This window comes from Loxodonta africana, chromosome 11, assembly GCF_030014295.1.
Source record: "Loxodonta africana isolate mLoxAfr1 chromosome 11, mLoxAfr1.hap2, whole genome shotgun sequence".
Taxonomy (NCBI): Eukaryota; Metazoa; Chordata; class Mammalia; order Proboscidea; family Elephantidae; genus Loxodonta; species Loxodonta africana.
Genome location: NC_087352.1, coordinates 15,803,390 through 15,922,170, shown reverse-complemented (window position 1 = coordinate 15,922,170; position 118,781 = coordinate 15,803,390). Strand labels below are relative to the sequence as shown.

Genomic DNA, 118,781 nt, shown 5'->3' with positions numbered 1-118,781 from the left:
CTTGACAGCACCTAACAACAAGGGAGACCGGTACTTGGTGATTGATCTTCCAAATACTTTTTTCTTGATTCCAATCTCATAAAAGAGCCAGCCGCAGTTTGCTTTCACGTGGGAAGGATTCCAATTTACTTTCGTTGTATTGCCAAAAGGCTGCTTGAATTCACCAGCTTACTGTCATAGTTCGATTAGAAGAGACTCGGACTTGGTGCAGATCTCAAGCATAATTATACATTACTTTGATGATATTATGCTAATACAAAACCCTGAAGAACAGGCTAGGGCTGATTTGTAAAGAGTCCGGCTTCCTCTCTCTGTTGAAGGTCCTTGTCTCTTTTGAGCTTCTGTTCCTTTGCAATTTTCATGGGGCTTGGCATCTATATTCCCCCATCTCTGCTTGCTTAATCTGCTCCTTTTATATCTCAAAAGAGATTGCCTGGAGACACATCTTACACTAATACAACCACATTAATATAAGAAAACTCATTCCCAAATGGGATTATAACCACAGATACAGGGATTAGAATTTACAACACATAAAAAGGAGGAATAGATTTTGGCTGTAATCTTTACAGGAGCAGATCACCAGGGCTTTTTTCCACAGAGCCAGTTGGTAGGTTCTAATCACCAACCTTTCAGTTAACAACGAAGCTCTTAACCAGGACTCCTTCGCATCCTGTTAGCTGAGGATTAATGATAGTGTGCACATAGGCTGGCGCAAGGTGTATGTTCAATTCACAGCACTTGCAAGCCCTTGTTTGGTGGCAAAAAGGAAACGGAATTCATGCCAGCATGAGGGGCCATTTATTGTTCAGGGGCTGAGCCCCCACGTTTTGGGGGAGTTCCCCCACTACTTCCTCCCATCGTCCCCGTGGACCCCTCAAGTGGCAGGTTGCTGAGTTGATCATGGATGGAGCACATCTTCAAGTGTAGATAATCCAGAGCGGCCACCTTCTCCCTTTAATGATAGGGAGTTGGAAGTTGGTGCTGGTGAGGCTCGGTGCTAGGGTTTTGGAGTGGAAGGAAGGAGTGACCCAGGCCCTTTCCCAAAGACCTCACCCTCCTCCCATGCCCTCAGCCTCCTTCCTCACTCCGGCTTCATCTTGTCCGTCAGCAGCAGGTTCTTGGCCCGTAGTGCTTCGTCTTGGGCCAGCCGAAGGGTGGAGCTCAGGGCCTCTGCCCTGACGTGTTTGGCCAAGGCCTGGCGCTCCAGCTCCTGGGGAGAGGAGTGTAGGCGCGGCTGGGCTTGCCGGACTGGGCTGGGGGTGGAGGGGGAGCTGGATCGCGGAGGGCAGGGGGCAGGGTCCCATGGGGCCTATGTTCCTCCCCCAAGTGTCTGTCCCATCATGCCTCAAGCCTGAGAATGATCCCAAGATCCCACAAGGCACTGGCTTTCTATATGTCATCATGTCTGAAGCCTGGGACTGCTCCCTGCATCCCACAATCCACTGACTTTCTTATGTCCTATCATGCACTAAATCTGTGTTTGCCATATTTTCCCCTAATGCACAATGTACCAGGGCCCATGAATCATCATGCATTTGGTATGTGTCTGTGCCCCACTATCCTATTGCATGATGACCTTCCATAATTTGCAGACTTTACATCTCCTTATGTATTAGACCAGCATTTCTGTCATATTAATAGTCTTTCATGCTCTGGTTCTGTGTGTCCCACAATGCACTGGGTTTCGTGTCCTATCATGCAGTCATCCTACAGCTCTGCCACATAAAGTCCCATACTGGATCATTTGTGTATGTATCACCCACTACAACTTTTATTTCATCATACATTAGGCCAATATCCCACAATGCATTAGTCTCTACGTTCCACACTGCATAATGCCTCAAGACCCATCAGTAATTGGGTTTGAGTCTGTGGTGCAATGTCCCATGAAGGACTGGGGTTCCCCTTCCCATAGTGCATTAAGTTACTATGACCTATATTCACTGGGTCCCATGTCTGATCCCCAATATCTCATAATGTGTTGCCTCTCTTAAGTTCTACAGGGAACCAGGTCCATATTCCATGATGCTTTAAGCTACTGTCCATCTCCTGTGTCCCACAATGCACCATATTCAATTTTCCCATCATGCTTTGAACTTGAGTCCATCACCCAAAGTTCTATAATGATTGGCTTATGACTCACTAACTACCCAACTGCTTGTCCCCAGTGATTGCTGCCCGCAGTTCAGCCCTTCCCCTCTTGCCACCCACCAACAGTACCCTTGTGCCCTGGATTCCCCTTCCCCTCCTGCCCTGCAGAAATGCAAAATGGGACATAGTGGTCCACGGTCCCTGGTACCAGAATCTTCTTGTGTAGCCTCTGGCAACTGGGGCAGGCAGGAGCCAGGCCCCTCTGCTTCACCTCGTCGACTAATGGGGTCAGCGCTCGCTCCAGCAGCTGCTGTAGGGACTCTGTGGACAACTGCTGCCCCTGGCTGGGGAAGGCGTGATCACCAGATGAAAGAGGTCCAGAACCAATTCAGTTCCCATGATACCCCATACTTATGCACCCAGCCTCCCCCCATGCCTCATTTACACCATGTACTCCATATGCAGTCTTCCCACAATGTACCAGGGCCATCCCACAGCAGATCGGGTTCCTTTTGGGTCCCACAGTATGGGGAACTCCCACAGTGCCTTGGAGATCCCCATTCCCAAACAGTATCTGACAGCCCTTTGTTCCCACAGGCTATCAAAAACTCATATTTCCTAGTTAAACCTGATTCCAAGTTGTACTGGGAATTCCCTCCTTCCTGCAATGGACCAAGCATTCTAACCTTTGGCTCCCACAATAAACCGTAGTCTCACTTTCCTCACAATGCACTGAGAAACCCTGACTTCCACCATGTACCACACCCCAACCTTCCCACAATGCACTGGAAATACGTGATGCTCAAAATGCATTGAATCTCTCTAGAGTTCTACAAGACACTTTACCTTGTGGAGAGGGAGGAATGTGCTTCCATAATGCAGAATAACTATGCATCAGGATTCCCTAAATCCCACAATGAACTCCCTCTCCATCCGTGACCCAGAATGCACCTGAAGCCAGGCCCAACCCCCTTACCTGGCACAGCGGGCACAGGAGCCTTGGGGGGACCGATCCAGGTTCATGGAGAGGTCAGACCCTCTTCGAGAGCTCTGAAGTTGCCGCCCCAACTCCTCCAGAATCGGTTTGACTGGGCCCAGCCCCTCCAGTTCGCTCCTCAGTGAAGCCACAGACACTGCTGACCGCTCCACCCTGAGGCGTGAGAGTAAAGGGTCCTACCAAGGCCCCATCCATTATTAGCCCAACACCTAAGTCTCCATCTGGTCTGCAGGGCTCCTCCCTGCAATGCTCTCTGATGGGCCCCTCCTCCTGTATTTTAAGTGGACTTCTCTGTTCCCTGGTGGCGCCAGTGGTTATGCGTTTGGCTGGTAACCAAAAGGTGGGCAGTTCGAATCCACTAGCCGCCCCTTGGAAACTCTATGGGGCAGTTCTACTTCGTGCTGTAGGATCGCTATGAGTTGGAATGGAGTAGATGGCAAAGAGCTTTTTTGTTTCTGCTTGGCTCCCCCCTTTATCCTTAAAAGGTATTAAACACACCCCTTCCCTAATTTGCCCCGCCCCTCTAGCCTTATAATGTATGGAAGCCCCCTTCCTGCCCTCTCATTGGCCCTTTTTTCTGTCAGTACTGCTTGGCCCCAGATGATTGGCTCTCCCTTTCGCCTCCAGGCCCCAGCCCTCCGGTTGGGTTGGGTCCGCCTTGCCCCTTCCCGGTTCTCCCACATCCGCACTCTCGCCCTCTTCCTTACAAGTTGCACAGCTCGTCTGCCCTGCCCCGCAGCTCCTGCAGACCCCGCGCTGTCTGCGCCTGCTCACGCTGCGCCCGCTCCCACTGGCCCAAGAAGCCGTCCAGCCTCCCACCCAGGCCGCCAAGCAGTCGCAGGGCCTCCTGCACGGCCCCCTCCTCCTGATGCCACCGGGCGGTCAGCGAGGACACATCCCTCCTGGATGGCGAGAGAGAGGGAACGGGTCAAGGTTAGGTTTGGACACGCTCCCACCGGCCCCACCCCGCTTAGACCACGTCCATGGTTCCGGACCCACCTAGTCCCAATTCTCTAGTCCCATCCAAAAAAACCAAACCCAGTGTCGTCGAGTAGATTCCGACTCATAGCGACCCTATACGACAGAGTAGAACTGCCCCATAGAGTTTCCAAGGAGCGCCTGGCGGATTTGAACTGCCGACCCTTTGGTTAGCAGCCATAGCACTTAACCACTACACCACCAGAGTTTCCTCTAGTCCCATACATTTCGTAAAATCGGGCAAAGTCCTCCAGAACCCGGCCTCTGTTCCCTTATCAGCTAACCTGATCTTTCCCTTGTTCCTCCCCAAGCCACATCCCAGCTCCTCCAGGTACCATCTCCCCAAGGTAGCGCTCACCCCAACCCTGTCTCACTCAACTCATCAGGATTCTGCCCTCTCCCAAGCCCCGCCCACCTCACTTTCACCGGGCCCTGGTGCGCAATGGTTAGGAACTCGGCTGCTAACCAAAAGGTTGGCAGTTCTTATCCACCAGCCGCTTCTTGGAAACCCTACGGGACAGTTCTACTCTGTCCTATAGAGTCCCTATGAGTCAGAATCGACTCGACGGCAACTGGTTTGGTTTTTTTTGGTTTTACACTCAAACGTCAGTTTTTCGAAGTCCGGCCCTTCCAGGGTACCCCGCCTAGAACACTCCCTCCAAGGTACTTCGGGGAGGCTTCACCGTCTGGGTACGACCGCACTAAGCCCCTCAAGGCTCCACCCTCTGGGCGCCTACGGGCTCCAGCGAATCCCGCCCAGTTGTTTCCCTGCCTCCTCAGTTCATTGAGGCTCCACCCCTGGGACCCTCCCCTCGCCTTTTATAGACTCCGCCCCTAGGTCCCACCCCCTCAACCCCTTGCCCCCCGACCTCCTCGAGGCTCCACCCCCTAGGTCCCTCCCCCTCAACGCCTTGAAGCGCCACGCCTAGGTTCCGCCCCCTCAGCTCTTCGAAGCTCCACCCTTGACTCCTGCCTACTCTGCTCCATTCCTTGGTCCCGCCCACTAGGCTCCACCCCCTGGTTCCTGTGGCTGCCCCTCGTCTTCTATAGGCTACATCCCTTCGGCCCCACCCACCTCAGCTCCTCGAGGCTCCACCCCTGAGTTCGCCCATTCAGGCGCACAGAAGCTAGCGGCTCCACCCCTCCAGCCTCTGCCCCTCAGTTCCTAGACATTCCGCTTCCTGGGCCCCGCCCACCTCAATTCCTCTAGGCCCGCGGAGACTCTCTGCAACTCTTGTTCGCTTGCGAGGGGGCTCTCCCCTGCCCTGGGCCCCATCCCCCAGCCACCGGGGGCCATGCTACGGGGCCGCGGAGGTTCGTTGGGACTTCCTGGCGGGCCCGAGCACCCCTGGGACGCGGCGGCGGGGCCCAGGCCGTGCCGGGAGAGGCCAGCCTCCAGCTTCTGCTCCAACTCCTGCAGCTCGGCCTCCTGCCTCCGCGGTGTTTCATCCTGCAGTTGCTGCTGAAGATACCGCAGCTTTTCCTGGGCGGTGAGAGAGGGCGAAATCATGGGGTCCAGCCACCTGCCTCCTGCAACCACCTCCACCCCCAAATCTGTCCAATGAATCCCCAAGATTAGAAAGTAAATGGGTTTTGGACAGGATGTTGGGAAGTCCCCCTTGAAGTATAAATGGACTTCTTGTTGTCCTTAGGAAGGGGACGTCCCGTTTGAAGTCTAGCTGGAGTCCAACTGACTTTAAACCTAGAACGCCTACCTCCTTGTCTCCATCCACCCCTCCATGCCAACTCCAAGGTGACAAGTTCTAGTCCCTCCTGCTTAGGAAGAATAACTGAGGCTGTCGTCAGACAATGAGTGGGCACATGGGCAGGCCATTTGAAATCCAACTCCACCCCCTCTCTCTGGAACCTGAATAAAAGGGTTCCCCACCTGTGTGTTTGTTGGTGGGCTTAAGTTACACTTGAAGACTAACTTGAATCCATAATGGATTCTAAACATGACTGTAAACATGTAGGAGTGGTGTGGTGGTGGTGGTGGTAGGGGGGTAGCCCCACCTGAAGTCTGCCTCAAGCCTCTGATGTCTCCAACCCGCTCCCCCAAGTCCTGGAACCCCCTTACCTCCAGCAGGGCAGAGTTCTGCTTCAGGACATTGGTTTTGATTTCAGCATCTTCCACCGACCGGGTCACCTTCCGACAGTTCTCCTGAGTCAGAACACCAGGGCAGGGGCCCTGCCTTCCCATTCCAGTTCCGCCTCCCTTCCCCTAGTTTGTCTATTTCCATACAGGCTCTACCCCCCAAACACAAGACACGCCCACTTCTTCCCCAAATTCTGCCTTCACCTTCCTGGTCTGGTTCTCTTGGCTAAAGGGATGGCATTCTTCTTAGACACCACTGTCCACTGCTAGCCTTCCACTTGTTCCCACTTCTCTCAGGTCCACACAATCTCTTCTTCCCTACTCCCCACCCCCATGCTCTTACTACTACCGCTCTGTTCCCCCACCCCACTCCTGCCCCTCAGTGGCCCACCTTGAGTTGGCTACAGTAGCCCTCCAGTTCTTCCGCCTCTTGCCGCCTTCTCTCTAGATTCTCACTCAGCACCGAACACTCACTCTGGGGCGTGGAGGGGAAGAGGAGTTAGCCAGGGCCACAACGGGGTACTCCACGGAGAGGAGGAGCTGGGGCTGGGAAGGTCTCATTCCCTTCTGAGCCTCAATCTCCGCAACTAGGGTATGGGTGCATTGGCTTGGAGGTGGGTTCTCAGAGAAAGAAGAGGTGTTGGGGTGGGGAGAAGGTCCTCACACCTGCAACGATTGCACATGCTGGTTAACCCGGGTGGTCTTTTCCTTCAAGCTGGTGATAGAGTCTTTGGCGCGGACCAATCCATTGTTGACCCCGCTCTAGGGAACAGTGGGAGAGGGGTGGGTCAGTAGGTGTGAGGGGGCAAGCCCCAACCCTGAGGAAATTCCAGAACTGGGAGGCGGGGTTTACACCTTGATCTTGCCCTGGAATGGCTGTGTGACTTTTGGTAAGGGTTGTGCCTCTTTGGTTCTTGGTGTTCCTGCTTGGTAAAACCAGGGAGTGGACTCAATTTTTGCTTGGTGGACACTGAGATAAATGAAGATCTAGGAGGGAGGAAAGGAGCCCTGGTGGCACAATGGTTAAGCACTCACCTGCTAACTGCAATGTCAGTGGTTCGAGCTTACCCAGCTACTCTGCAGAAGAAAGGCCTGGCAAGCTGCTTCCATAAAGATTACAGCCTAGAAAACTCTATGGGGCAGTTACACTCTGTAACACATGGGGTCAGTATGAGTTGAAATCCACTGATGGCATCTAACAACAAGAGGAGGAGGAGCACTCAGACAATTAAGGAATGAAGGATGGTCTCAACCAAAAACTGAGATGAATACCCTTGGGGTCTACAGACATACATAATGTCAACTCTTAAAACACATGCTCTTTCTCTCCAGACACTGGAGATTATAAAGAGAACCCACCTTCCAGATATGAGCACTCACTATGGTCCAGGCCATCTGTTTACACACGACTTCTCTTTTATTCTTTAAAACCACACTACTTGAGGTCAGAACTGTTATTTGCCCATTTTGCAGGTGAGGTAAATGAGGCTCAGAAAGGGGAAGACCCTTGTACTCCAGATATGCAACACATTAGGTAGCCTTGCCAGAAATTTTTTTTTTTTTTTTTTTTGTGGTAGGAGATAGAATGCCATTTTTTAAAAACACAGGACAGGATATTTCTTTCTGATAACTAATTACAGTATCTTATCAATTCACCCAAACATCCCTTTCTTAGTACTTGTAGATCTTGGACCCCAAATTAAAGATACTGAATATTGGTAAACACATGTTCTGAAAAACAGGAATAGGTATGAATTGTGGAAATCCTGATGAGCCATTCCAGCTTTGCCAGAATTTAAACCCAGTCTTTTTTCTAAACCATGATGCCATCCAACCTCTGATCATCACTACCTTATATCACTATGAAATCCATTGTGTCTCCTACCAACCTGGGCTCAGGAGGGATGCATGTGACAGAGATGGCAACTTGTCTCCCAAGATCCATTCTCCCCTCTTCCACAGTTATAGGATGCACATGACTGCTCAACCAAAGGCTACATTTCTTAGGCTCCCTTGCAGCTAGGTATAGCCATGTGACTAAGTTCTGGCCAATGCAACGTGAGTGGAGATGATGTAGGCAATTTCCGAGTTATGCATTTCAAAGAAAGGAGATGGAACTTCCCCCTTTCTCCTTCCCCAATGGCTGAAACTAGGAGTTGATGGCTAAAGCCGGAATAGCCATCTTGGGCCATGAGATGGAGAATGCAACACCATGGAGTAATCATATTCGATTTCAACCACCTATGAAGGAACCCTTTTATGAAAGAGAAATAATATTTTCTACATTATTTAAGCCATGTTATTTTGTGTCAGCAGCTAAATTTGTAACTTAATATAATTTACATTCCCATTTAACAGCTGAAGAAAAGGAGGTCCAAAGAGCCCCCTTGGATTGCCTATGGCCACGTGATTCAATTCCAGTCAATGCAGTGCTAGTGGGCGAGATGTAGGCATTGGGTTATATGCTAAAGGGAGAGGTCTGATCCCTTACCTTTCCCCCTTCCTGATGACTGAAAGTCAATGCTGATAGCAACAGCCTAGAAATAGGTGAACAACCAGAACAAAAGGACCAGTACTTTGTTGCACTGGAAAACAGAGCTGCTATATTAGTTGAGACTTTTATGCAAAAAGGAAACTATCCTGTTTAAACCACTTTATTTTGTGCTCCTTTCACATTGCTGAGCTAATACGCAAAGAAAAAAAAGAATATGTTTCCGCCCATTGTAAGACAAGGACGATGACACATTTCTTGCATGATTGCTTTGAAGGACAAGTATGATAAGAAATATTCTATTAGAATGATGTCAGAGAAAATGAAGGAGTAAAGACCTTTGAAATTTCTCCCTTCCATAAAAGCAATGAAAAGTGGGCAAAAAATGGTCAGAATCAATTTTTTCACAACTCTGGAAATTAACAAAAGGCTTGCAGCAACCCAGGGAGTATTTATTCCAGAAAAAAAACAACTGAATCTCAGTAAAAACAGTGAGATTTGTAGCATTCTAACTTACTGTATGTAGTACCATTTCTTGCTCCCCAGCTCAGCAGTAGCCTTTGAATATAATAGCCTGCAATCATGGTACTTATAGGAAGCAGAATGAAGTTGGAGCTCTTTCAAAGGCTTATTCCCAAGAAGAGTTATTCTTTGACCTGCCTAGTGATTCCCTGGAAGACCCCACTCAAAAGGCTTAACTTTATTTCATCTGACTCAGAACTCATGTAGGGCTAAAAGACTTCTGGTGATGAGAGGGAATTGTCAAAAACATTTACAGTCATATGTTTTAACATTGCTGCTGCCTGAGGTGATGGATTACAGTTGGGGCAAACAAACACCAAAAAGCTTAAATAGAAAAGCGAATGAGATGTTCTTTGGGGCTTTGAAAAGTTCCAACATGTTCATGGGAATCTAGAAGGTTACATGCATGCATAACACTGAGTGTTGCACAAGAAAGACCTGGGACAGCCCTAAGCTCTGAACTCTGGCTGACACTGAGATTCTAGACAAGCAGGAAGTAAAGGCTAAGGCAGAGTTGTAAGTTGCCTGGCTGAGTGTTGAAGGTGTGCCCCAACACACACACAAAACCCCTCCACAAAAGCTGGGAGATTTTTTGGGTCCAGAAATTTAAGGAAATATCTGTGCAATCATTAGCTGACCACTAAGCTAATAGAACAGAGATTTCAGTGACAACACATGACAAAGAATACAGATTTTTACAAAGTTAGCTCAGAAAAGTCACTAAACTACTAAAACAAACAACAATAATGACAAACCCTGAGAGGGAAAGAGTGAATCTGATTTCCAGAGTTGCCACAGTATAATATTTAAGATGTCCTTTTTTCAACAAAAAATTGAGGTATGCAAAGAAAAAGAAAGTATAGCCTAAAACACTGTGAAAAAGGCATCAATAGAAACTTCCCCTGAGCAAAACCAGACTTGGACTTACTAGACAAATACTTTAAATCGTCTGTTTTAAATATATTCAAAGAGCTAAAGGAAACCAAGCCAAAGAACTAAAGAAAAGTATGAGATTAGTCTCACCAAATAGAGAATATCAATAAAGAGAAATTATGAAAAGGAATCAAATAGAACTTCTGGATTTGAAAAGTACACTAAGTGAAATGATAAATTCACTAGAGCGGCTCAATAGATCTGAACAGGCTGGAGAACAGTGAACTTGAAGATAGGTAAGTTGAGATTAGCCAGTCTGAGAAACAAAAAGGAAAAAATGAACAGCACCTGACAGGCCTGTGGGACACCATCAAGCGTACCAACATACACATAATGGAAGTCCCAGAGAAGGGAGAAAGAAAGCAGAAAGAATACTTGAAGGAATAGTGGTAGAAAACATCCCAAATTTGATGCAAAACAATGCATCCAAGAAGTATAATGAACTCCAAGTAGGATAAACCCAAAGAGATCCACAGCTAGATGCATTTTAAGCAAACCGCTGAAAGATAAAGCGGAATCATGAAAGCAGCAAGAGAGAAGTGACGTCTCATACAAGGGATCCTTGATAAGATTAATTGTAACCATTAAGAAAATAACTCAAATATAGTGAAAGAAATGACAAGTGAATTAAATTGGTAGACTAGAAAATATTTAACACAAAAGCCAGTAATGGAGAAATTGAACAACAACAAAAATACATATATAAAACAAACAGCAAAAAGGTAGAAGTCAGTCCTACCTTATCGGTAATTATATTACATTTAAGTGGATTAAACTCCCCAATTAATAAGCAGAGGTTGACAGAATGAATTTTGAAAACATGATCCAAATATATCTGCCTACAAGAGACTCACTTTCGGGTGTTGTTGGCAATGGGTTTTTAGATATGAACCAAAAGCGTATGCATCCAAATAAACAAATTGGACTTCGACAAAATTTAAAAACTTTTTTGCACAAAGGCCACTGTCAAGAATGAAAATACACTAAAGACTGGGAGAAAATATTTCCAAATCATAAATGTGATAAGAATCTAGTATCCAAAAGATATAAAGAACCCCTACAACTCAACACTAAAAAAAACAACCCAAAAGGCAATGGAGTTCTCTTGGCCTTAGAAATCTCAGAACCATGAGAATCAAATAGAAGAACCAAATACGCAGGTGGAAGCACAAAAAAAGAAAGATGAGGCAGAGATCCAAGTAAGCCCCCAGCGTGTGTACCCATGGAGTCCACAGCAGCAGGAATATGGCCTGCTGGAGGCTGGGGCTCTGGTATAGTTGTTGACTGTATACTACTGTCTAGAACTTCTCTCTCAATGGATCTAGAACTTCCATCACCATCCTTCCTCTGGGTCTCTGTCCTCTCCTCTTTCTGAGTCTCTGTCTTTCCCCCTCTCTCTGGATCTCTGTCCCCATCTCTCTGGGTTTCTGCCCTCTCTCTGCTTAACTCCAGGTCTCCCTCGATGTAGTGTTGGTGCTGAACCTGGCGGCTGCCCCCAGTGTCCACTTCCTCCTTACTCCCGCCCATGCCTCCAGGGCTTGGCTAGCAATACTTTTTCCATCTCACAGAGAAAGAACCTGAAGCCGCTTGGCGGCTGCTCGTCCCCCGCAGCCGCCGAAGTAAGCTCAAAGCTGAATCAGGCCTTGCTCCCGGCTGCCGAAGGCTTTTTCTCGGCATCACTATCGGCTGGGGACATGATCAGAAAAAGCTTTGGCTTGAGCCTGATTCCTGCACTTGGGGTCGGATTGACACGAGGGAGGTAGCAGGGGCGAGGCTTGTTCTGGAGAGGGAAGGGCTTACTCTGGGGAGAAGGAGATACCCCAGGCCGTCCCCCACCTCCCACGGCCTCTCTCGCCCTGGTCTTTTCTCTTCACCGGGTTCATAACCTGTCCTCAGACCCTGGGGCCCCTCCCAGCCTCCTCCCTGGCCTCCCACCTCCAGCCTCTCCCATCCAGATGTCCCCACAAGGCCCTAGCCTTTTTAAGAGAAAGAAAAAACTTTTGCTTTAGCATCAAACCCCCTTAACCTTGTTGTCCTGGCCCTTCACCTCTCTATACCTCTGTTTTTGTTTTTCAGCTTTACAAAAAAAAACCCTATTGCCATCAAGTTGATTCCGAGTCATAGCAACTCTATAGGTCAGAGTAGGACTGCCCATAGGGTTTCCAAGAAGTGGCTGGTGGACCATCTTTAAGCTGGGTAGTTATGCCACTTCCCTCACAGAAACTCTAAGAAAATGAGATCCTCACCCTGAGGGACTTAGTACTGTGCCCAGCACATGGTAGGTGCACAGTAAATGGGAAAGGAGACGTTAGGGGTTGAATTGTGTCCCCCCCAAAAAATATATTGAAGTCCTAACCCCTGGTACCTGTGAATGTGACCTCGTTTGGAAATAAACCCGTTGCTGTTGAGTTGATTCTGACTCATAGTGACCCTATAGGACAGAGTAGAACTGCCCCCATAGGGTTTTCCAAAGCTGTGATCTTTACGGGTTGGGTTTCCTTTGAATTTTCACAGTAGACTTCCACATCTTTCTCCAGCGGAGTGGCTAGTGGCTTCGAACCGCTGACCTTTTGGGTAGCAGCCGATTGCTTAGTCACTGTGCCAGCACTCTGAATTTTTAATCCAGGGATTCCAGTTCATGTCTCAGTGGCACCTGCTTACCTTTAATGAGCCCTGGTGGTGAAGTGGTTAAGTGCTTGGCGGCTAACTGAAAGGTAGGTGGTTTGAACCTACCAGCCGCTCCCTGGGAGAAAGATGTGGCAGTCTGCTTCCGTAAAGATTTACAGCCCTGGAAACCCTATGAAGGAGTTCCGTCCTATAGGGTCACTATGAGTTGGAATCTTCTTCTCCAGCTGCGATTGTTTGTTTGTTTGTTTTTTTTGGTTTTTGGAACTAGGGTCTTTGCAGGTGTAATCAGTAAACATCATACCGGAGTAAAGGGGCCCATAATCCAATCTGAGTGGTGCCCTTATAAATGAGAAAATATATAGAGAGACAGAGGGAAGACAACCATGTGAAGATGCATCCATAAAGCCAAGGAACACCTGGGACTGCCAGAAGCTGAAAGAGCTAAGAAAGGATCTTCCTCTAGAGGCTTCAGAGAGAGTACCGATGCCCTAATTTGGGCCTCCAGCCTCCAGAACTGTGACATACTAAATTTCTGTTTTTATAAGCCACCCACTTGTAGTATTTTGTTAAGGTGGTCCTAGAAAACTAGTACAGGAGCCAAAATCCTAAGTTACTGTTCTCTTTCTCCTGCTCATGGACCCACACTGGCTCCCCAACGCCCTCGGGAGAAACGCCCATGTTTTCAGCCTATGACGTGATGTCCCCTTCAACCTCATCTCCCTCCTTTCATTTCAGCCCCTGTCCATTTGCACATGCTGTTCCAGATAACTGGAACACCCTCCTCTGTATTCTGCCTGGAGAATATCTTATCTTCAAAATCTAGCTTGTGTTTTGCCTTTTCAGGAAAGTTCTCCTTGACCATAGCCAGCTGGGCCAAGGCCTCCCTCCTCAAAGCTCCCACAGGGACCTCTGCTGCCCCCATTAGTTCAGGATGTCTCTCACCCCCTGCCTGGCTCCTAAGCCTGGCTCCCTCATGTACAAGCTATGTGGCCTTAGGTACAGTATTTAAACTTCTGTGCTCTCACTGTCTCCATCTGTAAAATGGGGATCAATAACAGCAGCAACGGTGATAGCCAGCACTTAGTCAGTGTTTCCCAGAGGCTGGCCGCTGTGCTACACGTTCGACATGGCTTATCCACAATTCGTCTTCATGGTACCCTCATTCATGAGGTGGGTATTGCTATCTCCAGAATTCTCATTTGTTCACTGCTCTATTTTCTTCTCCTAGGCCAGTGCCTGGTATCTCGTAGGGGTTTAGGAAATATTTGTGGGAAGAACAAAAGTATGAATCTCCATTTTACAGATGAGGAAACTGAGGCTCCTGGAAACTTAGAAAGTGCTCAGTAAATGCTAGTGAACCTTGTTATCATCATGGTGATCGTGGTTATTGTTAGTGATTCTCAGGGTCCATGTCTGACTCTGTTCAGGGTCTGGCCCAGAGGACGCCTTGGTGGTGGGGAAGGAGAGAAAAGACAAGCTCAGGGACCAAGCTGAAGAGCTCCATGCTCCACTCAGGAATTCCCTAGGTCTTGCTGACCTCCCAGTTTTACCCAGAGAACTCCTACGCATCCTTCAAGGCCCAATTTTAGCACTGCCTCCTCCAGGAAGCTTTCCCTGATACCCCCAGCCTGGATGGAGGGCCCCTTCCATGGGATTCCCAGTGTCACCTTCATTATAGCATATATCATGTCTGCTGCCCCCCACCAGACTGGGAGCTCCCTGAGGGGTCCTGCCTGTGACCTCAGCCTTGCCTGGAACATGTGGAAATAACTGAATGAACTAAAAACAAAACTCCCAGGGCAGGCATGATTCGCCCAGGATGTCTGGTTGTCAGTGGAGGGAGGAGAAGGCCATTCCTTTGGGCCTTGAAGGGTGACAAGAACCTTCTCATTTCAAATCAAGAAGACCCTCCCCATCCTCAATGTTTGCCTACCACCAGTGTGAGGACCCTTGTCTTCCCCAGCCGGGGGACCCTCACCAGTATTTCCGTAATGTCTGGGTCATCTGGAGCCCAGGGTGGGGCAGGGGAGGCGGGGGGCCCGAGTAGTGCAGGAGGGCCACTGCTGTCTTCCGTGGTGGAATCTGTGCCTGATGAGTCGGTGGTCTCCATGGCAGCCAGGTTGAGCAGTGACACATTGGTGCAGGCCGAGGACCGTTTGAGGTTCAGACACCAGTGCATGGGCTCATGGGACATCCGGGGTTCCACCCTGGGGAGGAGAAACACGCACAAGGTCAGGATTTAGCCCCCAGGGCATGGCCCCTCCTGTCTCCCTGTCTCCACATTGTCTGCTTCCTCTGCCTCCAGCCTCCACTTACTTTCATTTTCTTCCCCACCACCTACTCCTTCTCCATCCCTGCAGCCTACTTTTTTTTTCTGCCTACTTTCTTTTTCTTTCTCTATCCTTGCTATCTACTTTCTTCTTCCTTCTCCATCCCCACTGGCTACTTTCTTCTTCCTTCTCCTTTACCCCTACCTACTTACTTTTTTCTTCATCCCCACTGCCTAATTTCTTCTCCTTTGCCCTTCCTCGCTGCCTATTTTCTTCTCCCTTCTCCAGTCCCCCCTGCCTTCTCCTGACTTTTCCCTCCCTCCCTCCATCCCCACTCCCTTCTTCCTCTCTACCTTCCATGCTCCTCATCCCTTCCTCCTTCCCCCTTTGCTCCACCACTGCCCTCTTGCCTGCCCCTCCTCTGCCCGCTTCCCTTCCTCCAGGACCCACAGTGGGACTCCTGCTCTGTTGGAGACAACGCTGGGTGCTAGGACCGTCCCTGATAGCGTGCGACAAACCCACCCATGGAACGACACGGCCTTCTTTTTCTTTGTGATCCCCTTGGCTGGGCTGATCACCCCCCCAGGGGCCTCTGGGATCAGCTGAGAGCAACTTTCGACCCCCGCTGGGGGGTCCCCGGCTTCGTGGATCTCTTTGGACTGCCAGATTGTCTTCACCACCACGCTGGCCATGGTGTGTGGGGAGGCCCTGCTCCTGGGGGCTCCTTCCTCTGAGACTAACCACCTACTCTGACCACAGACCCACAGAATCCCCTGTCCCCCTTCAGCCTGCCTCACAAAGGATCCAACCACTGGGCCCCACAAAGGGGGGGACAGGGATAGGGAGTGACCCTGGCTCCTCAGATTCCCCCAGGGAACCTCAGTGAACTCTCCTGGGTCAAGAACTTCAGTTCTACTGGGAATGTGTCCCTCCCCTTCAGAAGTGTGATGTATTTACTCATTCTATCCCAGAATTTAGAATGGGTTGGTCCACTGGTTGAAGGAGTCCAGCTACCTTCTTCCTGAAAATAACCGTGGGGTCACTCAGTCCCCCTGTTATGGATTGAATTGTGTCCCCCAAAAATATGTGCTGTAAATCCTACTATGCCAGTGGTTATAATCCCATTTGGGAATGGATTTTCTTTGTTATGTTAATGAGACAGTGTTAGAGTGTGCCTTGAGTCAATCTCTTCAATAAAAGGAGCAGTTAAGCAAGGAAAAAAGAAACACAGCTGGGGAAGACAGATGCCCTGCCACGTGAAGATCACCAAGAAGCCAAAGAACGCCAGGCCTACAGACACTGAAAAGAGACAAAGACTTTTCCCCGGAGCCGAGAGAGAAAGAATGCCTTCCCCTAGAGCTAGTGCCATGAATTCAGATTTCTAGCCTCCTAAACTGTGAGAAAATAAATTTGTTTGTTAAAGCCACCCACTTGTGGTATTTCTGCTATAGCAGCACTAGATAACTAGGACACCCCCACACTCATACTTGATTCTTCAGTAACATTTTCCTTCTTCATCCCCGCTGCCTACTTTCTTCTTCTTTCTCCATCCCCATTGCCTACTGTTTTCTGTGAATTTGGCACTTTCCTGGGAGCTGGGAGAAGGTGGTGAATGAGTAACGAGTCCCAGTCTCTGCCCTAGAAGATTCTATGAGAGTGTGTGGTGGTGATGAGAGGGGCAGGGTGGGAACAGAAAAATAAGTGAATGAGAAAATACCAGACATTGATAAAAAACGAAACAAACTCCATTGCTGTTGAGTCAGTTTCAACTCAGGGCAATCTCCTATGTTACAGAGTAGAACTGTACTCCATGGGGTTTTCTTGGCTGTAATCTTCAGGGAAGCAGATTGCCAGGCCTTTCTTCTGCAGTTCCACTGAGTGGCTTCGAACCGTCAACCTTTAGCTTAGCAGTTGTGACCCCCCAAAATATGTATCAACTTGGTTAGGCCATGATTCCCAGTATTATGTGATTGTGCACCATTTTGTCATTTGAGGAGATTTTCCTATGTGTTGTAAACCCCATCGCTATGATGTTAATAAAATGGATTAGTGGAAGTTATATTGATGGAACCTATATGATTAGATAGTGGCTCAAGCCAATCTCTTTTGAGATATAAGAGAGAGAAGTGAGCAGAGAGACATGGGAACCTCATACCACCATGAAAGCAGAGCCGGGAGGGTCCTTTGGACCCGGGGTGCCTGTGCAGGAAGCTCCGAGACCATGGGAAGATTGATGACAAGGACCTTCCTCCAGAGTTGACAGAAGGGAGAAAGCTTTCCCCTGGAGCTGGTGCCCTACATTTGGACTTCTAGCCTACGGGACTGTGAGAGAATAAATTTCTCTTTGTTAAAGCCAACCACTTCTGGTATTTCTGTTATAGCAGCACTAGATGACCAAGACAGTAGTCAAGCACAGTGTTTGTACCACCCAGGGACCTCAGGCATTGAGTGATATAAAAACCAGTTGTCTTCAAGTGGGCGCTAACTCTGGGTGACCCCGTGTGTGTCAGAATAGAACTGTGCTACAGAGGGTTTTCAATGGCTAATTTTTTTTTTGGAAGTACATTGCCAGGCTTTTCTTCTGAGGCACCTCTGGGTGGACTCAAGCTTCCAACCATTCAGTTAGCAGCTGAGCACACTGACAGCACCACTCGGACTGATAAGTCATATAAATGGAATCAAAATCAAGTCATGGCAGGCGTGTGCATTTGTTAAAACTCACCAACTTGTGCACTTGAGATTTGAGGCTTTTATTGTGTGTGAATTTCACCTATCAAAAAAGAATCTAAGTTCTGATACATGCTGGGACATGGGTGAACCTTGAAAACATAGTGCTGAGTGAAATCAGCCAGACACAAAAGGACAAATATTGTCTGACTCTACTCACATGAGGTATCTAGAATAGGTAAATGCACAGAGACAGGAGATTGGTGGCTACCAGGGACTGAGGGGAGGGGGAATGGGGAGTAAATGATTAATGGGTTGTGAGGGTTAATGTCATGTGTCTACTTGGCTAGGCTATGATTCTCAGTGGTTTGGCAGACACTATGTAATTACCTCCCATTTTGTGATCTTATGTGAGCAGCCAATCAGTTGGAAGAGGTGTTTCCTTGGGGGTGTGGCCTGCATTCATGATATGAAAACAAACGTTGGGGCAAAGCTCACAGTCTTTTGATCCTGCGTTCATCTTGTCATCTTCTGACCTCCGATTCTCGGAACGTGAGAAGCCTTCGGCCTGCCACCTGAACTGCAGATTTTGGGTTTATCAGCCCCTCCAACCACCTGAGTCAGAAGCCTCCAGCCTGCTGCCTGACCCACGGGTTTGTGAGCCATTTCACTGAAATATAGCGAGCCTCAGACATGGGTACAGATTTTCCGATTGGGGTGATGAAAAAGTTTTGAAAACAGATAGTGGCGATGGTTGTACAACATTGTGGATGTGATTAATGCCTCTGGGTTGTACACTTAAAAAATGGTTAAAATGGCAAATTCTATGCTATATATATTTTACCACAGTACAAAAGAATCTAAACTATAATTAATGTTGAAGTATTTGGGGGTAACGTACTTCTTCTGCAATTTACTTGGAAAGCATTAAAAAAAAAAGAAAAGAACACAGAGAATCCCTGATGGAGCAGGAGAAAAGTGGGATGCAGAACCCAAACTCTAGTAAAAAGACCAGACTTAATGATCTGACTGAGACTGGAGGGACCCCAGCGGTCATGGCCCCCGGATTCTCTATTAGCCCCAAACTGAAACCATTCCTTAACCCAGCACTTTAGACAAAGATTAGACTGGACTAGAGTGGGTTTGGGATAGGACATAAAATGATACTGGTGAAGAATGTGCTTCTTAGCTCAAGTAGACACGTGAGACTATGTGGGCAGCTCCTGTCTGGAGTCGAGATGAGAAGGCAGAGGGGGACAGGAGCTGGTTGAACGGACATGAGATATACAGGGTGGACGGCAGTGTGCTGTCACATTGTGGGGAGAACAACTAGGGTCACATAACACTGTGTATATAAGTTTTTGTACGAAAAACCAACTTGAATTATAAACTTTCACTTAAAGCACAATTAAAAAAAACAAGATGGCAAAAAATATACCCTGAAGTCTTCTTTAAACCAAACAATAGCTCAGCTTAACCAGCAAAGAATGTCTGCCTTTAGTGTTGTGCTGTTTTGAAGAACTAGCTATATGGGATCAAATTGACAAGAGCAACTTGAAAGGTTAGATAGGAAACTTAGAGGTCAGTGAGTTTATGTTAATGCAGGAATGTCTTAGTTATCTAGTGCTGCTATAACAGAAATAGCACAAATGGGTAACTGTAGCAAACTCATTTATTTTCTCACAGTTTAGAAGGCTGTAAGTCTGAATTCGGGGCACTGGCTATAGTGGAAGGCTTTCTGTTGGCTCTGGGGGAAGGTCCTGGTCTCTTCTCAGCTTCTCTTTCTCGATTCCTTGGTGTGGTGCAGTGAACTACTTAATATGGCCCTTCTAGGCATCCGCCAACCAAAAGGTTGGCAGTTTGAATCCAGCAGCTGCTCCTTGGAAACCGTCTGGCGCAGTTCTACTCCGTCCTATAGGGTCGCTATAAGTCGGAATTGACTTGACGACAACGGGTAGGCCTAGCCTTTGTGATTCCCACACAATGACTGGCGAGACTATGCAAATAAGGTGTATGGAACCTGTGATGGTTATGTGTCACCTTGGCTGGAAAATAATTCTCAGTCATTTGGCAGTTATGTAATGAAGTAATTTAGAAGTTATGTAATGATGTAGTAATTCTCCATTTTGAAATCTGATATAATTATGCTCCATTTTGTGATGTGGTATAAATCCTAGCCTCTATGCCTATGGTTATAGTCCCATTTGGGAGTGAGTTGTCCCTTATGTTAACGAGAAAGAATTACTGTAGGATGTATCTTGAGTCAATGCCTTACTAGAGGGTATGACTCACGTCACCATCCTTACCCTTTTCATGACCAGTGGGATATACGGTTGTCCATCAACATTTTCTGCCTCTTATGTTCATTGGGAAGCTACTTTCCCACTGAGGGTGCATGCTGGCACAAGGCAGAAGCCTTTATGACTGTTTAAAACTGAAAAAAACAGGAGTGTGCCACAAATTACTGTTTCTACAGGGTATTGTGCATTGAGCTGTGTGCATTTTTGGTAGGAAAAAAATAGAAATTTTGTGGAGACATGTATGTCCCAGTGGGCTCAGAGGGGACTCTGGGGGTAGAATTAGTGGGGCAATGGATGTCCCTCTGGATTCTAAGGGTAGGCTTGTGGGAGGGGGCAAGAAAACAAAATCCATACTACCTACCAAAAATTCAACAACACTCAGTGATTCAGCATGCTTCCATTAATGAAAACACGTGGTATCTACAAAAAATTCAAAGCAGAAAACAATTGCTTCTTGAAAGGGTTAACTCAGTCACCACTCTTTCCATTCTTATTCAAGTCACACTTTTTATCTTACAAGAGACAAAAGGAGAGAGAAGTGAGCAGAGAGGGTGGGACTCACTACCACCAAGAACAGCTAGGAGTGGAGTGTGTCCTTTGGACCGAGGATCCCTGTGCTGAGAACCTGCTAGACTCAGGAGACAGAGAGCTGTAACATCAGAGATGGCTCAAGACAGTGAGAAGTGGTGGCAGAGAAACAACAGCAGCAGAACTGGGAGTCCAGCAAAGATGACACAGTGGGCTTTCTGGCCCACAGAGCGAGAAAGCAGAGTGCTTTGGGCAGGAGGCTTGCTGGCAAAGTGAGGTGTCTCTGGGCACTTGACAGAACTAGGTTCACCAACCCACGAAGTGAGAGAGCTGAGCACCTTCAAGCCGAGGCTTACGGGTGGAGTGGGGTGCCCCAGGCACTTATCGGCGAATTAAAGAGCTTTGTAACATTTGCCCAAGCAAGGCATAGGCTGGGCCGGCCCAAAAGGCCCAAGACCCCTGAGGAGTCGAAGGCCAAGAGCCGAAAGGCTGAGGGCCAGGGAGAGGCATGCCTGTGGGCGCAGACAAGAAGCTGTCCTGACTGAAGAACTGTATCCTGAGTTGTTCCTGATCCTGAATAGTAACCTGTTACTTCCCTCATAAACCCCATAATTGTGAATATTGTCTGTGAGTTCTATGTAGCCATTGTAACTAATTATGGAACCTAGCAGAAAAACAAGAGTGCCGTGGGAAAGACGGCTGGCGTCAGAATTGGTAAAGAGGTTGGAGAGAGGAGGTATGCCTGAACTCCACCTCATAGGAATCAGCCTTGAGCTGTTAATCTAGTTTCTTCTTCACCCTTGTGAGGTCAGAGGAGGTCAGACACAGCTGTGCCACCATTTTTTACACTTGGAGATCTCATGGTATCTATTTTCCCCCAACTATGCTTGTTTCCCTGTGCCTGATCAGCTTGCTTTATGTGTCAAAGGTTATTGGTTTAAGATATACCCTACACTGACCTAATGCTGCTGTAACAGAAATACCACAAGTGAGTGGCTTTAACAAAGAGAAGTTTATTCTCTCACTGTCTAGCAGGCTAGAATCCATCAGGTGCTCCTTGGAAAGCCTATGGGCAGTTCTACTCTGTCCTATAAGGTCACTATGAGTCGGAATCAACTCGATGACAACGGGTTTGGTCTTTTTTGGTTTTTAGTAGGCTAGAAGTCCAAATTCAGGGCATCAGCTCCAGGGGAAGGCTTTCTCTGTTGGCTCTAGAGGAAGGTCCCTGTCATCAGTCTTCCCCTGGAGTAGGAGCTTCTCTGAGCAGGAACGCCAGGTCCGAAAGATGCACTCTGCTCCTGGCGCTGCTTTCTTGGTGTTATGAGGTCCCTCCTCTCTGCTCACTTCCCTTTCCTTTTATCACTTGTAAAATAAAAGGTGGTGTAAGCCACAGGCCAAGGAAACTCAGTTTACATTGAATCAGGAATGTGACCTTAGTAAGGGTGTTACGATCCCACCCTCATCCTCTAATCTTGCCTTATTAACCACAGGCAGAGATTAGGATGTACAACACATAGGGAAATTACAATCACAAAATGGAGGATAACCACACAATACTGGGAATCATGGCCTAAACAAGTCGACACATATTTTTGGGGGACACAATTCAATCTGTGACAAATGGCATGAAGGCGGCATTTGACCTCCTCTAACATCACACATCACAAGGGGTAAGGAGAGTCAAGATCAACAGCCCAAGACTGACTTCTATGAGGCGGCATTCAGACACACCTCTTCTCTCCACCATCTTTACCAATTCTGACACCAGCTGTCCCTCCCATGGCATTCTCTACTTCTCTGTTGGGTTCTATAATTCATTGCAATGGCCACACAGAACTCACAAACAATACCAATGATTATGGGGTTTACTAAGGAAGTAACAGGTTACAATTCAGGCTCAGGAACACTCAAGAGACAATTCTTCCATCAGGACAGCATTTTCTCAGCCTTGCTGGCAGGCATGCCTCTCTCTGGCCCCTCAGCCTCTGCTCTGCTCAGGGAAGTGTTACAAAGCTCTTTTAGCACCACAGATAAGGACCCAGAGGCACCCCACTTCACCAGCAAGCCTCCTGCCTGAAGGCACTTAGCTCTAGTTCTGTGGGTTCCTGTTGTCTCTCCTGCTGGCTGTCCTGTTGGCTTCTCCTGCGACTCTCTCCTGCTGTTCTTTCGCTGCCACCACTTCTTGCGGTCTTCAATGTTACAGCTCTCTCTCTCCTGGGGGTCTCCTGGTTCCAGGAGCTTCTCAGCACAGGGATCTCAGGTCCAAAGAATGTGCTCTGCTCTTGACCCTTTTTCCTTGGTGGTGGTAAGATCTTCATTCCCACTGGAGTGGCTCATTTCAAGCTCAGCAGGATGGCAAAACTGACCAATCCCCTTGGTGGGCCACAATCACCCTATTTGCACAGTTCCACCCAAGTGATTGCGTGGGAGTTATAAGACCAAGACCATGGCAAGAAAGGCTACACCAAAGCAATCCATCACACTGCAGGCCACCCCCTGGCTTTTCTAGCCATAGTCCTTTCATACTTGGAGGATAACTTCCCCCTCCCAATCATTTTACCAGTCCAAATCAGTCATTAACAATTAGTTCTTCAGTGGGGCAAAAGAGTCCTAAGGTTGATATTACTCAGGTACCAGCCATTCAAGTCTGCTGCAGGTGTCCATCTCATCTGGTCAGGTTCTTTTAAAAGTCATCTCGGCTTCATCCTGTCTGGTGTCTGATAAAAATTAACCGAGAAAGATTATTCCCTTCCTCTGAGCCTCACGAGGTATCAGCATAGAAAACCTTTAAGTTACTTTAGGGTTGGCCACCGTACTAGAGTTCAGCAGTGCCTCCCCCTTAGTCCACTCTTTCACAGTTACAGCTTCTAGAGTTATGGTCTTTACAATCACAATTAACCCTGTTAACAATCAACACTCACAACCGAATCATGTAATCTTGCTGGCATCTCCAACCACCCTCTCTCTTCCCCAGACCCATCAGGAAAAGTGGAATCTAGTTAGTGGGGATCCTCCCTTGTCCCCCTCATTTAATGTAAGCACACTCACAAAAGTGTGTAAGCCAGTCACTTTACGCCTTCATCGCCCCCTTTTTAAGTATCCAATGTTTAAATTGCCCGCCCCTATCAAACTAGTACAACGAAGAAACAAACATGTTCCTTGGTCTTGAAGAATCCTCTGTTCCGATTGGAACTTTGAGCATCTCCATCCATAAGCAAAGTCTAGTTTAGAGCAAGTAATCAAATTGCACCACTTTACACCAGCTCGAGGTGTCAGACATCTTTCTCTTCATTCGGTTGGTTCTGGTCAGCTCATCCCTAGCCCCATGGGCTAGTTCAATAGGTACCAGCTGTAAGCTCAGGAGTCTACACAACTCCCTGGACCTCAGCCCAGCCAGCCCTTTCTCTCTTTCTCATCCCTGGCCTCCATGAGCTAGGTCAACAGGTGCCAATGGAGTATGTTCAAACCCAGCCCATCTCTTCATTGTTATACCTCCCTCACATTCACTCACCGAGTCGACCCAGATGGTCACCAAAAGCGAGCATACCAGGCTGTCTACTTGCCGGCTCTCTTTAACTCCAGTCCTGGAAGGGGATTCTTCTGATAGGCAATGACTTTTCCGGCCTGATGCACCCAAAGACAAACTGCTTGCTGAAAATTCAAAAAGCAAAACAGTCATTCTTTTTTCTGCAGGTCTTTCGTTCAAATGCAAATCTCCTGTTCTCTCAGCAGCTCTGGGTGGGTCCACGCGTCTTTTCAAATGCAAATTTCCTGACTCTGAGGGGTTAGGGTGGGGCTCAGGTAGTACACCAAAACCAAACCCAGTGCCCTCAAGTCGATTCCGACTCATAGCGACCCTACAGGACAGAGTAGAACTGCCCCACAGAGTTTCCAAGGAGCGCCTGGTAGATTTGAACTGTTGACCCTTTGGTTAGCAGCTGTAGCACTTAACCGCTACGCCACCAGGGTCTCCGGTAGTATACCACTACATTGAAATGAACAGCCTCTGTTTCTTTTAGTATATCCAATCAAGTATTGGCTGGATGCAGAGTTACATACTCTCTGTAATCTATAATACCCAACATTCATTTCTATCATATATTTATGTCTGTTTTACAACATTAGGTAGGAGAAGTAGGGCCCTGGTGGCACAGTGGTTAAGCATTGGCTGCTAACCAAAAGTTCAGCAGTTTGAATCCACCAGCTACTCCTTGGAAACCCTGTGGGGCAGTCCTAATCTGTCCTATAGGGTCACTATGAGTCAGAATTGATTCAACAGCAACAGGTTTTTTGTTTTTTTTTAGGTAGGAGAAACATTCAGTATCCATAGTACATTCAGATAAACACAACTCTTTAAAAACATTACAATTTCATCTTCTCCATCCATTGACTATCTTCCCATGCATATGTATATGGCCCCAGGCCTCTGGCTGGGTGGAACGAGTAGACCCGGGCCCCCTATCAATCATATTATTTAATTAACCTGGCTTTTGCCTCAGGCCACTCCAGAAAAGGCTTTTCTCTACTCAGTTTAAGCATAACATCTCTTACTTTTCTTTCAGCCATTACAGGTAACAACAACCAAAGTAACCATCTAAGAATCAAAAGTTTCACTTTCCATGCGCCTTCCTTCTCTTACAAATTCCCATGCTTATGAACCCGAATCATTGCAACAAATTCCATTTCCAACACTGTCATGGATTGAATTATGTCCCCCCAAAAATATATGTCAACTTGGTTAGGCCATGCTTCCCAGTATTGTGTGGTTATCCTCCATTTTGTGATTGTAATTTTATGTTAAGGGTATTAGGGTGGGATTGTAACACCACCCTTACTCAGGTCACCTCCCTGATCCAGTGTAAAGGGAGTTTCCCTGGGGTGTGGCCTGTACCACCTTTTATCTCTCAAGAGATAAAAGGAAAGGGAAGCAAGCAGAGAGTTGGGGACCTTATATCACCAAGAAAGCAGCACCGGGAGCAGAGTGCGTTCTTTGGACCCGGGGTCCCTGTGCCTGAGAAACTCCTCAACCATGAGAAGACTGAGGACAAGGACCTTCCTTCAGAGTTGACAGAGACAGAGAGAGAGCCTTCCCCTGGAGCTGACGCCTTGAATTTGGACTTTTAGCCTACTTTACTGTGAGGAAATAAATCTCTCTTTGTTAAAGCCATGCACTTGTGGTATTTCTGTATGGCAGCACTAGATAACTCAGACAGACACCAACTGTAAAAATGGCAGGGTGGAGGCATCTGACCTCCTCTAACTTCACAAGAAGGAGAATCAAGAACAACAGTCCAAGGCTGATTCCTATGAGGCAGAGGTCAGACATACCTCCACCCTCCAACCCTTTTACCAATTCTGATACCAACTGTCCCTTCCACAGCACTCTCTACTTCTCTGCAGGGTTTGATAATTCATTGCAATGGCCACACAGAATGCACAGACAATACTCACGATTATGGGGCTCATTAGGGAAGTAACAGGTACAATTCAGGTTCAGGAATACTCGGGATACAGTTCTTTGATCAGAACAGCCTCTTCTCAACCATGCCACAGGGAGGTCTCTCTCTGCCCTCGGCCCCTTGGCCTGTCATCTGCCCTTCTCAGGCAAGTGTCATAAAGCTCTTTTAGCTCTGCCAATAAGTGCCCAGAAGCACCCCACTCTGCCAGTAAGCCTCAGCTCAAAGGCACTCAGCCCTAACCCTGTAGTATTTCAAACGTAGTTCCACCAAGTGCCTGGAGGCTCCCTACTTTGCTGGCAAACCTGCCTGAAGGCGCTCAGCTTTCCTGCTCTGTGGGCCAAGAAGCCCATTGCGCCATCTCCTGCTGGTTTCCTGGTTCTGTTGCTGCTATTTCTCTGCCACTGCTTTTCTCTGTCTCTGGTGTTACAGCTCTTACTCTCTGTCCTAGTTTTGCTGCTTCTGCTGTCTCTCTCTGTGTTCCCTGTTACACCTCCTCTCTCTCTCTGTATCCCTTTAAGCCTAGCAGGATGACAAAACTGACCAATGCCCTCGTTAGAGTTCTGTACACCTTATTTGCATGATCCCACCCCCACAAGGGAGCAGTGCACCTTATTTACATGATTAGCAAGCAATCCAATCCCCTAGGTGGACATTAAGCATCTCATGTGGATAGTCCAACCCAGTCATTTGGTGGGAGTTACAAAGGCTGTGGCTAGAAGGGCCATGTTAAGTAATTCACTGCACTATACACCTGTTTGTTTTTATTTTTTATTTTTAACATGGCTAGCATAAATGGAAGGAGCCCTGGTGGCACAGTGGTTAAGCACTCAGCTGCTAACAAAAGGGTTGGTGGTTCAAATCCCTAGTTACTACACAGTAGAGAGACCTGGTGATTTGCTCCCCTAAAGACTACAGCCTTGAGGGCAGTTCTACTCTGTCCCACAGGATTGCTATGAGTCAAAATTGACTTGATGATGACTTTTTTTAAATAAACGGAAAATTATCTATTTTGCATTTTTATTGTATAAGGCCATCCTAATTCAACCAGGTCAGCCCATGCAGCCCTGTGGAGGCTACAGGTCCATCTTCACAGAGAATCTGACACAAGAAGGCTGGGTTGGCCTCCCCAACCTACCCTCGCCACTCCCCCCGTCCAATTTACACCTCAGAATGCCTGTGCTTTAGGCTCAGTCTTAAAAATTAAACTGTGGATGATTCATGGGCTCTACGGGGTGAGGTAAGGAGCCCTGGTGGCACAATGGCTAAGTGCTCAGCTGCTAACTGAAAGGTCAGTGGTTCAAACCCAACAGCCACTCCATGGGACAAAGATGTGGCAGTCTGATTCTGTGAAGATTATAGCCTTGTAAACCCTATGGGACACCTCTACTCTATCTTATAGGATTGCTGAGCTGGAATCGACTTGATGGCAATCGGCCTATGGGGTGGAGTAAGGGTGTTTAAAGGGAAGCTGAGTTGCCCCACCTACCCACAACTGGACCTAGAACCCCCAGACCAAGAACCCTGAGTTAACTATCCGGCCCTACATGAATTTGGTGGGAAGAGTGAAGGGCTGGGGTTGGAAGGGGAGGTGGAAGGTTCAGGTGGGGAACCAATCAATGGCCTTGAAGTACATTCTGACTCCTGGTGACCTCGCGTGTGTCAGAGTAGAACTGCATTTCATAGGGTTTTTTGTGGCGGATTTTTCAGAAATAGATCACCAGGCCTTTCTTCTGAGGTCTTCTGGGTGGACTGCAACCTTCAACCTTTCTGTTAGCAGCCGAGCGTGTTAATTTTTGCACCACCTAAGGACTCAGGCAGCGAAGAATGTGGATTTCCCCCTTACTTAGGAACAAATTTCTTTTGTTCTTGGGTCCCCCGAAATCTCTCTTTCACACCCCTAAATAGAGGAATGGTTTGAACCCTACTACTAATATATTTATTTTAATGGCGAGATCCTTGCCTGTTGCTTTTGGGTCACTTCAGACTCATAGCGACCACAAAGGCCAGAGTAGAACTGCACCATAGGGTTTCTAAGGCTGTAATCTTTACAGAAGCAGACTGCCACATTTTCTCCTTCAGAGAGGCTGGTGGGTTCCAATAAATTAGCAGGCAAACGCTTAATGACTGCGCCATCAGGGCTCCTTGGTGTTATCCTTGTGGTGGGGGGGACAATGGTGCTTCAGTGGTAGAATTCTCACCTTCCATTTGGGAGTTCTGGATTCGATTCCCGGCCAGTGAACCTCATGCACAGCCAATACTCGTCTGTCAGTGCAGACTTGCGCATATTGATGCATAGAACTTCCAGACTACTATAGGGTGGCTATGAGTCAGAATCTACACGACAGGCAAGGAGTTTGGTTTTTGGTTCCAGACTAATGAAAATCCTATGGGTCACAAGGGTCTGATCCACAACCAATCGTGGGGATAGCGCAGGACCTAGCAGCATTTGGTTCTGTTGTGCCTGAGGTCTCCATGAGTCAGATGGCAACTAACAACAACTATAATCCTTAGGGAGAAAGTGTTTCCTCCCTATACCTTCAATGGACTTCTTCAGTTTTGGACCAGTTAATGTCATTTTCCACAAAAAGGACTTATTCAACTCCAGATGAAGCTACTCTTATGTTTCTTAGAGGCAGACATGCCCCCTCCTATTGTTAGGGATGTACGCTCTCAATCACCAAAACAGCTGAGTGAAGAAGAGCCCGGCCTCCCTGGAATCCAGAATGGACTTTCCCATGCCCCTTTCCTGGAAACGCAAATGGACGGATCCATTGAACCTGGGCGGGGGAGGGGGGACTCTTCTCGCTGTTGCCTCCCCATCCCCGCAAGATTCGGAGTAGAAGTTCCCAGGATCCAGGACACTCCTCCAAAGCTCATTCCAGGAATACTACTTGGCTTCGGAAATCAGAAGAGGATGGTGGGATGGAGTTTTCTTCCTCGATGTGACCGAAATGGATTCCTCCAGATCCCTTTTCCCTAAATTTCACAATAGCTTGGGGCTTTGAAGATCCGGAAGCTTTGCCTTCCCCAAAGCCAGTCAACCAGAGACTGTCTGGAGCGCCGAGAGGAAGCCAGTGTTGAGCTCGTCAATACCAGATCCTTTTTGCGTTTAGGAGCTCCAATTTTGGTGGAGATAACCACAAGTTTGATTTGATATCTGCTACAATGGAGGTTGCCTGAGGCTTTATGGTTGCAAAAACAATAAACAATCCATATTGAATAGTAGCTAAAAGCCAACAGAGTTTAAATTTCTGACTGCCGAGCTGTGCGCCCTAGGGCAAGTCACTCAACCTCTCTGGTTTTAAATTTTAACCCTTGCTTAACGGGACTAGATTTGGATTACCGTTTCTCCCCCGTGAGAGTCTACGTCTCTTGACAGGCCCAAGAACTGACAGCTTGTCCGCTGTAGAAAAGAAGAGGGGAAAGGGAAGGAAGGCTTCCTGGAAGAGGGTTTAAGAGCTCAGGGTAAGAGGGCGATCAGAGAGACGCTTGCGCAGTAAATACCTCGCCTCCTCTTCCCCCTCCCAACCCCTTCTCTGCAGCAGGGAATTGCAGGCGTCGCTCCACCTATCCCAGCCCCGCTGAGATGGCCCCCACTTCTACTTCCTTTTCTACCAATCATCGTCCTCTATCCGCTCCCACAACCGCCCAATGGAGGGCGAAAGTAGGACACGTTCAGCAAATCCGCTACGCTTGCGGGGGCGGTCTATCTTTCCATTGGGTCCAGTTAACGCAAGTTCCGCCCCCTCAGTCCCGCTCCCCAGCTTTCCTGCATGTCCTTCCCTCCCTTTTTGGAGAGGGGCCGGATCCAATCCGAATCCGACCGGGCAGCGCGGAGGGGGCGGTTCTGTAGTGCGTATTCGAACCCCGCCCGTCTCTCGGGCAACGTCCCCTCCTTCTCTCCGAACGGAAATAGCGGGGGCCTGGACCAATGGTAACGGCGTGCCTTTGCCTAACTACCAATGAGCGATGCAATGGGGGTGGGCCCAAGTTTGAAGGGCAGTAACCTGAGCCAATGCGTGTCTGAGAGCTCAGGGCGGTGGAACCGAGGGGCGGGACCAGGGGGCGGTGCCGCGGCCTGCCAGCCCGCCTGCTTGCCCGCCAGCCCGGCCCGGCTCGGCTCCTTGGCGCTGTCTGGGGTCCTTTCCGCCCGGTCCCCGCCTGCCAGCTTGCCAGCCCCCGCTGCGTTGTGCCCTGTCCGGCCGGGCCTGGGGCCGACACCACCGCCATCATGCCGGCCGTGTCCAAGGGCGATGGGATGCGGGGGCTCGCGGTGTTCATCTCCGATATCCGGAACTGTGAGCGTGCGGCCGGGGGACACTGGCGAGGGGCGGGGAGAGTGGAATTGAGGGGCTCGGGGGTCATAGAGCGGCCTAGGAGGGTAGAAAGGCCCCGGGGGGAACTTCAGGGTGGGGGCAGTGGAGGGGCTTGGGATGTCATAGAGTCCTTCTTGAGGTGACATGGAGTGGCTAGAGGGGTCCCGGAGGGTTGCCAAAGGGAGCCAGCTAGTTAGGTCCCAGGAATGGGGACATAAACGTGTCCCTTGGGAATGATAGAAAGGTTAAGGGGTCGAACAAGCAATGGGGTTAGAGAGATCCCTGTTGTAGACAGAAAGGGAAGGAGTTGCGGAGTGGGGCACCCTATGGAGTGACAGAGTGGGAGGAGGCCAGAGGGGACCTGGAGGACGAGACACACTGGAAGCCCGACACGCTGAGAACCTAACGTGGCCGGGCCTGAGGGCCTGGGAGAGGGGCGTCATACAGGGGAAGGGGCTAGAAGGCCACTCAGGCCCTTTGGTAGCAGCCTAGAGAGGGCCTAGGAGTGGTAGAAAACCCAGGGGACTGAGGAGGAGAGATGGGGGCACTATAAATAGACTCCAATAAGGGATAGAAGGCTCCCCAGTGGGGGATTGCTTGGAAGGCACGGGGCAGTGGGGAGCAGGCTAGAAGGGTCACTAAGTGGAAAGGAGGGTCCCAAGGAGCACAGAGCTGAGGGGGATAGAGGAGCTGCAGGTGTGGAGGTCTTGGGAGCCAGAGAGTGGGGGCCTGGGTAGGAGAGGAGGTTGTAGAGTGGGGCGGAGCTTCAGGGATGTAGGGGCAGGGAGCCCAGAGCTAAAGAAAGGGGCCTGAGGAATTTGTGGGTTTGTGGAAAGAGATCTGGAAAACTGTGGGTCATTCAGGCCCAGAGAGAGGTCAGGGGTCAGTGACCACAGCAATCTGGGGTCAGTGAATGCCACCAGGCAGAGTTGTCATGACGATGAGAGGCCTGGCGCCAAATCAGCTCCCAACTCCCAGGAGCCGGTGGTGTTGGTGTTTGAAGCTGCCAAGAGCTGCTGAGGCTACATCTGCACGGGCTTTGGGGTCAGCCAGACTGGCTTTGAGTCTGAGCACCACCACCCCCTAGCGCTGTGACCTTGACTGAGGGGCTTCACTCTTATGTTTCCTAATCTGCCAAGTGGGAATGCTGGTAGTACCTTCCTGGGGGGGGTTGTTGTGACAGTGTATGTTGAGTGAGGCCTCTCCCACATTGCTGGCACTGGATGGATGTTAGCTGTTGTTATCGTGCTGGATCTGAGGAGAGGCTCCTGTTCAGTGCCCAGTGATTGACTATTTTAGAAATTCATAGGTGTAGGAGGATCTGGCACATAGTAGGTACTCGGTGAACAGGTGGAGTGGCAGCTGCTGAGTGTCAGTTGGTGGAGAGATGAGGATATGGTTGTCATGGAAAAGGAAAGAGCTCCTGTACTAACTAAAATGCTAGCAGTTCAAGCCCACCCAGAGGTGCCTTGGAAGAAAGGCCTGGTGACCTGTGTATGAAAGGTCATGGCCTTGAAAATCCTATGGAGGGCCGTTCTGCTCTACACACATGGGGTCGCCATGAGCCAGAATTGACTCGATGGCAGCTAACGATGATAACAACATGAGGAGCCATAGACTAGGTAGGGGGTCTGTTGTTAGGAGTAAGTGTGCACTGTCCCTGATACCACCAGCCTAGGTGAGACCCTGGGCAAGTCATTTATTCTCTTTGCAGCTCAGTTTTCTTGTCTGCAAAACAGCACTAGTAATAGCCATTAAGATTTATTCATTCATTTGACAAATTTTTTTGACCACTACAGTGTACCAGGCACTACTCTAGGCACTGGGCCTGCAACAGTGATCAAGAATCCCTGCCTCTGGGAGCTTCCGTTCCAGGAGAGAGATGGAAAAGAAGCTCCTGGGAAAAAACAAAAAAGAAGAACCCAAACCTGTTGCCACTGAGTCGATTGCAACTCATAGCAACCCTATAGGACAGAGTAGAACTGCTCCATAGGGTTTCCAAAGAGCACCTGGGGGATTTGAACTGCCGACCTTTTGGTTAGCAGCTGACTTCTTAACCCCTGTGCCACCAGGGCTCCAGTGATGCTTAGTTCTACGAAGAAAAGCAAGGCGGGAAAGGAGGTGGAGAGTTACTAGGATCTAGAGTGGGGTCAGCAAAGGCCTGACTGAGGAGGTGACATTTGAATGGAGACTTGAGTGAAGAGAAGGAGCAAGTCTGTGGATTTTAGGGGAAAGAGGGTTCCAGGCAGGGGATACGGTGCGTGCAAAGGTCCTGAGGTTGCCATATGCTTACTGTGTGTTCAAATGTGAGCAAGAAGGCCAATGTGGCTGGAGCTGAGTGAGCAAGGCAGAGACGTCTGGAGATGAGGGCAGAGCAGGAAATAGGGCGGATCATGTAGGACTTTGTAGGCCACTGTGGGAACTGTCAGGAGCCCTGGTGTTGCAGTGGTTAAAGTGCTCAGCTGCTAACCAAAAGGTTGGCGGTTCGAACTCACTAGCTGCTCCAAGGGAGAAAGATGTGGCAGTCTACTCCCATAAAGATTGCAGCCTTGGAAACCCCATGGGGCAGTTCTCCTCTGTCCTGTAGGGTTGCTATGAGTCAGGATCGACTCAACAGTAAAAGGTTTTTAATGGGTGAGGACTCTGGCCTTTCTCTGAGTGAAACAGGAACCACAGGAAGGTTTTGAACACAGGGATGTGATCTGATTTATGTTTTAAAATAATTCCGCTGGCTGCTGGGGACAGAGCAGATTCAAGAGGTAGGGGCGGAAGCCAGGAGACCAATAACGAGGCAGTTGCAGCCATCCAGGCAAGAGGTGGGAAGGCAGGCTCTGGGGTGAGGAGGAAATGATGAGACAGGGTTGGATTTGGGGTAAATTTTGAAGAAAAAGCCCACAGAGCTTTTGAAAGAGGTAGAATTGGGGAGGTTTGGTGGGGAAAGGAAGAGAAAACAGGCGGTGTCACAGCAGGGCCCCAGAGGGAATGCAGATGGGAGAAGGGGAAACTCAGGTCTGGGGGCAGAGGGGGAGATTTAGCCAAAGGGATTGATTGAGGCTGGAGACTCAGGGAGTCCTCCTTCCTTTTTTCAAAAAAAAAAAAAATGAAGCCAGTTGCCGTTGAATCTATTCTGACGTATGGTGACCCCATATGTGTCAGGGTGGAACTGTGCTCTGTAGGGTTTTCAGTGACTGATTTTTCAGAAATAGATCACCAGGCCTTTCTTCTGAGATGCCTCTGGGTGGACTCGAACTTCCTGCCTTTCAGTGAGCAGCCAAGCACTTACCGTTTGTACCACCCAGGGACTCCTTTCTTTCCTCAGCAACTCTGTATTGAACTGGTTTTGTTTCAGGCCTTACAAGGAGCAAGGGGGAGGCAGACTTGCCTGTGTCTACATGAAACTTTTTTTTTTTAACATGAAACTTAGAGCCTAAAACTTGCAGCTGTCTTTACACAAACTTATACTCAAAATGCTCATAGCAGCGTTATTCACAGTAGCCACCAGTGCAAACAACCCAAATGTCCATCAGCAGATAAATGGTAGAAAAAAATGTGGTACATCCATACGATGGAATATTGCTCAGCTATTCCAAGTTCTGGTACATGCGACAACATGGATGAATCTTGAAAACTGTGCTGAGTGGCACCGTGTAGTATGATTCCATTTATACGAAATGTCCAAAATAGGCAAGTCCTTAGAGACAAAAAGTAGATTAGGGGTTGCCTAGGAGTGGAAGGAGGAGCCCTTGTGGCACAGTGGTTAAGCACTTGGCTGCTAACCGGAAGGTTAGCAGTTCGAACCTACCAGCTGCTCCGCAGGAGAAAGATGTGGCAGGCTGCTCCCATAAAGATTACAGCCTTGGAAGCCCTATGGGGCAGTTCTGCTCTGTCCTTTAGGGTTGCAATGCGTCGGAATCAACTCAGTGGTGACGGGTTTGGTTTTTTTTTTTTTTGGAGGAGTGGGAGGGAGTCCCTGGGTGGTGCAAACAGTTAATATATTCTGCGGCTAAGCAAAAGGTTGGAGGTTCCAGTCCCCCCAGAGGTGCCTCAGAAGAAAGCCCTGACGATCTACTTCCAAAAAAATCAGCTATTGAAAACCCTATGGATATTCCCCCCCCCACCACCAAATACAAACAAGCAGACAACAAACAGTGGGGCGTAGGTCTACTCGGACACCATGAGTTGCAGTCGACTCTGCGGCAGCTGGGGAAAAAAAAGTGAGGGAGGCGTATGGAGAGTGACTGCTACTTGGTACGAGGTTTTTGTTTGGGTGGTGGGCATGTTCTGGAATTAGTGGTGATGGCTGCACGATCATGTGAATGTACTGAAAGCCACTGAATTGTACGTTTTAAATGAGTGAATTGTATGGCATTTGAATTAGATCTCAACTTTTTTTTTTTTTTTTAAGTAGAAAAAAAATTGCAGCTGCCCTAAGCCCCTTGAGGGAGAGGATGACAATGTTGAGAGAAGGGGAACACTGCCAGGTCGGGGAGCTCAGGGCAGGCTTTGCATCAGAAGTGACTCTTGGAGCTGTGATAGGCAGGATGTGCCAGAGTTAGTGGCCAAGGGATGTGGAGAAGTGTAGTGAAGGCACCAGGAATAGCAGGTGCAAAGGTCCTGAGGCCAATGTGGTTGGTGCAGAGTACTGCTGGGGAAATGGGTAGAGGCTAGGCTGGTGTTTTTTATGGGGGCACTGGGGAGCCTTGACAGGGGTTCAAGCAGGGGTGAGGGAAGAAGGGGTGAAGGATGTGGATGAGGAGGAAGGGTAGGGGAAGGTTGGATGAGGAGAGAGGGCAGAGGAAGGTGGGACTCGGAGATGAACAGGGGGAGGAGTGTGGAGCCATCATGCCAGGAGGACCTGAAGGGCACCAGGGGATTGAGGCAGAAAGGGTCTAGAAGACAATGAGGGATTGACTGGCTTGGCTAAGGAGGGCAAGGAGGGCAAGGAAGGGCAAATTCTGCAGATAAGGAGAAGCAGCAGCCTGCTGGGCCCAGCCTGGGGTGGTACACCTCCTGTCTGGGGTGGATCTAGCCTGAGTCTTTTATCTGAAGGGAGCTGCCTCCTATCTGGAGCTCCAGCTCCCTCAGGTCTTAGAGAGTGTGCTGAGTGAGTGAATGGGTAGGGGAGTGTGTGTCCTGTAGGGCACATCCCACTCCAAACTGGAACCCTTCCCTTTGTGATAAGGAGCCCTGGTGGCACAAGAAAAGGTCAGTGGCTCAAACCCACCCAACAGCTCTGCAGGAGGAAGACCTGGCAATCTGCTCCTGCAAAGATCACAGCCAAGAAAACCCTATGGGGCAGTTCTACCCTGTCACATGGAGTCACTGAGTCGAAATTGACTCAATGGCACCCAACAACAACGACCCTTTGTAATAGCTTCCCCAATCCCTGGAGTACAGGGCCTGTATCTGACCCGACCCTGGGTCCCCAGCGCCATCCACCCTGTGCAGGGACTGACCCACAGGAGGCCTCAGTGTGTGATTGCTGGTGAATGAATGAATGAATGAATCTTTGTTGAGTGCTGACCAGGTACTAAGGCACCGTTCTAAGGTGATGGGACTACCTCAGTGAACGAAATCCTTGCCTGGGTGCTTATATTCGGGGTGGGGGGGAGAGTGCGGGGAGGCAGGCAATACACAGTAGACATGGTATATCATATACCCATACAGGTGGCTGTAAGTGTCGCTGACAAAAATAAAGCAAGGAAGGGGCACAGGGACGGGGATGGGGTAGCATTCTTACATAGGATGGTCAGAGAGGTTCTCTCTGCGAAGACGCCTGTTGAGCAAATTGAATATGGTGAGGAAATTGCTGTTGTTAGCTGCTGTCAAGTCGGTCCTTGACTCATGGTGCCCTCACGCACACAGGACTGAAGTGCTACCTGGTCCTGCTCCATCCTCACGATCCCTTGTGGACTGGGCTGTTGTAGTCCACAGGGTTTTCGCTGGCTGATTTTTGGAAGGAGATCACCAGATCTTTCTTCTAGTCTGTCATAGTCTGGAAGCTCCGCTGAAACTTATTCAGCTTCATAGCTGTTGTTGGTATTAGGTGCCGTCGAGCTGATTTTGACACATAACCACCCCACGTGATGACCCGTAGGGTTTTCTAGGCTCTAATCTTTTTTTTTTTTTTAATCTTTACAAAAGCAGATCGCCAGGTCTTTCTCCTTCAGAGCCTCTGGGTGGATTTGAATCGCCAACTTTTGGTGCACAGCCGAGCACTTAACAGTTGCACCACTGGAGCTCCTTTCAGGTTCCTAGCAGGCATGCAAAAGTGGGAGGGGAGAGTGTTCCAGGCAAAAGGAACAGACTGTGCAAAGGCCCCAGGAGGCAAGACTGTTATGGTTGGAGTGCAGGAGGAGCTTTGAGGAGGACAGTGGGGCTGTAGCAGATGAGGGAGGGAGAGAGAAGGGGAGAGGGTGAGAGATGATGTCAGAGGGAACGGCCTAATGAGCCACAGAGAGGACTTGAGCTTTTACTTTTTGCTACACGGGAGCCGAGCAGAGGTTTGGAGCCAAGCAGAGGTTTGGAGCCGAGGAGGGATGGCCTCTGACTCAGGTTTTCACATTTTATGTGCCCCACAGCCACATGAACCTAGTAGCTCCTGGATCGAATGGAGCAGGGCTGACATTTTCTGAGCTTTATTACAGGATCCCGGCTCAACATGTCTCAACTCTCAGAACCCTTTCTGAGGACTCTGGGCTGTTGTGACTTGGCACACCATAACCTGGTAGAGCTAGACAATTGTCACCATAGTTGTCTGGCAGGTGGCTGTGCAGGGTCTCGCAGTGAGGCACTGGATGGGCCGGCAGGGGCGCTAGCCTGGGTGGAATCCCTCCTGTGGGCTGCCACTGTGCCTGTGTGACCGCCACTAAAGCATGTTAGTCCCTCCAGGGCGGGATCCGGGTTTGTCAAGATGCCTTTGGTGGCAGTAACAGACGCATGCCAAAGCGGCAGCTTACATGGTAAGGGAAAGCACTGTCTCCCCCCTCCAGAAGCCGCAAAGGAGGGCAGATCTACCTCTGAAAATCAGCCAGCGCAAACCCTGTGGCAACTGGTTTGGTTTTTTGGTTTGGTATGACATACGGTACATTTTCAAAAGATGAGGAGCCCTGGTGGTGCAGTGGTTAAGTGCTTGGCTGTTAACTGGAAAGGTCGATAGTTCGAACCCACCAGCTGCTCTGTGGGAGAAAGATGTGGCAGTCTGCTTCCGTAAAGATTACAGCCTAGGAAACCCTGTGGGGCAGTTCTGCTTGGTCCTATAGGGTCACTATGAGTCGAGTTACAACAGATGTTTTGGGCTGTTGGTTTTGGACCCTACAGAATACTTTTAACCCTCTGTTGTTGTTGTTGTTAGGAGCCGTTAAGTTGGTTCTGACTCATAGCAACCCTAAGTACAACAGAACGAAACACTGGTCAGTCCTGGGCCATCCTCATAATCGTTGCTGTGCTTGACCCCATTGTTGCAGGCTCTGTGTCAACCCATCTCATTGAGGATCTTCCTCTTCCTCTTTCTTTGTTGACCCTCTACTTTACCAAGCATGATGTCCTTCTCCAGGGACTGATCCTTCCTGATAATACATCCAAAGTTAACCCTCTGGTGACCCAGAGATTTTCTGCTTTTAATTTTGTTGATACCATGTGTTTTCATTAATGGAATCCTACTGAATCATCAAGTGTATCTGAATTTTTGCAGGTAGTATGGATTTTTTTTTTCTTTCTCCCTCACACAAGCGTACCCTAAGTGTTCTGTGGTACATAAGAAGTACCACTGATTATGCCCCAGAGTCCCCGCCATGGTCTACTGGTACATATGTATAACAAACAAAAATTTTCAGAATTTCTCTTTTTCCTGCCAGAAATTCAGACACCTCGTACAATACCCTGTAAAACAGTAATTTGCAGCACACTCTCATTTCTTTGATTTCAAATAGTCGTAAAGGCCCCCCTACCTTGTGGCAGCATTCTCTCTGGGTGGTACAGCAGCTTCCCAGTAAACCCCAGAGGTGAAAAAGTTCATGGTCACTGTGTGTACCACTGGGCACGAAAGGGTTAAGGCAAGAAGTGGAAGCACTCAGTGGTTACCCAGGTTAGGCCCCTCCCTGGTTCCCTCCTGTCCTGTCCCAGAGGGAGGCACTGTCCTGACTCCTGGGCAGGCACTCTTGCATGCGGCTTCAGGTTGGATGCCTGGGCTGCTGAACTGTCCTTATCTTTCAAGGCTCTCCTCAAATGTCCCCTCTCTGAGGCCTCCCACTGAGGCATGGCCTGGGGCCACCTCGGTCCTGCAGAGCTCACCCTGGACTGGCTGACTGGGTACTGCCTGCCCCCCACTGGGCCAAGAGGCCCCCCGGGCAGATCATAGTTCCAGGTCTGCCTCCTGGGTCCTGGGAGCCCAGTTATGCCCTCTCCAGCCTGGCCCGCTGGGTGTCTGGAAGATGTAACTAATAAATGAAGGATCCAACAGCCTCTGAGACCACACAAGCCAAAGAAAACTGCCCCCATCTCGAAAGTAACGACTCTGCAATGCAAGCCCCGAGACTTCTCCAGACCACCAACATCACCAGCATTCATCCTCAGGCCGTCACCCCTTGCTGGGGACGTGAAGTGGATCCCTGAGCTTCTTAAGGTGGTTCATGCATGTCTTCACCCCATTGCCAAGCTCCTGGCTTTCGTTTAGTAAGCCCCTGGCACACCGAGCAACTGTGGCTGTTGCTACCCACAGAAGACCCTGGCCCTGCCCTCAAGGGGCTCCCGGTCCCTTCTGGGCAAAAACCAAAAAAAAAACCCAAAACCTGTTGCTGTCGAGTCAGTTCTGACTGATGGTGAACAAGCACCATTGGGTTTTCTCGGCTGTGAGCTTTACGGAAGCAGACACCAGGCCTTTCTTCTGCAGAGCCGCGGGGTGGCTTTGGCCATCTGGCCTCTTGGTTAGTAGTTGAGTGCAAACTGTTTGCGCCACACGGGGACCTTTCGAAGCTGAACCAGGCAGCCGTTAATGTGCATTAAGGGAGGTAACAGGCAGAATGGCAGCCCAGAAGAGGCCAGAGGTGACACTGTCCAATCAAAATAAGAGTGTGCCCCACAGCTCATTTTTTTCAGTAGGCTTTATTTTTTAGAGCAGTTTTAGGTTTACAGAAAAATTGTACAGAATTACAGAGCATTCCCATGTATCCCTGCAGGTTGTTTCGCCTGTTACTAACCCTTTGTATTCCCCTGGTTCATTTGTTACAATGGACTAACCCATGTTGATACATTGTTATTAACTAACATCCATACTTCCCATTAGGTTTGCTCTTTGCGTTGTAGGGCCCTATGGGTTTTGACAGATGCATAATGTCATGCATGAGGAGCCCTGGTGACGCAGCAGTTAAAGCGCTCAGCTACTAATCAAAAGGTCGGCAGTTTGAACCCACAAGCTGCCCCACAGGAGAAAGGTATAGCAGTCTGCTTCCATAAAGATGTACAGCCTTGGAAGCCCTATGGTGCAGTTCTACTCTGCCCTGTAGGGTCGCTGTGAGCCGGGATCCTCTCGATGGCAACAGGCTTGTGCTGCCAGATGGCCACCCTTAACACACGTAATTTTTGTTCATTGTAAAAGTATAGGCTAAAACGTCTGCCAGCACAGCTCCCAGATTCCCAATTCCATGTTGATTACATTCTTCATGTTGTAACACCTTTATCATCCTTTTCGAGATATCCCAGCACCGTTAACCTACACTCAGTGCCCCCAAACAGAAACTCTCCCTCCCACCCCCGATAACTATTAAACTGTGGTGTCTATGTTGTCGTCAGGTGCTGGCGATTCTGACTCACCGCAACCCCATGTGACAGAGTGGAACCGCCCCATAGGGTTTCCTAGCCTGCTGTCTTTAAGGGAGTAGATCACCAGGTCTTTTCTCCCACGGAGCTGCGGGGTGGGTTTGAACCTCCAGCCTTTTGGTTAGCAGCCTAGCACTTAACCACTGTGCCACCAAGGCTCCTTTAGGTCAATGTATGTTTGCTTATTTCATTTAAGTGAGATCATACAGTATTTGTCCTTTGGTGGCTGACTTCGCTCAGCATGACGTTGTCAGGGTTCACCCATGCTGTGGCACGCATCAGGACTTGTGTCCCTTTATGCTGCATAGTGTTCCATTGCATGTATATGGCACGTTGTGTTTACACACCTCTGGGTGGGCATTTAGCTGGTTTCCACCTTTTGGCTCTTGTGAAAAGAACCACGTGTACGTCTAACTTCTGTTGTATTCACATTACAAAAAAAAGACTGAAAAGAGACAGGTGGAATTAATCTTAATAATGTAATCCAGGACATCTGAAGTAAAAATTTTTTTCATGAGATATTTTAACTCTGTCTTCTATATCTGGTGTGTCTTTGACCCTTACAACTGTGCGGAGGAGCTGAGAGAAGGGCAGACCCTGTCGGGGCACTTGAGGGGGGACATCCTCTGGCCAGCAGCGAGGGCACTGAGCCCTGTCACTGGTTGACCCGTGTCCCCATGGAGTGCAGCAGGCATTGGGGAAACACAGAGGGACACGGGGCCTGCCTGCAACATGGTCAGGGAAAACTCTGTAGAGTCCTCCAGAAGCAGAGCTTTTCAGAGGAATCAGACTGTCCCAAACAGACAAGCTGGGCAGGGAGTAGTGGCCAGTACATGGGGTGGAGGTGGGGCAGTGGGCCAGCAGGAGAGGACGAGGCCAGGGCCATAGGGAGGAGGGGATGAGGACAGCACCCAAGGGTTTACCCAGTGATGAAAAGATTATGGGACCTTCGTGGGATGAAGGACCCGGGGAAGAGCAGATTTGGGGGAGGTGCTGCACTCAGTGAGGATGTGGTAGGGATGAGGGTGGCCAGAAGGCGGCTGAGCTCCTCACTTATTCATTGGTCACATACTTATTGGGGACCACTTGGGGCATGCCCTGTGCTGGGATCTATGGTAGAACATGGCAGACCTGATCTGTCTTGGGGTCTAGAGATTTGGCAGGTCATGGGGATTGTGGGCAGGGAGCCCCACAGATGTCCCACTGTTCAGGGGCCATGGAGGGGAGAGCGAGAGAGTCCGGGAGAGCCTAGAAGTGTGGGGTGGGCTTCTGTGCTTGGATGTAGGGGTCAGAGAGACACGTCAGCATGCCCTGAAGCCCCTGCTCCAGACAGGAGCCTCAGGGCCCAAGGGTGGGAGAATCTGCCCTTCCAGCTGGCCAGGCCGAGCCTGGGACCTCACCCTGTTCCTTGCCTTCTCTCCCTAGGTAAGAGCAAGGAAGCAGAGATTAAGAGAATCAACAAAGAATTGGCCAACATCCGCTCCAAGTTCAAAGGTAGGTTGTGGACCCAGACTCCTGTGTCTGAGGGAGGAGGCAGTTGGTGACCTGAACTTCTGCAATTCGTAGGTATGGTTCTTCCTCATTGCCTCCCTTTTTCTCTCTGGCTCAGGGGACAAAGCTTTGGATGGCTATAGTAAGAAAAAATATGTGTGCAAACTGCTCTTCATCTTCCTGCTTGGCCATGACATTGACTTTGGTCACATGGAGGCTGTGAACCTACTTAGCTCCAACAAGTACACAGAGAAGCAGATAGTGAGTTTGGGGAGGAGGAACCCGGGGAACTGGGCTCCTGGGTCTGAGGGAGGAGGAGTTCAGGGGCCCAGACTCCTGGGTCTGAGGGAGGAGCACTGGGGTCTCGGGTCACATAGCCACAAGGCTCCCAGCCCACCACCTTCTCCCCGCCCCACCCAGGGTTACCTATTCATCTCAGTGCTGGTGAACTCAAACTCTGAGCTTATCCGGCTCATCAACAACGCCATCAAGAATGACCTGGCAAGCCGCAACCCCACCTTCATGTGCCTGGCCCTGCACTGTATCGCCAACGTGGGCAGCCGTGAGATGGGCGAGGCCTTTGCTGCCGACATCCCCCGCATTCTGGTGGCCGGGTGAGGCACTGGGGACCTAGCAGATGGGGAGGGGGTGGGTATGGACCAGCCAAATTTGAAGCTCAGAGAGGTTGTGTCGCCTGCCCAGGGTCTCCCAGCTTGGGGCTGGGTGCTGCCACTGAGCTACTGCAGCCACCCAACAAAGCCTGGGGGACGAGTGTCTGACTGACAGGCCTTTGATGCCTAGTACAAAGTAGGTGATAACCTTAAGTTATGTTGGTGGCAGCTCTCCAGAACCACTGCTATTCATTCACTCAACAAACATTGTTTATCGAGCACCTACTATGTGCCAGGCACTGTGCTGACTAAAGGTCAGCATCTATGTTGATGATATTGGTGGCAACGTCATTGTCAAACTCATCACCTTCTCAGAGTTCATAGTCCAGGGTGGGAGATACACGTCGATCAAATCGCTTCAGGATGAAATGTATAATTACTCTCTTCAATCCATGCTATGAAGTTGTCATTGTTGGGTGTTGTCAAGTTGATTCCAACTCATGGTGACCCTATATTACAGAGTAGAACCTCCCCATAGGGTTTCCTAGACTGTAATCTTTAAGGGAGTAGATCTCTAGGTCTTTTCTCCCACAGAGCTGCTGGCTGGGCTCAAACTGCCGACCTTTCAGTTAGCAGCTGAGCACTTAACCATTGTACCACCAGAGCTGTTCATACTATAAGGTACAGGGGCATATCAGGATATTTAGTAGGTGTGCCTGACCAAGCCTGAGGGATCAGGGAAGACTTCCCAGAGGAAGTGGCATTGGACTGAGACCTGAATGAGGAGTAATACTTGGCCATGGAAAGGGGAGGGGCATGGAGGGCAGTACGTCAGCCCATGGGATCGTCCGGGGGCAGAAAGACATTTCAGCAAATATTTCTTGAGCATCTACAATGTGCCAGGTACTGTTCTGGCCACAGGGAGGCAGTAGTGAGCAGCAAAGACCCTGTTGAGTTCACCCTAAGGGAGCTGACCTGTGGTGGGGGAACACACAAACAGGGAACACATAAGCAAAGAAGTAAGATGATTTGTTGTTGTTGGATGCCATCGAGTCAATTCTGACTCAGCAGCCCCATGTGACAGAGTACAACTGCCCTATAGGATTTCCTAGCCTGTAATTTTTTTTTTTTTAATCGTTACGGGATCAGATTGCCAGCTCTTTCTCCTGTGGAGCCACTGAACGAGTTCCAGCCTCCAACCTTTCAGTTAACAGCAGAACACTTAACCATTGCTTGTTAAGGTACCCATTGCCATCAAGTTGTTTCCAACTCACAGTGACCTTAGGACAGGGTGGTGGCGGTGTTGTTAAAACCCCAAAACGAAACCCAGTGCCGTCGAGTCGATTGTGACTCATAGCGACCCTATAGGACAGAGTAGAACTGCCCCATAGAGTTTCCAAGGAGCACCTGGTGGATTCAAACGGCCAACCCTTTTGTTAACAGCCATAGCACTTAACCACTACGCCACCAGGGTTTCCGGTGTTGTTGTTAGGTGCCATCAAATCAATTCCGACTCAAAGCGACTCTGTGTACAACAGAATGAAACACTGCCTGGTCCTGTACCATCCTCACAATCGTAGAACAGGGTAGAACTGTCTAATAGGGTTTCCAAGGTTGTAATCTTTACGGGTGTAGACTGCCACACCTTTCTCCTGCAGAGCGGCTGGTGGGTTTGAACCTCCAACCTTTTGATTAGCAGCTGAGCACTTTAGCCACTGCACCACCGGGGAAGATGAGTTTAGACCATGACAAATGCTCTGAAGAAAATAAAACAGGGTAGTAGGTGGTAGGAGGGGGAGAGGGAGCTACTCAGATGGCTAGTCAGAGAGGGCCTCTCCCAGGAGGTGATGGGTAATTTGCGATTGGATTGATGAGAAGGTAGGCAGTTGAAGATAATGGAGAGAGTGCGTCCCAAGCAAAGGAGCAACAAGCGCAGAGGCCTTGTGATGGGCATGAGTTTCTGTGTTCAAGGAACCAAGAGAAAGCCTCTGTGGCTGGTGTGCAGTGAACAAAAGAGAAAATGAAGAGAATGTGGGTTTTATTCTGATTGTAATGGAATGTGGATTGGTGTGTTCTAAGCAGATGAATGATACGTTAAATTTCGATTTTAACATCACCCTGCCTGTTGTTGGTGAATGTGAACTTCTATTTATGGCAATATGGTACCTGGACTGACGCCCTCGCTGCAACCTAACTATAGAGGTTAGATAAAAGAGAAAAGGTAGTATTCTCCAATGTATTCATGAGCTAGAAGGAAAATAAGGCGCATACGGGCCACAAGCTAAGAGGAGGCCAGCACACAAGGAGATAAGCAGGCAACGTAGCCAGGTTTTGCTTGGAGGGCATTTGCTAACTGGGTGAACCTGGATATTGACTTTGGGGCCTCACAGCTTCTGGGAACAGAAGACAAAGCTTGCCTAAGGAAGAGGTTCCAGAAGGTCACACTTCAAAGTAAGTGTGACCTAGAAATAAACACCCTTGGGGACTGGAAGCAAAATTACGTACCTGTCTTGAACCTTGGCACAGGCCAGCCCTCACACTGGTTTTCAATCAGAATTTACCCTACCTGGGCTATCCAGAAATCCTTACCCTAAGCTTTAGTTTTAAGTGATCCAAAGCAGCCATATCCCAGCACCTGACGGAAGCAAACACAGTCCTTCTCTGGGGAAACCCACTTTCCCCGCAGTCCTCAGTGGTTTCCACAGATGAAGCTCCAAATGACATGAGTAGTTCACAGTTAAAAATCACTAAATATAAGGAAGCTAGGCACCATGAGGGAGAACCAGCAGACATCAAACAGAAAATAATTTAGATGTTGGAACTCTTAGACACAGAATGTAAAATAAGTATGTTTAATACGTTTTCAAGAAAAGGCTTCAAAATATGAGTAGACTGCAAGCAGATTTGAAAAAAGGAATGGAAAATAAAATTGGAGTTTTGAAAAATGAAGTGGTTTGGTTTGACAGTAGTGTAGACATAGCCGAAGAGAGCCTTAGTGAGCAGGCAGTACCAGTTGCCATGGAGTCAATTCTGACTCATGGCGACCCCGCGTCAGAGCAGAACTGTGCCCCATAGGGTCTTCAGTGGCTGATTTTTCAGAAGTATATTGCCAAGCCTTTCTTCCAAGGCACCTCTGGATGGATTTGAAGCACCAACCTTTTGGTTAACTACCTGGGGACTCCTTTTCTTGTGTGAAGTCTTAGAAATCGGCGGGTGTCTTACATGTACAGTGCATCTCCATTCAGACTAGCCTCGTTCAAGCGCTCAGTAGCCACATGTGGCCGGTGGCCTCCATATCTGACGGCGCAGGAACAGCTGGTGAATCAAGGCATGGGCTGCTGAAATCCCTCAGGGAGGGTGTCAGCAGCAAAGCGAAGCAGGCAGGCTGAGGCCTGGCGTGGCCAGCGTGTGGAGGCCTGGTGGCAGATGGGAAGAGTGTGCAGGGATGGGGAGGAAATTTAGGAACAGGCCATGACTCAGAAACAGAGAAAAAATGTTCTCAGAGGAGGAGGAGGAGGAGGGAGTGGTCAGCGTGTCAAACACTGCTGACAGTTGCTTGAAGATGAGGACAGGGAGTCACCATCAGCTTGGGTAGGACAGAGGTCACCGGCCTTTCCAAGGGGGAGGAACTTGGCTCCTCTGAGGACTGAGGACAGAGAGTGAACGTGGGAGACACCGTCCCCATCTCACAAAGCGGAATGGCTATGGAGGCGTCAGTGCCCTGCCAAAGTCACAGAGCCAGGAGGGCTCCCAGTGCTGGAAACTTGTCCTTGGCCGTGACTCGGGAAATGAAACTTCTTTTTTTAAGGTAGATTTTTTTTTTTTTTAACTGTGCTTTAAGTGAAAGCTTACAAATCAAGTCCGTCTCTCAAACAAAAATTTATATACACCTTGTTATATACTCTTAGTTGCTCTCGCTCTAATAAGACAGCCTACTCCTTCCCTCCACTCTCTATTTTTGTGTCCATTCGGGCAGCTTCTGACCCCCTCTGCCCACTCATCTCTCCAGACAGGAGCTGCCCACATAGTCTCATGTGTCTACTTTATCCAAGAAGCTCAGTCTTTACCAGTATCATTTTCTGTCCCATACTCCACTCCAATCCCTGTCTTAAGGTAGATTTTTTATTTTTTATGTGGACACAAAGACAGTGTTTCTGATTCCTGTTGTTGTGTGCCATCGAGCTGATTCTGACTCATAGTGGACCCTATAGGACAGCAGAACTGCCCCATAGGGTTTCCTAGGGTGTAATCTTTAGGGGAGCAGACCACCAGGTCTTTTCTCCTCTGGATTGACTGGTGGGTTTGAACTGCTGACCTTTCAGTTAGCAGCCGAGCGTGTAACCACTGTGCCACCAGGGCTTCTTGTTGTTTTTAGTTGCTGGCAAGTCAATTCTGACTCATGGCAACTCCATGTGTGCAAAGTAGAACTGCTCCATAGGATTTTCAAGGCTGTGACCTTTCGGAAGCAGATTGCTAGGCCTGACTTCCAAGGCACCTCTGGGTGGGTTCGAACTGCTAATCTTTTGGCTAGTAATCTAGCACTTAACCGTTTGTGCCATGCAGGGACTCAATTTTTTTGTATTTCAGATAAAATTCTCCTGACATAAAACTCACCATTTTGACCATTTTAAAGTGTACAGTTCAGTGGTTTTTAGTATACCCACAAGGTTGATCACTCATCACCAGTGTCTAATTCTGGAATATTCCATCTCCCCCAAAAAGAAATTCTGTACTCATTAGCAGTCTTTAAAAATGGTGTGTCGGCATCAGACTTCCTCCTCTAACTTCACACAGGGGAGAAGAGAGAGTCAAGATCAACAGCCCAAGGCTGATTCCTATGAGGCTGAGGGCAGACATACCTCCTCTCTCCAACCTTTTTACCAATTCTGACACCAGCCATCCCTCCCAAGGTGCTCTCTACTTCTCTGCTGGGTTTGATAACTTCTTGCAGTGGCCATACAGAATTCACAGACCATACTCCACTTCTGGGGTTTATGAGGGGAGTAACAGTTTACAATTCAGGTTCAGGAACACTCAGGATACAGGTTTTCTGTCAGGGCAGCTTTCTGGCAGGCAGGCCTCTCTCTCGGCTCTCAGCCCCTCAGCCTGGCCTCTGCCCTGCTCGGGCAAGTGTTATAAAGCTGTATAGCTCCTCCAGTAAGTGCCCAGAGGTACCCTACTCCACCAGGAAACCTCCTGCCCAGAGACACTCAGCTCCCTTGCTCTGTGGGTCAGCATACCTACTGTAGCCACTTCACTCTGCGGGCCAGGAAGCCCACCATACCATCTCATGCTGGTCTCCTGGTCTTGCTGCAACTGTGTCTAGGCCATGCTTGCTGCTGCTTCTAACCATCTCCGGTATTACAGCTCTCTCTCTCTCTCTCTCTCTGTCTCCTGGGTGTAGGAGGTTCTTAGCACAGGGACTCTGGGTTCAAAGGATGCTCACCACTCTTGGCTTTTCTTGGTGGTAGTGAGGTCCGCCTCTCCACTTCTGAGATTGGCACTCTTTAAGCCTAGCAGGATGGCAAAATCGACCAATCCCCTTGTTAGGGTTCCATACAGCTTATTTGCATGCTCCCACAAGGGTTCCATGTACCTTATTTGCATTGTTAGCGAGCTTTCCAGTCCCCTTGGTGGGCCAGAAGTACTTTGTTTGAATAGTCCTACACGGTCATTTTGTGGGAGTCACAAGACCATAAATGGCTAGAAGGGCCATATTAAGTAATTCATGCATCATGCAGTCACTCCCTATTTCCCCCTTCCCCAAGCTCCTGGCAACCACAAATCTACTTTCTGTCTCTATGGATTTACCTGTTCTGGGCATTTCATATAAATGGGATCATGTAATATTTTGAGTCTGGCTTCTTTCATTCAGTAATGTTTTCTAGGTTCATCCATGTTGTGGCTTCCATCAGGACTACACTTCTTTTTATGGCTGAGTGCTATTCCATAGTATGAACAGACCACATTTTGGCTCCTTGCTCATCTTCACGTGGCCTGGCATCTATCTTCCCCCATCTCTGCTCGGTTTATATGGATAGACCACATTTGTCTGTTGTCTGCTGGGTGGTTTCCACCTTTTGGCTCTTGTGAATAGTGCTGCCCTGAACATTGGTGTACAAGTTTCTGTTGGGACACCTGTTTTCATTTCTCTCGTGTGTATACCTAGGAGTGGAATTGCTGTGTCATAGGGTATCACGTTTCATTTTCTTTTTTTAAGAAAAGACCAAGTATCTTAATTTTAAGGAAAAAAAAACAAAACAGTTAACAGTTGAATTGCCCCTTCATGTCCCCCAATTAATCCCTTGATCTCCCCCTCCTCGCTCCCCAGTACCCTCATCTTGGTGGTTATTACCCCTGTCCTTTGAAACCTGGGTATGGATCCCTAGGAGCCCTGGTGGCACAGCGGTTAAGTGCTCAGCTGCTGACCGAAAGGTTGGTGGTTCATACCCACCTAGCGGCTCCGCAGGAAAAAGACCTGGTGATATGCTTCTGTCTCAGTTGCCTAGTGCCGCTATAACAGTAATACTACAGTGAGCGGCTTTAACAAATAGAAATTTATTTTCTCACAGTTTAGGAGGCTAGAAGTCCGAATTCGGGGCACCGCTAGGGGAAGGCTCGCTCTCTGTGTCGGCTCTGGGGGAAGGTCCTTGTTCCTTGGTGAGCTTCCTGTGGTCTGGCGTCTGTCTTCCCCCATCTCTGCTTGGTTTATATCTCAAAGGTGATTGACTCAAGACACACCCTACACTAGTACTGCCTTATTAACAGAGCAAAGAAAACCCATTCCCAAATAGTATTATAGCCATAGAGATAGGGGTTAGGATCTACAACACATATTTTTGGAGGACACAATTCAATCCATAACAGCTTCTGTAAAGATTACAGCCTAATCACACTTTGCTGAGTGGTGTCTGGGGTCTTAAATGCTGGCAAGCAGCCATCTAAGATGCATCAATTGGCCTCAACCCACCCGGACCAGAGGAGAATGAAGAACACCAAAGACACAAGGTAATTATGAGCCCAAGAGACAGAAAGGGCCACATAAGAGACTACATCAGCCTGAGATCAGAAGAACTAGATGGTGCCCATCTACAACCAATGACTGCCCTGAAACGTAACACAACAGAGAATCCCTGATGGAGCAGGAGAGCCGTGGGATGCAGACCTTAAATTCTCGTAAAAAGACCAGACTTAATCGTCTGACTGAGACTAGAAGGACCCGGAGGTCATGGTCCCCAGACCTTCTATTAGCCCAAGACTGGAACCATTCCCAAAGCCAACTCTTCAGACATGGATCGGGGACTAGACTATAAGACAGAAAATGATACTGGTGAGGAGTGAGCTTCTTGGCTCAAGTAGACATAAGAGACTATGTGGGCAGCTCCTGTCTGGAGGCGAGATGAGAAGGCAGAGGGGGACAGAAGCTGGCTGAATGGACATGGGAATATAGGGTGGAGAGGAGGAGTGTGCTGTCTTGGGGGAGAGCAACTAGGAATACATAGCAGAGTGTATATAAATTTTTGTATGAGAGACTGACTTGATTTGTAAACTTTCACTTACAGCACAATTAAAAAAAAATGATTACAGCCTAGGAAACCCTATGGGGCAGTTCACTCTGTCACATGGGGTCGCTATGAGTTGGAATTGACTGGACAGCACCCAGCAACAACAACATGCATCCCGAAAGAGTGCACCTTTAAACTTGACCTAAAGAGTATCACGATTTTTGTTCAACTTAACCAAGCTGATAAATAGCTCTTACTCCACTTTTTATTCAGTTGTCCTCTTCTGTATTTGTAAATGGGGATGGTAATAGGCTGCACCTTTTTTAGAGAGTTGTGGTGAGGGCAAAATGAATTAATACACAGAACCATTAAAAGCACTTAGAGCTGAGCTGGCCCCAGAGTAAAGGGCTTGTGAAACATGATCTGTGAGGGCTGCGGTACAAGCACCACATTAATGAGCATTGTCTCATAGGCGGGCCTTTTGCTGGTTTCAGTGTCAGACTGGTCAGTCAGGCAGTGGACACCTTTGAGCACAAGGGGGCATGCCTAAGAGCAGAATTGCTGGTCTTGTTCTGCACCACACCCAGCTGCAACTTTCCCCAGGGTGGCCCTGTTTCCATCCTGAGGGCCTGTTCTCATTTCCACGCCCCCAGCACACGAGGGCTTCTCTGTCCCCAGCTTTGCCAACACTTCTCTGCCTGGCTGTTGGAGGGAAACGGACCCGCTCTGGTGTGGGAGTTGGCATCTCCCAGCACGGCCGGTGAGACTCAGCTTCTTCTCACCTGGTCTTTGCTCATGCAGGTCTCTTCTGTCAGGACTTTTCCTCTGTGTCCTATGCCGGCATCTTTTGGATACCCTGTGCTGGGAGCCACAGCCTGAGCGGATGTGACAGGCCCTGGCACCTCCTCTGTGCCCCAGGTCCTGCCGGTTTCTGACACACAGTCTCACATCTTCATCCCCCAAACCCTACAAAGGTCCTCATTTTCCTGAGGAGGAAATTTCCCATCAGAGAGGGTCAGTGTCTTACCCCAAAACCACAGCCCACATGTCAGAACTTCAAGCCTGGTGTGTCCCAGACCCCAGAGCCCAGGGAGCACTTTCTAGAATACCATTACCTTCCACGCTCTTCATTACACTAAAAAAACCGTTGCAGTCGAGTCAGTTCTGACTCATGGTGACTCAGAGTTGAACTGGCTCCACAGGGTTTGCCAGGCTGTGACCTTTCTGAAGCAGATTGCCTGGCTTTTCTCCTGAGGTGCCTCTGCATAGGTTCAGATCGCCAGGCTTTCTATTAGTAATCAAGGGCTTACCCGTTAGCGCCACCTAGGGACTCCTTTCATTATACTAGCACCTGGTACCGAATCAGAAACCGTGGTGGCAAATCAGAAACCCTGGTGGCATAGTGGTTAAGTGCTACAGCTGCTAACCAAAGGGTCGGCAGTTCGAATCCACCAGGCGCTCCTTGGAAACTCTAAGGGGCAGTTCTGCTCTGTCCCATAGGGTCGCTATGAGTCAGACTTGGCTCGACGGCACTGGGTTTGGTACCGAGTCAACTCTTCCTGATAGGACATCTGTTGGCCACAGGTCCTGTGCTGGGTAAGAGCCTGTGTAGTTTCCTGTGGCTGCTGTGACGAATGATCCGACTTCACGGCTTAAAACCACCACCACCACCAGCTGCTCTTGAGTTGGCTCTGACTCATGACGTCCTCCATGTGTGTCAGATTAGAACTGTGCTCCACAGGGTTTTCAATGTCTGGTTTTTTGGAAGTAGATCAGCAGGCCTTTCTTCTGAGGTGCTTCTGGGTGGACTCAAACCTCCAACTTTGCGGTTAGCAGCCGAGCACATGAACCATTTGCACCACCCAGGGACTCCGTGGCTTAAAACGACATATACTTATTCTCTGACCATTCTGCAGGTCAGAAGTCTGAAATCATTTTCACTAAGTAAAATTAAAGTGTCGGCAGGGCTGGTTCCTTTTGGAGGCTCCAGGGGAGAATCTCTTTCCTTTTCCAGCTTCTAGAGGCTGCCCAAATTCCTTCCCCATCTTCAAAGCCATCAGCGTAGCATCTTCCAATTTCTGACTCCATTTCCATCCTCATGTCTCTTTCTCTGACCCTGACCCTCTGGCCTCCCTCTTATGAGAACCTTTGTGGTGACATTGGGCCCACCCAAATAATCCAGGAGAATCTCCCACATCTCAGGAGGCTTGACTTAATCCCATCTGCAGAGTCCCTTTTGCCATTGCCGTGATCTTTATGAAAACTACTCACAAGTTCTGAGGATTAGGACGTGGGGATCTTTGAGGGCTGTCATCCCGCCAACCACAGCGCCTGATGGGCTTCCTAACCTCTGAAGAGGGGAGCAGGGTTCCCATCCTACAGAAGACAAACAGAGGCTCAGAGAGGAAAAGACACTTGCCGAAGGCCACACAGCCTCGGATGCGAGCCCCGTCCACTCCTCTGAATTCCTGTACCCATATCTCCCCTGGGTGTCTCCTAAACATATCATACTCTATAAGTTCAATAAGGACCCCTGGGTGCAGCGCGTAAGCTCTCGGCTGCTAACTGAAAGGTCAGCAGTTTGACCTGCGCCTGTAAAGATTACAGCCTAAGAAACCCTATGGGGCAGTTCTACTCTGTCCTGTGGGGTTGCTATAAGTCTGAATTAACTTGTCCACGACAGGTTTATGAGTCCAGTATTGAACCAGGGTCCCTGCACAGCACCCCCAATCCACCTGGGCCCCCACTCAGGAAACGGTTTTGCTGTTTGCCAGGTGGGTCAAGTCAGAAACTCGTGGGCCACCTGGTCTCATCTCTTTACCACCCGCAACCTCATCCAGCTCAACAGCATGCCCTATTGGTTTGATCTAAATAATGCATCTGGAATCCAACCTCTTCCCACCCCTTCCCGGCCACCACCCCATCTGAGGCACCATTGCCTCCCACCTGGACCCTTGCATTGGCCTTCCTTCAGGTCCCTGGATGGCGCAAATGGTTTGCTCTCAATTACTAACGTAAAGGTTGGCAGTTTGAACCCACCCAGCAGTGCCGTGGGAGAAAGGCCAGGCAATCTGCTTTCGTAAAGATCACGGCCAAGAAAACCCTATGGGGCAGTTGTAGTCTGTAACACGTGGGGTGGCCATGAATCAGAATAGATGCCAAAGGGTTCTCCTTCTCTCCATCTGTGCTCCCAATAGTGTATTCTCCACTCAGCAGCCAGGGGGCGCCTTTAACAATATAAGTCAGATGGGGCATCAGGATTGGAGGAAGACTCATTAACAACCGGCATTATGCAGATGACACAACCTTGCTTGCTGAAAGTGAGGAGGACCTGAAGCACTTACTAATGAAGATCAAAGACCACAGCCTTCAGTATGGATTACACCTCAACATAAAGAAAACAAAAATCCTCACAACTGGACCAATGAGCAACATCCTGATAAATGGAGAAAAGATTGAAGTTGTCAAGGATTTCATTTTACTTGGATCCACAATCAACAGCCATGGAAGCAGCAGTCAAGAAATCAAAAGACACATTGCATTGGGCAAATCTGCTGCAAAGGACCTCTTCAAAGTGTTGAAGAGCAAAGATGTCACCCTAAAGACTAAAGTGTGCTTGACCCAAGCCATGGTATTTTCAATCACATCATATGCATGTGAAAGCTGGACAATGAATAAGGAAGACCTAAGAAGAGTTGACACCTTTGAATTGTGGTGTTGGCGAAGAATACTGAATATACCATAGACTGCCAAAAGAACAAACAAATCTGTCTTGGAAGAAGTGCGGCCAGAATGCTCCTTAGAGGCAAGGATGGAGAGACTGCGTCTTACATACTTTGGACATGTTGTCAGGAGGGATCAGTCCCTGGAGAAGGACATCATGCTTGGCAGAGTACAGGGTCAGCGGAAAAGAGGAAGACCCTCAACGAGGTGGACTGACACAGTGGCTGCAACAATGAGCTCAAGCATAACAACGATTGTAAGGATGGCACAGGACCGGGCAGTGTCTTGTTCTGTTGTGCATGGGGTCGCTATGAGCCGGAACTGACTCGACGGCACCTGACAACAACAACAACATTTCCTTGGTTTGCCTGAGGATGCAGTCAATGAGGTCATCCGTGTAGAGGGCTTGCAGTAGTGCCAGGCAGGCAGTAAAGGGTCTGCTGTTGTTGTTGTTAGGTCCCTTTGCGTCAGTTCTGACTCATAGCAACCCCATGTGACAGAGTAGAACTGCCTCACAGGGTTTTCAAGGCTTTGACCAAGCCTCTGTCAAGGCGCCTCTGGGTGGGTTTGAGCCACCAATATTTCAGCATTTGCACCATCCACGGACTCACGGAGAAATAATACAATGGCCAGTTTCAGGCTGCCAACAATTCACCAGCTGGCTTACAACATTCCTGAATGTGTAACAGTCAGCTCTCAGGAGCTATCCCATGTGGCTTCAGTACAGCACTGATAACAATTCTATTTATTACATTGTTGTTGTTGTGTGCCTCAAGTCAATTATGACTCATGGTGGCTCCATGTAACAGAGTAGAGCTGCCCGATAGGGCTTCCTAGGCCATAATCTTTACTGGAGCAGATCGCCAGGTCTTTCTTCAGTGGCTCAATCCACCAACCTTTGGGTTGGTGGCCAAGTGCTTAACTGTCATGCCACCTCGGTGGTAGCTTTTTCTGCTGTCATACTAGCATCATGTGACTGCCCCGCTTGCCACCCGCAGTGACGCCTGTCTCACGCTGAGTCAAAGCAAAGCCCTCGCTGCGGCCCACAAGGCCCCGCCTGATCTGCTCTATTCCCTCTTTGCTCTCATCCCTTGTCCTCATCCCTAGCTCCCTCAGCTCCAGGCACACGGCTCCTCCCTGTCCCTGCTACATTCCAAGCCCACTTTTGCCTCAGGGCCTTTGCATGGTTATTCTCTTTGCCCAGGACATTCTGTTGCAGAGATTTTCCATCTTTTCTCATTAAGTCACTTGGTTTTCTGTTCATGGGTCATTTGACCAGAGAGACCTTCTTCCAAAATAGCATCCCCGGCCTTTTGTGCTGTCACCTGCTGATTTGCTCGGTAGCACTGAACCCCAGCTGCACGTGGTGTGTGTGTTTGCTTCGATGTTGGCCGTCCTGGCTGGAATGTAAACTGTGAGCACAGAGGTTTGGACCAGTTTGGCTATCGCTGTCCCCACAGTGCCCTCAGCAGTGCCTGGCACGCAGTAGGTGCTGAATAAATGCTTGGTCAATGCAGGGAGCTGCAGAGCCAGGCATGATCTTTTGCTTTAGCCTGCCAGTGATGTCACCAGGTTACTGAGGTGCAGCCCATTTTGCAGATGAAGAAACTGAGGTCCCCAGAGACTTGGGGGCCATGGGGACTGGATCCCAGTTCCGCTGGCTCTCTGTCCATCTCAGCGGCCCTTTCTGGGAAGAATAAGGGAAGAGGGGAATGCACAGAGCTGAGGTCGCACTGACCTCTTCCCACATTGCGTCATCCCCACAGGGACAGCATGGACAGTGTGAAGCAGAGCGCAGCTCTGTGCCTGCTGCGGCTGTACAAGGCCTCACCTGACCTGGTGCCCATGGGCGAGTGGACGGCCCGTGTGGTGCACCTGCTCAACGACCAGCACATGGTGAGACCCTGGGCCACTGCCTCGATGCCCACCTTACTACCTGGGAGCCCCACCTGTGCCCTGATGCCCACCTGGATGCCCAGGGATCCTGTCCAATGTCCCCAACCTTCCAGAAAATTCCAACTTTTTCTGACACCCAGCCATCCCCCTACAGCTCCCATCTGTGCCTGGCTAGCACAGACTCAAGCCTCTGTCCCCACCCCAGGGCCCCGCCACCCCAATCTCTCTGTAGTCCCCTCCCACCCTTGGCTCCTCACCCAGACACCCAGCCCTGGCCCTGGTCCCTGAGCCCCATACATAGGCTCCTTACCCCACCCGGACACACAGGCGCACCAGTGCACACCTGGCCGTGCCCCTTCCTCAGTCTCTACTCTCAGGCCCTCAGCTAGGACACATGTCCCCAGTCTCCCCCTCCCCTGGGCCCTGACTGGCCATCTCTGCCCCCAGGGCGTGGTCACGGCCGCCGTCAGCCTCATCACCTGCCTCTGCAAGAAGAACCCAGATGACTTCAAGACCTGCATTTCCCTGGCTGTGTCTCGACTGAGCCGGGTAAGTGTGGTCTCGGGGCTGGCGGTGGGAACATGCCGTGGTGTCCTGTTCCCTTTTGCCTCTGTGGTCCCCCACTCTCCTTGAGAGGCAGCCTGGTATGGTGGTCCAGAGCTCAGACTCTGAGGCTGGCAGCCTACGTTCACTCCCAGCCTGGTCACATCCTGGCTGTGTGGCCCTGGGCAAGTAGCTTCCCCTCTCTGGGCCTCAGCTGCCGCATCTGTACAGTGGGGATGATGCTAGGGCCCAGCTCACGCTGAGTACCAGGAAACGAGAGCCAGTCTCCTGACTTCCTCCCGCTCCCGTTCTACATCTCTCCCTTCCTCCCTCTGCCCTGTCTTGCCCCCCACCACCCTACCACTTAACACTACACAAATTGTTCAGTGACATTGGTTACATTTTTCATTTTTCACCACATGTCAACATTCTCATTAATTCCATTCTGGATGTTTTGTTTCCAGTGCTCTAGCTTCCCTGTCCCCTTACCCTTTCCTCCTTGCTTTAGAGTAAGTGTCGACCATTTGGTCTCATATAGATGATTTTTTAAAGGTATGACTTCCTGGAGGAGTCTTTATTTTGTGAGCCAATCTGTTATTTAGCTAAAAGGTGACCTCAGAGGGTAGTTTTGGTTCAACATTTATGCGTATCTCAGGGTGATAATCTCAGGGAATCCTCTAGTCTCAACCAGTCCAGTAAGTCTGGACATTTTAAGGATTTGAGGTTCTGTTCTGCATTTTTCTCTCCTTGTATCAGGATCCATCTATTGTGGCCCTGATCAGAATGGTCGGCAGTGGCAGCCAGGTACCATCTAGTTCTTCTGGGTCTCAAGGTAGATTAGGCCATGGCTCATGCAGACTGTAAGCCTCTGCCATTTCTTGCTTATTCTCCCACTCCTTCTCCCTCCCACATGTCTTCCTTTCACTCCTTTCTTTCCCTCCCCCACCTTCACTCCTGTCCTGGGAGCCTCTCCTGAGGACTCCTGTGTGCCGGGCCCTGTTAGGGGGACACAGAGATAAGTCAGACCTGAGTCCTGTCCTCTGGAAGCTCCCCATCCTGGTTCAGGGAGTAGAGTGTGGTGGGGAGGCTGACTCAGACACAGATAATCAGACAAGGGGTGGTTTGTACTCAAATGGAAATAGGAGCCCAAAGGAGGCAGTTAACCCCACCTGGGAGTTCAGGAAAGCTTCCTGGAGGAGGTAATTCTTGAATTGAGACTTGGAGTAAGTATAGGTGTTTTCTAGGCAGGTCGGAAGAGGCTTGGATTCCCAAGCAAAGAGAGCAACAAACACACTGGGTCATGTGTTCAATCATCCGTTCTTTCATTTCTTCACCACACATCTGAATACTGTCCTGTGCCAGGCTGGAGGGCAGACACAGACGGTGACAGTGGGGGCAATACAGGGCATTATGGGAATGCTTCCTGGAGAAGGGACTTTTACAGTTGAGTAGGAGTTTGCCGTGAGGAAAAAAGTCTCACTATCTTCCACTAATTCCCCACCTATTTCCTGAACGTTCCTTGGATCTGACCTTGTGTTAGGCCTGAGCACCTGGAAAGGGTGCCCGGCTCCTGCCCCTGAATAGCTCTCAGTCTTTGGGGGAGCTACAGGGACACGCTCTCCACTGAGTCGGTGTGGCAGGTGCTTTAATGGAGGTCACCCAGGCATTTGGGAGGCTCAGAGAGGGAGGGAGGAGCTGGGCCCGGGGCAGCCACACCCAGGGGTGTTGGCAGGGGCTTTTCCTGCCCACCCAGCACCTGCATTTCTTAGAAAAATCATGGCTGGACCTGTACAAAGTATATCAGTTCCCTTTAGTGGCCTTAATAAAATATGACAAACCAGATGACTTTAGGAGCCCTGGTGGTACAGTGGTTAAGAGCTATAGCTGCTAACCAAAAGGTCGGCAGTGCGAATCTACCAGTCGCTCCTTGGAAACCCTATGGGCAGTTCTCTGTCCTGTAGGATTGCTATAAGTCGGAATCAACTCTACAGCAATGGGTTTTGTTTGGTTTTGGGTGACTTCTAAGAACAGAAATGTATTGTCTCACAGTTCTGGAGGCTAGGAGTGCCAACTCAGGCTGTCAGCTGTGTGCATTCCTTCTGAGGGCTGCAAGGGAGAATCTGTTGCAGGCCTCTCTTCCTGGTTTCTGCTGACAGCCGATGATGACATGGCATCTCTCCTCTGTCTCCCTGTCTCTGAGTCTCTTCTGTTTTACAAGGCCACCAGTCATATAAGGAACCCTGGTGGCACAGTGGTTCAAGCGCTGGGCTGCTAACCGTTCCTGTAGGATTTGGGCTCAGTCTACTCCAGTGTGACCTCATGCTAACTGATCACATCTGAAAGACCTATTTCCAAACATGATCACCTCCCCAGATACTGGCGTTAGGACTTGAACAGATCTTTTTGGGGACATGATTCCATCCACAATCCCAAGTGATCTTGTGAGAGCCTGAACTTTGGTGTCGTGTCTGTGGGTGGAGGCCCCAGCCACCATCTCACTGTGTGACCAGGGTGCCTTACACCCCTCTCTGAGTCTCAATTTGCTGCTCCTTTTGTGCTGACAGCACCATCCTGGGAACACAGTGATTGCTCCACCCCAGCATGGGGGTGCTGTCCCATGCCTCTGCCCACTCCTCGCCCTCCTCTCCTCCCCAGATCGTCTCCTCGGCCTCCACCGACCTCCAGGACTACACCTACTACTTTGTCCCAGCCCCCTGGCTCTCAGTGAAGCTCCTGCGGCTGCTGCAGTGCTACCCCCCACCAGGTAATGCTGGCTATCTTGGCTGCTTGGGGGGACCCGGACCCCGTGGCAGGGCCAGGGCCTGGGGATCTGTCTCAGGATTTCTCTGAGGCTGGGGTGATGCCTCACCTCTGTTATGGGGCTCCAGGACACACAGACACAGAAAGACAGGTAGATATGCACATGCACAGACATGTGCTCACACAGATAGACATGAATGCACACAGATACACATGCACGCACAGATGTGCATACAGATATATATGCATGTGCAGGCGCACACGGATAGACATGCGTGCACAGACATGCGCACACAGATGCACATGCACGCACAGACACCCACACAGACATGCATACACAGACGCGTGCACAGATACACATGCATGCACAGATGTGCATACAGATATACATGCATGCGCAGACGCACACAGACATGCATGCACAGACATGCACACTGATACACATGCACACACAGACATGCACATAGATATGCACGCACAGACGCGTGCACACAGATAGACATGCACATGTAGATAGGCGCACACAGATAGGCATGCACACACAGACGCGCGCACAGACGTGTGCACAGACATGCGCACATAGGTAGGCATGCACTCACAGACATGCGCACACAGACACAGACTTGCATGCACAGACACAGAGACAGACATGCACCCACAGATGCACACACACACACAGATGGACATGCACGCAGGCACACACACACAGATATGCACGCACAGACACACACACAGATAAACATGCACGCACAGACACACACAGACATGCACACACAGACATGAACATGCAGACACACACAGACATGCATGCACGCACAGACACGTGCACACAGATGGACATGCATGCAGACACACAGATATGCATGCACACACGCACACGGATACACACACACGCACAGACATGCGCACAGATAGGCATGCGCACACAGGCATGCGCTCACAGACGTGCGCACACACAGACACAGACATGCACCCACAGACGCACACACACACACAGATGGACATGCATGCAGACACACACACAGAGACGTGCACGCACAGGCACGCACAGATAAACATGCACGCACAGACACACACATGGACATGCACACGCAGACACACACAGACAGGCATGCACACATGCACATGGATACACGCACAGATATGCTCACACAGATGGACATGCATGCACAGATACACTCACACAGACACAGATATGCACAGACACACACAGAGATGGACATGCACACACACACACAGATGGACATGCACACACACACACACACAGATGGACATGCACACACACACAGATGGACATGCACGCAGACACACACACACACACTAGGAGTTTTGCATGTTGAGTACGTTGCATGAATTGGTGAGCAGCACGGAGCAGGAAGCCTGCCTGTTGTAGCAAAAAGGATCACACAAAGAGCTGATGGTTATGGGGCCCCTACTGTACCAAGCAGGTCCCATGGTGGTGCAAACAGTTAATGTGCTCGGCTGCTAACCCAAAGGTTGGAGGTTTGAGTCCACCCAGAAGCACCCCAGAAGAAAGGCCTGGCGATCTACTTGCAAAAAATCAGCTACTGAAAACGTTATGCAGCATAGTTCTACTCTGACACACACGGGGTCGCCATGAGCCAGAGTCGACTGGACAGCAACTAGTTTCCTGTAGGAGTGGGGGACTGAGAGGCAAATGTATTCCTATCAGATGCTTACCACACAGATATGTCCTTGGGAAAGCTTGGGTTTGGGGCCTGTGATCCTGCCTGGTGTCTCTGGGGAGGGTTCCTGGAGCTCCTCTATGAGAAAACTAAGAGAGCATCGGGACCCAGATGGGGACACTGAGGCCCAGAGAGGTGGGGCCGCTTGTCCAGCAGGGTTAATGCAGAGCAGGCTAAGTGCCCAGGTCTGAGACAGGGCCTCTGTCAACCTCTCCCCTCACTTGGTGGGCTGGGACCAGGGAAGGTAGTCAGAGTGTAGAGACCCTGCCTGCTGCTGCAGGAGCCCAGTGGGGCAGAGGCGGGCACGCAGGGGGAAGGCTGCTGCCCCTGGCGGGGGCTGGGCTAACATAGAGCTCAGCCCTGTGCATGTCCTCACCTCTCTCCAGAGGATGCAGCCGTGAAGGGACGGCTGGTGGAGTGTCTGGAGACTGTGCTCAACAAGGCCCAGGAGCCACCCAAGTCCAAGAAGGTGCAGCACTCCAATGCCAAGAATGCCATCCTCTTTGAGACCATCAGCCTCATCATCCACTATGACAGGTGCCACCTCAACCACTGGAGCAGGGGGAACCTGATGCCGGGTCCCAGTGAGGAGGGGCCTGAGGGAGGGACACCTAGGTCTGAGGGAAGAGGGGGCTAAGGATCTGGACTCCTGGGTCTGAGGGAGGAGGGGGCTGGGGACCTGGACTCCTGGGTCTGTGGGAGGAGGGGGCTGGGGAGCTGGACTCCTAGGTCTGAGGGAGGAGGGGGCTGGGGACCTGGACTCCTGGGTCTGGGGGTGGGCTGGGGGACTGAACTCCTAGGTCTGAGGGAGAAGGATCCGGGGGCTGGGACTCCTGGGTCTGAGGGAGGAGGGGGCTGGGGACCTGGACTCCTGGGTCTGAAGGAGGAGGGAATTGGGGACCTGGACTCCTGGGTCTGAGGGGGGAGCTGGGGACCTGGACTCCTGGGTCTAAGGGAGGAGGGGGCTGGGGACCTGGACTCCTGAGTCTGAGGGAGGAAGGGACTGGGGACCTGGACTCCTGGGTCTGAGGGAGGAGGGGGCTGGGAGTCTGGACTCCTAGGTCCTGGGGTGGGTGTGCTGTGGTTCTTAACTTCTTCGTAAGAAGAGGATGGGGTGTGCGGTATTGCCCCATGAGGCTGGTGCAGGCCCTCCTGGGAGGCAGAGTTGCTGGCCATCTTTCACTTAGCTTTGATAGCCCAGATGTCTGGGTCACGAGGAGCCATCGGGGCCGGGACTTGGGGTGGCAGGAGTCACTCTGGATTGAGGGGACATGAGTGGATGCAGGCTGAGTCTCCATCTCCTCGCATCTCTGTTTCTTCTTGCTCTCCCACCGCCCGGCAGTGAGCCCAACCTCCTCGTGCGTGCCTGCAACCAGCTGGGCCAGTTCCTGCAACACCGGGAGACTAACCTGCGCTACCTGGCACTGGAGAGCATGTGCACACTGGCCAGCTCCGAGTTCTCCCATGAGGCCGTCAAGACACACATCGACACTGTCATCAACGCCCTCAAGGTGCACCACTGGGTCTGCCCCGCAGACTGCACGTGCCCCCACTGAACTCCTGCCAGTGCTCAAATCCCTCTGCCCAGGTGATCCTGGGACTCACCAGACCTGCTCTCCTCCCTTAGACTGAGCGGGATGTCAGTGTGCGGCAGCGTGCAGCTGATCTCCTCTACGCCATGTGTGACCGGAGCAACGCCAAGCAGATTGTGTCCGAGATGCTGAGGTACCTGGAGACGGCTGACTACGCCATCCGTGAAGAGATTGTGAGTCCAGGAAGGCCGGGGAGGAAGAGGCTGAGGGACCTGGACCCTAAGTCTGAGGGAGGAGAGGGCCAGGGGCCTGGACTCTTGGGTCTGAGAGAGGAGGGGGCTGGGACTCCTGGGTCTGAGGGAAGAGGGGCCAGGGGACTGGACTCCTGGGTCTGAGGGAAGAGGGGCCGGGGGACTGGACTCCTGGGTCTAAGGGAAGAGGGGCCGGGGCACTGGACTCCTGGGTCTGAAGGAGGAGGAGGTCAAGGGGCTGAACTCCTGGGTCTGAGGGAAGAGGGGGTGGGGGACTGGACTCCTGGGACTGAAGGAAGAGAGAGTCAAGGAGCTGGGGCCCCTGGGTCTGAGGGAGGAGGGGGTTGAGGGGCTAGACTCCTGGGTCTGAAGGAGGAGGAGATGGGGGCCTGGACTTCTGGGTCTCTAGATGGGGGACAGTGGTAAGCCCAGACCTGACACCCCCCATGGACATACACGTACACAAACACCCGCACACACCCACCGTAGGTCCTGAAGGTGGCCATCCTGGCTGAGAAGTACGCTGTGGACTACAGCTGGTATGTGGACACCATCCTCAACCTCATCCGCATCGCGGGAGACTACGTGAGTGAGGAGGTGTGGTATCGTGTGCTGCAGATTGTCACCAACCGCGACGATGTCCAGGGCTATGCTGCCAAGACCGTCTTTGAGGTCAGCACCTGCCCTACCCCCACGACGGGCAGAGCAGGGGCACCTAGGGCTGGGGGTCTGGGCTGCCATCCTGCTGCCTCTGCCTCTCGGGCCACCACGAGGGGACACAGCCTATAGCTTTGCAGCTGGACGTGTGAAGTCCACAGGGCAGGGACATGAGATGCCCAGTGTGTAGGTGCCGATCCCAGGTCCTTTCAGCTCCCTGTTATCCCAGGCTCGCCGGGCTCGGGGCCTCCCTTTGCCCTATCTGACTACCGGTATGAGCTGGGGCAGATCCCTCCACCTGTCTGGGCCTCAGCCTCCTCATCTGTAACCCACCTGCATCCCAGAGGTGCTGGGAGGACTCCCAGGGTAACCGAGCAGGTGCTCATGCTGTGCCTGGCCCATTCTCGGTGAGCCGGGCAGTCAGTCTTCTCACTCTGGCCCTTGTGCTCCCATCTCCCTCCACGCCCAGGCACTCCAGGCCCCAGCCTGTCATGAGAACATGGTGAAGGTCGGTGGTTACATCCTTGGGGAGTTCGGGAACCTGATTGCTGGGGACCCCCGTTCCAGGTGAGGGGTCCTCCACGTGGGCTGAACACATGTCATCTCAGGGGTCTACTCTGATACACATGGGGTCCCCACGAGTCAAAGTGGACATGATAGCAGCTGGTTTTTCTACTGGGCAGGGCAGGAGCTTGGACCCTCCCCCAGGGACCCTGGGAAGGGCTATCTATCTCCATTCCCAGTGGGGAAGCTGAGGGAGGCGGCTCCCCCATGGGGGTCTTGGGGGGCTGGTGCCCTGCCCCCTGACCTCTGCTCCTTCCCACCACCCCTGCAGCCCCCCGGTGCAGTTCTCCCTGCTGCATTCCAAGTTCCACCTGTGCAGCGTGGCCACCCGGGCCCTGCTGCTGTCCACCTACATCAAGTTCATCAACCTCTTCCCTGAGACCAAGGCCACCATCCAGGGTGTGCTGCGGGCAGGCTCCCAGCTGCGCAACGCCGACGTGGAGCTGCAGCAGCGTGCCGTCGAGTACCTCACTCTCAGCTCCGTGGCCAGCACCGATGTCCTGGTCAGAGCCCGTCCCTCCACCCCTGTCACTGAACCTGTCCTAACTGACCCTTCCCCCTGGGCCCGGGCCCCAGGCCTCCGCCTGCCCTGACCCTGCTGACCCACAGGCCACGGTGCTAGAGGAGATGCCACCCTTTCCTGAGCGCGAATCCTCCATCCTGGCCAAGCTGAAACGCAAGAAGGGGCCAGGGGCGGGCAGTGCCCTGGATGATGGCCGCAGGGACCCCAGCAGCAATGACATCAATGGGGGCGTGGAGCCCACCCCCAGCACAGTGGTGAGTTCTGTGGTTGTGAACCCCACAGCCGGTCTGGCTGCGTCTGGCCGGGTGTCATGGTGTCTGACCTCCCTGCACCTCCTCTGCAGTCAACGCCCTCACCGTCTGCTGACCTCCTAGGGCTGCGGGCAGCCCCTCCCCCAGCAGCACCCCCTGCTCCCGCTGGCGCAGGCAACCTTCTTGTGGACGTCTTCTCAGATGGCCCAGTTGCCCCACCCAGCCTGGGACCTACACCTGAGGAGGCCTTTCTCAGGTACCGCTGAGCCTGTCTCCAGGGGGATACTAGGGCTGTCCCCTTTCCACTTCTGCCCCCTTTTGCCCTGAACCCTACCCCGTCTCTCCACTTATTGTCCCTGAAGCCTCTGTCAGCCCTGGCTGCTCCTCCCCCTGCCCTCCTGGCCCCTTTGGCCTCTCCTGACTCTGGCCTCCCCTTGGTGTCCTGTCCTGTCACAGTTCTGAGCCTGCTCTTCCTTCTCTCCCTCCCACCTTCCTGCCTCTCTCTCTCTCTCTCCCCCTCTCCCTCTTCTCTCTTTGGCCCTCTTGCTGCCTCTCTGGGATTGGCTGCCTGCCACGCCTATCTTCTCTTGTCTGCTCTGGGATTGGACGGCCCAGCGAGCTGGAGCCGCCTGCCCCCGAGAGCCCGGTGGCTCTGCTGGCCGACCCAGCCCCAGCTGTTGAGTAAGGGGTGGCCGGCTTCAGGGGGTGGGGGCAGATTGTTGTGTCCTCCAGGGAGGGTTAGAGGCCTGGGTCTTGTCAGGGGATTTCCTGATGAGCCTCAGAGGCAAGGACTTGGAGGAGAGGGAAACCTGGGGTCCCCTGATGGGGGGAGGTGGCTCCTGCTGGGGTCCCGTTGCCATTAGAGGCAGTTGCCAGTCTGATTTGGGGGTTCTCTTAGGTTCTCTGGGTATCTAGGCATGTAGATGCCGAGGTCGCCATGAGTTGGAGTTGATTTGATGGCAACTGGTTTCTCTACTGGGCAGGGCAGGGGTTTGACCTCCCCCCAGGGAGGATCTTCCAAGTTCCCTGTCTCTCTGGGCTCCAGCCCCCCGAGTCCCTTCCATCTCGCTCTTTTCCCTGCTTCCAGTTCAGGTCTTGAGGACATTGGCCCCCCCATCCCTGAGGCTGATGAGCTGCTGAATAAGTGAGTCCTGGCAGAGATGGGAGGGTTAGAGACCAGTGAGGAGGGCACAAGCCAGGCCCCAGACAGGTGCCCCTGTCATCCTGAGTCCACCACCGCCTCCGCCCAGGTTCGTGTGCAAGAACAACGGGGTCCTGTTTGAGAACCAGTTGCTGCAGATCGGAGTTAAGTCTGAGTTCCGGCAGAACCTAGGTGTGTCTGGGGGGCTGTGGAGCTGGGGGTGGTGGGTGGGGAGGGTGGTCAGAGGATGCCTGGTTGAGCCCTGCCCCTCCACTCTTCGCAGGCCGGATGTATCTTTTCTATGGCAACAAGACGTCGGTACAGTTTCAGAACTTCACACCTTCCGTCGTCCACCCTGGAGACCTCCACACTCATATCCTTCCAGGCCTGACCCCGCCCTCTAGCCCCAGCTCTTCCCTTCCAGGTTGGCCTCCCTTGGCACTGGGAAGCCCATCTTACTCAGAGAGCTAATGGTTAACTTCTCTGAGATTTAGTGTCTTCCTCTGTGAGACATGGGTCAGCTTCTCCTGCATCCCGTGGGGCTGTCAGGAAAGGCTGACAATGAAGTTATATAATAGGTGTCCAGGAAGCCCTACCTCCTGCACCCCAGCTGCTCTGGGCCTCAGCTTACCTCTGTAAACTGGGTTCCCCTGCCTGGAGCCCAGCTCCCTCCTGATGTCTTCCCCCTCCATCAGGCTCCATGCCCATGATTTCACTGTCTACTGCACTTGGGAGCCAGGCCTGGCATCTAGCTGCTGACTGGTGCCTTCTGTGTGACCTGGGCTGAGTCACTTTGCCTCTCTGAGCCTTCCTAGCCCATCTGAAAAGTGTGAATCCAACTCCTCCTCCTCAGAGTGGTTGGAAACCCTGAAAGGTGTCATGTCTCTCTCCCCCTCCTCTGGGCCTCTGTGTCCGTAGCCATGAAACCAGAGGACTAGCTGCTGAAACTTTGAGGACGTTTTCAGCTGTTTACTCTTTCATTCATTTGACATCTCCAGGGGTCTCCTGTAGGCTTAGCTCTGTGCGGGGGTTGGGAGAAGAGAGGTGCAAGACCTAGCCCTTGCTGTTGTTGAGGGAGGCAGATACGAACACAGATGGTAATAATACCACCTTTGTATACTTACCATGTGTCAAGCACACGAACAATTTTACATGGATTATTGTCATTGAATCCCAAGGACAATATTGATGGTATTACTGTGTCCATTTTACAGATGAGGTTAAGACAGGCTGGGTGATTATAAGAGCTGGGATTCACATCCAAACCAACTTCTAGAGTCAGTGTTATTCCGGCCCTGTACAACATGACCTGTGCAGCAGTGGAGGGAGCTGAGACTATAGTGGAAGGCCAGAAGAGGCATCTGGGGCAGGGTCAGAGGTTTCACATAGGAGGGGCTTTGGGACTCAGAGGATGAGGCTCTGCGCCCAGCTGCTTAAAGGCCTGCGAGGACATTTGAGGGAACCATCAGGAGTTCCGATGTCAAGACCTCCTAGAGGTCCACCCCGCTGTTTCTGGCTTCCTTGACCACTGGCGCGCACAGCTGGCCGTGCAGACCAAGCGTGTGGCAGCTCAGGTGGACGGCGGGGCGCAGGTGCAGCAGGTGCTCAACATCGAGTGTCTGGGGGACTTCCTGACGCCCCCACTGCTGTCTGTGCGCTTCCGGTGAGTGAGGTAGGGCATTTCCGAGAGGGCGGGACTTCCTTGTGAGGGGCGTGGCCTGACGGAGTCTTCGCCTGTGTCTACTCCCCAGGTACGGTGGTGTCCCCCAGTCTCTCACCCTGAAGCTCCCGGTTACCATCAACAAGTTCTTCCAGCCGACAGAGATGGCGGCCCAGGATTTCTTCCAACGCTGGAAACAGCTGAGCCTGTGAGAGCGGCGGGTGGAGCCCACGCTGGCTCTCCCGGGGCGGGCGTGGCCTGGAGCTCCAGGACATTAACTTGAACCGTTCCCACCTGCAGCCCCCAGCAGGAGGCGCAGAAAATCTTCAAAGCCAACCACCCTATGGACGCTGAGGTTACCAAGGCCAAGGTGAGAAGTGGCCCAGGCCTGACATCTCAGCCTTACCTCTCCCAAACTGGGGGATTTCTGGGGCACAGTGGCTAACTTCTCGGAGCCTATGTTTTCTCTTCTGTAAAACCGGGCCAATTCCCACCCCTGAGGGCTTTCGGAAACTGGCACTAGTGTCTGGGAGTTTATCCGAGATCTGGTTCTGATGGGTCCCCACCCCTCTCCAGCTCCTGGGGTTTGGCTCGGCCCTCCTGGACAACGTAGACCCCAACCCTGAGAACTTCGTAGGGGCTGGCATCATCCAGACAAAAGCCCTGCAGGTGGGCTGTCTGCTCCGGCTGGAGCCCAACGCCCAGGCTCAGGTGAGTGGTGTCCTGGGCTCCAGGAAGTAGTCTGAGACTCAGCATCATCCTCCCAGTCTTGTGTACGTTCTGTGGCCTGCCCACTCAGCCCGCCTGCCTGTTTGCCCTCTGACCCCCTTCTTGTCCACCCTCTACGTCTTTTCCTCCATCTGCTGTCCCCCTTCTATCTCCACCTTGGCTCTTCCTCTTCTTTCTGTTTCTTCTGTCTTCTGTCATTCATCTCCTTCCTATCTTCTATTTTATTCCTTCCTCTTGTCCCATGTCACCTTTTAACCCGTTTGTCCTCCTTTCCTTCCTCCTCTATCTCCTTTTTCTCTTGTCTGTATCCCTGCTCACCCTGCCCCTGGGCTCTCTACCCCCTCTAACTGGCCTGCCCATCCCGCCTCCTCCCCATGCCCCAACCCAGATGTATCGGCTGACCCTGCGCACCAGCAAGGAGCCTGTCTCCCGTCACCTCTGTGAGCTGTTGGCCCTGCAGTTCTGAGCCCTGGAGTCTGCCCCTGGGGATGGGGCTGGCACCTGGCAGCCCCTAGGACTGAGGCCGCTTTGGTGGGTAGGGCAGTGAGGGGACCTCCACTGGTGACAGGGAAGACCCCAGGGGAGGGTGGATGCCTGGGACCTTCCTCCGGCCTTTTGTATTTTTATTTTTGTTCATCTGCTGCTGTTTACATTCTGGGGGGTAAGGGGGAGCCCCCTCCCTCCCTTCCCCCCCCGCAAGCACAGAGGGGAGAGGGGCTGGGGAGTGGGCGCCTCCTCCCCTCCCACCCCACCCCACCCCACCTTGTTGTAGCCCCTCCCGCCCCCTCCCCACCCAGGGGCTGTGTATTATTGTGAGCGAATAAACAGAGACGCTAGTGGCCAGTGTCTCCTTCCCTCACCCATGCCTAGGGTCCAAAGAGCGGGGAGAGGGCGTGCAGAGTGTGGGTGGCCAGGCTCCGCAGCCCGTGAATGGGACTCTGAGGGGACAGCAATAACAGCAGCCGCCATGGCCCTGATTGCAGGGCTACCAGCCGCCACCCTGTGTCTGGCTCCTCAGGCCCCGACACCAGGTAGCAGGCTCGAGGTAGCTGGGTCCGCTGGACTAAGTCCTCTGCCTTCTCCTCCGGCGGCCCTGGCTCTGGGGAAGGACAGGGAGGGTGGAAGTGACCAGCAGGGCCTGGACAACCAGGATGTCAACCTGAGAAAGCCACGCCTGCCCTGGGCCTAAGTCTCCACCTCTGAGGTATGGAGCAGCTTAAGTCACCCAGCCTCAGTCCCACCATTTCCCGGGGGTCCTCTGTGCAGCCCCAAGCAATCTGCTTAGTCATGAAAACAGCAAATGTGTGCGTGATGCTTACTGAGTGCTAGGCACTGTGCTGTGACATGAGGTCGTACCCTGCTGAGGACCTGCCCCACTTGACAGATAGAAAACAGGTGGGGAGAGGTAGAGTCACACAGCTAGTAAGAAGCAGCTGTCTGCCCTCCGAGGTGGACCTCTCTTACCATTTTGCCCTATTCATCGGTGTCTTCCCTGGGGTTATAGCATCATTTAGGTCCTTGCTTGTCTTCCTGGGCCCAGTTACCATGAGATTAACAAGAAGAACTGAGGTCTCAGGGATTCTACAACTCTTCCTAACTTGGGCTCCATGTCACTCTCCCCCTGAAAACCATAGGCAAAGCTTGTGCTTTAAGCCATAGAGTGGAGTGGTTTAATGCAGTCTTGGGAGCCAGACCACCTTTATTTGAATCGTGGTTCTGCTCCTTACTAGCCGAGCCTCAGTTTCTTCATCTGGAATGTGGGGAGAAAATGAGTCATTACCTACGAGAGCACTTGGGTCAGTGACTAGCAGATGAGGCTTCACTGGTAACTGTTAGGGTTATCCAGCAGGTTTTGAAACCTGCAGGCTCAGTCAACACTGAGGACTCCAGGAATGCTACTCCCAGTACGTACTGGTTTCTCCAACCAGATTCTCTAACCCAGCCCTCACTGCCCCACTGTGCGACCTGGGGCTCAGGGCTCCTGCCTGTGAGATTGGACACTGCCCACGGCTGACCTGGTGGGAAGTGCATAGAAGTGACCAGGGTGTAGAAGGAGCGGAGGAGGCGCCGCCGTTGATCCAGGGGAGGCTCTGGAGGGGGAAAGAGACAGGGTGACCATGAGACCCTGCCCAGGATACCCCCTTCCAAGCCTTGTCCTCAGTCACCTTTGTCCCCTGAGAGCTCCACCGTGAACAGGCAACGTCTCAGTTCCAGGTGGAGAAGCAGCAGCCTGTAGGAAAAAGGGTGTTATGGCCACAGATGAGGAATGAGGACTCCCAGCCCAACACCCCGCTCTGTCAGGGCCCTACCCGAGGATGTCCGTGTGCAGGGAGAAGCCTGCAGGCAGCGCACGGTGTCCCAGTGGCACGCAGGCCCTAAGCGGCTCAAGCAGCGGCTGCCACCAACGCTCCAGGACCTGCAGGGAGCGTGGTCGGGGGCGTGGTCATCCAGAGGGGTGGGGCCGTGGGTAAGGTGGGAAGCTAAGCGCCAATGAGGGGGCGTGGTCAAGTCGAAGGGGCGGGCCCACCAAGCACAAGGCTGGGAAGGGGTGGAGTCAGAGCCAAGAGGGGCGTGGTAGGGGAAAACACTGCGTCGGGAGAAAGGTGATTGGAGAAGGTACGAGAAGGGGCGGGGCTAAGGGAAGTAAGTGTGGCAAAGAAAAGGGGCTGGCAGAAGGGGACCCGAGGCCACTTGGTGAGAGAAAGGCCCACATCTGGGTGGGTGGTGAAAAGGAAAACAGCGGGACGTGGGGTGGATTTCACCTGTGGATCCAGCTGGCTGAGGGGCGGTCGCGGCCCGCAGAGCAGACACAGCTCCAGGCCCGGCAGCAGCGTCAGGGTCAGGAGCCTGTGCGGGACCTGAAGCATGGGACAGGCTGGAGCTGGCCAGAGCTCCGCCTTGCACCCGGCCCGAGCCACCAAGACGCCGGTTCATCCAGGCCCCAGGTCCTACCGACCACGTCCTCTAGGTTCGATCATTCTTTGACTTGTCCAGGACTCACCTAACCACCCTGCCCCTGCCCTGTCTGGGCACTCACCGTGGGGCTCCCGTGGGGCAGGTACACCGGGTAGTCACGAGCGGTCTGCGGCGGCAGAGATCCCAGCAGCCAGGGGAGCAACACGGCCTCGGGCATCCCCAGCCTCCACCAGCCCTCTGTGGCTGCCACCACCCGGCCCGACACCACCAGGCTGACGAAGGCTGTGCTGGTGGCCTCGGCGAACCCGGAGAGGGCTTCCTGCGGAAGGAAGGGAGGCAGGCTGGGAGTCAGCCGGGTGGGTGAGCCGTGGGAAGACACCCACCATACGGTTCTGAACCTGCTGAGGCTAAGGGGCCCTGGCCATGGGTGTCACCCTCTCTGGGCCTGAATTCCATCACATGTCACATACATGTACAATCCCCACTCACACTGTGCTGTTAAACAGAAGCCTGCGACCCAGCGTTACCTGCACACGAGGCTAACAATTATAGCAGCAGCAGCTTTGTGAGTACTGCTACTTGCCAAGTCAGAACTATCAACGCAGAGAGGTCACGTGTGGCAAGTCACACTGCAGGGAGGTGGCCATGCCGGGCAAATCAACAGGAGCAGGACTTAAGGGTAGATAGACATTCAGCAGGCAGAAGGGGCAGCATGTGCAAAGGCTCAGAAGCTGGGAGATGGTTGAGATTTGGGGAAACTGAGGGGTAACTGGGTGAGGGTGGGTTGCGGGTTTATCAGAGGTAAGGGTGAGCAGAAGGCCTGATGGTGCAGTGGTTAAGCACTCAGCTGCTAATAGAAAAGTCTGTGGTTTGAGCCCACCAGCTGCTTAGCAGGAGAAAGATTTGGCAGTCTGCTTCCCTAAAGATTACAGCCTTGGAAACCCTATGGGGTTGTTCTACCCTGTCCTATATATAGGGTCCCTTTGAGGCAAAATGGACTCCACAGCATGGGGTTTTGGTTTAGAGTGAGGAGTTGACCAGCATGATTCCACAGGTCCTCAAACTCCAGGCTGAGGGACTGGAACCTTGTTCTGGGATGTTGAAGCTACTGACAGGCTGTGAGCAGGGGAGAGGCAGGGTTAGCTCTGGGTGTAGAAAGACCCCCCTGGGGACAAGTGGGGTCAAACTGGAGGAAACAGACTAGAAGCTGAGAGAATGAGAAGAGTCTGGGCAGTGGCCCAGAGGAAAGATGAGAACTGACGAAGGGGCTGTAAGGATGGGTTTAAGAGATCCCAGGGCATCCCCAATACCTGCAGGAGGGACCCCTCCGGAGAGACCACGCAGTCCACACACTGGGTCAGGTCCCCAATGAGCTCAGAGTCCGCCAGGAAGCTGTCAATGATGCGGTAACTGGCCTAGCAGAGAGAGAAGGCAGGCACCTGGGACCCCAGTGGGCCTCAGATCTGCTGCCTCTCTTTCTTGAGAAAACTAGCCCTACTGGGCTAGATAACCAGGGAGCCCCAAGACCCCATGGGGTCAGGCTGCCCCAGGGGCTGCTGGGAACTACAGTTCCTGGATGGCAGTGCCCAGGTGTACTAACTTCCCCTCTTACTCGTATCTTGCAGTCTTACCCTCAACTCCTTCTTTAGTCTCTCTATGTTGCGGATGTCGGTCAGTTCTTCAAGTCCCACAAGAAGAACCTAGAAGGACGATATAGGAGGGTAGGGGCTCTGCATAACTGTTTCTGAGAAAGAAGGGACTAGGGGCCTGGACTACTGGGCCTGAGGGAGGAGGGGGCTGGGACTTCTAGATCTGAGGGAGGAGGATCTGGGGGCACGAACTCCTGGGTCTGAGGAAAACTGGGGGCCCAGATTCCTGGGTCCTGGAGGAGCAGGATGCTGTGAGTGAGCTCAGATTCCTGGGTTTGGGGGAAAAAGGGCTGGAGAGTCTCACCATAGCCCCAAACACCATCTCGAGTAGTCTCTCCAACTGCAGTTCTGAGCTGCTCTCCTCAGATGACAGAACAATGAGGGTGATGCTGTGAAAAAGGAAGGTGGGAAGAAGAATCAGTACTGATCTGGGACACTGGGCGATGAATATGGTGGAGTTGATTCAGCAATGCTAGCTTCATCCTCCCCCAACCCACCCTGCCTCTCACAGAGGAAGAAATCAGGGTTCAGAAGGGGTCATCAGCTTGCTAAAAACTCCACTGCCAAATAAAACAGCTGGTCTTAGGAAGCCTGAATGCCCTCAGGTGTCATCTTCAAGAGGGTTTGTCACCCCGAGCCCTGTCCCCTGCCCCAAGCTCCTGCTGGGGACCTGTCATGGAAGCTTTTCCACACCACGGTCGTGTCCTCAGTCCTTGCAGAGCTCAGCTGCACCTCCAGATTCTGTCCGAACATGTGGACTCCATTGAGGGAGCCGATGACAGAGAACGGGAGCTGAGGAGAGAGAAGTTGGGGTGTTACACAGGAGCTTTCAGATCCCTCATCCTCAGAATTCCACCAGTCTAGGCCCCCTGTCCCCTCCTGTTTCTGAATCCTCTGTCCCTTCCTCTTAGAAGAATAAGAATTATTGGTTCATTGCACCCCCCCCCCCCCTTCTTAACACTGACTTCCCCAGTCCCTACTCTCTGCGGGACCAGAGTCCAAGCAACTAAAACCCCCTTCCACATCGGACAATCCGGCGGTCAGGGCCCCACCTGCTGGCGGGTGGGGACGCCGCCGCGGCTGCTCCTGCAGAACAGGGGGACCCCGCTAGAGGACGCGAGGCATAATAGATGCACGGTGCCTCCCGTCCCCTCCTCCCCCATTTGGAACCCCCCCAGTCCTCTACGAGGGAACGGTCAGGGCACGCCGTGGAGCCTGTCGGTAGTCACATTAAGTCGGCCGGCCGTTCCAAGCCGCCAGAAGGCAAGATGGAGAGCTAGTAGGAAAAGGACTAAATCTCGGCCTTCCTCATCCAACTCAAGCAGATCCTCAACCACTATTCCACCACCTCCCCCAAACCCCGTTAAGTTCCTTTCCGCCCCAGCCGGAAGTCATGATGCCCCTAACAAAGAAGGCCGCTAATTGCGCTCGCAAAGTTTCGTAATCTCTCCCTGAAGTGGTCTGACTCTATTTATTTAGCAAAGAAAACGGAGAGCCCAGTTCGAAGCAAAGACAGTCCCAAGGCGTTGAGTAGCAACCGTCATGTAGGCTATAATGATTTTTATTCTAAATTAGTAAACAGCTGTTCCCGGCTCAAAGATGGCGACAGTGGCAAGGCGTTGCCTAGCAACCACATTCCGTGTGCCTTTTTCATTTTACGGCGGCCAATACAATACCCCTTTCAAAGATGGCGACAGTAAAATACGTTGCCTAGCAACCACGATTTAGCCCAATTTCATTTCTAAAGCTGTAAACAGGTGTGCCCTAATCAAAGATGGCCGTACGCCGAAGCGGGAGCACCTTTCCTTCGGGGCAATAGTCCTTCTACAATCTGGGAAAACAAATCCCCCCTCACCCTCCGTGGTGGTTTGATCTAGCGAGCGTTGCCTAGTAACCACCTAAGAAGACGGTTGTTTTTGTTATCAGAAAAAGTGAAAATACTATCTTTACCTTCCAGAATCATAAGAATAATACATTATCATAGTAATAAATCTACACATGTAGTGTTTCATAGGGTCCTTATGTGCCGGAATCACTAGACGGCAAAGGGTTTGCTTTTGGTTTAAGGTATCGTGTAGAATGCAAAAATACACCACAACAAATGCTTTCCTTAAAATAAAAAGTTAACAGTTCAACGCAAAATATTCCTACATATTTTCGCAAATATGATCATTGAATAAGTGTTTGTAAACTTATTTACTGTTGTTATGTGCCACCCCGTAGCTTCCAACTCAAAGCAACCGAATGAACAACGGAATGAAACACTGCCTGGTCCTGCACCATCCTCAAAATTGTTGCTGTGTTTGAGCCCATTGTTGCAGCTACTGTGTGGATCCATTTCATTGAGGGTCTTCCTCTTTTTTGTTGAACCTGTTCTTTGCTAAGCACGATGTCCTTCCGCAGGGACTGGTCCCTCCTGATAAGGTGTCCAAAATATGTGAGAGGAAATCTCTCCATCCTCGCTTCCAAGGAGCACTCTGTACTTCTTCCAAGACAGGCTTGTTCGTTCTTCTGGCAATCCATGGTATAGTCAGTATTCTTTCCCAACACCCTAATTCAGTTGTACCAATTCTTTGATCTTCTTTATTTATTGTCCACCTTTCACATGCAAAGTAAACTTACTTTCATCAAACAGTATAAATCTACTTCATCTTTTTTATGGCTTCTTAGAATCTATTTTATGAGTGTAGCAAAATTGATTTATCCAATCCTGTATTAACATATATTAGTTTCTTTGAGTGTTTAGTAAATCTTCATGGTAATCAACTTAATCAGCAAGATATTTTCTTTTTTGTGAGAACAGTTGCTTTCACTCATCCAACCATATCATGAAATACACAGTAATATTAAATACATGTACTTCTTGTATCACCCAGTGAGAGAAACGAAGTCTTGATACATGCTACGATATGGATGGAGCTGGAAGACATTAAGCTGAGTGAAATAAGCAAATCACGAAGGACAAATACTGTGTGCTCTCACTTATATAAAAAGACAAGAGAAGGCAAATGTATAGAGAACAAAGTTTATTAGTGGTTCCCAGGGGCTTGAGGGTGGGGGGTTAATGGTGATGGAAATACTGCATTGATTAAGGTTAGGGTTGCACAGCTGATTATTGTAATTACAGTCAATAAGTTGTACCTGTAAAATGTTGAATTGGCAAAAGTTGTGTGATGGATATATTTACAACAATTGAGACACGCTTTCTGCACATGGGGGTGGGGGGACAAGCAGGGCAGTGGGTGGAGTAAACAACCTGGCCCACCCCTTGGAGATCAGAACAGAACACATAGGTCCCTGTGAGCAAGAGGTACCGGCTGAGGGGTGGTACAAACTGAAATGTTGCAAATAAACTGTTAATGTAGTTTTCGCAAGACTCCACTGATACAGAGTGTGTGCAAAGGAAGTAAAAGTGACCACCGTTTGTCCTTCCCGTGTCCGCAGAAAGGGGTGATGTGACAGAGGGACCCAGTGCGCCTGTGTCACATCCCATAATGAGTTATGTCAAGGGGAATAGAAGGACTTCCATCTTGAAGAAATCCTGGGAGGGCACCTTTATTTCCATAACCCAACCCCTTCTCAGGAATCTCTGACCATCCCCCCCCCCCAACTTCATGAATAAACATCAGAACCCCTCCTTCGCTTCTTGTTGAAACCCTTAAATACTTGGCTTGTTGGCAAATTAGAGACAGCCTCTCTGAAGTTTCTAACCCTTACTGTCTCCTTTTGCTGGCTGCTGGCAAAATAAATTTGTTCCTGTGACTCTAGGCTGCCTCAATAGTGACTCTAGGCTGCCTCGGTAGTCTTATTGGGCCGCATGAGTCTGATTGGGTTCAACAGAGGAAGGAGCCCTCGGTAACACAGTGACAAAAAAAAAAAAAAAAAAAAAGCAGCTACCAAGGCTGCCTATGTACAACCAAAAACCTCATGGGATTTAGTTTCTTGGTTTGGAGGTTTACGGTCATGGTTTCATTGGACATCCCAGTTAAGTGGCCTAATAACATGTTTAGTGCTTCCTTCTACCTCCTAGTTAGTTGCCAACTGCCTGGGATCTTAAAAGCTTGTCAGCAGCCATTCAAGGCATAACAATTGGTCTCTATTTGCCTGGAGCAACAGAGGAAGAAGGAGATTCAAGAATAAAATGAGGATGTGGAACGTGTGGCTAGTTGCCTCCTTGAAGAACTGCCTCCTGTGCCATGAGACCAGAAGACCTGGATGATGGCCAGCTATCATTACCGAACATTTTGATCAAAGGTTCTATAGAAAAATCCTGATCAAAAGGGAAAATGCAGAACAGAATTTCAAATTCTCATGGACTTCAGACTTCATGGAGCCATGAAGGTTAGATGAACCCCTGGAACTATTGCTCTAAGATAATTTTTAAACCTTAAACCAAAAATATCCCCTGAAGTTTTCTTAAAAGCAAACAATAATTTAGCTTAGCTAGTAAAGGATGTCTGCCTTGAGCATTATGCTCTTTTAAGAACCATCCATATGGGATCAAGGTGCTTAGGGGGCAAAGAATTTATGTGAATGGGAAAGGAACAACTCAGAAAAGGAGGGTGAGAATGGTTGCACAACTCAAGAATGCAATCAGTGTCACTAAATGGTACATATAGAAACTGTTGAATTGGTGTGTGTCTCAACAATAGCAACAAAAGAAATAAAATTTTTAAAAAAGCATGTATTTCTTTTTAAAATGTGTTTTGTCTGCATTCTGGATTGGATTTTTAATGGATGGTAAGAAAAATTCAAGATGTTAAATGTGCACATTAAATGACTTCAACCCCCTAAAAGGAAGAAGCAGATGAATAGAATAACAAAATATCAGCATCTTCTTGCAGTTCTATCAAATTTCGCTTTAATCTATTTGTATTTATTGTGACTTTTTTTATTAATACATTTAGACTTTTTTCTACCATCGTACTTTTGTATTTCTTGTTGTGCTACTTTCTTAGTGCTCCTTGTCTTTCTTTTTCTGGATTGATTTGTGTGTGTGTGTGTGTTTTCTTTAACCATTTTTTCCCTCCTTTTTGGTTTGGAATTTTTACATGCTATTTCTCCTTTTTTAATGGTTATCCTTGAAATTTTATCATGCGCATTTAAAAAATCTAAATTTAAACAAGATCCTAAAACCTCTCTGAAACAATACAAAGCATATAATAATTTAATTTTGTTAAATCCTGTCTTAGTTATCTAGTGCTCCTTTAACAGAAATATCACACGTTTATTCTCTCACAGTCTAGGAGGCTAGAAGTTCAAATTCAGGGTGCCAGCTCTAGGGGGAGATTTTTTCTCTCTGTTGCTTCTAGGGGAAGGTCCTTGTCATCCACCTTCCCCTGCTCGACGAGCTTCTCAGCACAGGAAACTCGCATCCAAAGGAAAAATGCAAAACATGTAGAAATACGAAAATGAAATGCAGGACATGCTCCCGGCATTGCTTTCTTGGTGGTATGAGGTCCCCCGTCACTCTCCTCACTTCTCTCTTTTATATCTCAAAAGAGATTGACTCAAGATACAACCTAATCTTATAGATTGAGTCCTCTCTCATTAACATAACTGTTTCTAATCCTGCCGGATTAACATCACAGGGATAGGATTTACAACACAGGACAACCATATCAGATGACAAAATGGTTGCCCACGCACAATACTGAGCATCATGGCTGAGCCAAATTGATACACATTTTCAGGGAACACAGTTCAACCCATAACAAATGCCCTCCAGACTAAACTACCTAGTGTTTTCCCAGTATTTTAGTTCTGACTTTCTTATTCCCCCATTCAATATTTATTTCATGCAGGCAATATATATGTAAATGTTTTTACTGTGCTTCAGGTGAAATTTTCCAGAGCACATTAGTTTCTCATCAAACGATTAACATACAAATTGTTTTGTGACATTGGTTGCCAACATCCAAATGTGTCAACACTGTCCCCTTCTCCACCCTGGAGTTCCATGTTTCCATTCATCCAGTTTTCCTATCATTTCCTGCCTTCTCTTCTTTGCTTTTAGGCTGGTGTGTCCATTTAGTCTCGTATATAGGATTGAACTATGAAGCATGTTCCTCACATGTGTTATTGTTTGCCCTGTAAAGCAAAAAACCAAACCCATTGCTGTCAAGTTGATTCCGATTCATAGTGACTCCAAGGACAGAGTAGAACTGCCCCATAGGGTTTCCAAGGAGTGGGTGGTGGATTCCAGCTGCCTACCTTTTTAGTTAGCAGCCACCTCTTAACCACTGTACTACCTGTCTAATCTTTGGTTGAAGGGTGAACCTCGGGAGAGACTCCAGTACTGAGTTAAAAGGGTATCTGGGGGCCATACTCTTGGGGTTTCTCCAGTCTCTGTCAGATCAGCAAGTCTGGATTTGTGTGTGTGTGTGTGTGTGTGTGTGTGTGTGTGTGTGTGAATTTGAATTCTGTTCGACATTTTTCTCTCACTCTGTCTGGGACCCTCTACAGTGATCTCTGTCAGAGAAGTAGGTGGTAGCGGGGTACCATCTGGTGTTCTGGGCTGAGTCTGGCAGAGATTGTGGTCTGTTAGTCCTTTGGACTAATCTTTCTCCTGTATCTTTGGTTTTCTTCATTCTCCTTTGCTCTAGCCAGGATCGGACAAGTCAATGTATCTTAGATGGCCGCTCGCAGGATTTTAAGAACCCAGATGCTACTCATCACAATCAAATGTAGAACATCTTCTTTATTAACTATTGAGCTAGATGTCCCCTGAGACCATGGACCCCAGCCATCAGCCAAGTAACTAGGTCCTTCAGGGAGTTTGGTTGTATCTAAGAAGCTTCTATGACTTTGCCCTGGTCAAGTTGTGCTGACTTCCCCAGTATTGTGTACTGTCTTCCACTTCACCAAAGTTAGCACTTGTCTGCCATCTAATGTTTTTCCCTCGCCACCATTCTCCTCCCTCGTAACCATCGAAGATTGTTTCTTTCTGTGAATAAACCTTTTCTTGAGTTTTTGTAATAGTGGTCTCATACAATATTTGTCCTTTTGTGATTGACTTATTTCATTTAGCATAATGCCCAATAGATTCATCCATGCTGTGAAAGGTTTCACAGATTCATCATTGTTCTTTGTCATTACATAGTAGTCCATTGTGTGTACGTAGCATAGTTTGTTTATTCATTCATCTGTTGATGGGCACTTAGGTTGTTCCCCTCTTTTTGTTATTGTGAATAATACTGCAATGAACATGGGTGTGCATATGTCTATTTGTGTGATGGCTCTTATCTCTCTAGGATATATTCCTAGGAGCCGGATTGCTGGATCTTATGGTATTTCTATTTCTAGCTTTTTAAGGAAGTACCATATCATTTTCCAAAATGGTTGTACTACTTTGCATTACCACTGGCAGTACTTAAGAGTTCCAGTCTCCCCGTAGCCTTTCCAATATCTGTTACTTTCTTTTATTATTATTGCCAGTAATGTCAGGGTGAGATGGTATCTCATTGTAGTTCTGATTTGCATTTCTCCAATGGCTGGTGATCGCGAGGATTTCCTCATGTGTCTGTCAGCTGCCTGAATGTCTTGTTTGGTGAAGTGTCTGTTCATATCCTTTGCCCATTTTTTAACTGTATTCTTTGTCTTTTTGTTCTTGGGGTGTTGGATTTTTCTATAAATTTTAGAGATTAGACCTTTGTCGGATATGTTGTAGCCAAAAAATTTTTTTCCCAGTCTGTAGGTTCTCTTTTTACTCTTTTGTTGAAGCCTTTTGATGAGCATGTTTAATTTTTAGAGGATTCCAGTTATCTAGATAAGTGTTGACTCTATTTTTAATTCCATGATCTTTATGGTTTGGGGTTTTATATTTAGGTCTTTGATCCATTTTGAATTAGTTTTTGTGTATGGTGTGAGGTACGCGTTCTGTTTCATTTTTTACATACGGACATCCAGTTTTGCCAGTACCGTTGTTTAAAAGGCCGTTTTTTTTCCCCCATTTAATGGACTTTGGGCTTTTGTCAAAGTTCAGGTGGCCATAGGTAGATGGATTTACATCTGGGTTCTCAATTCCGTTCTATTGATCAATGTGTCTGATGTTGTACTAGTAGTACCAGGCTATTCAGACTACCGTAGCTATATAGTGCGCTCTGAGGTCAGGTAGCTTGAGGCCTTCTCCTTTGCTTCTTCTTTAATAATGCTTTACTTATCTGGGGCCTCTTTCCTTCCCATATAAAGCTAATGATTAGTTTTTCCATCTAGTTGAAGAATGCTGTTGGTACATGGATCAGGATTTATGCAGACAATATTTATTTATAATTTCATATGTGTTTATGATTAATATTTCCCATCTTCCTCTTTTATGCACCTCAGGCCATCATTCCAGAATAATTTTCCTACTTCTTGATGTATATCCCTTAAAAGTTCCTTTAACACAAGTCTCTTGGAGTTAATCAGTTTTTATTACCTGGAGAGTTTTTACCTCATCTTAAATCTTGTACAATCCTGAGATGATTGTCATTTTTCTCAACACTCTGAAGGTATTATTCCACCATCTTCTACTTTCCATTTTTTGCTGTCGAAAAGCATACTGCCATTCTGAATATAATTTATTTGTGGAGATCGATTCTTTCTGTCTGGGTGAGCAATTATTTTTATTTCTCCTGCTTTTATACTTTGTTCCTCCAGGATCCAATGCTTCATGGTTTTCATTAGTTCTAGAACATATACAGATATTCACTCTTAAAATACTGTGTCCTCCCTTTGGGACTCTGATTAGAAAGATGTGAGACCTTTTTTTCTATACCCCATATCCTTTTTTAAATTAAAAATATATATATTGTTCATTTCCTAATATTGCATTCTGAGTAATTTCTTATCAGTTCACTAATTCTGTCTTCAGCTGGCTTAATCTGTTTAAATTACTCATTGAGATTTTCTTTTGTAGTTTCAACAATAAATTGCATTTTTCTCCAAATCCATCTATTCTTTTTATTTTCTTCTTGCTGATTGATCTTTGTGTCTGTGGTAGACTGTTTCTAAAATGACTCCCAGTTATCTTCACCTCCTGGCATTCACTCTCTTGTGTAGTCCTCCTGGCTTAGTCTGAGTTCTTTAGAGGAGCAAACCAGTGAAGCATATGTATATACATACACACACATATGTATATATACATATATATGCATATGTACATGCATATGCATATGTACGTGTATGTGTATATGTGTATACATGTATACACATAATTACACATGTACATATGTATGTTGTTGTTAGGTGCTGTCAAGCCGGTTCTCACTCATAGCGACCCTATGTACAACAGAATGAAACACTGCCTGGTCCTGCACCATGCCCACAATTGTTATGCTTGAGCCCATTGTTGCAGCCACTGTGTCAATCTATCTCTTTGAGGGTCTTCCTCTCTTTTGTTGACCCTGTACTTTACCAAGCATATATATGTATTTCTCTCTTTTAATATGCATACACATGTTAAAATAACCACTGCCATCGTGTCAATTCTGACTCACAGCAATCCTATACGACAGAGTAGAACTGCTCCATAGGGTTTCCAAGGCTGTAAATCTTTACAGAAGCAGACTGTCACATCTTTCTCCCAAAGAGTGGCTGGTGAGTTTGAACCACTGACCTTTTGGTTAGCAGCCAAATGCTTTAACCACTGCACCACCAGGGTTCCTCATATACACATATTTGCAAAGATGTCACGTTGAAAACTAAGATGTGCCTGACCCAAGCCATGGTGTTTTCAGTTGCTTCATATGCATGCGAAAGCTGGGCAATGAATAAGGAAGACTGAACAGGAATTGACACCTTTGAGTTACAGTGTTGGTGAAGAATATTGAACATACCATATAGAGCCAAAAGAAAGAATTTGTCTCGGAAGATGTACAGCCAGCATGCTCCTTAGAAGGAAAGATGGCTAGACTATACCTCAGATACTTTGAACATGTTATCAGGAGGGACCAGTCTCTGTAAAAGGACGTCATGCTTGGTAAAGTAGAGGGACAGTGAAAGAGAAGACATTCAAGATGGATTGACACAGTGGATGCAACAATGGGCTCAAATGTAACAACAATTGTGAGGATGGTGCAGAACCAGCCAGTGTTTCGTTCTCTTGTACATAAGGGTTGCTATGAATCAGAACCGACTTGATGGCTCCTAACAACAACAAATGTGTATATATATATACATATATATATATATATATATATATATATAGAAAGAGAGAAAGAGATTTACTTCAAGGAAATTGCTCACGCAATTGTGAGGAAATGGCTCAGCAATTGTAGTGGCTGACAAGTCCCAAATCCAAGGGTAAGACAACAGGCTGATGCACGTGGTTGCAGGGGCTGATGAACCCAAAACCTGCAGGGCAGGTGACAGGTTGGAGGCCTCTGCTGGCTTACAACCCAAGAACTGGAGGTGAGGCACCAAAAACATTCCAGGGTCAAACAGGACAGATTACCCAATAAGCAAGTTATGCATGGGCTTAATTGTGCTTACTTACCAATCTGTAGCGCACCTGGGAAACCAGTGAAATTGTGCACTACAGATTAGTAAGGAAGCCCATGCGTACCTTGGTTACTATAAGCCAGTGCTACCATGCTTACTGGTTAATTAGTTCTCAGTGGAGAGATAGCAAGCTTATCCAGAACATCCATTTATATACTGGATGCAGGATACACCCCCCCAAGGAAATTCCTCTTCCAACTGATTGGCTGCTAACATTAGATCACACAATGGGAAGTGATTACATAGTGTCCACCACACCACTGAGTAGCTGTAGAAATGTAGCAGAGGCAGCTGACTTTCTCTAACTTCCCAAGGGGAAGACAGAATCATTACCAGTGGCCCAAGGCTGATTCCTGTGAGGCTGAGGGCGGACATGCCTCCTTGCTCCAACCTTTTTCTTTTTTTAATAATTTTTATTGTGCTTTAAGTGAAAGTTTACAAATCAAGTCAGTGTCTCACACAAGAACCCATATACACCTTGCTACACACTCCCAGTTACTCTCCCCCTAATGAGACAGCCCACTCTCTCCCTCCACTCTCTCTTTTCCTGTCCATTTCGCCAGCTTCTAACCCCCTCCACCCTCTCATCTCCCCTCCAGGCAGGAGATGCCAACATAGTCTCAAGTGTCCACCTGATCCAAGAAGGTCACTCCTCACCAGCATCCTTCTCCAACCCATTGTCCAGTCCAATCCATGTCTGAAGAGTTGGCTTCGGGAATGGTTCCTGTCCTGGGGCAACAGAAGGTCTGGGGGCCATGACCGCCGGGGTCCCTCCAGTCTCAGTCAGACCATTAAGTCTGGTCTTATGAGAATATGGGGTCTGCATCCCCCTCTCCAACCTTTTTACCAATTCTGACACCAACCATCCCTCCCAAGGCACTCTCTGCTTCTCTGCTGGGTTTGATCATTTGTTACAATGGCCACACAGAACTCAGACAATACTCACTATTACGGGGTTTATGAGAGAAGTATCAGGTTACAATTCAGGTTCAGAAATGCTTAGGATACAGTTCTTCCACTAGGACAGCTTCTTCTCAGCCCTGCTGCAGGCACACCTCTCTCTGGCCCCTTGGCCTCTGCCCTGCTTGGACAAAGCGTTACAAAGTTCTTTTAACTCTGCTGATAAGTGCCCGAGGGTGCTGGGCTTTCTTGCCCTGTGTGCCGGGAAGCCCCACCGCAGCCTCCTCATGCCCGTCTTCTGATTTGTGCCTTTTCCCTGTCTCTTCCATGTTATAGCTCCTCTCTCTGTCTCCTGGAGGTAGGAGGTTCTCAGTGCAGGGATCATGGGTCCAAAGGGCATGCTCCACTTCTGCCTTTTCTTTCTTGGTGGTGTTGAGATCCTCTCTTCTCACATCTGGATGGTCCCAGTGGGATGGCAAAACTGACCAATCCCTTTGTTTGGTTCCATACAGTTTATTTGCATTTTTTTTTTTTTTACCCCCACGAGGGTGCCGTGCACATTATGTACATTATCCAATCCCCTTAGTGGGTCAACGCACCTCATTTGCATAGTCCTACCCAGTCATTTGGTTGAAGTTAAAAAGGCTATGGCTAGATGGGCCATATTAAGTAATTCACTGTACTGTAATAGTGTAGTCAAGTTGATACATAACATTAGCCATCACACACCCCCTCTCCTTTGTGTGTAGATGGACCTGTGACTTGCTTCTAACAAACCAAATATGGCAAAATTGATGGAATGGCACTTCTGAGATTAAAACCCAGTGCCGTCGAGTCGATTAGGTTCTAAAATCTATGAATTTTGTCTTGCTTGGATTTGCTCTCTTCCCGGCACTTTCTCTTGCTCTCTTGCATGCTCACTCTGATGCAGCAAGCTTCCTTGTGAGCTCCCAGTGAGGAGGCCTATGTGCCAAGGAACTGAGGGTGGCCTCCACCAACAGCCTGTGAAGAATTGAATCCTGCCAATAACTACATGAGTGAGCATGGAAGCAGCTCCTTCCCTAGTTGAGCACTGAGATGATTGCACCCCAGCCAACAATTTGGTTACAGCCTGTGAGAGACTCTGAAGCCCAAGACCCAGCTAAGCCTGATTTACAAAAACTGAAATGATTAATGTTGCTGTAATAATCCACAAAGTTTTGGGATAATTTGTTATAGCACAAGGCAATTTAATGTCCCTTATTTCTTCCACCATATTTCACATTATGGTACATTGTGAGCCTGACAATTCCAGTAACAGGAGTCTTTGGGGGTCTGTGTCTATCAAGGGTGGTTTCTGTGGATTCTAACATATAGTCCTCACCACTGAGCTGGTGGTCTTTGCTTGTGAACTCACTACTTGATACTGACTTGAGTCCTGAGGGGATTATTTACTTCTACTTCTGTATGTTGCCAGGAGTGACACCAACCCGTAATTGCTTCAGCTGCCCTGGAAGGTCCTGGCTTAGCTGGAGAACCAGACTCATGTTTTTCAATTCACAACTGTCCCCATGCTGTTGGCAATGCCAACACAGTCCCTTCCTGGTGCATGCAGTTCTTCCCCCGAACTCTTTCCTTTTTGTAATTTTCTGGTCCTGTTTTTTTGGGGGGGGGCGGGGGGCAGAAGGGAGGGAATCCCTGAAGGCTATCCCTACCTCTTATGAAAGCAGTGCCTCAGAAAATGTTAGCACACCTATGCCATCATAATTCCAGAAGCTGAAGTCCAGTTTAAGTTATCTAATTTATATTTTACTATTCCTAATACAAAAATAGAATTGCTTAAAAACCAATCAACTCAAGCGTTCAGCTCATCAAAATGAAAGTTTCCTTATTATTCTAACCTGTTGGCCATTTTTCCTTTCTCTGTTAATCTTATTTTCTTTCAAAACTCATTAAAAATTTAGTTACACTGGCATAAAATAGGGAGGGGGGATCTTTGCTAGATTAAAAATGTCTAATACTTGTGTGTGTGGTCCTTGTTTGAATCCTGGTTAAAACAAAACAGTTCTAAAAAGTCATTTTGAGAGAATTGGGGAAATTTGATTACAGATTTGATGTTAGATAATACTAAGAACTAACTTCATTTTGTTAGGAGTGATAATGGCACAGTGGTTATGTAAGAAATGTCCATAAATTTTTAGATGCCTGCTAAACATGTAGAGGTAAAAATGATATGACTTTAGGGATTTCCTTAAATGACTTCAGTTAAGAAAATAAAAGAAAAAGAGACCAATAAAGTAAATGTGGCAAAATGCTGCTACTGCTGTGTTCAAAAGGAATTCACCTTTTATGGCTTGAAAATACACTGCCAAACTGCACTGGAGCAAGGTGATAATGCATGAGACTTCTCATTTCACCAAACCCTCCTGCCTGCATAGACATTATTGTTCTTTTAAATATTTATTAACATGAAAATCATAAACTGTTATGTCCCTGGACTTTCCGTTAGCACTTTTGAATTAGTGGAGATGAGTTTTCATATACTTACTGGCCCGTTTTAATTTTTCTCTTTGAAAAGACTGGTCGGACTCTTCCCCGTGTTTTAAATGACAAAGTATCTCTATTTTTTTAAATTCTAATATATTTTTTGTGCATAGTAAATTTCTGTCGATACACATGTTACAAATATTTTCCCAGTTTATGGTCTATCTTTCAATTTAGTTATGGAGTCTTTTGTGGACAAATTTATCAGTATTTAAGTTTTCTGGTTTTGCCTGCTCTCTGGGTCATCTAGTGCTGCTATAACAGAAATATCACAAGTGGATGGCTTTAACAAAGAGAAGTTTATTTTCTCACAGTCCAGTAAGCTAGAAGCCCAAATTCAGGGTGCCAGCTCCAGAGGAAAGCTTTCTTTCTCTGTTAGCTCTGGAGGAAGGTCCTTTTCATCGTCTTCCCTTGGTTTGGGAGCATCTCAGCACACGAACCTGAGGCCCTCTGCTCCCAGCACTTGTTTCTTGGTGGTACGAGGCTCCCATGTCTCTCTGCTCACTTCTCTCTTTTATATCTCAAAAAAGATTGGTTTAAGACACTACCTAATCTTGTAGACCTCATCAATATAACTGCTGCTAATCCATTTTATATTACATCATAGTGATAGGATTTACAACGCATAAGAAAATCACATAAAATGGTGGACAATCACACAATACTGAGACTTATGGCCCAGCTAAATCGACAGGTATTTTTGGGGGACACAGTTCAGTCCATGACACCTGCCATGAAACTCTTTTCCAGTTTTCAAGATTACACAGTGTGCTTCTGTTTTACTTCGTATGTTTTCATGGTTTCATTTATTCAGATTTTTAATCCACCTGGAATGTATTTATGTCTTTGGTCAGTTTCTGGGCCCTCTCCCAGAAAACATCCATTAAGTGTTGCCTACCAACCTCTACTTGAGTTGGAATTAGTTTGGGGGGCGGGGGGTAACAGCTGCACTCCTTTCCAAGTTGACTGCAACCTTAAATGATTGCCTAGCAACCTTGTTTCCAGCGATGTGATTGGACCTTTCCCCAAACCCCCCATCCACCAGATAGAAACTTAATCTCCCTTTAGAAAACAAGTGCCGCCTAGTTGCATAGCAACCAAATCTCTTGGCCAAATCGGATTTTGACCGGAGTGGTAAACAGCGGTGCCCCGCTCAAAGATGGCGGCGAATAGCCACTTTGAATGTGTGTAGCTCTCCTCGGCCCGGCCGATAATCCAATCTCCGGCATTAGGCTCCTGAAATAATTCACTAAGCCTCTTCCGAGTCTCCCATTCTGAGGGAACAAGCAAGGAAAAAGATGGGGCAAAGGCGTCCTGGATGCCCCGCACAAACATGGCCGCGGGGGCGTCAGCAGCTGCGGGAGCCCGCCCCGCGCGGGGACGCGCGCGGCGCAGGCGCTTTTCCGGCCATTCCGCGAAGGTGGCGGCGGCTGCGGCGGCGGTGGCGGCTGCTGCTCGGGGCATGGTCCCCGGTTCCGAGGGCCCGGCCCGTGCCGGGGGCCTGGTGGCCGACGTAGTGTTTGTGATTGAAGGCACGGCAAACCTGGGGCCCTATTTCGAGGGCCTCCGCAAGCACTACCTGCTCCCGGCCATCGAGTGAGTGAGGTTTCCGCGACTGCGGCCCCGCCCTCCAACTTTAGTTTTCCTCACCTTTTTGCCTGACCCCGACCTTTCACTTCCGACCCTGACAGGTATTTTAATGGTGGTCCTCCTGCGGAGACGGACTTTGGTGGAGACGTGAGTCTCGGGACCGCGGGGTCTGAGGGAGGAGGGGGCCGGGAGACAGGGACTCCGGGCTCTGAGGGAGGAGGGGCCCGGGGACGTAAACTCCCGGGTCCGAGGGAGGAGGGGGCGGGGCCCTGATTAAATGTTCCTTTTCTTCTCCTCTCAGTATGGGGGGACCCAGTACAGCCTTGTCGTATTCAACACGGTGGACTGTGCTCCCGAGTCCTACGTACAATGTCACGCTCCTACCAGCAGCGCCTATGAGTTTGTCACCTGGCTCGATGGCATTAAGTGAGCTTCTTCCCTTCTTGGGGCAGGTTGGGGAATCCTGTGAGGAAGGGTGAATGAATGGTTGCTTGGGTGTGAGCTGCAGGAGCCATTCACTCTCACTGGGTGGCTGAAAGGACTCTGTGAGGGCGTTTGTGTGTTTTTGTCCCTAAGTCACTTCTGTGGCAGGTTCTGTATGTCATCCGGTTTGAAAGCAGGAAAAACTTAACCAGTCAGATGAGATAGGTCTGGTTGAGCTCTAGCGTCTGCCTCAGACTCCATCAGTGACTGAGCTGTGCCCTTGCCTTACTGCCCGCTGTTTCCTGTCTACTCCAGGCCTCTTTTTCAGATGCGTACATTGAAGTCAAGAGGCTCTAGTGGCACAATGGTTAAGCACTCGGCTGCTAATCAAAAGGCTGGCACTTTTAACTCACTCAGTGGCTCCATGGGAGGAAGACCTGGCAATCTGCTCCCCCCAAAATTAGTGGAAAAAAAAAAAATTACAGCTTAGAAAACCCTGTCAGGCAGTTCTGCTCTGTCACATGGGGTCACTAAGAGTTAGAATTTACTGGACAGCATCTAACAACATTGAAGCCTGATAGCAGGAGGCCCAGGGCTAGGCCAAGTGGATCCTTCTGTGGTTTGGAGTGGATTTTCATAGTTCATAGTGCAAACTCTGGAATTAGCCTGGGTTAGAATACTGTTAGACTACAAGCTAACTCTCAGACCCAGGAGTCCGTTTTCCCACTGTGCTTGATGTAGGCCATCTGTAAAACAGAGACATTGATCATGCTTATGTTAGTTTTTGTTGTAGTACTTAGCCATTGTTGCATAATGAATCAGGGTCTCTGGGTTGTGCAAATGGTTTGGGCTCAACTACTAACCTGGATATTAGTGGTTTGAGCACACCCAGTGGCACCACGGAAGAAAGGTCTGGTGATCTGATACCATAAAGATTACAGGCAAGAAAATCCTATGGGGCAGTTCTACTCTATAATGTTTGGGGACGCCACGAGTTGAAGTTGACTCAACTGCAATAGTTTGATTTTTTATAATAAATTACCCCCGAATTTAGTGTTTTCAAACAACGAATGTTCATTACATTATTTCATGTAGTTTCTGTGAGCAAGGAACATAGGAGCAGCCAAGCTGGGAGGTTCTGGTTCAGGGTCTCTCATAAGGTTGTAGCTGAGATGTTGGCTGGGGCTGTAGTCATTTGAAGGCTGAACTGGGGCTGGAGGAACCACTTCCAAGATGGCTCCCTTACATGGCTGCTTCAGTATCTTCTCAGCACGGCAGCTGGTTTGCCCTACAGTGAGCAGTCCAACGTAGATCACGAGGGAGCCACAAGGCCTAAAAAGTGTCAGAAATCACGTACCGTCACTTCTGCCAAATCCTGTTTGGCACACGAGTCAGCCCCGTTGACTGTCTAGGAATACCCAGAATGTAGTTCATACTTCGATCGTCTAGTAAACCTCTGTATAACCTTTCAGACCCAATGAGGGCACTACACAAGGCCGTGAATACCAGGAGCGGGGATTGTCCGTGGTTATCTTGGAGCCTGGTTATCACGACTTCATAGGGTCATTTTGATAACTAAATGAATCGATGACAGATTATAGCCAAGAAAATCCGTGTGGAGCAATTCTACTCTGTAACGTACGGTGTCACCATGAGTTGGGGTCTAACCAGATGACAACTATCAACCATAACAGGAGATAACAAGTGCTTTCTAAACACCTTAGTTACATATCTACTCTTCACAGTCAACTTAGAAGACAGTGTCTAAACAAATAAAAATACTTTGTGAGCTCACTGCGGAATTCCAGCAACCTGCTGGCAAAATTTTTGAGCTCTCATGTAATGTTCACAGTAGTCACTGTCATGTAATCTGCTGTGTAGGCATCTAAATACTGTCTCTGTCGTGCCTGACGTAGATCTCTAATAGGGATGACATGAAAATTAAATATCATTCACACTCTGTAAAAGTGGCCTGTGGATGGCATCTGACCTTGTCTAACTTCAATGGCAGGGTGAATCATCAGCATCAGCCCAAGGCTAGTTCCTGTAAGGGGAGGTCAGACATACCTCCTCCCTCCATCAGCTGTGCCTCCCATGGCACTCTGTACTTTTCTGTTGGGTTCGATGATTCGCTGCAATGACCGTACAACTCACAGACGGTACTCAGGATTATGGGGTTTGATAAGGAAGTAAAAAAACCCAAAATCCACTGCCGTTGAGTCTGTTCCAACTTAGTGACCCCATAGGACAGAGTGGAACTGCCCAATACGGTTTCCAAGACTGTAAATCTTTACAGAAGCAGACAGCCACATCTTTTTCCTGCAGAATGGCTAGTGGGTTTGAACCACTGACCTTTTGGTTAGCAGATGAGTGCTTTAACCACTGTGCCACCAGGGCTCCTTATTAGGGAAATAACAGGTTACAATTCAGGATCAGGAATGACTCAGGAGACTGAGGATACAATTCTTCAGTCAGGACAGCTCCTTGGCGGTGGCTGCAGGCAAGCCTCTCCTTCGGCCCCTAGGCCCCTTGGGCTGGCCTCTGCCCTGCTTGGGAAAGTGTTACAAAGCTCTAGCTCCCCAGTAAGTGCACGGAGGCACTCCACTCTGCCAGGAACCCTCCTGCCCGAAGGCACATGGCTCTTGGTCTGGGCTGGCAAGCCTATTGTAACCAACTTGGTCCATGGGCCAGGAAACCCACAAGTCTGTCTTGCACTGGTCTCCTGCTTTTGCTGCCACTGTCTCTATGTTGCTGCTTCACGTTGTCGCTAGTGTTACAGACTTCCTTCTCCGTCTCCTGGGTCTAGGAGGTTCTCAGTACAGGGACCCTGGGCCCAAAGGACATGCTCCACTCTGGGCTCTTCTCTGTGTTAGTGAGGTCCCCCCTTTCCATCTCTGAGATGGCTGATTATAAGCCTACAGGGATTGCAGAACTGACCAATCCCCTTGTTAGGGTTCCATACACCTTATTTGCATGGTCTCACCCCCACAAGGGTAGCATGTACTTTTTATCTGTATTATCAGCAAGCTGTCCAATCTTCTCGGTGGGTTATAAGCACTTTATTTTCATAGTCTCACCCAAACTTTTGTGGGGGCTATAAGACCATGGCTAGAAAGGCTGTATAAAAGTGATCCATTGTTCAAGTAGGCACATGAAACCCCTGGGCAGCTCCTGTCTGGAGAGGAGATGAGAAAGTAGAGGAGTCAGAAGCTGGCTGAATGGACTCGAAAACAGAGAGTGAAGGGAAGAGGTGTGCTGTCTGACTAGAGGGAGAGCAACTATGAGTATATGGCAAGGTGTATATAAATGTTTGTACGACAGACTGACTTGATTTGTAAGTTTTCATTTAAAACACAATAAAAACTAAAAAAAAAGTGATTCACCACATTGCACACTCGGGGAACTCTTCTACTTGAATGTCAGTAATTCAAGGAACAGAGAATACAGTCTGACTGTTGAAATGTCCTTGCTATGGGAAGATTTATTTCAGATGTTAACTTTCTACAAGAGACACCCCCCCGCCACACGCACACAGCTGCTGTTGTCCTTAGTTGCTGTCAAGTTGAGTCCAACTCATGGTGAGCCCGTGCGTGCGGAGTAGACCTGCTCCATAGGGTTTTCAGTCCTATGACCTTTCAGAAGCAGATTGCCAAGCCTGCCTCCTGAGATGTCTCTGGATGATTTTGACCTGCCAACCTTTTGGCTAGTAGCTGAGTGCCTTAATTGTTTGCACCACCCAAGGGCTCCCCCCAGCTAGTGACCCAGCTTTAGAAAGAATAGAGGTAGGAAGGGAAATAACCCCTCGAAGTCCCCGGGTGGGACAGACCATTCACATGTTCACCTGCTAACTGAACAGTGGAATTTTGAATCCACCCAGAGGCGCCTGAGAAAGAAGGCCTGAAGATCTGTTTCTGAAAATCAGCCATTGAACACCCTATGCGGCACCGTTCTTCTCTGACACATATGCCGTTGCCATAATTTGGAGTCCACCGCACGGCAACCCATTTGTTTTTTTGGTTTTAGTCTTCCACATGATGTTCTGACCATTTGTTCATTCAGCATGTGTTCATGGGCACCTGGCTGTGCCCAGCCCTGTCCCAAGCACTGAGGAAGAGTCAGTGGGGAATGAAACTGCAAGGGCCTGGGCCTCATTGTTGGGGTGACAGGCAGGGCAGAGGGCCTGGCATGCAGGAAGCTGTCGGTAAAAACATTTGTTTTGACCAGGACATCCCGGGGACCCTGGGGACATAGTAGTCCCTGAAAGTGGGAGGCAGTGGAGGCTTGAGGGAATGATATTGGGGAGAACAAATGGGGGTGGCTTGAGTCACACGAAGGCTTATCTAAATAGGTTTGATTTCTCCAACAACAGGCAGATGGGCGCCAGGGTGGACCTGGGGTTGGTCCTTCCATGGGTTCTATTCTAAGGTGTGTGGTCTTGAAGTTCCTGTGTAAAATAGGGTCTTTTTTTTTTTTAATTTTTTGATTTTGTTGAGAACATACACAATTCAATTTCTATGTGAACAGTTCAGCGATATTGATAACATTTTTCAACTTGTGCAGCCATTCTGATCCTCATTTTTTGAGTTGTTGTTTACCTGTTAACATGCATTCAGTGCCCCCTAAGCTTCCTAGCTAATCTTTCAAGTTGCTGTTGTCAATTTGATCCCATATAGTTTTTTAATCCTTTTGTGAACCAATGATTTTGTGTTTTGGATTTTTTTTTTTTTTTTTGGATACTAAGTGTGTTTTCATTAATGGAAGCATGCTGAATCATTGAGTGTGTCTGAATTTTTGGTAGGTAGTATCGGTTTTTTTTCCTTGCTCCCTCGTTAATACCACACGTATTTAGTGGTACATAGAAAGTAGCACTAATTATATCTCAGAGTCCCCACTGGGTCTATTGGTACATATATATAGCAAATAAAAATTTTCAAAATTCTGCTTTTCTTGTGAAAAATTCAGACACGTCGTACAATATTCTGTAAGAACGGTAATTTGGGACACATACCCATTTCTTCGGTTTCAAAGTCATAAAGGTCCCTGCCTTGCAGCAGCATGGACTATCGGTGGTGCAGCAGCTTCCCAATAAACCTTCAGAGGCAGAAAAAATACTTGGTCCCTAGAGGTACTTGTGAGCAGGAAAAGGTTAAAAGAGTACAATGCTCAAAGCAGACGTTCTTTACGTTTTAAGCTACGCTATGGTTTGGTTTTAAGAAGACCTCAGGGGATGTTTTGGTTTAAAGTTTAATGATTATCTCAGGGCAGTAGTTGCCACGGTTCATCCAGCCTCCATGGCTCCAAAAAGCCTGAATTCCATGAGAATTTGAAGTTCTGTACCACATTTTCCCCCTTTCGATAAGGATTTTTCTGAGGAATCTTTGATCAAAATGTTCAGTAATGGTAGCTGGGCCCTAGCCAGTTCTGCTCTCGTGACAAAGAAGGCCATTGCTCATGGAAGCACAAGATAGGGTCTGCTTTTTTTTTTCTCCCCATCATAGTTCATTTCTTTATCTTTGCTAATTTTTTATTTTGTTTTTGTGAAGAAAACACACCACAGAACATCCACCAATTCAACAGTTTTTACGCGTAGAATGCAGCAATGTTGGTTACATTCTTTGAGTTGTGCAGCCATCCTCACCCTCCTTTCCCGAGTTGTTCCTCCCTCGTTAATGTAAACTCAGTGCTCCCTAAGGTTGCTGCCTCATTTTTCGAGTTGCTATTGTCACTTTAATCCCATATAGGTAGTTCTTAAAAGAGCATGATGCTCAAGGCAGATCTAAGATAGGGTCTTGATGGTGAGGAAGAGGAGGAGGGCCAGGGAGTGGCTGTTGGGTAAGGAGCTGCAACTGGTAACTGAGTGCTTTGAGAGGTGAGAGGCAGCCCCTGGGAGTTGGGACACTCGAGGCCTAGTGGGCACAAGGACAGGAGTCTGACATGCAAGCAAATGGGATGAGAAACTGGTGGGGAGTGAGGGGCCCCGCCACATTGGCTCCTTCCCAGGCTGCCAGCATGCTCGTTTGTTTCACCAGTGTTTCCAGAGTTTCTTGAGGCCTTGTGTCTTCGGGCACGTCGTAGAGACAGACGGTGAGATGAGAGGGTCACTGTCAGTGAGGACCATACAGGCAGCGGAGGTTGGAGGGAGATAGAGTGTCAGGTGACGTGACGTGATTGAGGCTGGGCCCTAAAGTGGGGGGCCAGCAGGGAAGGCTTCACTGAGGAGAGGATACTGGGCTGGGTGTCGTGATACGGAGGGTTTTCACCCAGGCCAGAGGGAGGTGTGTGCTAGTTGGGGGAGTATATTAGTTTGCTCAGGCTACTGTAACAAAGTACCACAAAATGGGTGGCTTAAAGTGGCAGATATGTATCCTGTCACAGTTATGGAAGCTCGGGGTCTAAATTCAGGTGTCAGGAGGCACTGCTTGCTCCGAACACTCTAGAGGAGAACCTCTGATTGTTTCTCCTAGCTTCTGGTGGTTGCCGGCATTCCTTGTCTCATTCCTTGACCTGTAGCTGTATCACTCTGGTTTCTGCTGCCATCTTCATGTGGACGTTTTCTCTCTGTTGTTTCTTTTTTTCCTGAAAGGACATCAGTCATATTGGATTAGCGCCCATCCTACTCCTAGACCACATATTAACTTGTTTGTATCTGTATAGGCCCTTCTTCTAGATAAGGCCACAGTCAGAGGTTCAGGGTGGGCATGAATTTTAGGGAGACACTATTCAACCCGATACAAAGGGACAGCCCTTGCAGAGGCCTGGAGGCATGAGAGAGTCATGGGGTCAGGCACACGTGAGACATTCTGGAGGACTTGAACCCAGAGGGAGGATAGTGCATGATGGGTGGCAGGGCCCAGGGCACAGAGGGCCCTAGGCGCCCCACTGAAGAGCATGGGTTCATTCTAGCCTTGATGGATGTGGCTGGACTTGTACCCCTTCGTTTATTTAACACACATTTCCTGAGGCCTCCAGTGTGCCAGGCAGTAGTGGGTGGGACTGGGGACAAGAGGGGACTTGGACTCTGCCCCTGCCTTGTGGGGGATAAGGTGCACAGAGGTCACAGTGCAGGGGGTAGGGTCCTCGGGGGCTACCAGAAGAGGACCCATTCTGGGCTGGCATGTCGGGAAGGGGCAGCCTCATGCCCACGTGACCTGGAGGGTTGTAGCTGGAGCAGCTGCATTTGAGCAGAGGCCTTCCCTGCGCCTCATGCTAGGTGGGGACAGATACTGGTGACTTGCTAGAAAATCAGGTGGAAGAGAAGCCCAAATCCCTGAGGGAGGGAGGAGGAGGCCCCATCTCAGCCAGGAAGGTAAGGGAGGCAGGCTGGCTCTAGAATTGGAGCTTGTGGTCCAGAGAGGGGCAGGCAGGAGGGTCCACAGGGGGCAGGAGTCCCGGGAGGATGAAGACGTAGCACAGGACCCTGGCCACCCTCCCTGCCTCATCTCTGATCCTCTGAAACTCTGCCAGAGCTTCTCCCTCACAGCTTCTCTGAGTTAAGATGACAAATGTCCTGTCCTCACTTGGTCTGGCACCATGCCAGCACCGGGAACAGTACAGGGCCCTCGATCATGTCCCCATTATCCCAAGACACACAGTCCAGCACAGGGTGGGGGCAGCCAGGGAGCAGTAGCTAACACGTGAACTCTGCACCGCGGGGCCACTGAAGGCTGAGAGTGTGTCCCCACAGGTTCATGGGCGGCGGAGGTGAGAGCTGCAGCCTCATTGCGGAAGGCCTCAGCACCGCCCTGCAGCTGTTTGACGACTTTAAGAAGATGCGGGAGCAGATGTAAGTGTGCCCAGGTCAGGCGTCTGCTGGTGTCTTCTCCCACTTTGCCTGTCGTGTTACCCCATCCCTCACTCACTCTGGAGAGTCCAGCAAGTTCTGTGGGCCCGAGCGCTGGGAGCCAGGAATCAGGGCTAGTGTCTGTCAGCAGGGTGTGTCCTCGGCAAGGCCTGGCCAGTGTCAGGTCTCAGCATCCTTGCTGGGTGGAGGATTCTGGGCCCTAGTCAGCCAGATCGGGGTCTCCTTCCTGCCCGCCAGGCACCTTAGAGCCAGCCGCGTCACCTCTCTGCTGTAGCATCTCATCTGTAAAATGGGGGTGTTCCCCCTGGCATCATGTGTTGGGGACTTGGACCTCTCCCTGATGCTGGGGCTGGGTCCCTCCTCAGGGCCCTTGCTGCCACCCACTTCACGTCTCTTCTTGTCCCCGGCAGTGGCCAGACACACCGCGTCTGCCTCCTCATCTGCAACTCGCCGCCATACCTGCTGCCCGCTGTGGAGAGCACCACGTACTCCGGTTACACGACTGAGAACCTCGTGCAGAAGATTGGGGAGGTGGGGGTCCTGGGGCGGAGGAGGCGGGGCTGGAGGCAGATTCCTGGGTCTGAGGAAGGAGGGGGTGGAGTCCTGGACTTGAGTGTATGAGAGAAGAGGGATGGCGGGGTGGGGGTGGGGTCACAGAATAGTCGTAAGCTCCGTAGCCAGCTTTGCTTACTCTCGTTGAAAGAACCGTAGCTCACCAACGCCTGGTGCAGTGGTGTCACTAGAGGGGCTCAGGGTGATTGCACTGGGTGATACTGTCAGAGGGGGCGACCCCAGAGTGACTGTCTATAAAAGTTCTGTGCAGTGTTCCGTCAAAAATTTATTATTTTTTTTATAAGAATTTAGCAAGAAGGATGTTTTTTGTAGCCCCAGCTTACACGTATCAGTACGCCTACAAGACTAAAACTCTTGCTGATATACTTTTCGAACCTTCTAATGTGCTCAGGTCAGAGTTGTCGCTATTAACCAGTTACGGTGATGCTTGGAATCGCGTGGTTTGGTCTCCATGCATTACAAGCACGTGCTGATTTTGTCGCTGCCGGTGTCTTTATAGTCGCTGACGTTGTGAAAATTTCTGGTGTTTTAGCTGTAACATCGTGGTAGTTAGTATTTGTGAAGCTGTATCCGTAACGTTTTTGAGAACGGAGTACTAGTTAAAGGGAAAGAAGGAGTGATACGTGGGAACTATGATTTACGAGTCACATTAGTGCAGAAAATCTTACTAAGGTTTTTGAGTGGTCTGATATCTTGGGTCCTTGGGGTGGGGGGAGTAACACCATGAGTTACTGCACTGGGTGACAGCTCTAGTGATGCCTCTGCCCTGGGGCAGCTGATGCCAAGTCTAATGGACCCTGCCCAAGGCCTGCTGGGAGTTGTGGATTTAGGGCCCAAGGGGCTGGCCACCCACCCGCCCTGAGGAGGGCCCATCCTAAGGATCCTCCCCTTCTCACAGCGCGGCATCCACTTCTCCATCGTGTCGCCCAGGAAGCTGCCGGCCTTGCGGCTTCTGTTTGAGAAGGCGGCTCCCCCAGCCCTGCTGGAGCCGCTGCAACCACTGACAGACGTGAGCCAGGACCCCCGGCACATGGTGCTGGTGCGGGGGCTCGTGCTGCCTGGTGAGGCCTGGGTGCTAGCTGTGGCAGGAGGGGGGTGTCCTCCCCGGCTCGCTCTGAACTGGCTCTCCCTCTCCTCTTTCCCCTTGGACCCATTCCCATCATCCTGGCTCTCAGTCGGGGGTAGCTCAGCCCCAGGCCCCCTCCAGCCAAAGCAGCCTGTCCCACTGCCTCCAGCCCCCACATCTGGTGCCGCACTCTCAGCAGCCCCCCAGCAGCCTCTGCCCCCTGTGCCTCAGCAGTACCAGGTAGGGCATCATCAGGAGGCTTGGGGAGGCCCCGTGATGTTGGGGTAATGGGAGTCTCCCTTGGGATAGGGGGGTGTGGGGGACTTGGAGCCCTGGGCTCGTGTTCTCTTGGGGTATGGGAATCACGACTTCATGAGATACTGGCACTGGGTGGCTCTGCCTTGTGGGGCTGGGGCTACATGGCCCTTACCACCCCCTCCCCCTCCCCTCAGGTCCCTGGGAACCTGAGTGCAGCTCAGGTGGCTGCCCAGAATGCAGTGGAGGCCGCCAAGAGCCAGAAGGCTGGGCTGGGCCCACGCTGTGAGTCCTGAGTGAGGGGGTCTGGCGGTGGGGGGTTTGGGCAGGACTTCTTCCTCACACCTGTTTTCTCACACCTTTCTTCTTGTACCTGTTCCCCACTCTCTCTGCAGTCTCGCCCATCAATCCTCTCCAGCAAGCTGCTCCAGGGGTGGGTCCCCCCTTCAGCCAGCCCACAGCCCCCCCGCTGCCCCCAGGGCCTCCTGGTGCCCCCAAGCCACCTCCTGTGTCCCAACCCAGCCTTGTCTCCAGTGTGGCTCCTGGCTCCGGCCTGGCCCCTCCTGCGCAGCCTGGGGCATCGTCCATGGTAGGTGCCAGCAGTTCCCGTCCCCAGACCCCTATTGCCCTCTTGCCGTCTCCTGGCTGCAAAGGGGCAGAAGAGAAGTTTGCCTTCCTGAGAAGGGCCCAAGGGGTTGTGTGGTTCTGGGGCCTTAGGCTTATGCGCCTTGTGCCGCTGCCGACTGTCTCAGAGACTAGAGGGCCTGGGAACAGGATTGTGGCCTTGTGGTTCCCATGGGTCAGAGTGGGTTAAGGAGCCTAAGGGATCCTGGGATTTTAGTTCTTGGAGTCTACTGCATCATGGAACTTGAGGTCCTTGAATCCTAGAGGGTCAGGAAGAGTAGTGTTCTGAGGATGGGGGTGCCTGTTTTGTCTCTGTCAGGATGCCCCCTCCCAGGAGGTGGTGTAACCCCACCCTTATTGCCCTCCTTTTCCCTCTGGCAGGCAGGCTCGGTGGCCCCAGGGGGCGTGAGCGGCCCCTCCCCTGCCCAGCTGGGGACCCCGGCGCTGGGGGGGCAGCAGTCGGTCTCCAACAAACTCCTAGCCTGGAGCGGGGTCCTCGAGTGGCAGGAGGTAAGTGTACTGGAGGACCCATGTGGGCTTGATGGGGTTCGGGGGCTAGGTGGGCAGAGCTCACATGGGAGCAAGGTTCAAGGGGCTGAGGAGGCGCGGCTCACAGGAGGTAGGGGGCAGGGTTCAGGGGGCTGGGTAGGTGGGGCCCACAGGGGGCGGGGTTTAGGGGACCAGGCCAGGGCCCCTGGTATGTGGAACTTGTCCCAAGGAGCCATAGGATTTGTGGCCCAGAGTTTAGGACGAGATAGGTATTAAGAGTTCTGTTTCAGATGCAGAACCTGGAAAAGTCTGGGATCTGGGGTCCAGGCAGAGTCCCAGGACCTTGTGGCATCAGGGGGCCAGAGGAGTGTGGGGTTTTGGGGCCAGAGGAAGAGCCCAACTTTTAAGGAATTTGGAAGCTAGAGGATTGTAGGATTGATGGTCTAGGGAGAGGTCCAGGCTCATGAGCTTTGGGGCATCCAGGGTGGGGGCAACTGGGGGCCTAGGGAATGCAGCTTGGGCCCCTCATCACTGTACACTCTTCTTGCCCCTCAGAAGCCAAAGCCTGCCTCTGTGGATGCCAGCACCAAGCTGACGCGTTCCCTGCCCTGCCAGGTCTACGTGAACCACGGAGAGAACCTGTAGGTGGCCGTGAGGGGCGGGGCGGGGGAGGTGGATGGGTGGGCGTGTGGCCTGCTGACCCTCTCCCGGCCTCCCCTCCCAGGAAGACGGATCAGTGGCCGCAGAAGCTGATCATGCAGCTCATCCCCCAGCAGCTGCTGGTGAGTGGGTGGCACCGGGCTGCCTCACCTGTCCCCTCTCACAAGGCCCTCTTCTCTTCCCCTGTCCCTGCCTGCTCCTCCCTTTCTCCCCCGCTAGCATGCTGGCCGACCTTTTTCTCTCCCCAGACCACCCTCGGCCCTTTGTTCCGGAACTCGAGGATGGTCCAGTTCTACTTCACCAACAAGGACCTGGAGTCCCTCAAAGGCCTCTACCGCATCATGGGCAACGGCTTCGTGAGTCCTGGGCCGCAGGACCCCGGGGCATGGGCTGATGGTCTATCCTCCCTCCTGCGGACCCAGCCTGTGCTCTAGGCTTCCTTCCCTTTCTTTTAGGGCTTTAGCTTTTATAATCATGATAACACACACCAGAGTGAGGTACATTCCACATGGCAAACTTGACCAGGGTATGACAGGAGTCCTTAGAGAAAGCTGTTGACTCTGACGGGGTCTAATGAGAAGGGGCCTTTTAAATCAGAGCAGGCCAACCCATTGAGTACTTCCTGCTTGCCGGGCACTTTTTCAGAAGGGACCCTTACGAAAACTCTACCCAGAAAGTGTCCATGAGAGTTCGTGATGCTCTCCGCTACAAATAACAAAAACCCAAGTAGCAGGGCTTTTAGAACAGAGAATTGGGGTGGAGATGTAAAACAACAATATACTATTTGTCATGGTTTTGTGAGACACAGTTGGGTCATTTTCATGTGGGGACTTTGTGGGGTTGCCACGAAGGTGGTGATTGAGGCTGTGGTCCTCACAAAGCTTGACATGACTGGATATTCCAGAAGGCCCACTTACAGGATAGCCATCGGTGCTGGCTGGCAGCTGGGGGCTCAGCCTGGACCATGGCCATGGCACCGACACACGGCTTTCCTGTGTAGCTTGGGCTTCCTCGCAGCATGGCAGCTGGGTTGTGAGAGGGATTGTCCCAGGAGCAGCATTCTAGGAGCAGGGGTTTATTTTTGACACACACCACAGATGGATGGTGGCTGTGGTTGGTTTTATAGCACTGTGACATCAGGGCCAGGATCTCTGTGGTTCTCTTGGCTTCTCCCTCACAGTGACAAGATGGCTCTCACAGTTCTAGGCATCCTGCATTCTTTGATGTAGAAAGGCAAGGGGAGGAGCCATGAACTTTCCTTCCTTCAGGGAAGCAGAAACTTCTCCCCTACCACCCAGCAGACCTCCCTTCACCTCCTTGGCCAGACCCGGGTCACTGGGCCACCCTTAGCTGCATGGGAGACTGCAGGGAGCAGCCACCGCTGAGGGGACTGAGGCCTGGACACTTTGCTGCCCCCAAACAACCAGGGTTCTGTGGGCAGGGAAGAAGGGCAGATGGATATGGGGTAGGTGGCTAGCTGTGTCCACCTCAGACGAGGAGACCAAGGCTCAGAGAGGTCAACTTAACTGGCCGAGTCCCCAAGGTGTAGGACTTCCACCTTGTCAGCCCCTCCTTTCCTCAAGGCCCTGTTTGCATTGCCTCCCCAAGGCGATCAGTCAGGTTTACTGGGCACGTCACGTCACAGTCCAGGACCCTGTGATGTGTGTGCTGTTACCCATGGTTTACACTGAGGCTGAAGTATGTGCCCACCCCCAGGGGTCTCTGGGTTCCCCCTGGTTCAGTCATAGTATTCACCATTACTGCTGATCATGAGCCTGAGGGTTCTGGGCTCTGTATCTAAGCTGTGAACCCTCCAGTGACTTTTGATGGGGGACGGCCTTTGTATTTTACAGCTGAAGAAACACGGCCTATGAGGTGGAGGTGATTGTTAAGGCCTTGCGGCTGCTACATTAAAGAACCAGGGGCCATTTCTTTCCACTTTCCGTTCCTTCAGGCAGCAAGAATCTAAGCCTTGCCCTGTCCCTTTGGGCACTCAATTTCCCTTTAAATCTCTTGGTTTCTGTCTCTGGAGCAGTCTCAAGCAGACCTCCAGTCTCCTCAACCTGTTAGAGCAGAAACTTTTCTCTCCCTTGCCTTCGGGGCTTCTAGAACCCAAAACGGGGAGGGGCGGGGTTCCTCCTCCTTCCAGATGGAAATGACTCTGAAGAGCTTCCCTCCCCCCTCCCCCCAGGCGGGCTGCGTGCACTTCCCTCACACAGCCCCCTGCGAGGTGCGCGTGCTCATGCTCCTGTACTCGTCCAAGAAGAAGATATTCATGGGCCTTATCCCCTACGACCAGAGCGGCTTCGTCAATGGCATCCGGCAGGTCATCACCAACCACAAGCAGGTCCAGCAGCAGAAGCTGGAGCAGCAGCGAGGGGTGAGTGATCACAGCCCCCTGGCTCCATACCCACCCCCTTTTCTCCTGGGCCCCAGAAGACCCAGGATCCCAGAGCTGAGGCGCCCAAGCCTCCCAGTGGCCCTCATGGCTCTCCATACCAGATGCTTACGTTTGTCCCCAGATGTGGCCAACACGGGTTCAGCCCCACCCACACGTATCCTTCCTATGTTTCTTTCTCCTGCTTCCAGACTCAGCCCCTTCTAGGGGACCTGGGCATGTCAGGTTTATTTACTTTACTACCTTTTCCCCCCTTTTAGTCTCTGGCCACCCCTCCCCAAGAAACTTTCCCCTTCAGGCTAAAACCCTCCCCTGCTCAGATTCAGGGCCGCCCAGTCACTCATATGCTCCCTTTTCCCACACAGATGGGGGGACAGCAGGCACCCCCAGGGCTGGGCCCCATCCTGGAAGACCAGGCGAGGCCCACACAGAATTTGGTGAGCACAGGGCTGAAGGGTCTGGGGTGGGTAGGGTGGCCCCAAGGATGGTGACACTCTGACGAGGCTTCAGGCAAGGGGCCTCAAGGGCTCTGTTCCCTCCGCCTTATCCTGTTTCTCTTCCCTCCAGCTCCAGCTCCGCCCACCGCAGCCCCAGCCGCCTGGTGCAGTTGGGGCCTCTGGTGCGGCAGGGCAGCCCCAGCCTCAAGGTGCTGCCCAAGCCCCTTCCGGAGCTCCCCAAGGCCCTCCTGGAGCAGGCACTGGCCCACCTCCACCTGGCCCAATCCTTCGGCCACAGAACCCCGGGGCCAACCCCCAGCTGCGGAGCCTCCTCCTCAACCCCCCTCCGGTGAGCTTTGCGGGTAGGGGCAGGTGGGGGCGCCGGGTCCCAGCCCCTGACACAGGTGGTCCTTTAAGCTGGGAGAGGCAGTCAGGTTTGCTCAGTGGTGTGGGAGTGGCACTCTGCCAGGTCTCTGGCCAGACTGTCCCTTTGAGTTCATCTCCCACTGGGCTTCTGCAGAGATCCTTTTGAAGAGAGACTCTCCTGAACCCCAGCTGAGACCTTCTCTGAGTAGCGTTTGAGCAGGGTGATGGGTGGGGCCCCCCAGGGCCGCTGAGCGCTCTTTGTTCCTCCAGCCCCAGAGCGGGGTGCCCCCACCCCAGGCCTCCCTGCACCACCTCCAGCCTCCAGGGGCTCCTGCCCTGCTGCCCCCTCCACACCAGGGCCTGGGGCAGCCCCAGCTGGGGCCCCCGCTCTTGCACCCGCCGCCCACCCAGTCTTGGCCTGCTCAGCTGCCCCCTCGGGCTTCCCTGCCAGGTAAGAGGGCCCTGGGTGGGGAGGGCTGGACTCTGTCCAAGCCACCCTGGGCTGGAGCACCAAGACCAAGGGCTCCTGGAATCCAGTAACAAGGGGTCACCATGACCTTTGGGGGACTCTCAGGGCCTACGGGACTGAGGGCCTAGAGGGGTGAGAAGACCCTTCCTGTGTCTGCTCCTGGGGTTGCCAGAAAATGTCCTTCTGGGGCTAGAGCAACAGTTTGGGGGAACAGCTCCCAAGGGCTCTTGGGATACAGCATACATGTGGCCAGTTGGGGTCAGCAGGCACCCCTGATGCGTACCCCTGGAGCTTCCTAACAAACCCGGTGCCCTGGGCTCCCAGAGGAGGCGGGAGAAGGATGTACTGGGAGATGCAGTCCCTTCCCCACTGCCCCCCAGGTCAGATGCTGCTGAGCGGGGGTCCCCGGGGCCCGGTCCCCCAGCCGGGCCTGCAGCCCAGCGTCATGGAGGACGACATCCTCATGGACCTCATCTGAACCCCTGACACCCAATAAAGTTCCTTTTAACACGTGCCCCGGCTCCCGTCACTGACGTCCCCCAGGACTGGGCAGGAGGAGACGGGGGAACACACCTCTGTCCTTGTTCTTACCTCAACAGACCTTGTGGAGGCCCTGGGCGGGTGGGGCCAGGGCCTCAGCAATGAGTCAGACAGTCTGATGCCGTCTGGCTTGGGGAGAGACCCACAGTTCCGGATGCAGGCAGGTAGAACGTGGAGTACCATGGGCTCTGATGGAGACAGCAGAGCTGGCGTGGAGCCCAGGAGAGGCACACGACCTAGGTGGGGTATCAGGGCAGACTCCCCGGAGGAGGAGGTAACAGGTTAGCCAAGTCCGGATAGAAAAGTAAGAGGCTGTGAGGCCAGGCAGGAGGCAAGTGGTGATCCAGGTACTGAGAACAGCATAATGAATATGGCTTTCGGAGGAGCTGGAGGGTTTATGTTGCTGGAGCTGGAGTATGGGCTGGAGAGGTGAGTGGGGCTAGAGAGGTGGGTGGGGCCAGATCATGAGGGGGGCTTCGATTTCCAGCTGAGCCGAGTGGCTTGTCTAGGGGAGTCTGTGTGCAGGGGTGGGGCTAGGGTCAGCCCTGGTGTCAGAAAGACTCGTCTGGGCTGTAGCATGTGATGGGGCATAGATAGCACAACAGGAGGCCTGGAAGCCTGGGAGGGGCTGGGGCAGTGGTCCTGGGGAGAGGAGGTGGCCAGGGTGGGGTCAAGTCAGGAGGGGTGGGGTTTCAGGCCAGGGTGCTGTGTGAAGGAAGTGGAGTGCTGGGTTGATGGTAGATGATGGGGCCTCCATCAGTGTCCAGAGAACTGGGAAGAACAGGCAGTGAGTGTCAGTGGTCCAAGGGATGTCCATGCCACCTTGGGAGCTCAGGACGTGTACTTAGGGGCAGTACATGTTTGGTAGTTGAAGCCACAGGCGCAGATGAGACTGACCTGCCAGGGCTTTGGACAGGGTGGACTGTGGGACCGTCCCTGGGGTGGAGAGTCCCCAAGGCAGGAGGATCGAGTTTGGGACGTAGTCAGGTGAGGGACCTGAGGGATGTCCCCAGAGAGATGACCAGGGGACAGCCGGATACAGAAGTCTGGCTGGTGACAGTGAGTTAGCTGCCTGTTGACAGACTCTAGACCAGTGTTGCTTAGAGCGTGGTCCACACCTGGACCACCTGCATCTGAAGTGGTTGGGGCAATGGTTAAAATGCAGATTCCCAGGCCCTAGAAGAGAGGTTGCTACTCTGGGGACTGGGTGACAGATGAGTTTTGTTTGGCCTTCCCTGTGTTAGCAGACTGGCATTTTTTGTTCTTTTCCCTAATGAGTTAGTTGTACAAATCAGGATAACACACACCGAAATAGTCCACAGCTTTGGCTTCTCTTGACAAGTCTGCCAATCTGGCCCCGGGCCCGCCCTCCTGCCTGGTGACAGTGGGCTGGAGCTGTGGCCCCGCGGCTCCTATAGACGGGGCATGTGCTCTCCGGTTCGCTACAGTCCCCACCACTCCCTCTTGCCCCCCCCACTGTGAGGCAGAAGGTCCATTCCCATGAGTTAAGGGGCTTGCGCTGTGGGGTTCCCCCCTCCCCATGGTGGCATTAAAAGGAAAGTGAAATCTCTCTTGTAACCATGTCTCTATCAAAAGCGGCAAAACGAAAACGAGGAGAGGGCCGCGTGTTTCGAGAGAAATGGGAACGAGCCTATTTCTTTGTGGAGGTGAAGAGCATGCCTACGTGTCTAATATGCAAAAAAATCGTGTCTGTGTTGAAAGACTACAACCTGAGGCGTCACTATAAATCCAAGCACAGCAAGAGCTACGACCAGTACACGGAGCAGACGCGTGATGCCATCCTCAGTGAGCTGAAAAAGGGCCTTGAGTGTCAGTAGTGTTTGCTCTGGAGTGTGAAGAAGAGGTGTGATGTGGCTGGCAGACAAAGAGACGGAATCATGTGGAAAGAATCACCTCGGCCTTCAAACCTCCGGATGGCAGGGTTTACACAGAAGCAGGACAACACGTCCCAAACAGAAACACACACCCGCTCTCTTACGTCTGATGGGCATTTTGCATGGCGCGGCGAGTCAAAGATGAATCAGGTGATTTATAAGTCCACCTGCTTGGGAGTGCCCAAACAACTGTGGCCTTTCCTCTCACTGCTGCTCATGAACTGTTACCACCCAGTTGGCTTTATTTATCGATGGCCTTGCGAGTTTCAGTGTGAATGAAGGACTCTGTGACCCCATGGTGCCAAGGCAGGCCTAGCCCTGGGGAGTGACTTCTTTTCTATGGACTGAGAGAAGTGCAGAGTTTCACTCATGTAGGCCAGGCAGAATTCTTAGGCACAACAGCAGACAGTTGTGGTTTTCCAGAGACCTGTGTCACTGTGGGACGTGTCAGGACACCTGGATCCAAGGTGGCCACGTTAGGTGAGGATGCAGAAGTCAGTCATTGTGTCATTTACCGGAAATTGAATCATTCTGAGAAACTAAACGGAACATCACGGTCATCATAGACACTGTACTCTCCTGCGCCTTCACCGCTGGCAGCTTGACAGTGAGCTCCACTTGATACATTTCACAGGAGCTCATTGACTTGGTTGTCCCGTGATGGTGTGAAAGATACCAGAACTGTTTAAATAAATCTACTTGGTTCCTTTCAAATAAGGAAAAAGCCACACCTTGGCTCCCCCGACAAGGTCAGTCGAGACTTCAGGGTGAGGTGATACCTTCTTGAACACTGTTTCTCCACAAGGACATCCCCAAACAGCTTTACTTGAATGTATGATGGCATTTGCCCTGTCCTGGTTGGATATGGGGATGTCGTTGGCAAGAACAGTCTGGCTCCCTTCCCTTTGCCAAAATTGGTGTCCAGAACAGAGGTGATGGCCTGGACCACATTGTGGGGGGTTGAAGACCGAATCCCCCAAAAGGCTCTGCATTGTGACTTGGTGAAAATGAACCAACCCTGTCCAGTTACTATTGACCATGGGAATGCAGACCCCAAATTGGAGTTCTGGAGCTATAGTGCAATAGGGTGCGGGCCCCTAAATGCGATGATGTCTGAAGACCAATATTCTGCAACTATGCCATGTAGTTGTCCGAATACCCAGGCATGGAAGTAGCCCATGCTTGTAAACAGCTGGTTTCCGTTAAGACACAGATTGGAATCCAACATGGCGCCCAGCTCAGGAGTTCAAGGTTGAGTTCTCAGCTGCTCATGGCTCTGTGACATCCATGACCTGACCCTGAGATCTTGGGGCCGAAGGGAAGAGGTCAGTCTCCTGGCTTCAAATCAAAGGAGCAGAAAGCATTGCGAAAGAGAAAAATTTTACTAATGAAATACTTCTATTTTTCAATTTGTATTTTTTCAATTTTGACGTTAAAATATAACCCACCCCCACTCTCATACATGTTTGTATTCTGTTCCATGCATTCACCACAGTTCAGTAAAGATGCAATTTGATGATATTTCTGGCAGTCGGCTTTTCTTATACCTGGCTAGTTCACTCATTTATGTGACCCGCCTGGCTCCTGTAGGCATTTGAGTTTTCCATCCCTGCCCTAGAACTGCTGTTGACTTGGAACCTGGGGGAGGGAGGGAGGCTGGGAATCTGCATTTGAAACAAGCTCCCTGGGTGGTTTCATGCATAGTGGAGACAGAGTAGGAGCCACTGGTGGTAATGGAAGAAGTGGAATGGGTGTGATGCCCTAGGCAGCATAAACAGCACGGGTTTGCAAACTCAGATGGTTCCAGGGACCAGGCAGGTGATGAAAATGTGTGACGCAGACGGGTGTAAGACAACGGGGAATGCTGGAGACTGTGGCGAACTTGGAGAGTGCTGGCCTCGCCTAACGGCATTCAAATTGAAAACAAAACAACGCTGTGAGGACCAAACAAAACATGTCTATGGGTCGAATGAGGCTGCTAGGCTGCCATTTTGTGCCCTCTGGAAGAAGGTGAAGCCTCGAGAATAGGGACAGAGCCCTGAGAAAGGCCCACGTGTGAGGGTTGGGCAGGAAGCCAGAAGATGGGAGGAGAAGCAGGCAAGTGTGGCGTGCTGGAAGTTTCAAGTGTTTTGGAGAAGGGAGTGATCGAGTGACTGTCCTAAGCTGCTGAAAGGGGAAGAAGATGAGGAAGCAGCCGCTGCCGTTTCCACCAGGGTAGAATTTCCCCCGCAAGGAAACACAGATTAGTTCTGAAACAAATTGGTTGAAAAGAAATGTTTCCAGTTGCCTGGTCTGATTGTCTCCAGCTGGCCAGGCCTTCTTGACCACTGCATACACTTGATGAACCATAGGACCACCGCTGTCCCATCACAGGTGCATATTCCCACTGGGGAGGCAGAAGAAGTGCTCAGAGTATGAGGAAAGATCTAGACACACACCTCATGTCCGCATTTCACAGTCTGGGGTGACGATGACACATAGAGGCTTAATGCACTTCTCAGAGGAGCCCCTGGGTGGTGCAAACAGAGAAAGCGCTCAGCCGCTTACTGAAGTGTTGGCACTTTGGGTCCACCCAGAGGTGCTTCGGAAGAAAGCCCTGCTGACCGACTTCTGGAAAGTCACCCGTCGCAGACTGTGGAGCACGGTTCTAGTCTGACAGCGTGGGGCCGCTGTGAGTCGGAGCCAACTCAGTGGCGGCTGGTGCGTCTCAGAGGCAGAGCCAACACCGACAGAGCAGGTCTTTGGGGAAAAAACAGTTTTTAACGCAAAGCACTATCGTGTGCTGTCAAGTTGATTCCAACTCATAGCGACCTCATAGGACAGAGTAGAACTGCCCCATAGGGTTTCCAAGGCTGTAATCTTTACGGAAACAGACTGCTAACATCTTTTTCCCTCAGGAGCAGTTGGTGGGTTCGAACCACCAACCTTTTCGGTTAGCAGCTGAGCGCTTTATCCATTGTGCCACCAGGGCAATATTAAAGATGATTAAATGTAGAAAAAGCAGACAAATGGAAATGGTGAAAACCTTAGTACACAGTGGATTTCAACCCCAGCTCCAGCATCGATTAGCTCTGGGATCTGGTGCAGGTCCCTACACCCGTCTTGGCCCTCACTTTACCCATGTGTCAAACAGTGATTACCCCGTAGGTTGTTGGGAGGATGAGGCTCCACACAGTGCTTGATAACAAAACTGCCGTTAGCTTTTGTCATCACTAGCCGCGGCATAAACATAGGAGACAAAACGGGGCAATGGTGCGTCTCAAACTGCATCCCACTTTGACACACTGGCTATAATTGCATCAGCGACTGGTTGGAAACATTTCATTTTTGACCGATTTGCTTTTGGATCATGCATTTGGAGCTGGAGACAAGAGTGAACTTCATGAAAACAGCAGATCTAGCAAAAGTGGCAGAACATAAAAAAAATCCATACAAAACTGCATAAACAACCAACACACTGATAGTCGCAAACCTCTCTTAGGTCAGAGAAAATGTCCACCCACCCACCCCCAAAGAATGATGAGGGACATGCCAGCTTCTAAAAAGGGGTGCTAAGCTTGTAACATTTACCTTAAGGTGCACAAAACTCACTAACACATAAATTATTTACATCCTCTTTTCATTTCCACCATCCTAGTTTTTGAATCGTTTCAATTTGCTTAAAAGAATGTGTCTAGTTGCACATTATTACTGTTTCATAAACATTCAAAAACTGTGTGTAGAGTAAAAAATGAAAATAACCCTTCATCCCTCACTCTCCCCTCTCCCCACAGACACACACATTTCTATTATGTGCGTGAGCAGATCATTTTCCTCCCCAAAGGCAGATATATCTTTTTTTCCCCTAGATATTAGTTCATGAATATCTTAGGGTTCTCTAGAGTAACAGAACTGTAAGATAGATTGGTTGATTTTCTAGAATTGGCTCATGTGATTGTTGGGGGGCCGGCAAGTCCAAAATCTCTAGGTCAGGCTGGAGATTGCCTGCAGGCTCGTGTCCCAAAGTCCATAGGTCAGGTGGTGGGAAGAGTGAAGAGCTCTGGCAACATGTCTGTCTATAGTCTGGAGGCAGAGTACACCTGAAGGAAACTCCCTTTTTGTTCTTCAGGCCTTCAACTGGTTGGATTACGCCCACCCGCATTATGAAGGGTAATCAAACTGACTTAATCATATGTAAATACTTCATGAGGAGCCCTGGTGCGCAGCAGTTAAGTGCTCAGCTGCTAACCAAAAGGTTGGTGGTTTGAACCCACCCAACAGCTCCACGGGAGAAAGACCTGGTGATCTGCTTCTGTAGATTTACAGTCTAGGAAATCTTACGGGACAACTCTGCTCTGTCACATGGGGTCCCTATGAGTCGGAATTGACTTGAAGGCACACAACAGGAAGTACTTCATAATAGGCTCACGTTTGATTAAACAATTGGGCACTATAGTCTAACCAAGTTGACACAAAATAACCATCACAATGAATTTATATCCATATGGATATAGACACATAGTTTCTTGCATTTTTTACATAAATGGGGTTAATATTCTTTATTTTGCCTCTTTCCATTTAAGTTTCAGCTGTCTGCTCGCATTACTCATTACACGTGGCCCTCTGTCATGTTTTTATTTTTCAAATTTCATTAATTTTGTTGCTGAGAGTATACACAGGAAAACATATACCACTTCAACAGTTTCTACATGTAATGTTTAGTGCCACTGGTTACATTCTTTTGAGTTGTATAACCAGTCTCATTGTCTTTTTCTAAGTTGTTCCTCCCCCGTTAACATAAACTGACTGCCCCCTGAGCTTCCTGTCTAATCTTTTGAGTTGCTATTGCCAATTTGGAAACCCTGGTGGCATAGTGATTAAGTGCTACGGCTGCTAACCAAGAGGTCGGCAGTTCACATCCACTAGGCGCTCCTTGGAAACTCTACAGGGCAGTTCTACTGTGTCATATAGGGTGGCTATGAGTCGGAACTGACTCAACAGCAGTGGATTGGATTGCCAATTTGATCCCATATAGATAGATCTTAAAAGAGCACAGTGCTCTAGGCAGACATTTCTTCACTAGTTAAGCTAAACTATTGTTTGGTTTTAAGAAGACTTCAGGATATATTTTTAGTTAAAGGTTTTATGATTATCTCAGGGGAATATTTTCAGGGATTCATCCAACCCACAAAGCTCCAGGAAGTCTTAGAGTCCATGAGAATTTGAAATTGTGTTCTAAATTTTCTCCTTTTTGATCAAGATTCTTCTGTGAAATCTTTGATCAAAATGTATGTCATGTTTTTAAATGGCTACCTAGTAGTGTACTCAACAGACACATTTCTAGTTCCACAGTCCATCCTATCTGTATGTTATCTGTAGATGTGTAAACGAATTACCCGGAAACTCAGTGGCCTAAAACAACAAGCACTTATTATGCTAGGGTTGCTGTGTGGGTCTGGAGTCCAGGTGTGGATTAGCTGGGTGCCTCCGACTTAGGGGTCGATCATGAGGTTGCAGTCAAGCTGTCGGCTGGGACTTCCACCTCATCTGAAGACTCCACTGAGGGAGGACCCACCTCCAAGCTCACGTCCTTGTTAGCAGGATTCAGTTCCTTGTGGTGGCTGGACCAAAGGGGCCTCTCTGTTCCTTACTTAGTGTTGATCAGAGGCCTTGCTCTGTAGACTATGTAGACCTCTTCATAAACCAAAAAAACCAAACCCACTGCTGTTGTGTCGATTCTGACTCATGGTGATGACCCCATAGGATACAGTAGAACTGTTCCATAGGGTTTCCAAGGCTGTAATCTATGGAAGCAGACTGCCACATCTTTTTCCTGTGGAGCCTCTGGTGGGTTTGCACCACCGACCTTTTGGTTCACAGCCAAGCACTTTAACCACTGCAGCACCAGGGCTGCTGAGATCTCTTCGTAGGGCAGCTCAATGTGGAGGTAAGAGCATGCCCAAGATGGAAGCTGCAGTCTTTTTATGACCTAGTCTCGGAAATGACATCCTTCACTTGTGCCGTATGCCATTCATCAGAAGCAGGCACTAGGCCCAGCCCACACTCAAGGGGTGGGGATAATACAAGACGAGGAGGTGAGGTGAGGGGACTTTTGGGGGCTATCTCTGGGGCTTCGCCACACTATGTTTGGGCAGTGGGTAGCTGTGTGTTTTTCGCTATTAAAAATGCCACAGACAATGTACCTTTTTTTTTTTTTGCTCACTTATGCAGGCATTCCTGTGGGATACATTTCTAGCAGCAGAATTTCTGAATTGTGGAGTACACTCTATTTTTATTTTTTTAATTTGACTTTTTAAAACTTGAACTTATTTTTTGCATATATAAAGCCTTCATCTGCTTCACATTTTAGAAGTTTCCTAAACTGACCTAGAGTCCTTGGGTGCTAACTGAAAAGTTGGAGTTTGAGTCTGTGAAGCGGCACCTTGGAATCTACTGTACAATCAGCTATTGAAAATCCTATGGAGCAGTTCTACTCTGACACACATGGGACAGTGTCTTAGTCACCTAGTGCTGCTATAACAGAAATACCACAAGTGGATAGCTTTGACAAAGAGCAGTTTATTTCCTCACAGTTAAGTAAGCTAAAAGTCCAAATTCAAGGCATCAGCTCCAGGGAGTCTTTCCCTGTTGGCTCTGGAGGAAGGCCGTTGTCGTCAATCTTCTTCAGGTCAAGGGGCTTCTCAGACGCAGGGACCCAGAATTCAAAGGACACACTCTGCTCCTGGTGCTGCTTTCTTGGTAGGATGAGGTCCCCCTGTCTCTCTGCTCACTTCTTTCTTTTATATCTCAAGAGATTGCCTTAAGATACAATCCAATCTTTAGATTGAGTCCTGCCTCACTAACACAACTGCTGCCCATCCTCCCTCATTAACATCATAGAGGCAGGATTTACAACATATAGGAAAATCACAGGATACTGGGAATCATGGCCCAGCCACATTGATAACACACATTTTTTGGAGGACATAATTCAATCCATGGCAGTCACTGTGAGTCGGAGTTGACTCAATGACAACTGGAAAATGACCCAATGCAAAGTCTCTCCCAGCTACCCAGCTCCCTCTAGAAATCAACTGCCAATTTTTTCCACGTCCTTTCAGAGATAGGTACAAGCATATAAAAGCAAAAGGAGAGATACATTCATTTTTCTGGCTCTCTCCTTCAGTGGCAGCTTATTTTGTTCTGTGGTTTATTTTTTTAACCTAACCACAGACCTGGACATTCATGCCAGGCCAAAAGGCCCTCCGTTCTTTTTCATGGCCGTATAACATTCTTTTATAGGAACATGTCACCATTCTCTTCATCAGTCCCCTGTTTTTGGCTATTTAGGATGTTTCTGACCTTTTGAAGGAGCCCTGGTGGCACAATGGTTAAGTGCTCAGCTGCTAACTGAAAGGTTCGTAGTACAAACCCACCCAGCAGCTCCGTGGGATAAAAGACCTAGTGACCTTCTCCTGTAAACATTACAGCCTAGAAAATCCTATGGGACAGTTCTGTTCTGGGTCACTGTGAGTCAGAACCAACTAAAGAGCACCTAACAACAACTGGCCCATTTTCAGTGGTGACAGAACTGCCAAATTGCCCCCTCTTGAAGGTGGCTCGCATAACAGCAATTGTACCAATCTGTCTTAGTTACCTAGAGCTGCTTTTACAGAAGTACCACAAGCGGGTGGCTTTAACAAATAGAAATTTATTTTTTCACAGTTTAGGGGGCTAGGAGTCCGAATTCAGGGCGCTGGCTCTAGGGGAAGGCTTTCTCTGTCAGCTCTGGAGGAAGGTCTTTGTCTCATCAACTTCTGCTTCCTGGTTCCTTGGCGATCTCCATGTGTCTTGGCATCTATCGTCCCACACCACTTCCTTGCTTAATCTCTTTTTTATCTCAAGAGAGATTAACTCAAAACAGGCCAAACACTAATCCTTCCCCATTAACATAACAAGGACAACCCATTTCCAAATGGAATTTTAACCACAGGCATGGAGGTTAGGGTTTCCATCACATATTTTGGGGGGACACTATTCAATCCTTAACACAACCTGTTCTCAAGCAGTTCACCTGATGCAGGTCACACCACACAGAAGAGGCCTGACGGGGCCTAACATCCTCTCAATGCACCTGGCCTCTAAAGACGAGGAGGAAGAGCCCTGGGTTTGGGGCTGGGGGTAGCCTGGGTTCTCTACAATCTGGGAATCACTTGGAGGAGTCCATGCACTGAAGGGCAGGTGGTGGCAGACAGGGAGATTGTGGTGGTGCTGCAGCGACAAGGCGGTTGGGTCACAGCCCTGAGTTACTTGTCTCAGTGGGCTTCATGCCAGAGGGGCAGAAAGGTGAGGGCGTTCACCCCTGATGCTTCTCATGTGTCCCACCAAGTGGGGCCAAGGGCCTCTGCTGAGACTAAGAACCTGGGCTTGAGCCCCCTCTTCATCTGTGACTTCAAACCAGCCATCTTGTCTCCCAACCTTTGGTCTCCCCATCTGTAGAATGGGTCCAATAAGATGATGAGCCTCATGGTGTGATGTGTGAGGATCCTGTGAGTCCAGACATGGGAGGCACTTCAGCATAGTGTTTAAGAAATATTAACTGTTATGATCACTTTCCAGGAATGACATTTAAAATTTTTGTTGTTGTTGTTGAAAATATACACAGCAGAACATACACCAGTTCAACAATTTCTACATGTAGAATTCATTGTCACTGATTACATTCTTCAAGTTATGCAACCATTCTCACCCTCCTTTTCCAAACTATTCCTCCTTCACTAACATAAACTCACTGCCCCCTAAGCTTCCTATGTAACCTTCTGAGTTACTGTTGTGAATTTGATCCCATATAGATAGGTCTTAAAAAGATACAGTGTTCCAGACAAACCTTCTTTACTAGTTAATATAAACTACTGTTTGGTTTTAAGAAGACTTGAAGGGATAATTCTGGTTTAAATATTATCTCAGGGCAATAGCTTCAGGGGTTTATCCAGCCTCAGTGGCTCCAAAATGTATGGATTCCATGAGAATTTGTAATTCTGTTCCCCATTTTCCCCTCTTTTCACCAGGATTCATCTATAGATTTGATGAGAAGGTTCTGTAATGATAGCCGGGCACATCCAGTTCTGGTCTCATGGCGAAGGAGGCAGTTGTTCACGGTGGCAATTACCCACGAATTCCATTTCCTCCAATTCCTGACTCTCAGTCCTCTGTTGCTCCAGGCAAATAGAGACCAGTTGCTGTACCTTGGATGACCACTTGCAAGCTTTTAAGACCCTGGCACGACGCAACAACAGGAATGGTATTTTTTAAAAAATGACCAAGTGAAACAGGCTGGGCCCTAGCTGTAACCCCGGACTGGTCCATCCTAGTGCTCACCAGCTGAGCTTTAGCTTTGGTGTCAGTACTGGGGTCCCTAAGGAAGGGGAAACCCTGGTGGCGTAGTGGTTAAGTGCTACGGCTGCTAACCAAAAGGTTGGCAGTTGGAATCCCCCAGGCACTCCTTGGAAACTCTACAGGGCAGTTCTACTCTGTCCTATAGGGTCACTATGAGTCAGAATCGACTTGACGGCACTGGGTTTTTTTTAAGCAGGAAGAAGAAGGCCAAACCAATTTCTAGAAAACAAGAGCTAATTGAGGAAATGTAGAGAATACTGGGAGGTAGCAGGGGCCCAGTGGAGTTCATGAATTTGCAGTTCATTTGCTAAAAAAAAAAAAAAAATTGGATGTTGGAGGGAGGTTGGGACTCCAGCAGCGGAAAAATGGGTGTGGTCTGGGCTTGGCAGGAAGTGGCCAGGTAGCTCACCTTTCAGGCCCTGCTCTGTGAAGTGAGGATCTAATAAACCAACTTTGGAGGATGCTAATGAGAATTGAATGAGCTCAGAGTGCTAGCACAGTTTTTCATGCTTAGTAAATAGTACATGCTGAATGTGGCTGTTAGCTGCTGTCGAGTTGACCCTGATTCATGGTGATCCTGGAGCAAATGCTGCCCAGTCTTGTGCCATCCCCATGCTTGGTTGCAGACTGGACTGTGGTGATCCATATGGTTTTCATTGGCTGGCTTTCAGAAGTAGATCATCAGGCCTCTCTTCTTAGCCTGCACAAACCACGCTGAGTCGTCTACCATTTCCAGTTGTTTTCTTTAAAGTGGTTTGAGAATCTAAAGACAATTATCAATACAGCTGAGGGCTGAGTCTTTCAAGGTTTTTAGGAGCTTTTCCCTTCAATCACTTGCAGTTGTTTTCCTTGCACCTAATTTGGCAGAATTTTTTCTTTTCTTTTTTAGGACACTCACCTTTAATCTTTCCAACACAGGCAACAAGGTTTGCATATAAGTAACTCTCTTTTTCGTCACCTGGAGCCCTGGTGGTGCAGTGGTTAATAGCTCAGCTGCTAACCAAGAGGTCAGCAGTTCGAATCCACCAGCTGCTGCTTAGAAACCCTACAGGGCAGTTCTAATCTGTCCTATAGGGTTGCTATGAGTTGAAATCGACTAGACAGAAGCAGTTTTTTTTTTTTTTTGCATTATTATTTCATTAATTTGCTTACTAGTTGGTTAAATTATGAATTGAAGGACAGCTGGCATAAATAGATTTGGGAACAGCTACCTCTCAGGAAGCAGAACTGCTTAGTCATAGATTCGCCTTCCAGCTCAGGCAATGGGTTTTACTGATGAAGTGTAGGGTGTAGTGAGATTGTTTCTGAGAACTTTTACTGAAGTCTTACTAATTTCACAGTCTGTATTTTCTTTTCACATTCTGACATGAGTTTCCATTTTGCTTACCCTGGAGTGTATCCTGGCACATCTTTCTCCATGTTTATACAACCCAGTGCAGTTATACCCATGTGCAGTTATACCCAGTGCAGTTATATATGTGTTCTGATGGGATCAGAAGGATAGGAAGGCATTAACTAGGTAGAGGGAAGAGCACAGAAGAAATAAATTTGGAGAGGTGAGCAGAGGTCACATCATGCAGGGTAATAGAGGCCATGGTGAGGAATTCAGCCATTGGAGGGTTTTGATTACACAAGTGGGACAAGGCAAGAGATCTTGATGGCTTGGACCAGTGAGAATGGTGAGAAGTGAGGGTTTGGAGAAATTTAGGAGGCTCTTACCCCTGTGGTTTCTTTCTCCCTCCTTCCTGCTGCCAGCAGTGGGGTGTCCTGACATGGGTGACTAATAGGGCTCTGGAGGGACCTGTTGATGTCTAATTTGCAGCCTGGCTCCCGAGAGCACTGATTCCCCATTTGGGGAGCCTCTAGGCCATGTGGCCACAATCTAGGTTGCACTGGAGGCTCTGGTCAGTCCCAGGAAGCCCTTGGGCAGGAGGCTTGGTGGGCAGGCAAAGGTGGGGAAGTTCAATCTAGCCCATGCTTCTCCTCCCGTTTCACTGGCCACTCTTCCTCCAGTTCTTTGCTGGTTCCTCCTTATGGCCTCAGACTCTAAGGGCATGTCATGCCCCTGTCTCTAGCCACACCCATGCTCTTCATAATTTCATGTAGTCTCATGGAATCTAACACAGATGACTCCCAAATTTATATCATCAGATTCCTGTATCCCATTGATTAGTCAAGATCTCAAACTTAACACATCACAGAGCTAGTGACAACCTCCTCACACAGTCTTCTCCAGTTCAATAAGTGGCACCTCTGTGCAGGCAAAACCCTTGGTGTCATCCTTGACCCTGCTCTTTACCTCTTCCTGGACAAGTCCTTGTGGAAGTGACCACTCCACCACCCCTACTGCCGCCACCCTGCCATGAGATCCATCCCGTTGGTGCCTCTTCCCTGAACTACAGCCACAGTCTCCTCTTTCCTCTCCTCGCTTCCGTTCTTGTCCCCTACTGTCTTATTTTCAACACAGCCACCAGACAGATCCTTAAAATATATTCAAATATTTCAAAAATTACTTTTTAATAGGAACACTTGCACATGGTAAGAATTTCATACAGTCCAAAAGAGAAAATGAAATCTGCCCACCCCTGTGCTGCCCCTCCCACCCCCATCTGCCTTTTTCTCTCTTTGGAGATAAGGATGGCTCCCAGCTTCTTCTGTGGACACGTGGTGATAGTTTGTGCATGATTCTGGGCCTCCTGTGAATGATTTGTTTTAAAACGTAAATGATGGTACATTGCTCCTTTGCTGAAATCCTTCTGGTGATTCCCCAGCAGAGTGAGATTCAACTCCAGATTCCACCCCATGGTCTGCTGGATGCTGTGCATAGAGCCTGTCCTCTCCCTTCTCACACCTCTCCTCAGAAGACTGACCCAAATGCTTTCTATTAACTTGTTTGATCCTTATAACTGCTCTTCTTCTTGTGTGCAGTTGATTCCAATTCATAGTGACCATGCATGAGAATAGAACTGCCCTATAGGGTTTCCAAGGATGTAATCTTATGGGAGCAGATCACCAGGTCTTTTCTCCCTCAGAACGCCTGGTGGGTTCGAACCGCCGACCTTTCAGATAGCAGCCAAGTGCCTAACCACTGTGCCACAAGGGCTCCTTTATAACCACTTTGAGGACTAGGGTGCACCTGACCCAAGCCACGGTATTTTCAGTCACCTCATATGCACACAAAAGGTGGATAAGAGTAAGGAAGACAGAAGAATCGACGCCTTTGAATCACGGTGTTGGCCAAGAATACTGTACGGACTACCAGAAGAACGAACAAATCTGTCTTGGAGGAAGTACAGCTAGAATGCTCCTTAAAAGCAAGAACGGCGAGATTTCGTCTCATATACTTTGGACATGTTATGTCATCATGCTCGGTAGAGGGTCAGTGAAAAAGAGGAAGACCCTCAAGGAGATGGATTGACACAATGGCTTAAACAGTAGGCTCACACATAGCAAGATTGTGAGGATGGTGCAGGGCCAGGCAGTGATTCATTCTGTTGTACATAGGGTCACTATGAGTCTGACCACCCGCAGTACTGAACAACAACATGGGTTAGATACCCACATTTAAGAGGGACGTTGAGGTAAGAAATCTTACGCAACCTGCCTAAGGACACACTACGTGTTAAGTGAACACGCAGCCACCTGATATTAGTTGAGTGAACCACTGAATGGCCAACGAGCGGTGTGGATGGCAAAAAGCAGGAGGCGGGGCA

General features: G+C 49.9%; 4 protein-coding genes and 1 long non-coding RNA gene across 7 annotated transcripts; 2 read left to right on the top strand and 3 right to left on the bottom strand.

The window, feature by feature from the left end:
• Nucleotides 1-624: 624 nt before the first annotated feature.
• TSKS (testis specific serine kinase substrate) lies at nucleotides 625-16,036 on the bottom strand. The gene is made up of 11 exons (XM_064293952.1): nucleotides 15,531-16,036; nucleotides 14,717-14,945; nucleotides 6,831-6,926; nucleotides 6,556-6,639; nucleotides 6,147-6,230; nucleotides 5,266-5,552; nucleotides 3,799-3,993; nucleotides 3,071-3,244; nucleotides 2,303-2,438; nucleotides 1,089-1,213; nucleotides 625-955 (listed from the first exon to the last, which is right to left on the bottom strand). The coding sequence occupies exons 1-11, from the start codon at nucleotides 15,698-15,700 to the stop codon at nucleotides 802-804; spliced, it is 1,734 nt and encodes a 577-aa protein (XP_064150022.1). The 5' UTR covers nucleotides 15,701-16,036; the 3' UTR covers nucleotides 625-801.
• Nucleotides 16,037-17,186: 1,150 nt separating this feature from the next.
• Nucleotides 17,187-29,774, bottom strand: LOC111749545 (uncharacterized). Its single transcript, XR_002784662.2, has 3 exons — nucleotides 28,161-29,774; nucleotides 24,015-24,154; nucleotides 17,187-23,220 (listed from the first exon to the last, which is right to left on the bottom strand). It is a non-coding gene; the product is annotated as an uncharacterized LOC111749545 (long non-coding RNA).
• Nucleotides 29,775-30,067: 293 nt separating this feature from the next.
• AP2A1 (adaptor related protein complex 2 subunit alpha 1) lies at nucleotides 30,068-68,476 on the top strand. Its single transcript, XM_064293950.1, has 23 exons — nucleotides 30,068-30,260; nucleotides 41,520-41,588; nucleotides 41,704-41,846; nucleotides 42,006-42,199; nucleotides 55,191-55,320; nucleotides 55,768-55,869; nucleotides 58,519-58,627; nucleotides 60,716-60,866; nucleotides 61,672-61,840; nucleotides 61,957-62,094; nucleotides 62,602-62,784; nucleotides 63,239-63,336; nucleotides 63,605-63,836; nucleotides 63,943-64,110; nucleotides 64,200-64,363; nucleotides 65,195-65,251; nucleotides 65,358-65,440; nucleotides 65,532-65,621; nucleotides 66,788-66,911; nucleotides 67,000-67,116; nucleotides 67,209-67,278; nucleotides 67,485-67,619; nucleotides 68,026-68,476. The coding sequence occupies exons 1-23, from the start codon at nucleotides 30,194-30,196 to the stop codon at nucleotides 68,101-68,103; spliced, it is 2,871 nt and encodes a 956-aa protein (XP_064150020.1). The 5' UTR covers nucleotides 30,068-30,193; the 3' UTR covers nucleotides 68,104-68,476.
• Nucleotides 68,406-73,986, bottom strand: FUZ (fuzzy planar cell polarity protein). 2 transcript variants are annotated; one of them, XM_010586490.3, is made up of 11 exons: nucleotides 73,255-73,880; nucleotides 72,873-72,994; nucleotides 72,507-72,591; nucleotides 72,185-72,253; nucleotides 71,864-71,968; nucleotides 70,675-70,872; nucleotides 70,400-70,495; nucleotides 69,947-70,053; nucleotides 69,803-69,867; nucleotides 69,653-69,727; nucleotides 68,406-68,736 (listed from the first exon to the last, which is right to left on the bottom strand). In XM_010586490.3, the coding sequence occupies exons 1-11, from the start codon at nucleotides 73,363-73,365 to the stop codon at nucleotides 68,504-68,506; spliced, it is 1,266 nt and encodes a 421-aa protein (XP_010584792.3). In that variant the 5' UTR covers nucleotides 73,366-73,880; the 3' UTR covers nucleotides 68,406-68,503. The 2 variants fall into 2 exon arrangements, 1 of the variants encoding a protein (XP_010584792.3); XR_002784661.2 differs by having other exon boundaries at nucleotides 68,629-68,736; nucleotides 69,102-69,727; nucleotides 73,255-73,986.
• A 13,547-nt stretch (nucleotides 73,987-87,533) lies between these two features.
• MED25 (mediator complex subunit 25) lies at nucleotides 87,534-107,214 on the top strand. 2 transcript variants are annotated; one of them, XM_064293944.1, is made up of 18 exons: nucleotides 87,534-87,703; nucleotides 87,799-87,844; nucleotides 87,999-88,123; nucleotides 95,805-95,903; nucleotides 96,332-96,452; nucleotides 97,393-97,555; nucleotides 97,670-97,800; nucleotides 98,013-98,100; nucleotides 98,211-98,404; nucleotides 98,821-98,949; nucleotides 99,484-99,569; nucleotides 99,653-99,710; nucleotides 99,837-99,944; nucleotides 101,780-101,968; nucleotides 102,352-102,423; nucleotides 102,554-102,772; nucleotides 103,060-103,240; nucleotides 105,395-107,214. In XM_064293944.1, the coding sequence occupies exons 1-18, from the start codon at nucleotides 87,570-87,572 to the stop codon at nucleotides 105,634-105,636; spliced, it is 2,385 nt and encodes a 794-aa protein (XP_064150014.1). In that variant the 5' UTR covers nucleotides 87,534-87,569; the 3' UTR covers nucleotides 105,637-107,214. The 2 variants fall into 2 exon arrangements, with proteins under 2 accessions (XP_064150014.1, XP_064150015.1); XM_064293945.1 differs by lacking the exon at nucleotides 105,395-107,214 and adding an exon at nucleotides 103,639-103,771.
• Nucleotides 107,215-118,781: the final 11,567 nt, after the last annotated feature.

Excerpts from the sequence above, each read along its gene's own strand:
- FUZ (XM_010586490.3), bottom strand. The coding sequence starts at position 73,365 with ATGGGGGAGGAGGGGACGGGAGGCACCGTGCATCTATTATGCCTCGCG. Across the intron at positions 72,254-72,506 it reads AGATGGTGTTTGGGGCTATG|GTTCTTCTTGTGGGACTTGA; the intron begins GTGAGACTCTCC and ends TCGTCCTTCTAG. Across the intron at positions 70,054-70,399 it reads TCAGCCAGCTGGATCCACAG|GTCCTGGAGCGTTGGTGGCA; the intron begins GTGAAATCCACC and ends CGCTCCCTGCAG.
- AP2A1 (XM_064293950.1), top strand. The coding sequence starts at position 30,194 with ATGCCGGCCGTGTCCAAGGGCGATGGGATGCGGGGGCTCGCGGTGTTC. Across the intron at positions 62,785-63,238 it reads CTGCCAAGACCGTCTTTGAG|GCACTCCAGGCCCCAGCCTG; the intron begins GTCAGCACCTGC and ends CTCCACGCCCAG. Across the intron at positions 64,111-64,199 it reads AGCCCACCCCCAGCACAGTG|TCAACGCCCTCACCGTCTGC; the intron begins GTGAGTTCTGTG and ends CCTCCTCTGCAG.
- MED25 (XM_064293944.1), top strand. The coding sequence starts at position 87,570 with ATGGTCCCCGGTTCCGAGGGCCCGGCCCGTGCCGGGGGCCTGGTGGCC. Across the intron at positions 97,801-98,012 it reads CTGTGCCTCAGCAGTACCAG|GTCCCTGGGAACCTGAGTGC; the intron begins GTAGGGCATCAT and ends CCCTCCCCTCAG. Across the intron at positions 102,773-103,059 it reads TCCTCCTCAACCCCCCTCCG|CCCCAGAGCGGGGTGCCCCC; the intron begins GTGAGCTTTGCG and ends TTGTTCCTCCAG.
- TSKS (XM_064293952.1), bottom strand. The coding sequence starts at position 15,700 with ATGGCCAGCGTGGTGGTGAAGACAATCTGGCAGTCCAAAGAGATCCAC. Across the intron at positions 14,946-15,530 it reads AAGGCCGTGTCGTTCCATGG|GGTGGAACCCCGGATGTCCC; the intron begins GTGGGTTTGTCG and ends TCTCCTCCCCAG. Across the intron at positions 956-1,088 it reads ACGGACAAGATGAAGCCGGA|GGAGAAGGTGGCCGCTCTGG; the intron begins GTGAGGAAGGAG and ends CTATCATTAAAG.